Source organism: Gopherus evgoodei, chromosome 12 (assembly GCF_007399415.2).
Source record: "Gopherus evgoodei ecotype Sinaloan lineage chromosome 12, rGopEvg1_v1.p, whole genome shotgun sequence".
Classification (NCBI taxonomy): Eukaryota; Metazoa; Chordata; order Testudines; family Testudinidae; genus Gopherus; species Gopherus evgoodei.
The window spans coordinates 1,240,754-1,347,186 of record NC_044333.1 but is presented as its reverse complement, the minus strand read 5'-3'; the positions used below and the strand labels follow the sequence as shown (position 1 = coordinate 1,347,186).

General features: G+C 51.0%; 1 protein-coding gene across 1 annotated transcript; it reads right to left on the bottom strand.

The window, feature by feature from the left end:
• Positions 1–29,719: 29,719 nt before the first annotated feature.
• On the bottom strand, positions 29,720–104,480 carry FA2H (fatty acid 2-hydroxylase). Its single transcript, XM_030582127.1, has 7 exons — positions 104,208–104,480; positions 66,682–66,774; positions 49,370–49,512; positions 48,170–48,276; positions 42,340–42,512; positions 40,995–41,247; positions 29,720–33,181 (listed from the first exon to the last, which is right to left on the bottom strand). Exons 1-7 carry the CDS (start codon positions 104,478–104,480, stop codon positions 33,102–33,104), a joined length of 1,122 nt encoding a protein of 373 aa, XP_030437987.1. The 3' UTR covers positions 29,720–33,101.
• Between the last annotated feature and the right edge of the window lie 1,953 nt (positions 104,481–106,433).

Here is a 106,433-nt window from a genome sequence, read left to right as displayed (position 1 = left end):
AGCCTGCACCCCTCACCCCCTCCTACACCCCCAACCCTTCCCCCAGCCCGGAGCCTGCACCCCAGATCCTCCCCATCCAAACTCCCTCCCAGAGCCCAACCTCTCACCCCTTCTGCACCCAAACTCCCTCTCAGATCCTGCACCCTGCACCCATCATGCACCCCAATCTCCTGTCCCCAAGCAGGGCCTGCACCTCAGACCTCCCCCCCCCCCACCAAAACTCCCTCTCAGAGTCTTAGGCAGGTGAGGCGTGAAGTTTTGGGGGCGTGGGCTCTGGGTGTTCTGGGCACCACCAAAATTTCTCCAAACCTGCCTCCCCTGCACCAGTTACCAATGGCCCCTGATGACAGATCCAGTAGCAGCAGATAATCAATGAGACACAAGGATGCCCTGTGCCAGGAGGGAGGGTGGCAGAGGGCGGCTACTGCAAAGATTCTCCTTCACCGCTGAACAGATCCTTGCTATTGGGTACTGAGGAGTGAAAAATGTGGGCAAGGCTTGAAGTGGGCTGGTTCAAATTCGCTCTCAGGACAGGCGAAAAACATAGGGCCAGATTCTGATCCCTTTACTCATGATGGGTAGCACCTTAATGCACAGGTAATGCCACTGACATCAGTAGCCTATTTGTGAGTGAAGAGACAACACTATACAAGCACAGGTATCAACTTCTGACCTCCAGAGTGCACTGGATCTGGAATGGCTTGGCACCTGTCAAAGGGCATTTGAAGAAGTTGTCCCAGTCCTGCGGGTTTGTTCTTAACAAACCCCACTTCTGACATGAGAGATGGTAATGGGAAAGTTCCATCCACAAACAGTGGATGAGATTTTCCAAAGCTCCCACCTCACTTAGGAGCACGGAGAGGCAACCTCAAATTAAACATTTCCAAAAATCTCAGGGGGGGTAAACCAATCCTGTTAGTTTGGGGGTGGGACTTGTGATTTTGAACACTTGGCACTGGCCACACTGTAATCCCAGGACTAAGGGGTCGAACTTGGAAGCCTTAGAGGTCACGCAACTACATCCATGTTTGGGCACTCAGCTACAAGCATCTTTCGGAAATGCCGCGTTGCCCACAGCTCTGTTGCTTAGCCCTGCCGAGAAGCAGGCTGAATACCAGGCAACTCTCCAGTCAGCGAAAGTGCAGCAGAAAGGAAACTTGCTAGACCCGGCTCTTGTGCTTGTTGTAGCTAGTGCATAAGAAAGAGATTGCGCCTACAGAACCAATAAACGTGCCTTTACTGGTTGCACCAGGAACCCAGTTCCCAGCAGGGAGTAATGTTGCCTTCCTGATCTGAGCTTATCCCTTTTAAAGGGACCACGGCTGAGAGTGCAGAAGTCCATGTTCAGTGGTCAAAGCACATAACCAGGAACCGGAGCCAAGGGTCAGAGCCAAAGCTGGAAGTCAGGAATCAAAGCTGAGGCTCAGGCCTGGGTTACCTGGAGTGAGGCGAGGCAGGGCTAGGGCTAAGGCTGAGGCAGAAGCAGGGCTGGACCAAGGAAGAAGCAAGGCCGGGAACAAGCAAGCTCAGGCATCCTCACAGCCATGAGTAAATGCTTGGAACAGCCACTGAATTGCTGCTGCTGCTGGCATAAGAGCCAGTCTGCTGACACACCCACAGGGCCAGCGCTTCCACGCCTAAGGCGCCAGGATTTGGGAGGGCGGCATTTTGCCACCCTCGGTGGCAATTCGGTGGCGGGGGGTCCTTCTGCACTCTGGGTCGTCGTTGGCAATTCTGCGGCGAGTCCTTCACTCACTCCGGGACCCACCGCCGAAGTGCCCCGAAGACTGGGAGTGCAGAAGGACGCCCCCCCAACCCCGCCGCAGAATTGCCACCAATGACCGGGAGCGCAGAAGGACACCCGCCTAGGGCACCAAAAACCCTGGCGCCGCTCCTGCTCACCCAACCAGTCAGGCAGGCTTCTGCAGGCCAGCTGCACTCATTAGGCTGCTCAGAGACTGACTCTGCTGTACGCCCTGATCCTAGGCCCGAGTTGTGAAGTGCTACAGTTGAATGCAAAAGTGAATCCCAGCTACAGTAGCAGCTTCCATAGGTGACCCAGCACTGAGCTGTCTCATCCTTGTTTGCATGTGCTGTAGGATACAGCCACACAAAGATGTAATGAGCAAATTACTACAAACAAAGAAACAAAACCCAGTCATTCTCTGTGCAACACACACACTGCTGCTGTCTGCTGAGATCCTGTCCATTAACCTGCCTGGGGAACTGTGGTTCCCAGCTGAGGGAACCACCCCTTTTCAGGACACTCTTTAAGCACTTATGGGCTATGAGCTTGTGCTTAGTTGCTGTCCTGAAAAGGGGTGGACTTGAGCTCATGTTTCAGGGCTTTCCAGGAGCAGGCCTATATACGGCTGGCAGAGCCCAGGACAAGTCTGTGATAGGTAGTTAATCATTCCCGGTAGGAGGCCAGATGTTGGATTCTGAGGCCCTGCTAGGTTATAAACAGTATGGTTATTGGAGTGTATTGGAGAACAGCCTGAAAGTCAATACTCCTGTGGGCTAACTGACCAGGTTCTGTGCAGCGGGGAGGGGTGGCAGCTGTTGGAAGGCCATGCGGATAAGCATCATTAGGAGACAGACTCCACTAGCACTCAGGGATGGATCAAAGGGGTCTGACCTCATTACTGATATGTACTCCTGGGTTCCATTGCTCCATGGGACTGGCTGATTATTATTTAAAATGCTGATGTATGTACCCAGATATAGTATCAATAAGGCCAATTAATCCTCTCCAAGCCCAGCCTTCACCAGTGAAGTTGCTTCTTGTGTTAAAGGCAATGGCTGCACTACAACGTTCAGTCAATCCGTGTCACGTCACTTGGGTGCCTGCACACTTGGATCCTTGCATCGATGCTGTACATCCTCACCACAAGTCTTTGCATTGGCGTAAAACACATTTCATCACAGATAGGCATCCCAGTGTAGCACAGGCTTCAGTCTGGCTCAGGGCCTTGTGGGATATTTTTGCCGTGCTTTGTGGGGCACCACTCATTCACTCAGCGAGTTTTGTGAGGTAGGAGGTCAAGTTCTCACCAGGCCTCTCTCCCTCCAATAATGTCTATTCTATCCCGTAATTTCTGCACCATTTTTTAAAAACTCCCACCATCCTACACACAGCTTTTCAGTCTCTGCCATCGCTCTGGCAAAAGCATGGACCCTGCACAGCTCAGCACAATTCACATGAGCAATGCTAACATAGGACTCACGATTCTACTGTATCTGTAGATCTTAAACGACTACTACACAACAGAGGAAGAAGATACAGTGATGTTAAAGCAAAATAACTGAAAGCTGTTGGTCATAGCAACAAAAAAATGCCAGGTTGTTGCAAGCATTCGCAGAGCAGCTCCATACCGTGGAGTGCTGCTTCTGACAAATGAGCACTGCTTGGTGTCATTGCATTATAATGCAGGTTAGAGATGCCTGTGGCTGCAGAACTTTTGGATGCAGAAGGACATATTCCTGGATCTGCCAGCCCTCTGGCGCAGGGACACCAAAATCAGAGCTGCGTTGCCAGCAGAGAAGTGAGTAGTAATGACACTCTGGAAGCTTGGGATTCCGGATTGTTGCTGGTCAGTGGGCCATCAGTTTGGAATTGGAAAATCCAGTGAGGGATGTTGGAACAGTTGGTCTGTAACGTTTGCCTGTTAAGGAACTTACCATGGAAAGCAGGTCAAGTTATTTTCAGTAATGAATGTTATAAACCGGTGCAAGAAAGCCAGCCAGAGAAATGGGATTAGCCTAAACCAAACCGGACACGACTATATAATTCAAGGACTGTTGAAATGATGCATGTTAAAAACACGACGTGGAGCCATAAGTTCACAAGCTAAAATTGGTATGTCAGATATTAGGTCTCATTGGTGGACAAAATGATGAGGGAATGGGCTATTCCAGCTACAATTCCCTTTGTGGATCTTTAAAGACAGCCTTAGTGGGTGGGGCTGGAACAGACAGAACAGATAGAGGCTACTGGAGTGAGTTTCGCCATTATGGCTGCCACCCCCACTGTTTCTGGGACCCCAGACTCTCTTTGTCCTAATCTTGAGGGATGTCTTGACCAGATCACGCCAGAGAGAGGAATCCAGATGACATTGACACCCCTACCAGCTCCTGCTGCATCCTAACCACCACCTGGGATGAAATGGGATGGGACTTTAACAGCAGCTCCAACTCATCGCAACTGATGTCTTTTCCCCAAGGAGACCATTATTTAATACCGTCTCAGAGCCTGTCAAACCTGGGGCAGGAGGTTCCTTCTAAAAACTCTAGTCCTGGGGAGTTCTGCAGTACTGTGCAATGCAGAATTGTGCAGAAATTAATATGCACGCAGAATTTCCTTTCCCCGCACAGAAGTGGGCTCCAGTGCTGCTAGGGCGGCTGAGGTCTCTGTTTACTAAACCTGCTTTAATGTTGGACAGTGAGTGGGTTGGACAGTGACTGCTGTGGCCCATGTATTCCACCCAAATTAATACAACAGGGCCATCGTCAGCCAAATGTGTAAACCAACTAATTGCCTCTTGCTGTGCAGGTTTGTGACACTCAGTAATGTGCAGGAAATAGTGGCGGCTTTGCAGCAGCAGATTACGGAATTGCAGTAGGACAATAGATGGTACATATCTCCTTATTCTGGCATCATGCCACCTTGCCCCAGAGTAGATCAACAGAAAGGGAGACTTTTTTATGGTAGTCTAAGCGCTGGTGCTCACCAGGGATGCTTCATGGCTATGGCTTGTGGCAGGTACATGATCCTTGCACCTTCTAGGGTGCGAGATTGTTCAGAAAGCTGCAAGCAGCAACATTCTTCCCCAGCTGGCACATTCAGACTAGCAATGATGAAATGCCATTGGTGGGGACCCAGACTAGCTGTCGTTCATGAAGCCCTGCACTGGCCCACTCAACAGTGCCAAGGTAAGATTCGCCTGTGGTCGCCTCAGGGGCAGGCTGAATATGCTTGTGGTAGCTTGAAGGATCACTGGTGATGTTTGCTCAGTTAATAGGATCTCAGAAAGGCCTCTGTGTTGTGTCTTGCACTGTAGTTGTGAGGCAAAAAGGAGCGGGGGGAGCTACCCCCACAGTGGAGGAACAAGGTGGTTTGGCCGTCTGCTAGGCTATTGGAAGAGCTTACTGTGGAGCCAGGCACATTAGTTTGTCTAACACTCTGTGAAACAGTGTTCCAGGGTGTGTTACTGCCTCCTGCTTCAAAATGGGCAATGCTTGAGTTAGCTTTTGCAAGAGGTTGATTATTACCTCCTGTTATACATTCTGTAATGTTTGCTGTACAGTCAAAAAGATTCTCAGTTTCCAACAATAAAACTTTATTATGTGCAAAGAAATAGCACAAGGGCAAAACACGAGGGTAAAGACAGTCTAGCGACAGCGTTAAAGGAGGACCATACTTTAAAATCCCCACCCACGGATGACTCGCGCCTCCCCCCACTGGGGCGGGGGAGGGGTTACAATCTAAAGGGGAGGACACATGAATGCCCTATGTGTCTTCTCTGCCCAGTGACCTCCCCCCCACTCCGGCCCTGCACCCGGCCTTGCACCCTGCCTGGGGCCACCATACTCTCCCCGCCCCGTTACCTGGGGTGGGGGGAGGGTTGTCCTTCTCCCACTGTGCCTCCCACCTGGCACATTCAGCCATTCTCCCTGGCAGATGGGCCTGGGCAGGGAGCCGGATGGAGCCGCTTCTCACACCGACTGAAGCTGGCCACTCTGGGTTGATGCTCTGTGCAGCACAGCAGCTGCCTGGGAGAGCCTGGAGGGGGAGGTGGTGGTGATGGGCCTGAGGACAGGGGCCGAGTGTGACGTTATGAGTGTAATATAATATCTCATTGAAAGATGACAGGGCCAGAAAGAGTTAATTAACTGACCTGACCCATGGGTGAACCTTAAGGACTGGTTAGGAAGATATGTAAATGAATAGAGCTTTGAAATGCAAGTCTGCATTGTCAGAGGTAGAAGGGTAGGTATTTGCTCAGGTCTTGTGATGTAAGCAAACAAGTCTTGTCTATTGTTATAGTTTTAATTCAAAGATCCCGTTTTGGGGTTTGCCCCGGTTTGTTTGCAGTTCACCCTGATTGAGTGACCTCAGCTGGCTCCCAGGGGCAGCACCGTCACAGCTTTTGTTCTCTCTCATCAGCCTCCTTCTTTCTTTCAGCAACCTCTTCCTCCAGTGGGGCCAAGGCTTGCTTCTCTTTCATTCAAATTTCTGCCAGTTTTTGCTCATATTCAAACTGCAGCCTGTCCATCAGGGCTTGCAGATTCTGGCTCATGGTCACTGATCTTTCTACCAACCAAACTCTTAATACCAAAATTCCAATTTGGATAGCGTGAGGTTTTGACCCAAAGCTTAATTGACCTGGTTCTATGGATCCTGCCGATGACGCCACTGTGATGGTGCTGCCCGTGGGAGCCAGCTGAGGTCACTCAATCAGGGTGAACTGCAAACAAAACGGGGCAGACAAACTCCAAACACTTAGATTTACCAAGCCAGCACAAAACAGCTTCTATAGTACCTCACTGTTTACTTAGAAGTCCAAATCATGCAGTTCCCTTAAAGTGCCCAGCCTCAGGCCTCCGTCCAGACACACCTGTCAGATATGATGATGATTCCTGAAAATCTTCATCATATAAAAGAAAAGATTCTTCCAATCCCATAGGATCAGCCACATACCCAGGTCCAATTATAAGTTAGATCTTACCCAAAATACATGCTATAGCCAATTCTTATTAACTAAGCTAAAATTTATTAGAAAAGAAAAGAGAGAGAGTGTTGGTTAAAAGATCAATACACATACAGACTTGAATTCAATTTTTGAGTTTCAGATACATAGTAGAGGTGAGCTTGGAGTAGCCAAAAGTTTTTTTAGAAATAGTCCATAGGTTATAGTCCAATGTCCATATTCAGGGTGGCTCCAATCAATGGCTGGGGATCTCAATCCTTGTGGCTTAAGGTTTCCCCCTCTTGAAACCCAAAGCAGATCTGAGATGTAGAAGGATCGTGTCCCAGGCTTCTTATACATTTCCAGCAGCCTGAGAAAACAATAGGCTTAACTCCTTCTCCCAAATATCCTGGCAATTAGCACAGAGTAATTTATCCATTAAACAGTTCAGATACAAGTTACCACAACCTTCCAAGAGACACATAGACAATAATACTATTTCACTCAAGTGTCATCTTAAATGTTAATATTCCTTTTTTGATCTTTGAATTAAAACTATAACAATAGACAAGACTTGTTTGCTTACATCACAAGACCTGAGCAAACACCTACCCTTCTACCTCTAACAATGCGGACTTGCATTTCAAAGCTCTGTTCATTTACAGATCTTCCTAACCAGTCCTTAAGGTTTACCCATGGGTCAAGTCAGTTAATTAACTCTTTCTGGCCCTGTCATCTTTCAATGAGATATTATATTACACTCATAACGTCACATCGAGTGAGCCAGAAACATTTGGGGGGGCGGGGACTCTGGCTTACTTGGCCCCTGTCCCCAGCAGCCAGGCCCAGGCTGGGTGTGGGGCTGTCGTCGCCACCTCCCCAGACAGGCTCTCCCAGGCAGCCACTGCACTGCACAGAGCAGCAAACTGGAGCAGCTGGTGTGAGAAGTGGCTGGCCTTGCCCTTTCAGCTCCCTGCCCAGGCCTGGGTGCCAGGAACAGAGGCCAAATGTGCCAGATGGCAGGTGAAGTGGGAGAAGGACAGAGACCCTCTCCCTCCCCACTACCAGGCCAAGCAGAAATCTGGGGCTGGGCGGTGGGAGCACTTGACACCACATGCTCCCCCTACATCTCCATCTACAAAATGGAATGAAACAAGTATTGGCTGATCTTGTGGTTTTCACATCTATGTAGCTGTGGGTCTTATTTTCCTTCCGTCGTGGAGTGGTCTGGTGTACAGCTGTGCCTGTGATACCAACTGACGTGTTGGGGGTGTATGGAGGAGTGACCATGGAGTCTCTAAGACCTGCCTGGAAAGACTGTTGTGGCAGTGCTCTTTGGGCATGTAGGTCAATGCTCTGCAATGGTCAGGTTTGATGGCTTGGCACATTTCCCAATGAGCCTTTCAGTCCTTTTCCCTCTCCCGCAGCAGCTGATTCCTCCATTCTTAGTGCTTCTCCATGGTCTCAGTCCTGTGGCCTCTTCAAGCCCTGTGTTCCCAGTCTGAAGCTGTAGAGGATAGGAGGAGTTGGCTGATCATATCCCTTCTGTTCTTCTTTCTCCATTCTGCAGGTAGGGAGGGATGCCTATCAAGGCCACCACACCAAAGGCTACTGATTGAGACAGATACAGCATTAGTTTTACAGTCCCAGAGAGGGAAGTCAGGTCTCAAAGGCCATTGCATGAGTCCTATAGACAGCTTTTACTAGGCTAGGCTCATGGTCACTTTAGTTTGGAGTGCTTTGATACAGCACCACTCCCAGCTCAAGCCATAGCAATATGGCCTCCTCTACTGGTGGGGAGGAGGCGGTGTTCTCAGGCATGGAACCTTCAGAAGCTGGGTATAGGGCAAGTGCAGTGAATACTGACAACTGTTGCACGTAGTGGTGATCTTGGCTGAGGGTGACAAAGGCACAGAGAACCCAGCTGTCACTGGGATCCTGAAGCTGCCCTAGCCCCTATGCTGCTAGCCCATTGCAGTGGTGCCAGCTGAATGCATTGCAGAATGGTGTGGAAAAGTCTATTGGTGGGGGGACGACATTTCAGAGGGAGAGAATTTCAGAGTATTTCCATAAAAATTCCAGCAGTCTCCCTCAAAAAGACAAAAGGGCTGTCCCTCTTCACGTGATCAGTGGACTCTACATGGCCTGTCAGTGCCCAGCCCAACAAGCCAAAGAATTGAGAAGCGGACCCTGACCCTCTATTTCTTCTATCTGTCCAAGCACAAGACACTAACCAATATGGGTGTGTCACTGGACTTCCTGCTCTCTTTTGGAATGGATTCTAGGTTGCCTAGGGAAGTTCTGGAATCTCCATCACTGGAGATTTTTAAGAGCAGGTTAGACAAATACCTGTCAGGGATGCTCTAGATAAAACTTGGTCCTGCCAGGAGTGCAGGCGACTGGACTAGAGATCTCTCGAGGTCCCTTCTAGTCCTACAGTTCTATGGTTCTCTACAAATTTTAATTTCTAACACACTAGTAAGTGAGTCAGTCAAACAGTGACTGCCTTTGTTCTCTAAAGCTGCGGATAGATGGTGAAGGGCAGTGCGGACAGGAGGAGCAGTAGGGAAGTGAAATTTCAGGCAAACAAAAACGAGAGGAAGTCACTATAAGGATTAATTCAGGCACAAGTTTACCCCAAGCTCCCTTTAGCTTTATCAGCTGGCTCATCTGCTGTCACCTGGTGGAGCAGGCCTGACTCCAGAGGAATTTCAAACAGCTCCCGGCTTGCATCATGGTTTGAATCTCCTGCCACATGCCTCTCTGTCCCACCACCCCCATTCTAAGTCCAGTTGTACATGGGGTGCTAATGGAATCCCTGCCAAGTCTGGCAGGCGGTTAGTCATAAAAGGAACTGCTCCGTAGGGATGATGGAGGTTACAAGAGGACTAGCACACACAGCCAGGTTACAAAAACAGGAACCTTACTGAACCCAATCTTCTTGGAATGGCTGGGGAGTTTGCTACTATTTACAAGTTATACAGCAAACAAAATGCTGCAGCAGAAGACTTTTAATAAGGGAGCTTCTGAAGAGCCTTAGATCTCCCAGCGATCTCAAAGGGTCAAGCCTTGGCTTTATTACAGCGAAGGAACTTGGTGAAGTAATTCATTATCAGGAGGAGGACGACAGAGTACCAGGCCCAGGTGGGCTTGGAGCAAAGGTCTCAAGATTGTTTTGCAAATTTTACTCCTGGGTGAATTCTGCATCATTGCACATGCGCAGAATTCATGTCCCCTGCAGATTTCTTTGTTTCCCTGCAGAAAAATGACACCTGATGGAAAAGCAAAGGGAAGCTGCAAGAGTGGTTATGCACCCCTCCCTGGAAGCACAGGCAGGTTGGCTCGGGTGCCTAGAGCAGCCAGTAGAGACATAAATCACCGCCAGCGGTGGGCAGTCATGCAAGTGAGAATGAGAGAGAGAGAGACAGAGAGAGAGAGAGACTTCAGGGTGTTTCTGAGGAGGTAGGCATGGGCCAGGCTCTGTCCCCTCAGGCAGAGCAGAATGTAGCAGCCTGACTGCTTAGTGAATTGTTCCCATTGCCTTTGTGAAAGTTTTAAGGCTCTTTCACATTGTCAGAGGGGTATTAAGGACAGTATGGCCTTATAAATGCTTATGGTGTTTCCATTATTAGAACTGGTCTAAATTTTTGTACTGAAAAAAATTCCTATCAAAATGTACTCCATGAGCTGTTTGCTACTGACCTTTCTGGAGATGGTCAGTAGCCAATAATTTGTTAGTTTGTGTCTCCAGCCCTCACTTGCTCTTTGGTTGCCTATGATGTAACACTGAGCATACGGCTGCATATATTTGTTGACTAATAACTAGAAATAAAGGGTCAAACCTAGCTACATTACTATTAGGCAAGGGGAGTGGGGGATTTCCTCCAATGCTCCCCACTCCTATTCTACATCCACTGAATTATAGTTTAAATAAAATTACTAAAATAATTTAAACCTGAGTGATTATATTGCATTATTTTGACAAATAAAATATACAGAATTTTGCAGAATTTTAAAATATTGTGTGCAGAATTTTTAATTTTTTGACACAGAATTCTCCCAGGAAGGGGAATGGGGGGAAGGGATAGCTCAGTGGTTTGAGCATTGGCCTGATAAACCCACAGTTGCGAATTCAATCCTTGAGGGGGCCATTTGGGGAACTGAGGTAAAAGTCTGGGGATTTGTTCTGCTTTGAGCATAGGGTTGGACTAGATGACCTCCTGAGGTCCCTTCCAACCCTATGATTCTAGGAGTAAGTTTTACACCTCTGCTGAGCACATACTGGAAAAAAACTGAGCTATCTGAATCCTGGCTTGTTGCTCACTAAAGCCTTTCCCCCGTGTGGCTTGTGTTGCTCTTTTTGTGATATAGAGGATCATTCATCAGAATTGCTTGTAGCAATTTTGATCTCCTGGGATCAGCAGGATTTATTGTGGACTGACAAGGCTCTGGTGCTATGAAAAGGAGGCTAAAGGTCTCTCTCCGCTTTCACAATGACAGCCTAGCTGACTGTCCAGTGCTAGCAGAAATCCATGATAAGGCGGCATTGGATGGAATTAACTGGGGCTATACATATTTAAGACAATGTCCTGCATCTCAGTGAGACGTTATGGCCCAGTCACAGTGGATACGGCACTGGATTGGGAGATAGGCAGCCTATGTTCTATTTCAGGCTAGCTGTGTGATCCTGAGCACGTCCCTCCCCTCTGTTCCTGCCCTTTTTTTTGGCATGTCTTGCAGTGGTTCTCAAACTTTTGTATTGGCCATCCCTTTCCACCCTGCCAGTAGCCAGCGCAGAACTCCTTTCAGAGCCTCACAGCTCTGACAGCAGCGCCGCCTCCAGCAGCAGCGCAGAAGTAAGGGTAGCAATGGGATGCTAAGTCTGCTGTGAAAAGTGATATTGACAAAGTTTCTTCATAACCTGCACCCCTGGAGAACCTCTGGCATGCCTCCCAGTTTGCACACCACTGGCCCCACTTCAGCTCCTATACTGGAAAGAGTCTGGTGCTGTCCCTGACTCACAACTCCCCCATGTAATAACCTCGCAACTCCCTGAGGGGTCATGACCCCCAGTTTGAGAACCCCTGCTCTTGATGGGGAGCCAATTGACTACGTATTTGTGCCTGACACTCTCAGTGCAGGCCTCTCGGTGCTGCTGTAACACTGCTAAGAAGAATACTGGCCTAACTAGGTTTCCCTAGGTTATTTGTAAATCACATGATGAACTCAGCTTCACTGGCACTGGTTCCAAAACTCTGCTTACTTCCTTCTCCCCTCATGCCATAGCCAAAGCTGCGCCCTCCCACTGAGATGATTTGCTTTGAGCCACTTGCTGCTGCTGCTTTACAGCTGACATTTTGAATTATTCACTGTTGTGCGGCAGACCAACAACATTTACTTGTGCTATGAGGATGTGCTGCTTTATCCTAGTGTGATGGTGGGGAGGGGAGGGAAGTACTGACTCTGCCAGGTCCTACCCACTTCAGTTGCTATGACGGCACTCCTAGTAGATAGTTAATGATTAATGTCCATGTGTCTTACGTATTCTGCCCAACAAGGAAATAATTAATGATTATATTGTCTTCATTAAACTTCAGAGGCAACGTCTCATGGAGATGGGGGCAGTCGACCTCTCTCAGAGCTATTGTTTCAGGTCTGCTGGCTCAGACAGATCTCTACATTGGTTTAGTTTGGTTCAATATTTTGAAACCAGAACACAGAAACTACATCAAAATAAAATGCTCTTGTTGGAAGATTTCAGCGTAATATTATTTTCTTATGTAACCCTTCTGCCAGGTGGAGCCAGCAGCAGCAAGGGCTGGGTTCAGTATCTAGGGGTTCCTTTTCAACAATACAACACAGAACCTGTTCAAGCCCCCACCTAGTGACCTGGGACAATTACACACCATCCCCTGGGGGGATAGGGGTTGGGGCAGTCAAAGGTTGGGGGGGCTGGATAGAGGGCAGGGGCATTCGGGGGAGTGGTTGGGGGTAGGGGGGGTGGATAGGGGTTGGGGAGGTCAGAAGGCAGGGAACAGGGGAGTTGAATGTGGGCGGGGTCCCGGAGGAGCAGTCAGGAAGGAGGGGGGGTTGGATGGGGTGGTGGGAGGCAGTCAGGGGAGAAGGAAGGGGGGGTGGATGAGGCAGGGGTCCCGGAGGGCAGGCTACGACCCTCTTGTTGGGTGAAGAGGGAACCGGTTGTTAAGATTTTGGCAGCTCATCACTGGGTATGCCCATGGGGGAGGGGGCCACAACGGATCGGTGACCATAGTGTAGGATCCAGTCACTCTAGGATCTGGTCCCTAACAACCTGTCTCCTTTCCAGACTAGTGGCTGGCTGGGTGGAGTAGGGTATTGGGACGTGAGTGTCTGTGGGGCCAAGGGACACCCAACCGGGGAGCGGGGCCGGAGTCACAGGGGGTTCCCAGCCTGGGGGAGCAGTAGCCGCTGGAGATTCAGAGCTGAGGAAAGGGGACCCCTGCCCCCAGGGGAGCTGCAGAGTAGGGGGGCCTTTCCCAGGCAACACATCAGTTACAGGGTGATGAGCGGAGCTGAAGGTTATAAACCTCAGTGTATAGTAGAGACTTGCACAGTCCCCTGGAAATCAGTGGTGGTGCTGTGCACAGAACCCAGGAGTCCTGACCCCCCTCCTCCCTGCTCTCCCCACTATACCCCACTCCCCTCCCAAAGCCAGGGACACAACACAGGAGTCCTGGCCCCCAGTGAGCGCCTCCCTTGCTCTAACCACTAGCCCCCACTCCCCTTCCAAATCCAGGAATAGGACCCAGGAGTCCTGGCTCCCAGCCCTCCCAGCAGAGAAGCCAGGGAGTGAATGGACCCTGGAGACTAGCCTGGCCTGTCACCTGCTAGGGAGCAGAACTCTGGGCCTCAGGAGCTGGGTTGCTCCATGTCTCATGCTTTTAGCCCAGGGCTCACGGAAACTGTGGGCCCCTGTGGAAATGCATCCAGAAGCCCATCCTCAGGGCCGCTGGGCAGAGAGCTGGCAGGGAGAAAGTCCCGTTGAGAAGGGCGGGGGGGGGCAAGTGGGGCAATATGCCCCAGGCCCCCACGAGAATACAGTATTCTCTAACATTGCAACTTTTTTTTTTATGGAAGAGGCTCCCGAAATTGCTTTGCCCCAGTCCCCCTGAATCCTCTGGGCAGCCCTGGAGAAGGGACAGAGATGGCAGGAACAGGAGGAGGCAGACAGAAGACAGACAGGGACACGAGGGGAAAAGTTAGTGGAAGAACAGTGCAGTGAAAAATGAAGAAAAAAAGAGTCTCTAAGTTACGTAAGCAATTGTTAGAAAAGCACAAGAGAAGTAAAGCACGAATGAAACATGATGCAAACCAGCTCTGAGCAAAGAGAAACGGGCTTAAGAAATTAGGAGGAAGTGAGCTGTAGCGAAAGTAAAGCAAACAGAACGGACAAAATGGCTGCCCAGCACCTTCAGGTGCAGAGACAGGAATGGAAAAAATGTCAGAGAGCAAAGGGGCTCTAAAAGATAAGCAGTGGAGGGACAGTTGCTCAGTTGAGAAGTCGACCCATCGCCTGGAGAAATAGCTGAGCTGGAACTCAGAACAGCAAACAGAGACGGTGCGAGAGGATGACTCAAGCTGCAATGAACCATCCTAAGAGATTTCCCTACAAAGTCCAGACGTACAGAGGCTGCAGTCAGAGAATCCGTGAAGGGAACTTAGAGCAGTGGGGTTCTGGTTTACTTAGCGGGCAGCGCTCCGGGTCTTCGGTGGCACTTTGGTGACAGGACCTTCACTTGCTCCATGGGTCTTCAATGGCATTTCGGTGGAGGGTCCTTCAGTGCCACCGAAGACACCCGGAGCCAGTGAAGGACCCGCCGTCGAAGACCTGGAGCACAGCCAGGTGAGTAAAAGCGTTGCAGCGGGTGGCACCTTATTTTTGATCGCTTCCCCTGTTCTCTCCACCTGGCTATACCACTGGTACCACCCCTCTAGGGAGAAAGAGACTCCTCCACAAGCAGGGGCTGCAGGAAAGGAGTGATGAGATTTCCTAAAAGTCATGTCCACTGAGAGAATACACCAAGAATAGGAAGGTGTCCACGGGAAGAACAGAGAGCTGGAGACGCTCCCCTCTCTGTGGGCGGCAGGCACATCTGTGGAGCAGTTCCTCAGCCTGAGTGAGGAACCCATCTCCCCAGTCCCTGCAGAGAAGCCTGGGTGGGTCGAAGGTTGTGATTCGGCCTGTGTGGTTTTGCTAAGGAAATCTCCTCTGAAAGCCAAAGGTGAGGTGCCAAAGAGGACAGTGCTAAATCCCACAATATGATTAGGCACACACACGTCAAAAACATGTTCCCAAAGCAGATCAGTGCAAGAGGCATCTTTTGGAGATGGCCAAGGAGCCAGGGGTAGGGCAGCAACCCCTCTCCTGAAGTACTCAAGGTGCAGCAGGAACACAAGAACAAGAAGTGGATGCTCAGCAGTGGTGGAAGGTTGAAGCCTACAGTTTGCGAGTCCTTGTTGCTAGCAAGCTGCAGTCTGAGGCAGGGCCGGATTAACTTTTTGTGGGCCCGGTGCCTAACATATCTGTGGGCCCCTGTGAGGAATGAAGGGGACAGAGGTAAGAGCACAGCGGGCAGGGTGGATCTGATTTAAATCACTAGTCAGGAAGACTCAAGTTAATCATGGTTTTCTACACAAAAGTGCATTCTTGTTGGTTGTTATAACCTTAATACATATTCTTCACAATTTGGAGATAGATGTAGGTTTCATTTTTAGAAGGTACATGCTATACATTTTTAAACAGTGATTTATTTTGAAAAAAACTTTTCAGATGAGTTTTACAGCGATATCAGAAAATGTATGATTGTTTGGTTCTTTCATTTACCAAAGATAATTGAAGCAGATATTTATGAAGTCATTGGGAGGTGAACTATCTCCAATTCAACAGGTTAATCATTAATATTTGGAGGATTTTCTTGTCAGGCTGCATTAGAAGGAGAACATCACCAGACAGACATTTAAATTGTTATTTAACAACGTTAAGAATTCTGGATTTTTTTCTTCAACAGCAAACATAATATTTTAACAAAAAAGCATATGTCCCTCCCTTCTCACATTGATCTCCAAACTTCTTGTCCTTGTCCAGATCTATTCCGCCCCCAACAATCTTCTATTGATTGAACTTTTTGAAACTTTTCACTTTTAAAGAGAGGTCAGGGATTGACTCTCTATACACAAATTTGCAGAGAGACAACAGCATTGAGGTCTATTATTTCTCACCTCTATATATTATTTATTTATTTAAAAACATTTTTGCTGTTCACAAGCATGTTACCTCTGGAGACACAAATCCACAGTTTAAGAACTGCAAAACTAAGCATCTCTGATGGTTTCTTCTAGAATGAGCACTGAGTCCCACTGGGTAGATAGAAAGATTAACCTAAATAATCTATACAGAAGCCTGCGGAACCCCATAAAATTGGGTCCCTAATCCATGAACTATTGGAACTCATTTACAAAACTTTTCTTAAACATGACATGACTATATTGTTTCATACTACAGAATTAGAATTTATAATCCCTATTCCATGATGAGATATAATGTATCTTTAGATGGGTTTTTTCCTCAAAAATCCAATTTAAATAAAAAAAATCGGATTTTTTAATTTTTTTTTAAAAAGTCATTGATTTTTATCCACTCTGACAGCAGGACATGTAGGGGGGAGGAGGATTGGTCCCCAGCTAGAGCAAGGCAGGGGCCAGGGGCAAGATGAGCACAGTGGGGCATGGGGAGAGGATTAGTCCCTGCTGACTGGAGCAAGGGAGGGGCCGGGGGTAAACTGCAAACGCAGCAGGGCTCGGGAGGGGGTAAACAGGATCCTCCCCACCCCTGCCCACATAGAGCGGGTACCTACCTTCTCCCTGGTTCTAACCCAGTCTCTTTGTCTCTCTCTGCGCTGAGCTGAGGGTGGGGGTGCACTGAGCACAGGGCTGGGGGTGCAGGGTCTAGGAGGGAGTTAGGGTGCAGGAGCAGGCTGAGGGTTGGGGTGCAGGGTCTGGCCAGGAGATAGGGTGAGGGAGGGGGCTCAGGGTTGGGGCAGGAGGTTGGGGTGTGGAGCGCTTACCTGGGGCAGTTCCCATTTGGTGCTAGGGGTGCAGGTGGGAATGTGGCGGGTGCAGGAGCTCCTGTTTGGTGCTCAGGGGAGAGGTGAGGATTTGGGGGGGTGCAGGAGTCAGGGCACAGGGTGTGGGGGGCTAAGTGTGGGGAGTGCAGGAGTCAGGGCAGGGGGCTGGGGATGTGTGAGGGGGTGAAGGGGTCAGGACAGAGGGCTGGGGGTGTGGGCTGGGGTCATGGGGGTGCTCCTAGCCCCCTGTCCTGAGCGGCTCATGGCAGGGGGCATGCCCCAATTCCACCCCCTTCCCCAACGCCCTTCTCCCACCTTTTCTCCACCTCCTCCCCTGAGTGGTGAGCGCACAGCGGCTCTGCTCCTCCCTTGCGCCAGCGGGGGAAATGCTGGGAGGGGGAGGGGCAGGGATGCGGCATGCTCTAGAGAAGAGGCAGGGTAGGGGGGAGCTTGGCTGCCAACAGAGCCTGCCCTGCAGCAGGAGCCGGCAGGACCAAGCTTCTGCCCGCTCCCCCCCACATGAGAGAGTGGTTGGCAGGGGGCAGAGAAGAGCGGGCTGGGCCGGAGCCCCTTTGAAGCATGGGCCCAGCGCCATGGTAAATCCGGTACTGGTCTGAGGCACAAATTAAAGGAAGACAGCAGCAGCAGCAATGGAGAAATTTGCATTAGTCATTTGGACAGCCAGGCTGCCCGGAGACTGGCTGGGAGTGATCAGGAGCCCCTGGATTCGGGATTTCAACCTCAGCAGGGTTGTGGAGTTCTGTGCTGCTGCTGCTGCTGGCTTGGCAAAGACATGGCATTGTAAGCATGGGATGGACAAAGGAATCAGTTATCCCAGGCTCTAGGAGCTAGCGCAAAGTGTCATGGTTTTTCTGCAGGGCGTGACCTAGAGCTCGGAGCACAGGGCTTTAAAGAGGACTGGTTGTTTGGAGAGGGTTCTGCTGTGCAGTAAGGTAGACGGTGCTAACCCTGCGGCAGCGACTCAGATCCCAGGTCAACTGACTCCAGCTCGTGGCTGGAGGGCCTTGGAGCTTGGGCTCCAGCATGAGCACAAACATCTATACTGCCCTGCAGTGCCAGTCTGAGTCAGCTGCCAGAGTTCTTCCCCCTGCTGAATGAGCCTTAGCATGACACAGATGGTCGTATACGATCACGTAACACACTCACCGCAAAAGGATGGTCATGTGGCTCAGGAGACCGGCCAGCTCCGTCGCAGATGCCATGTGATTTAGACGAGCCACAGTCTATCAAATGGGGATAATCCTTCCTTTTTCTCCTCCCCTCCATTTGTCTTTCATCCAACTGGACGGCAGGATCTTCCAGGCAGGACCTGACACAGTGCCTGTAGATGATGTGCAGCACCTGGTCCCTTAGGGCTTCAGGTGCCCCTGGAACACACACAGTGTAGAGTCGAGTTCAAAAGCCCATCACAAGCACCGTACAGTGTGAGATCAAACTCTCAACAGTCAGGAAGTGCCAAAATTCAAGTTGTCCGTGCATCCGCATTATGGCATGGTATCTCATTACATGATCTAAAATAGGGAAAGAACAAGAGAAAAAATTACTTAGACAAGTTAGATGTCTTCAGATCACCGGGGCCTGATTAAATGTATCCTAGAATACTCAGGAGCTGACTGAGGAGATATCTGAGCCATAGGTGATTATCTTTGAAAAGTCATGGAAGATGGGAGAGATTCCAGAAGATTGGAAAAGGGCAAATATAGTCCCAACTGTAAAAAAGGGAAATAAGGACAACCTGGGGAATTACACACCAGTCAGCTTAACTTCTGTACCTGGAAAGTTAATGGAGCAAATAACTAAGCAAACACCTAGAAGAAAATAAGGTGATAAATAATAGTCAGCATGGATTTGTCAAGAACAAATTGTGTCAAACCAACCTGATAGCTTCCTTTGACAGGGTAACAAGCCTTGTGGATGGGGGCAAGTGGTAGATGTGATATATCTTGACTTTAGTAAGGCTTTTGATACTGTCTTGCATGACCTTCTCATAAACTAGGGCAATAAAACCTTGATGGAGCTACTATAAGGTGGGTGCAAAACTGGTTGGAAAATCGTTCCCAGAGAGTAGTTATCAGCAGTTCACAGTCATGCTGGAAAGGCATGACGAGTGGGGTCACACAGGGATCAGTTCTTGGTCCAGTTCTGTTCAATATCTTCATCAATGATTTAGATGATGGCATAGAGACAGGGCCGGCTCCAGCGTTTTTGCTGCCCCAAGCGGCAAAAAAAAAAAAAAATAAAAAAAATTAAAAAAAGAAGTGATCGGCACTCTACTGCCGCCGCTTCATTCTTTGGCATCAATTTGGCAGCAGATCTTACCCTCCAAGAAGAGCTGAACGTGCCGCCTCTTTCCGATGGCCGCCCCAGGCACCTGCTTGCTGTGCTGGTGCCTGGAGCCGGCCCTGCGTAAAGAGTACACTTTTAAAGTTTGTGGATGATACCAAGCTAGGCGGGGTTTCAAGTGCTTTGGAGGATAGGATTAACATTCAAAATGATCTGGACAAACTGGAGAAATGGTCTGAAGTAAATAGGATGAAATTCAATAAGGACAAATGCAAATTATTCCAGTTAGGAAGGAACAATCAGTTGCACACATGAAAAATGGGAAATGACTGTCTAGGAAGGAGCACTGCAGAAAGGGATCTGGGGGTCATAGTGGATCACAAGCTAAATATGAGTTAACAATGTAACGCTGTTGCAAAAAAACAAACAAACAAACAAACAATGCTGTTAGCAGGATTATTGTAAGCAAGACACGAGGAGTAATTCTTCTGCTCTACTCCACGCTGATTAGGCCTCAGCTGGAGTATTGTGTCCAGTTCTGGGCACCACATTGCAGGTAAGATGTAGACAAATTGGAGAAAGTCCAGAGAAGAGCAAGTAAAAAGATTAATGATCTAGAAAACATGAGCTATGAGGGAAGATTGAAAAAACTGGATTTGTTTAGTTTGGAGAAGAGAAGACTGAGAGCGGACTTAACAACAGTTTTCAAGTACATAAAAGATTGTTGCAAGGAGGAGGGAGAAAAATTGTTCTTCTTAACCTCACTGAGGACAGGACAAGAAACAATGGGCTTAAATTGCAGCAAAGGTGGTTTAGGTTGGACATTAGGAAAAACTTCCCAACTGTTAGAGTGGTTAAGCACTGGAATAAGTTACCTGGGGAGGTTGCAGAATCTCCATCATTGGGAATTTTTAAGAGCAGGGTTGGACAAACACTGATCAGGGATGGTCTTGATAATACTTAATCCTGCCATGAGTGAAGGAGATGGACTAGATGACCTCTCGAGGTCTCTTACAGTTCTATGATCCCGTGTGCTTTTTCCACTGGACCCCTGTCTCATTCAGTGCACAGGCAGGACAGGGCTCCCTGAATGAGCAGCTGGGCAATGTTATCTTTTCTCCTTACTGGTCAGCCAGTGGTCTCGGGCCTTATTGACAGGTCACTATTCAAACCCTGCTTTGAGGGCAGAATTATCAGTTTCCTCAGGGTGCTCCCAGCTGCAGCATGGGTGGGCTTTCCACACATCAAGGAAGTTATTTTCACAACACCTCCCTTAGGCTAGAGGGCATCACAGCCTCATTCTACAGAGGGAGAACTGAGAGACAAAGTGCTCAGGGTCAAAGGCATCCACTGATTTTGGGTGCACATTGAAAGACAACCAGGAGTTAGTTTTCCAGAGTGCTCAGTGTCAGATAGGCAAAGCACAATTCACATTGACAGTGCTGAGCACAACTGCAGATCACACCCCAGGGTCTGTCCTCAGGTTATTGACCAGCCTGATACAACTACCACAGAAACAGGGGTTGGGGGGAAGGAAAGGAAGCCAGGAAAGACTGGAACTCCAAGAAGGGGTGCACTAGTGTTTATTTTACTGGTCATCTACACCCATTTCCTTTTAGACTCATTTCCTCATAAGTTCTCCATGCCCTGTTCCCAAACTCTCCCTAATTTAGTTCCTTCTTTTCCAATATGTTGCATCTCCTTAGACACTGAGGCACAGCACACTATTACAACCACCTTCAGTAAACTGGATCTGATTTACAGAGACTCCTCCCACTCCCAGTAGCCTCTGCAGGGTGTGGTGGTTGATGAGCACCAGCTGGACCACACCCTAGTTCTCATCTGCTGGGGTTCCACTGCCTACAGCTGCTCTGTTTTTTTTCTTTTCTCCCCCACCCATGTGACAGTTCATGCACTCTCTCACAGTCTCAAGTCAGGCACCCAGAAAATGAGGAAGACACGATTAAATCCACAGCCACCTGTGAAAAGTTGGGTTTAAGTGACCTACTCAGTATCCCATAGGAACTCTGTGGCAGAGAGAGGACTAGACTCTAGTTCTCCAGATCAGCGTTCACCTGCTTTAACCATGAGATGCTCCTTTCTCTTCCTGAAAACCCCTGCCTCATTTACCCCTGGCTGCTAGAGGGGCCCAAAGTCCCACCATCCTAGCATATCAAATGGTTGGACTGGTACAAAGCTTACCTCCAAAGTCACTTGCTTTCCTCAGATGGGGCAAACCCATTAGTCCAGCAAGGCCTGGAGGCAGCTCAGTCTGCACCTGGTGGTGGCTGTGGGTAGGGACATGTTGCAAATCCAATTTAGACCAGGAAGTAGTGGGGTGGAGCTAGAGGCCTGATTCTGCCCGCCACAGACCTGAGCCCGCCTACCTATAAATAACAAGAGGTGCTGAGTATGATCTAACCCACATCAGCCCCCACTGTGGTTCATCGTCCCCCTCCGGTTGACCCATGAAATGCCATTTGTGAGTCTGTTACTGAAGCAAAGTTGATAGATCTGGCATTATTGATGTGTGCTTTTAGATCCAGGTTTAGTTCCTGCAGGAGTGTCATTACACTGAGCAGCTCCACTCCCTGCTGACTTCAGGTGCAGTTCTGTGTGCTCAGCACAGCTGCAAACTCTTAGCCACTCCATGCCTCAGTTTCCCCATCTGCAAAACAGGGCTAATATTTAACCCTGTGTGACGTTATTGACAGAATCTGTAACTGTATAGATCACTGTTGCAACCACTGTTATATATTTGCAGCAAATATTGTACAAAGGTTGTCGTGTGAGGTATCTATGGCCAGGCTATGATTGGCTGGTTATAATTATGCTATGCGTATCATTTTTGTAGCTGAAGTTAGGAGTATTGGCTCTATACTGTTTGTATTTCAAACTTGTGCTATGCTTCTGGGTGACATCCGAGGCAAGCTGGTGTCAGCTCTGCCTAGCCTGCTTGATGGCCCATTGAGGATCATCAGCTACACAACTGACCCATTGAGAGAAGGCAGATACATCTTGTGACTCAGCAAGGCATGCAGGGACACCTGTGGACAGAACTCTCAGGTTTTTCCAGGCCAGGTGCTGGACAGCTTGTCTTTGGGACAAAGAAAGCAAAGGCTGCATGGCAAGAGACTGTAAAAAGCTGCTGCAGCAACTCCATCTTGTCTTCAATCCTGCTTCTTACCTCTGGAGGGATTTTGCTACGAACAGAAGCTCTGCACAAAGGACTGATGACTCATCCCAGCGGGGGATGTTCTCCAGAGACCTGATTTGAACCTGCAGCTTAGAACTTTGCCATTGCTGTATGTCATTCATTCCATGTGACCAGTTCTAGCTCTCATCTCCATCTTTTCCCTTTTATGAGTGAATAAACCTTTAGAATTTAGATGCTAAAGGACTGGCAACGGCGTGATTTGTGGGCAAGATCTGATTTGTATATTGACCTGGGTCTGGGACTTGGTCCTTTGGGCTCAGGAGAACCTTTTTTTCTTTTACAGGGGTGTTGGTTTCCATAACCATTTGTCCCCAGGACGAGTGGCACTGGTGGGGATACTGGGAGACTGGAGTGTCCGAGGGAATTGCCTGTGTGACTTGTGGTTGCCCCAGGGGTTTCAAACTCAAATCACCACCAGGGCCACATGACGACTAGTACATTGACCCGAGGGCCACATTTACTGACACATCCCCCCCTCAACCCCGCTGCCCTCGGCCCGGCCCCCACTCCACCCCTTCCATGAAACCCCACCCCAACCCACCTCTTTCCAACCCTTCCGTGCCTCCATTCCAACTCCTTCGAAATCCCCACTCCGGGTTGGGGTGCGGCAGGGGGCTCAGGGCAGTGGATTGGGGTGCAGAAGGGCTGCAGGGTGCAGCAGGGGGCTCAGGGCAGAGGGTCAGGGTGCAAGGTATGGCAGGGGGTCGAGGTGTGGCAGGGGGCTCAGGGCAGTGGGTTGGGGTGCAGAAGGGGTGCAAGGTGTGGCAGGGAGCTCAGGGCAGTGGATTGGGGTGCAGAAGGGGTGTGGGGTGCAGCAGGGGGCTCAGGGCAGGGGATCAGGGTGCAGGGTATGGCAGGGGGTTGAGGTGTGGCAGGGAGATCAGGGCACTGGGTTGGGGTGCAGAAGGGGTGCGGGGTGCAGCAGGGGGCTCAGGGCAGGGGCTCAGGGTGCAGGGTACGGCAGGGGGTTGAGGTGCGACAGGGGGCTCAGGGCAGTGGATTGGGGTGCAGAAGGGGTGTGGGGTGCAGCAAGGGGCTCAGGGCAGGGGGTCAGGGTGCAGGGTACGGCAGGGGGTTGAGGTGCGGCAGGGAGATTAGGGCAGTGGGTTGGGGTGCAGAAGGGGTGCGGGGTGCAGCAGGGGGCTCAGGGCAGGGGCTCAGGGTGCAGGGTACGGCAGGGGGTTGAGGTGCGGCAGGGGGCTCAGGGCAGTGGGTTGGGGTGCAGAAGGGGTGCGGGGTGCAGCAGGGGGCTCAGGGCAGGGGGTCAGGGTGCAGGGTACGGCAGGGGGTTGAGGTGCGGCAGGGGGCTCAGGGCAGTGGGTTGGGGTGCAGAAGGGGTGCGGGGTGCAGCAGGGGGCTCAGGGCAGGGGGTCAGGGTGCAGGGTACGGCAGGGGGTTGAGGTGCGGCAGGGGGCTCAGGGCAGTGGGTTGGGGTGCAGAAGGAGTGCGGGATGCAGCAGGTGGCTCAGGGCAGGGGGTCAGAGTGCAGGGTACGACAGGGGGTTGAGGTGCGGCAGGGGGCTCAGGGCAGTGGGTTGGGGTGCAGAAGGGGTGCGGGGTGCAGCAGGGGGCTCAGGGCAGGGGGTCAGGGTGCAGGGTATGGAATGGGGTTGAGGTGCGGCAGGGAGATCAGGGCAGTGAGTTGGGGTGCAGAAGGGGTGCGGGGTGCAGCAGGGGGCTCAGGGCAGGGGGTCAGGGTGCAGGGTATGGCAGGGGGTTGAGGTGCGGCAGGGAGATCAGGGCAGTGGGTTGGGGTGCAGAAGGGGTGCGGGGTGCAGCAGGGGGCTCAGGGCAGGGGCTCAGGGTGCAGGGTATGGCAGGGGGTTGAGGTGCGGCAGGGGGCTCACGGCAGTGGATTGGGGTGCCGTGCAGGAGGGGTGTGGCAGGGGGTTTGACTGCAGGACGGGTTCGGAGGGGTGGGCGCCGGCCCGACGCGCACCTGGGGCAGGGCAGGCTCCCTGCCTCCCTGCCCTGACCCCGCGCGCTCTGGGAAGCGGCTGGAAAGTGGGGAACTGGAGGTGCAGTGCGCGGTAATGCTGTTGTTTCTGGCATTGCCCCCAGCAGCTCCCATTGGCTAGGAATAGGGAACTGCGGCCAATGGGAGCTGCTGGGGGTGGTGCCAGAAGCACAGCAATCACCCCCCAAAACCCCTGCCCCCGGGTTCTGTTCGCTCCCAGTGCACGTGGGGCCGGAGCTGCGCTAGGGAAACGCTGGGGCAGGGCGGGCGCCGCGTTCCAGACCCCTGGGCTGTCCGGGTGGTTGAGCCCAGAGCCTCTGGCTGGCTGCTTTGGTGCCTGGGTGTGCACAGGACCCCAGCCTGGGGCTGTGACTGCCCTGCCCTGGCACCTCGGTTGGGTCCCACCAGGACTGGCATCCTGACGCCCTGCCAGGGCTGTTGTGCGATGAACTGGTGGTGCTTTGGGAGGGGCTCTGATACCCTGGGGGGTGAACGCCCTTGTAACCCCCATAAGTAAATACGGTGACAACAGCCCAAGAGCCAGGCAGCACCTAGGGTTGGTGCGAGCCAGCATGCACCTCTGAGCCAGGGCACTGGCCTCCTGACCCGAGTCTCCATTCTGGTCCCATTGCCCTGCAGTGTCGGGGGCCTCACGGCTATGGTGTCCCTTGTCTGTGGGAGGTGGCATCCTGCCCCAGGAGCTCACCACATGGTGCCCATGGAGCCGTGACGGGAGGGAGGCTGTGAGGCACCAGCAGGGCTGGGGCTGGGGCTGTGTCGATGGGAGGCTGGGCATTGTGGGGCAGAGAGCCTGGTTGACAAGAATGGATGAGCTGCAAATTGCCCGGTCACTCAAAGATCTTCCCACTGCTGCAGGCTAATGTGGCCATGGCCTGGCTCTGGGGCATCCTTGGTCACATGCTGGCGGGCCATGGCAGAGTAGTGGGATTGGCCCATCTTGCAGTTGCTGGTTAGCAGCTGCTGGGCCATTGTCACCCATGTTCGTCCCTAGAGACATTCATGCAGCTCTGAGCGGAGGGGCCAAGGTGCACAGCTGCACTGGGCAGGATACAGCGCAGGCCCCAGCACCACATGGCTAGTCCAGAGCTCTCAGCTGTGCTGCCCAAACCTGATGGCATAGCCGGGGGTGGGGCCCCCGTCTCAGCTCATGCAGCCTTTGCCATCGGGAGGCAGATGTTTTTTACTGTCCCTACAGCTCCCCCGTCCTTGCCCACAGCCCCACAGGGCAGGAGGGGTAGGCTGAGGGGCGCGCGTGTAGCAGGGTGACCCTGCATCCCCGCAGTGAGGCCGGCCGTTAGCTGGTGACCAAGATACCTGCATCGAGACTGGCGCAAAGAGCCAGGGCCAGTCCAGAGGGAGCAGCATACTTCACAGAGGGAGCTCCCCAGCATGAGTGGCGCCAGGGGGTCTGAGCACACGTCTCCAACCACACCATCCTGCCAGCTGCTGCTCGCCTCCCATAAGCCTCTGGTTTGCTGCCTGGTGGGGATATGCTGCAGGGGCCTGCTCCACTACCAGTCCCCAACCCTGATCCCCCCTGCCATCCTCTATACCCTGCCCAGATGGTGCCGCCTACCCTGGGCTCTGGCTCCCTGAGGCACCAGGCCTGGGGCATCTTCACTTGGTCTAACCACTGGAGTCATTACTCTGCTGGTGAGTGTCCCCGGGCATGGGGCTATCCATGGAGAACATGATCCCAGCTGCGTGGGGGTGAGCTCTGGTGGGACTATGAGAGTGAGGTTCCCCCCCCCCGGAGTAGCTGGGGCTCCAAACAGGCCAGTGGAAGCCCCTGCAGGGTGGGGGAAGGTTGAATGCACACAGCTGCCTCGTTCTGAGGCTAGGTTTGCCAACTTCCTACTCACAAAAAACCGAACACCCTTGCCCTGCCCTCCTCCAAGACTGCCATGTCATGCCCCTTCTCAAAGGCCCTGCCCCTGCTCACTCCATACCCCCTTCCCTCTCCCACTTGCTCATTTTCACCCGCTGCCTCAGGAGGCTAGGGTGTCAGAGGGGGTGAGGGCTCTGGGGTGGGGGGAGAAATTAGGAGTTCAGAGTGCAGAAGGGGGCTCCAAGCTGAAGCAGTGAGATGGGGTGCAGGGAGGGGTGAGGGCTCCGGCTGGGAATGCAGGCTCTGGGATGGGGGTGGGGATTAGTGATTTGGGGTGCAGGAGGGGTCTCCAGGCTGAGGCTGAGAAGTTTAGGATATGGGAGGGGACTCTGGGCTGGGGCAGGGGTGTGTGTGTGCGGGGTCTGGCTGGGGGCATGGGCTCTGATGTGGGGTAAGGGATGATTTGGGGTGCAGGAGGTGGACTCTGAGCTGGGGCTGAGGGATCAGGGCTGGGGCAGGGGATGAGGAGTTTGAGATGCAGGAGGCTGCTCTGGGCTGAGATTGAGGGGTTCAGTGGGCAGGAGGGGGATTAGGGCTGTGGCGGGAGGGAGTGTGAAGGTTCCATCTGGGGATGTGGGCTCTGGGGTGGGGCTAGGGATCAGGGGTTTGGGGTGCAGGAGGGTGCTTTGGACTGGGATCAAGGGGTTCAGAGGGTGGGAGGGGGATCAGGGCTAGGGCAGAGGTCGGGGCCTGGGAAGATGTCAGGGGTGCAGGCTCCAGGCTGCGCTTATCTCAGGCAGCTCCTGGAAGCAGTGGCTTGTCCTCCCCGCCAGCTCCTACATGGAGGCACAGCCAGGTGGCTCTGCGCATTGCCCCGTCCGCAGGAGCCACCCCCACAGCTCCTATTGACCTGGGGACCCAGCCGTGCAGCATGGAGGCTAGCAGCAGGGAGTCCGCTAGCCCCGCACAGTCAACAGCCCTGCCAGCAGTGCTCACTGGAGCCACCAGGATCCCTTTTCGACTGGGTGTTCTGGTCCAAAACTGGACACTTAGTCACGCTATCTGAGGCACCTGCTGCTGGGGAAACTGTGGGGAACGGGGTCACCCACCCATCAGCCAGCACCGGGGATGAGGTTCCCCCTTGGGCAGGAAGTGAAAGGAAACCCTTATTAAAAACCAAATAGCATTAAACATATTGAAGGAAATGGGGTGGGGTAGGCTGGGGATGCTGGGCTTGTGACGAGAGGGTCCAGAGCTCAAGGGAAGGGCAGAATGTGGGTGCTGGGACCAAGGTAGACCAGGAGAGAGGTGCCTGGGCCTGAGGAGTGGGGGCAGAGTGAGGCAGGCAGGAGTCACAGGGTCTAATGCAGGGGTAGAGCATGGGAGGTGAGGGGCTTCGAGCCTGGGTGGGGCAGCACATGGGAGGCAAGGGGAGTTGGGCCTGGGATGGGGCAAAGCATGGGCAGCAGGGTGCACCTGGCCCAGGGTGGGGTGGGGAAGAGCAGAAACTTGCAGGGCTAAACCCTGGGGAAGTTCTGCTCAGCCACTGCAGCCTGCCATGGTGAGAGACTGAGCAGGGACCAAGTGCCACTGCTAACCCCTGAATTGCATGGGGGCCTAGAGAGGGACCAGCCATTGGGTCCCTCTGCCCTATGGGGCAGCTGGTCTGTCAGTGTGTATTGCCATTAACAGGTGAGCTTGATGATGGTTTTTCCCCACTCTCCCAGCACCCTCTAGCTTTCCATGTCAAAACAGATCAGCCCTGTAGCCCCACTGCAGAATCAGTGCTGCTTGCACTAGGTCTAGGATTTGTCCCTTTTAGCGTGTGGTGTAAATACCTGTCCTGCGAGGGTTTAAAGGCAGCTCATGCGTAAGTTAACACTCAGCATCTACCCAGGAGAAAGCTAATGGTTGAGACTGGGACCTGTGAGTGCAGTGCTGCCTAATGGCTAGAGCAGAAGATATGGGCCATCAGGACCTCTGGCTTCTAGTGCTGGCTCTGGCACTGACCTACTGACTCCACGCCAGCGCCGAGCCGTAGCACAATCTCTGGATTGTAGCTTTTCTGTTAGATTCAAACTGCTCAATGCATGTCTGGCCCCTAGGCGGTACCAAGTGTGAATAAAACAAAAGAGAGCCTTGCCATGGCTTTTCCTGCCCCTTCTCGCTCTTCCCCTCTCACTAGTTTTCCAGACTCTTTAAATAATAGATGCCCCCCTCCCCCCACTGTTGTGTCGCTATCCCCACCTTCTGCTGCCTGGGTTGGTAGATTTCCAGGTCAGAAGGGCGGGTCTCTCCTGCAGCATCTCTCCCTCACACCCAGTAATTACTGCATCCAGCCCAGTCACCTGGGATCAAAGTGGAGCATGCCCTTTCGAAAGGCGTTGCTGTGAAGGCCCCACAGGATAGAAAATCCACAGCTACCCCCAACTCCAGCACACAAGAGCCCTGTGTCCAAGGTAAGAAAAAAGCTGCAGCCAGCTGCTTTAGTTACGAGGAGGCAACAGCAGGAGGCAGCCGAGCTCATGGTGCACCTAGCAGCCTGTTCCTGATTCAGGAAGACATTCTGCCATGCCAGTGCCTCGGCTCAGCCATCACAAGGGCACTGGCACACTGCACGGGATGGGCAGGAAGGAGAGGGCTGAGCTGCGAGCAGGTCAGCTGCTGAACTCATTGCACAGGAAAGGGGCCATGGGCTGTTCCCCTGCCCGCTTCACCATGGGGGTGGGTTTGCTTCCATTTCATCCCTCTGCCCTAGTTAGACAGCAGCACTCCCTTGCCCTAGGGCCATCCTGTTAACCAGTGTGGGCTGCCTCTGGTGGCTATTATGAGACACTATAGCCACCACCAGCTGTGCTGAACGCTAGAGGCTGAACCAGTAATTCCCCCTTCAAGCTCCCACTCCAACCCCAAATCCACCACCATGCTGCAGTGCAGGTAGCACCTGCCAGCCAGTTTGCTGGCCTGTGGTCAGCAATTACACGGGTGAGATTCCCCACCGACGTAGCCAGGGTTTCAGACAGGACTGTACTCGGGGTGGTTCACCCTCTTGGTGCTGACGCTGCACTTCACTCTCAGAGCTAGCGTGGGTATGTCTCCGCAAGCTGAAAGTTCAGCTCCAGTGCAGATGTACCCACAGGCTGACTCATGGCTGCTGTTCCCCTCCCCCAGTGATTGGCACAAGTCCAGGGAAAATCTACATACTCCCAACCAATTCATGGCCAATGGGGATGCCCAGAAGTCTGTAGGACATTCAGTTTCCCCAGCTTTGCTAAGAGCTGCTGCCCTGCAGGTGCCATGGCTGAGCGCTCTGCCTTGTCTCAAGGGACAGAGATGGAAGATGGTGAAGTAGGGAAAAAGTCATGGGAAATTCCTTCTAGAATTGCCTGACTGGAGGCATCTGAAACCATGCACCAGCACTGGTAGCTAGGAACCACAGGTAGATGGGACATCATGGGGCTTCAGGCTTGGGTGTGGTCTCTTGTTAAGGTAAACCAGTCTCGGTGCCCCCCTCCAGGCTGAGAGCATCCCAAGATGTATGAAAACTTCCACACACTTCTAAACAATTTTTTCTCAAAATATACAGTTTATTTACAATTATGTCACGTCTACAGTTTTATGGATAATTTTATTTCAAACCTTTCAATGTCAGCAGTAGACATTAGGGAAAAACAAATCATAGGATCATCAAAAATAAGAGGCCTCTTAGCAATTATGTTCATTGGAGTTTAAGTTTCAAGTAGCCAATGTCTACAAAAAACATTAACAGGATAAATCTGGCAAAAAAGATATTGTACACTGGGTTAGAAGGCGGCAAGACACAAAACTGCAAGAGCCTTACCCCTGGCTCAGCTGGGCTCCCCAAGCAACTCCCCCTCACAGCTGGAATCCGCCCCAGATCCCAGCTTAGGGGGGGTGACTTGAAAAAAAAACCCTCTGAAGTGATCTGGTCAATGTCACAAGTGCTACATGCCTCAGATCTTGGGGTGGGGAAGGTAGTGCCAGGGCACGGCCTAGTTTGCAGTACAGGAGCTGTCGTATGTCCAGGGGTTAGTCAGCTGAAGGTTTGTGGCAAGCATGTTAGCAGCAGCTTCCAGACTCAAGGAGCTTATTCAACATCAAAAGTCATGAACACTGCACGATGCTTAACAACAATGGCCCAGATTCCGACGTCGGGGCGGGGGGGTGAGAACTGGACCCCATATGAACACAGTCTCCTCAAGGGAGCAGTCAATGCCATCTTGTGGAGGGAGCTAGCTACACTGTGGGTGCTCCAGCGGGTGCGTGCTCTTTCCCCAAGCTGTGGAGCAAGGTGCTGAATTTGGAAGGAGACGCATGGCAAGGAGACCCGGAGAGCAGCAGGAGACTGCTGGGCTGGCAAGGCAGAGAAAGAGCTAGAGAACACTGCCAGCCGAGGAGGAGCAGAAAGAGTGGGAATGCCTGCAGCAGCCCCAAGAAGGGGAGGGCAGGAAGTGTGGGGTGGGGGCACATTTGCCACTTCATCTATCAGGGCCTGCTGTGCAGCAGATTCCACCTGTGTATCAGTGGCCCACCATGGGGGAGGGGAAGGAAAGTCTCGGGATCCAAGAATCCCCTACCTTGGCAAATCAGCTGTGGACAGTCTGGCCCACCCTGAGAAGGGCAGAGTTCTCAAAGTCCCCTGGCCCCAAACTTAGGACGTAGCAGCACCAGATGTTAAGCTAGTTCTAAGGGGAACGAGACTTCTGGAACTCTGAGCACTCGCCCAGCTGGTGTGTCTCTCCAGGATGGGACTGGCCACAGGTGGCACTCACAGAGAAAGCAGATGGCACCTCTGCTATTGTAAGTCCTGAATCCCATGAGGGGCAGGGTGTGAGCCAGATGCTTCCGAACCTGCCGGCAGCAGACGCAGAAGAAGGGTCTTGGGGTAGGACTCAGGAGAGCCCTGGCAAAGACTGCTGGCTCCATCACTTGCTTTGTGGCCAGATGACCAAGACAAACAAGCTCCTTCTCATTTCCCTCACCCCTCTCCTCCCACCTTACAGGAGGGGGCAGGTAAAGGCATGGAACTGAGAGCCAACGGGAAAGAGGGGAGGAAAATTAAAGACAGCAGCACTATTTTCCTCTTCTACAAGGGAGCCAACAGGCCAAGAGGTGTGCCACAGCACAGAGCGCCCATCAGGGAGTCCCAGTGCCCCACCCGTGTCTGCACTCAGCCACCAGTGCCAGACGCTGGGCAGAACAGGCAGGGCCAATGGAGGCAGGATACAGTGGGTGTTGCCCATCTCCGACAGAGCTGGAAGGGCAGTTCCGGTTCTGCAGGCCGTGCCGTGGCCCAAGAGCTCAGCCTGGCTCAGAGGGGCCCTTAGTGGCTCCTGGAGTCACCGGCATCCATGTTCAAAACACCCCACCTAGCCAGGAAGGACACGGCCATTCTGGAGCCCCAGAGGAAAGCCCATGGCCCCACAACTGGGAAGATCAGATGGGAAAGGAGGGAATTCTGCTCCCAGCAGGCCCTAGGGCGGCCATTCACTGCAGCACCCTCCTCCTCCCTGGACTCAGGGACTCCTAGCTTCCAGTGGGTCTGGCCTGGACAGGCACTGTCCTTCGCTTTGGCTGTTGCAAGGATTTAAGTTGGGGCAGGGAGAACAGATATCCTACCCCCACCCCTAGACACAGGGAAGGGGCCTGAGCAGGGGCAGAAACCGGAGCATCAGTGCTGCAATTCCACTCCCTCTGCCCGCTGAGCCCAGAGAGCTCCCTTCAGCCACAGGCTTCTCTCCACTCAGACACCAAAGCAGGAGATGCGTCAGACTGGCAGTGCAGTGAGCCGGGATACTCTGCCCTCCGGAGAGCAGGCAACCCCTCAGGAAGGGGTTGCGGTCTGCAGGGTTTTGGTGCTGCAGCCCATGCACCTTCTCCGGCATACAGAGCAAGGGCCATAATGGACGGGCTGGTTCCAAGGGGGGACGGTGTCGCAGGCACGATTTTGCCATGTGGCACCAAAGCCAAAAGCTTTGTACCTAACGCGTGTGTGCGCTGGGTGGGCAGGATTCTGACTGCACAGCTAATGCACTGGAGGACAAATGGCAGCACAGGGTCCTCACCTCCCACTGGGCCCCAATTGTCGAGCTGGCTGGAAGCCAGTGTCCAACAGAGCAGCAGCCCCTCCTCCTCTGTGTACTGCCATGCTTTACTTGGAATTAACAAGCCCTTGGGAGTGGGGCCAGCCCCTGGCATTTGGAGAGCTGAAGCATCCATCCCTTCACTCCAGTGCCAACAGCGGGGCTGCATGTGGCTGCCTGCCGAGTCTTCCCCTAAGGCCCACACTCCCTTTTCCCATCTGGAATGGGGAGATGCCACCCATAGAGAATACAGGTCCCAGCATGCAATGCTTCTCTTGACCAGAGCGGCCAGTTCAGCACTGGGCCAGGACAGTCGGATGCAGAATTTAGTGCATCATGGGATCTGAAGTCTCCCTGAGCTGCAGCTCCCCCCCGGAGCTGGTTGCAGCCTGCTCTGGTGTTTACAACACAGGTTGCAAGGATGGTTTAGATGCAGCTCATGACTTGGCAGTTAGTTCTTGTCCCCATTCCTTCCTCCCTCCTTGCTGATGAGCTCAGAGCAAAGAAACCCAGAGCACTTACATAGCAGCCACCTCTTCTCCTGGCGGACTCGCTGCAAACACACAAAGTTACTGCTCCACGCTGAGTGGCATCATTAGAGAACACTGCGTAGATCCCTCTCGGGAGAAATACCTGCCTTTAACTCACAGGCGCCGCTGCCTCTCAGGAGCTGGGCAGAGGCTGTGAGGTCAGAGTGACAGAAGCCAGCAACACAGAGCAGAGTTCTCCCTCCGTGGTCAAGGGGCCTTTACCCCCAGTCATTCAGTTCTGCAAAGGTGGATGCCCCCTCACAACGTCCTGTGCTGGTGGAAGGGGAGGTGGCAGCGTGACACACCAGGGACACAGGAGCCAGATGCCAAGCAGGGGAGCCACGGATGTTAATCCTCTTTCTCAAAGGTTTCCTCTGGGATTAGTGTTTTAAATGGACGGTCCCAAAATCGGCTGGTGATGCCAAAGCCTTGAGGGGGTGGGGGGGGGGGGAAAGAGAGAGAGGCTGTGTGAATTGGCATTCAAAAAATGGTCCCCTGATCTGTCTTACATGGCCTTCATCATTTCCTGTCTCAGCACCTCACCGTCAGTAATGGAGCCTGAGCGATGGGGAGGGTCCCCATTCTACAGCCGGGGAGGCACAGGCTAGAGTTGGGAACTCGCCCAAGGTCCCGCTGGGGCTGAACTGCGAATTGGCCCTGTCCGGCATCCTGCCCATTAGACCCCCACCCCTCTCCTCCTGCCTCAGTCAGTGAGAGCGGAGACACCCAGGGAGCACAGCCAGCCAGGTCATTGTACGGTGACTGCATGCCAGCTGCATTCTGGCTGGAACGCTGCTGCTCCCCAGAGGTGGATTTAGACTAACTGAAGCCACAAGCGGATTCTGAGGCAAGTAACAACCGAAGTGCTGGGCCGCCAAGGTGATGGGAGGAGATTCGGGCCTACACACCTCAGCCCCCAAGTGTGAGCCACCTAGGAGCAGCTGGCAGCCTGAGACTTCTCTGACACAGTGCAAGATTCGGGAGATTCCCCTTGCTCTTGGGACTTGGCAGTGTGAGGGAGAGCTGGCGCCAGGTCTGGGCATTCCCAGAGAATGGTCACCTGGCACAGGCACTGTATGGGCGGCTCCTGTTTGGAAGGGGTTTTCCTGGCTCAGGCAGAGGGAGGGAGAACATTACAGAATTGGCTGCATCTCCCCCCAGCTAGACATTCAGCATGAACAGTGGGGGAAGCTATGACAACAAGCTCTCTGCACCTGTCTGTCATGCTAAATTTCCACCTGCATATTCAGCTGGGTTTTGTAGTGTTCACTTCCTGCCTAAACTGCTGTGTGTATCAGCTGCTGCACTCACAATGGTGGGAAAAGGTGCCATGGCTCAGAAAACTGCACGAGCGCTAGTGCCCCCCCGCCCTCCAAAGCGGGCATGTCTGAGCGCCGTTGAGTGCTGCTCCAAGGGTCATTGCTCCTTTGCTGAGCACAGCACAGCTCTTGGGCACCCTCCAGAGTGTTTGCTCATTTTGCATTTGAAGATATTAAATTTAGCACAGCTCCTCCCATGCTCCAGGCCAATGAGCCCGCTGGGGACCCTGGGTATGTGCTTGATGCAGTAGCACGGACCTGGATACCGGCTAGCAACCCTTCTGTAGCATGTTACCCACAATACCCAATGAATATTCTGCACTGGGCTCTTGCACAGTGCTAGGCCTCCACGCCCCCCACCACTCCCAGTGGAGCAGGCCATATAAGGGACTAATGCCTTGCAGACGGGGAGGAATACCTTTGATCTATGGAATCGTTCCATTTGAAAGAGAGACACTGGTAAGAAGTGAGAGAGTTTTTAAAAATCCCGCACTGGCCTTTAGTAGCTTTTCCAAGAAGGCGGGAGGGGCAGAGCATTTCCAGGGAATTGCATGAGTTTCTGGGAAAAGCCGGAGGGTTTTTATGCACTTCAGAGACTAAAAGCAACCATGGAATGAGAAGCAGAGGCGGGACCAGCTCCCTCCCTCTGGGCCCCAAACGTGTCACCATTAACACAGCCAACCCTCGCCAGCCTGAACCACCCAGGTCTCCTCTAGAACCAGTCCCAGACTGCGAGCGTTGCATGGCACAGAGAAATCCATTCCCTTAGGAGAAGAGAAGAGAACAGAACAGAACAAAGGCTGCCTGCCTGTGGGAGGAGAAAGTGTTTGACAGCCAAGCTATCCTGCATTCATGACAACAAAAGCTACCTGCACACAGTACTTTTCTCCTAGGAAACCAGGCAGAGAGATATGCTTGTTTGGAGACCTCACCCTCTCCTCAGAGGATGGATGTAGACTTATCAGCATGGTTTTAGGGTGCCTGTTCTTTGGTGACAGTGTAGCCTTGGGAAAGTCACTTAATCCCAGTGTGCCTCAGTTTCCCTGTCTGGAAAATGGAGATAACCATTGTGCTCCTGAGCCAATGATCACTGGAGAAGCGGAAAGGGGTATCCTGGATCCTGACCTTTCCACCAGCCTGAGGCATTTGGGATGTGCCTCTCCATCTGCATAGTCTGGAGGCAGCTCAGGGAGCACGTCCTCAGTGGCTAATGGAAGAGGAAGATGCCAAGAGCCCAGGGCTGGTCAGATAATGCTGGCTAGGCAACGCCAACAGATATAAGCCTCACACTCCATGCCGCAGGTAAATCTGAGCTTTCATTTCTGTAAGAACTTTTCACCCTAATGAAACAGTGGCAGGGTACATCAACAGTGCACCCCACTGGCAGCAGCACGTCGGGTATGTGTAGTTACACACCACACTGTGATGTGTAGCTACATGTGTCAGTGAAAGGCTCTGGCATGGGGGACGTAGCGAGGAAATGCTCCGGCACTGGAAGCATCTACACTGCTCTTTGTACTTGGGCTAGCTGGGCATTCAGTGTATGTGCTCACCACGTCACTCTAAGGAGTGCTCAGAATAGACATATCCTCGGAACTTTTAACAAAAATGTGTTGAGGATGCAGAAGCCACAATTACTTCTCCCACCACTGAAATGCAGCCACCTCTGAGGAAGAGAGTGCAGCAGCAGATGCACACAGCAGTTTAGCAGGAAGCGAAGTCTACAAAAACCCAAGCAAAAGGTACAGGTGGAAATTTAGCATGACAGGGGAGTTTCAACAGGTCATTGGAGCCAACACCCTGACCCCTGCCTAACATTTAAACAGGCACTTTAATTACCAGAATAGTCAGGACTTGCATTACACCCCATCAGAAAGGCTACAAGCTCAGGGGGACAGTGCCCTTAGCACTGCTGCATTTTAGTGCCAATTCAGAAAGCAGCAGCCACTTCTTAAAACCTTTGGACTCACTTCTCAGCACCTAGATTTTCCCACCCACATACGTGTCAAGCCATTGCAGAGCTGCAGCTGACTAGATGGCTTAAGTTTCTAATAAAGAGGAACAAAGAAGTGTGCTGCTTGCCTGGAGCTAGAATCCAGGATGTGATGGAGAGTTTGCCGAGACTGATCAAGCCCTCAGACCACTACCCCTTTCTGCTTCTCCATGTGGGCACCAATGATACTGCTAAGAATTGACCTTGAGCAGATCACTGTAGACTACGTGTCTCTGGGAAGAAAGATAAAGGAATTTGAGGTGCAAGTCGTGTTCTCGTCCATCCTCCCTGTTGAAGGAAAAAGACCCAAGTAGGGACCTGGGAATTGTGGAGGTGAATGCGTGGTTATGCAGGTGGTGTCGGCGAGAGGGCTTTGGATTCTGGGATGCTGTTCCAGGAAGAAGAAGGATTGCTAGGAAGAGATGGGCTCCACCTAACGAAGAGAGGGAAGAGCATCTTCGCAGGCAGGCTGGCTAACCTAGTGAGGAGGGCTTTAAACTAGGTTCGCTGGGGGATGGTGACCTAAACCCAGAGGTAAGTTGGGGAGTGGGATACTGGGAGGAAACACAAGGAGGAGGGTACAAGATGAAAGCCTCCTGATTCATACTGAAAAAGTAGGGCAATCAGCTAGTTATCTTAGGTGTAGGTACACGAACGCAAGAAGCCTGGGAAACAAACAGGAAGAAATGGAAGTCCTGGCACAGTCAGGGAACTATGATGTGATTGGAATAACAGAGACTTGGTGGGGCAGTTCACATGACTGAAGCACTGTCTTGGATGGGTATAAACTGTTCAGGAAGGTCAGGTATGGGAGAAAGGGTGGAGGAGCTGCATTGTAAGTAAGAGAGCGGTGTGATTGCTCAGTGCTCCAGTTTGAAACTGGAGAAAAGCCTGTTGAGAGTCTTTGGGTTAATTTTAGATGCGAGAGCAACAAGGGTGATGTCGTGGTGGGCGTGTGCTAGACCACCAGACCAGGAGGATGAGGTAGATGAGGCTTTCTTTGGACAACTAATTGAAGTTTCCAGGTCACAGGCTCTGGTTCTAATGGGGGACTTCAATCACCCTGACATGCTGGCTGAGCAATACAGCAATGCACAGACAATCCAGGAAGTTTCTGGAGTGTGTTGGGGACAACTTTCTGGTACAAACGCTGGAGGAACCGACTAGGGGCCGTGCTCCTCTTGACTTACTGCTTACAAACAGGGAAGAATTGGCAGGGGAAGTAGAAGTGGGTGGCAACCTAGGCAGCAGTGACCATGAGATGGTTGAGTTCAGGATCCTGACAAAAGGAAGAAAGGAGCGTAGCAAAATACGGACCCTGAACTTCAGAAAAGCAGACCGACTCCCTTAGGGAGCTGAAGGGCAGGATCCCCTGGGAAGCTAATATGAGGGGGAAAGGAGTCCAGGAGAGCTGGCTGTATTTTAAAAAAGCCTGATCAGGGGTGCCAGAACAAACCAACCCGAAGTGCAGAAAAATTAGCAAATATGGCAGGCAATCAGCTTGGCTTAACAGTGAAATCTTTGGTGAGCTTAAACTCAAAAAGGAAGCTTACAAGAAGTGGAAATTTGGACAGATGACTAGGGAGGAGTATAAAAATATTGTTTGAGTATGCAGGGGTGTAATCAGGAAGGCCAAAACACAACTGGAGTTGCAGCTAGCAAGGGATGTGAAGGGTAACAGGAAGGGTTTCTACAGGCATGTTAGCAGCAAGGTGGTGGTCAGGGAAAGTGTGCGTCCTTTACTAAATGGGGGAGGCAACCTAGTGACAGATGATATGGAAAAAGCTGAAGTACTCAATGATTTTTTTGCCTTGGTTTTCACAGACAAAGTAAGCTCCCAGACTGCTGCACCAGACAACACAGTATAGGGAGGAGGTGAGCAGCCCTCAGTGGTGAAAGAACAGGTTAAGGACTATTACAAAAAGCTGGACGTGCACAAGTCCATGGGTCCAGATCTAATGAATCCAAGGGTGCTGAGGGAGTTGGCTGATGTGATTGCAGAGCCATTGGCCATTATCTTTGAAAACTCGTGGCGATCAGGGGAGGTCCCGGACAATTGGAAAAAGGCAAATGTAGTGCCCATCTTTTAAAACGGGAAGAAAGAAAACCTGAGGAACTACAGACTGGCAGCCACACTTCAATCCCTGGCAAAATCATAGAGCAGGTCCTCAAGGAAACCATTTTGAAGCATTTGGAGGAGAGGAAGGTGATCAGGAACAGTCAGCATGGATTCACCAAGGGCAAGTCATGTCTAACCTACCTGATTGCCTTCTATGAGGAGATAACTGGCTCTGTGAATATGGGGAGAGCAGTGGATGTGATATATCTTGACTTTAGCAAAGCTTTTGATATGCTCTCCCACAGTATTCTTGACAGCAAGTTAAAGAAGTATGGGCCGGATGAATGGACTATAAGGTAGATAGAAAACTGGCTAGATTGTCACGCTCAATGGGTAGTGATCAAATCGCTCCATATCTAGTCGGCAGCCAGTATCAAGAGCAATGCCCCAGAGGGTCGGTCCTGGGGCTGGTTTTGTTCAGCATCTTTACTAATGATCTGGATGATGGGATTAATTGCACCCTCAGCAAATTTGCAGATGACACTAAACTGGGAGGAATGGTAGATACGCTAGAGGATAGGGACAGGATACAGAGGAACCTAGACAAATTAGAGGATTGTGCCAAAAGAAATCTGATGAAGTTCGACAACAAGGACAAGTGCAGAGTCCTGCACTTAGGAAAGAAGAATCCCAGGCACCGTTACAGGCTGGGGACCGACTGGCTAAGCAGCAGTTCTGCAGAAAAGGACCTGGGGATTACAGTAGATGAGAAGCTGGATATATGAGTCAGCAGTGTGCCCTTGTTGCCAAGAAGGCCAACAGCATATTGGGCTGCATTAGTAGGACCATTGCCAGCAGATCGAGGGAAGTGATTATTCCCCTCTATTCAACACTGGTTAGGCCACATCTGGAGTATTCTGTCCTGTTTTGGTCCCTTCATTACAGAAGGCATGAGGATAAATTGGAGAGAGTCCAGTGGAGGGCAATGAAAATGATTAGGGGGCTGGGGCACATGACTTATGAGGGGAGGCTGAGGGAACTGGAGTTATTTAGTCTGCAGAAGAGAAGAGTGAGGGGGGTTTGATAGCAGCCTTCAGCTACCTGAAGGGGGGTTCCAAAGAGGATGGAGCTCAGCTGTTCTCAGTGGTGGCAGATGACAGAACAAGGAGTAATGGTCTCACGTTGCAGTGGGGGAGATTTAGGTTGGATATTAAGAAACTCTTTTTCACTAGGAGGGTGGTGAATCACTGGAATGGGTTCCCTAGGGAGAAGGTGGAATCTCCTTCCTTAGAGGTTTTTAAGGTCAGGTTTGACAAAGCCCTGGCTGGGATGATTTAGTTGGGGATTGGTCCTGCTTTGAAAAGGGGGTTGGACTAGATACCTCCTGAGGTCCCTTCCACCCCTGACATTCTAGGACTCTGTGATTATTTAAATCCACCCAGCCTCTACATTACCATAGCTTTTTTTACAGACTTAAAATCCTCCCACGTTCAGAAGTCATGGCTGAACGCACCACTTTAACTCTGCCCTCATGCACCAATAGAATCTCACAAGCTCAACTTCATCTCACATACTAGTGTTCTGGTCACAAGGAAAAACCTTCTACAAATTTCTGGTCAGGGGCGGCTCTAGCTTTTTTGCTGCCCCAAGCACAGCACTCAGGCAGCCTTCAGTGGCCTGCCTGTGGGAGGTCCGCCGGTCCCACGGCTTTGGCGTACCCGCCACCAAACTGCCGCCAAATCCGCAGCCTGACGGCTACCCTTACAGTGACCAGCAGGCCGCCCCCTGCAGCTTGCCGCCCTAGGCACGCACTTGGAGAACTGGTGCCTGGAGCCGCCGCTGTTTCAGGTACACATGTGCATCTGTGCACAGTCCCCGTTACCTATGTCTGCACACACAAGGAAGTAGTTAAGGTTTGTTTCAAATGTAAAAAGCTCTGAAATAGGATTCTTGGTAGACTAGGAAGCATCTGTTTGCAACTGATTCAAATTAATTTTTTGCATATGTTGGTATGTGATTGTAGAGTATTACATCTGCACATTTAATAAATCAAAGTAAGTTTCCTGACTCAAGTACACAACTTGCCTTAATCAAGGCACATACAAACAGGGGCAGAGTTAAGGCTCGGTAGTCAGCCATATGCACTGGAATTTCCTGAGCTTGATTTCAGCCCCCCTGATTAACAGCAAGTTTGAAGAAAGTGAATCAAGAGGGGGAAAAGCGTCCCACACTTTCTTCAAATGTCAGACAGTAACTGGAGGAAAACAGAGACTGACAAGAGAACACACCACCACCATTTACAAAGCCACACTGGGGTGGCGTACACGTCTGTGCCATTACCGTCAGGCTGGATCTTCTCCGCTGCATGCGTAAACCTCCTGGGAACTCAAAACTGGGAGCAGGCTTTTAATCAGATGGGCCTAACTTTAGGTACCCAAGGCCATGTTTAGGCACCACAATAAGATGGTTGCTGAGAACTTGCAGCTTTTCTTGTCCTTGGGAGGGGCTGCCACGGCTCAACATATGTGAGGATCAGGCCACTTTTTTCTTTTTCGGTGCCCAAGGCCACATTTATTTAGACAGTCAGGCCCTTGTGATTAAAAGCATGGGCCCAGTTTTAAGTCTCCAGGAGATTTATGCACACAGGAGCGGAGCTCCAGCTGACTCAGAGGAGAAGAGCAAAGCCTGGGGCGGGTTATGAGACAAATGATGGTTCAGAGACACGTCACCACACGCCCCAAGGCATGGATGATGCAGCCCTAATGAGCATAGTCTGACCTGCTGTCTCAGCTCCCCAGGGGTTACCAGTGTTCACCGGTCACATGTCTGATCTGAGGGGGCAGCAGGAAGGAAGAGAAAGGGGCAAGTACCTGATTTTTGGTGTTCGAAGTGGTGCTTCACGTGATAAGCCTTCAGCCCATACAGGTAGGTGCCTTTCTTTGGCGAGCCGTAGTGCAGGTAGTAATGAGTCATGTCGTAGACAACATAACCAAACAGCCCGCCGACAAACATGGACATGCCAACTGCTTCAGGCAGAAGCAGGCGCAAGAGGGTGTAGAAAAACCCAATCACCAGCGATGCAGGCACAGGAGGGAAGACCAGACGGGAGCTGTCAAACGGAGACTGGAGGCAGAGAAGTACAATGGACAAGATGAGTTCCTAGCGTGTTTAAGGAACCCAGGTGCGATACTCTCCTGGTTCACGTGACCCGGAGAGAGAGGGGGCTATGTGAGCAATTACCATCAGATCAGAAGCTACAAATACGTCTGCCTCTGCTCTCGGGGTCTACAAACAGCTATTGTGGAACCTCTGACCAGTCAAAGGAGCTGTGTTTAAGGCATTATGAGTGAGCTTCCAAGCAACGTCAGAAGCATCTACAAGCGCCTGTTGGGGTGTTAGGTTGGCTACGACGGCCAGCTCCACCTTTCAGGGGGTTAGAGTTCTTCTAGTTGCAGCAGTGGCCACTTCTAAAGCTACTTTGCCACTGTTCCCAACCCTAACAGAGCTAGAGGTTGCCAAGGCAGCTCAGGTGCCCACAGAAGGGTAAGTTTGTTAAAAGCTACTTTTAACCATCTAAGTTTCAACCTGGTCAGACCCCTACCCAGTGCAGATTGGCCCAGCTCCTTTGAGCTCAGTCGAGTGATGTTGATTTCCTCCAGCCAAGAAGCTGGCACCGCATTCATGGATTTGGGATATTACATTCACAAATCAACTCACCCAATTTCTAGTTACCCAACAAGTCTCAGGGCTTCTGCATTTCCCATCACTAGTGCTAAAGCATCTACTGTTGTAGAAGGGATGTAGCACCTCACCCTGCTTTGAGTCATTGAGAAACACAACCCTGCGTCAGCAGCCTTCGCTAAAGCGTTTGCAGTCACCATTGAGAAATTCTAGGCAAATGCCCCTACATCTGGCGTCTTGCTGCATACGGCTTGCCATGCCATGTGCCAAGAGACTGGCAGGCTGCCGCTGGAGCTGGTCCTGTGCGTGTCTAAGCACGGCTCCGCAACTTCGGTCAGACCTTGAATTTTAGCTTTTGTGGCAAGGCTGTTGCTCTGGGCAAATCTAATAGCACTGGGTGGTGCTCCTTTCCTAATCAGAGAGATGCCACAAATCACACTGACATGCATGACTAATTCCCATGTCTGAGGTTGTTCTCTCCAGAGATCTGTTGTGCCACTCCCTACATTGCAAGCAGGGGTGAGCACTACTCACCTTGTGATGCTGGCCATGCAACAAGAAATGCAGTGTGATGAGATAATAGTTACTAGCAGGTGGCTTCATGTGGAAGAGAAAGCGATGGATGAGATACTCTATTAAGGACCACAGGAACATTCCCAGCATGAAGATGAATGGGAAGAAGTACTTGTGCACAGGGATGGAGTACTCTATGCGACAAAGAGACATGCAGCTATCAGCAACCATGCAGCACTACCACGGCTAGCGAGCAAGACGGGATCACGTCACGTGTCACTGCTTCTTTCACGTTTACTTTGTGCTTCCCAGATTTATTGTATTTCCTCTTTAGCAGCTTCAGACATATCCACCCAGACCCTCTAGGAGGGCCCAGAGTCTCCTCTCCTCTCCCCTGCCAGCCAGGCTCTTTTCTGGCAACAAGCTAGCCTTACTGTTAAAGCCCGTCAATCCTTGACTCGGCCACTGCAAACACCTCCAGTGCCTCAGTTCTCCACTCTCCAAATGCTACAGTCAAGATTCTCCCCCCAGCCCCCCCGGAGCAACACTGACCATGTCCACCCACCTCGTCCCCCTCAGATGCCTTCAGTGATCTCCACTCCTTCCATATCTCCTCCTCTCTCCAGACTCCGCCTAACTCACCCCATCTCTTCCCTCACACCTCTGCTTCCTGCACCCTTTGGCTCCTTCACCCCCTCCTAACTTCTTGATATCCCTCGCACTGGAAAGGGCCAGAGCCCCTCTGAATCTGCTTGCAGCAGCAGAACCACCATCTGTACCATGGAGTTTCCCAGCAAAGACTAAACCTCCCACCCTCCAATCAGATTTTTCATTGAGCAGCTGATGCTTCTGTCATCGTCTTCTGTGTATTTAAAGGGAAGATTGCGTGGAGGCTGCTGCCAGGCGGGAGTGCGTTCCCATTGTTCTACAGACGGATCTGCCTCTATCAGGACACTGTGCACTAGGTAGAGAACATCAATGGGATGGCTGTTTTCCCATGGCATGGCTCAAACTTGCCTCTTTGTATGATCCCCAGTCATTTACTCTGCAGAAGCAAAGCCAGATTCTTGGGGTGTGTGTATGTGTGTGTGTGGTGGGGGGGATGTTCACTGGAGAGGAAAGCCAGCTAGCATGAGAGTCCCTAGCACTTGGGCCATGTGGTGCCTACCCGCTTCCCCACTAAACGCTGCTGTAGCTGGTACTTCTAGTGATGCACGATTCATGCAGCCTTCAGTCTCAGCCTGGAGTATGCACCTATGCTGCCGCCCTGCCCCCAACCCCATTCCCTAGGGGATGCCTTCTGCAGACAGTAGTGCTTACTGAAAAAGGAACAAGAAAACACGCCCCCCGCCCCCCCGACTGTTCAACTTGCTACCACCTGAGGCCAGGAATTTACTACTGGTTTGACACTTTAGATCTTTAAAATGAGCACGACAAGCCCCCTCTCTTGTGACTGACAGTCTGTCATGGGTCAGGCCTCAGACAACGGCACAGAAGATCCACAATTAGCTTTTGAGGGGTGGGGGGAAGAAGGGGAGAAAGCCTCACCCCAGAACAAATCAGTTGCACGGGTGACTCTCTCCAAGCGTGTCACAGTGCAAGGGGGAAGCGCTCTCCCTAACCCATCTGAGAGCACAGCAGAGTGAACACTGCAGTGGGCAAGGGGGCACCAATAGATACATGTTAGGAAGTCTGCCTAGCATCACAAAGCCTTGACAAGGGCTGCTTCTGCCCCTCCTGGCTGGCTCCTAATGCAGGGAGTTCGGATCCTCTTGACAGTTGAAGATCTAGCTACAGGTTTGACTGGACTTCCTGAGTTCTGCATCACAGGCTGTTTGCACCAACCTTTTCCTGGCCTCATGGTCTTTTCACCACAGCTTAATTTCACACCTGCCCTTCTCACGCTCTGCCCCTCTACCCCATCCCTCTCACCCCCCCATCCCTGCTCTTTCCATTTAGCTGATCCCCGCCTCACTCAACCCCAGCCCCTAAAATAATAAAAATCACAGCATTATCCTGCTCTTTGCTGCCATCGCACTGTTCACCCGGCTCGCTGTTCTACCCTTTCCCCACCCGTGTCTGCCTGGTCTATTTCGGTTTTAAGTGCTGCAGGGCAGGGACTGTCAGCTATGTGTTTGTACAGCACCTGGCACAGTGGGGGCCTGTTCTTAGCTGGCCCTTAGGCACTGCTGTCAGAAACGTGATTATGCATAAAAAAGGCACAAAGGCTGGCTGGGAGTGGGGCACAGAGGCAGCACTTCAAGTTACTTGAGACTAGTTTTAAAAAAAAGAAAAACAAAAAAACAAAAAAACAAACCCCCTCACACCTAGATTCTAAGTTGAAGATGTCCCTTTAAGACCCCAGCTAACAGCATTGGACAGTGATCTGCTCCAAATGCAGTGCCCCCTCTAGCCCATTGAGCTGCACCCGTGCCACCATGGCAGGCTCTGGTGGGACACGGCCACATGAGTGGAGGAGGAGAAGGAGATTCTCCCTCTCCCGCCGTTCACTCAGCCCTGGACACAGCCAACACCGGTACCAAATGGCATCTCCAAAGGAATGCAGCTCAGGGGAGGAAAACAGCACATTAGAAACAAAGGCAGCAACATGCTCTGGCTGCAATTGTTGCTGGCAGGAGGGTGGCCAGTGGGGGATTTCACACAAACAAGCCACACACTGTGCGAGGTCTGTCCAGTGCCAGCAGCACTGAGGGCGCTGGACAGACAACCTTACAGGGCTACAGACTGACAGCGCTGGCCATTTCTTTTGCTTCCATTCAGCTCCAAAGTGGTGGCTGTGCGCCCCCCGTGGGTGCGACCCCTGCTGGAACGGGGGCTGTTCCCCTTGCCATGGTGGGGGGCTTGGCTGGCAGTCCCCCACTACGGGGCTCCATTCCTCCTCCTACCTAGCCCTGTCCCCCGGTTATTTTTAGTAAAGTCATGGACAGGTCACGGGTTTTATGAAAGTCTGGGTATTGCCTGTGATCTGTCCCTGACTTTTTACTAAAAAAAACCATGATAAAACCTTAGCCTTAACTAGGAATCACCAGCAATTCACAGACGCCTTTGGCGGGCCAGGCTTTGATGTCTGGACACCTATAGCCCTTCAAATCTGGAGAGACTCAATATCTATCTGACACCAGGATGGTTCCATTTCAGACACATGAATGCAGAGAGGGCCAGAAAAAAAATTCAGGGCATGAGAGCCAGGGTTTCCGAGACTAGAGTCAGTGACTTTTTTTTTTTAAATCGTTGGACTGGGAGCAAATATCAGCGGCACAGTGATCTGCCACCCTGGCAAAGAGCCAAGGTCTGCTCTGGGGACCCCACCATCTGAGATGAGGGAGCAGCAAGCCACTAGCAGAAACAGTCATGAAGACCCCCCCCCCCCCCCGCATTTAGTTAGAAACATAGCTAAAGATGGCGAGTGCATCTCTGTTACACTAACGGTACCTCCATACTGAAGCTGGGAGGGGTAATCTGCAGCTCGGGGAGCTGTACGCATGCTGGCTGCTGGAGCTAGTTCATGGGCAGTGGGCCCACTAGCCACACAAATACATACCCAGACTCAGACTCCAAAGCTAGCAGGGACCATCATGACTAGGGGGCTGGAGCATATGACTTATGAGGAGAGGCTGAGGGAACTGGGATTGTTTAGTCTGCAGAAGAGAAGAGTGAGGGGGGATTTGATAGCTGCTTTCAACTACCTGAATGGAGGTGTCACGGAGTGTGGGGAGCCCAGTCCTGCACCCCTCTTCCTGAGACCCACAGTGACTCTCTGCCAGCCAGTAAAACAGAAGGTTTATTGGACAACAGGAACACAGGTTACAGCAGAGCTTGCAGGCACAGTCAGGACCCCTCCATCGAGTCCTTCTGGGCTTTCAGGGTGCTTGGATCCTAGCTAGGGTACCCTGAATTCTGCCCACACAGCCCCAAGCCCAAACAAACTGCTTCCCTCCTGCCACTCCCTTCCTTTGTTCCACTTCCCGGGCAAAGGTGTTGACCTTTCCCCTCCCTTACCTAGCTCAGGTTACAGGCCCTGGCATCGTCCATCCCCTAAAGTCCTCCCCTGCTCTCCCACTCCCCACACAGACAGCCCCTACTCCACCACATCTCTCCCCCCTTCGAGACTGAACTGAGCGGGGTCACTCTGCCCAGTGACCTGGGGAAGTTCAGGGCCCCCTCTCCGGGACAGGGGGTTCCAAAGAGGATGGCTCTATACTGTTCTCAGTGGTAGCAGATGACAGAACAAGGAGCAGTGGTCTCAAGTTGCCGTGGGGGAGGTCTAGGTTGGATGTTAAGAAACTTTTTCACTAGGAGGGTGGTGAAGCACTGGAATGGGTTACCTGGGGAGGTGGTGGAATTATCTTCCTTAGAGGTTTTTAAGGACAGGCTTTACAGAGCCCTGGCTGAGATGATTTAGTTGGGAATTGGTCCTGCTCTGAGCAGGGGGTTGGACTAGATGACCTCCTGAGGTCCCTTCCAACTCTGATATTCTATGATCATTTAGTCTGACCTCCTGCACATCGCAGGCCACAGAACCTCACCCACCCACTCCTGCAATAGACCCCTAAACTCTGGCTGAGTCACCGTCATCCTCAAATCATGGTTTAAAGAATTCAAGTTACAGAGACTCCACCATTTACAGGGTCAGACGGGATTGTACTTGGGTGCCTGCTACTATTTTTAGCATGGCAGTTCCAGCAGAGCTAGCATGTGTACTTCTCCCCAAACTGGAATTACATCTCCCGGCTGCTGTGTAGAGACACCCAAAAGGGCCAAATAAGGTATTCTGGTGAAGTGGGACAAAGAGGAAATGGCTTCTGTCTTGGCTCAGGATCCAGCCACAGGGAGCTGGATAAAGCAGGCCTGCGCAGGTGTGTCTGGAGTGAAGCTGAATCTGGTTCCAGCACTGCAGTTCATGTGCTCAGTAAAAATCTTTGAGGGCTGGACTGACAACAGAGAAGTGTTGCAAACTTGGCACAAGTCACTGGACTGGTACAATATTTTCTTCCTCTGATGCACCTTGCCCCCAAACACCACCGTGATGGACTGATTACAGCTGCCCCAGACCACGGCCCCCAGCAACCAGACTTCTGCAGCAAGCCAATGGTCTGGTGCCACCCACAAGCCCAGAATGGGGCTGGATGCAGACAATTGTGGCTATGACTGGGTTTAAAGGAGACTGGATGTTATTTCAAAAGTGGTACTTGACAAAAAGGGTTAATTTGCTGCTGTTCCATGCAACTAATTGTAGCTTCAAACATGCATCGGGGGGACGGGGGAGTGGAAAGCAAGGCAGCCATCCCCCGGGCTCTCTGTGTACAACACACGTACACACGCACACACACGGATTTGACCCCCTCATGCTAGTGGGATAGCTTGTGCCAATGTACATGCTAGTGACTCTCATCAGGAAAGCAGGGATGCAGGTGAGTGCAATTGCTTAAGGGCAGGGCCGGCTCCAGGCACCAGCATTCCAAGCTGGTGCTTGGGGCAGCAATCTGTGAGAGGCGGCAGTCCCTGTTGTTTTGCCCCCAAGCAGCACGCCGAATTGCCGCCATGGACAGGGGGGCAGTCCGTGTGCCTTTAGGGCAGCACGCGCATTTCCACGGTGGCGGCAATTCGGCAGCAGCTTCTATGTTTAGCTGTCCGCGGCGGCTTCAGCTAAACATAGAAGCTGCCACCAAATTGCTGCCGTGGAAACGCATCTGCTGCCCAAGGGTACACAGACTGCCCCCGCCGCAGCGGCAATTCGGTGCGCTGCTTGGGGCGCCGAAAACTAGAGCCAGCCCTGCTGAAGGGACCCGGATTAGACAGGGACAGGTGGAGCTGCGCTGGAGTTCAGTACCTGTTGTGAATGACGAAAAGAGTCTGGTAGTTCCCTGCGCAAGAGATGTGTAGCAGAACCAGCTGAGATACAGCACCACAGGGATCCACACCATGATAACGATGTACCTAGAGGATGGAAGAGGAATTCATTTGAGCAAATTCACAAGCTTTCTCCATGCTCTAGGGCAAACTTAGGGCTTGTGCACACTAGCACTTGTGTTGGTACAATATACGTCACTCAGGAGTTTGAATAAGCCACACCCTTGAGTGACATAATTTACACCGAGCTAAGTGCCAGTGTGGATAGCACTATGTCGGCAGGAGAGCTTCTCCCGCAGACGTAGCTACCGCCTCTCCTGGAGGTGGAGTTCTTGTGCCAGTAGGAGAGCTCTCTCCCATCGGCATAGAGCATCCTTCCCTGATGCACTGCATCAGTGCAGTTGGGCCGCTGTGGTGCATCTAGTGTGGACTAGCCCTTAGTTATTCCAAACAGGGCACGTGCTTCGGGGGATACCGCGGCAGCTGTACCAGTGGCCCCAAAGCCAGCGTTCGGCTGTCCTACACTTCACAGGCCCTTGCTTCCTGCTCAAGCTCAGATAGAGGGAGGAGGGGACCCAATACAAACTATTTGGAGAGAGCTTTAAGCAGCAGCAATCCTACATCCTAAAGGAGCAGGCCCCGGTATCAGAGGAGGGGGAGTCAGCCCAGTGGCTTGGGCTGTGCATGACCACGGCAGAGACTCAGGCTCAGTTTCCAAGTCTCTTTCCTCCCATCCTAGGAATGCTGTGGAGGAAGCACCTCACATTGCTCTGCAGCTGCTCCTCTTCACCTCATCACCTGAGGGGCACTGAGGGACGCAGAAGCAAGTCTCACCACGGTCACTGTGGATACAGTATTGACTGGAGGATGGTAGGTGACGAGGCAGAGAGCCTGAGGGCTCCAGAAACACCTGTATGCTCCAGGAAGCTCGCAGATGGGATATGTCTTGTTATCTGAGCTCGGCCCATGGCGGAGCCACCGCACTGAGCCGGCTTTCCCTGCTGGACCCCAGGAGCTCCCTGTCCATCCAACCGGCCCAGCTTCCTTCCCCTTGGGACATGGTCTCACAATGAATCTCTATTTCGAGATTCTAGTTTTGGGCGTGACAAGAAGCACAAGCCCTGGGGGAGGGATCAGACAAGGCCAGACCTGCTGCAAGCCTCCCTCAGATGACACTTACCATGCTGTTTTAGAGAGGGACTCTATGAAATCCGAGTGGAACAAGCGAATTGGCCGGTCCACTGGCTGATGCACCCACTCGTCATATTTCTCCCCCAAATGGCCCACCTGCCAAAGCAATGGTTTGTGCCAGTCCACGAGATCCTAGGGGAGCAGAGAACAGGGGGCGAGATCTTTTACAATCAAGTCACTAAGCCATTTTACATTCCTCACCTAGCACAATGCCTTACTGTGTATTACTGGTTGATGTTCATATCTCCCATGGACCATCAGGGTGAGCCAGACAACTTGTGCAACCAGCATCCAAGAACTTCTCCTCTGTACAGAGCAACACCTAAGGGGCTTTACCCGGGCTCAAGGTTAAGATTGCTACATTAATATGAGCTAGGACACTTCTCCAAGCTGGGGAGCTGGCAGGTTATGCAAAAACTAAAAATGGTAACATCGTATGTCCATCATAGACTGAGCTGTTCACTTCAAGGAGCTGAATCTATTAGAGTCAGGTGGGTAAGAAAGGACCTCTCCCTTAGAGAAAAGGCTAGGGGTTTCGTAAGCCCAGAGGGTGCAGGAGAGATATCGTACTGCTGGCTGAACGATGGCAGAACAGAATTAGAATCAACTCTCAGTATCGGAAATGCTGAGTGCTGCTCAGTTTAACACTCATGTTATTTATTGAGCTGCTCTACGGGCCAGATTTTTTTTCTAGCATTTAAAGTATGGAAGCATCCAGAGGGTTTTTTTGTAAGACACTATTTATCTGCATTATGAGACACACACGCCCTCCCTCGCACTGTGATCAGATAGCAGGCCAGCTTGCCACAGGGATCTGTCTAAGTTATGCTCAAAGCACCTGCAGCCCCTGGGGTTTGTGCAGCAGGATGAAAGTTCTGTGGCAGCTTTCAAAATCGAATATGAAAGTGACCCCCCCAATCAGTGCTGTGACCCCTGGGTTAGAGACAATTAAGAGCTTCACGGCAGGAGTCGCTGGTGGGGCAGGAGGCGCAGGAGGCCTGGCAGCTGGGTTGGGGACAGGCAAGACTGTTTAGGGTGGGGATGATTAAAAAGTGCTCAGTGCTGGCCTGATGTTGCTCTCCCTGAAGTCAGAGCACTTACAAACATCCCCACCCTTGCTTTATCACAAGAAGCGAGTACAAGAGACCAAGGTATTGTGATCACTGGCATGGGTGGGAGGTTTGTAGAAATTTTGGTGGTGCCCAGAACCCGGCCCCCAACTCCACCCCCGCCCAAACTCCACCCTCCACCTGCCTAAGGCTCTGGGAGGGGGGTTGGGTTGGGGGAGGAGGTCTGGGGTGCAGGTCCTGGGCTGGGGATTAGGGTGCAGGAGGGGTGCCGGCTTTGGGATGGAGTTTGGGGATATGAGGAGGTGCAGGAGGATGAGGGTTGGGGCTGAGGAGGAGAGGTTTGGGGTGTGGAAGAGGGATCAGGGCTGGGGCAGAGGATTAGGGTGTGGCGGGGGATGAGGGTTGGGGCTGAGGATGAGGGGTTCATGCTGCCAGGGCAAGGAAGCACAGGCGGCTTTATGGTGCCAGGTGGTGGAGGCCCACTGCACGTCAACGAAGCCAACCAAGACGCTAACCCTATCTCCCACAAACAGCAGGGTGAGCCAGATAACCTGCAGTGCTCGTGTGCAAACACAGCAAGGCCTCAGGTGCTTTCCACAGGCTCAAGGTGAAGGCTGCTGGATCATTATGTGCCGGAGCATGTTTCCAGGCATCCAAATCCTGACAAGTCAAGGAAACAAACTAGGATGACCAGACAGCAAGTGTGAAAAATTAGGACAGGGGTGGGGGGACAATAGGAGCCTATATAAGAAAGACTCAAAAATTGGGACTGACCCTATAAAATCGGGACATCTGGTCACCCTACCCAAGGAGAAGGAGCTTACAGCATTTGCTAGAGTTTGTAGTTACTTGACTAACAATTGCGAAGAGCTCCCAGTACGTATGCTGAAGGGACAGGGTTTGTTCCCCCAACTGTAGCTATAACTGCGTTGCCCAAACTGAAGGGCACAAAAAAAAAATAAAAAGTTACACATGCCAGAAGCAAGTGCCATGGGATTCGTTCCTCTCAGTGTGGGTGACGCTCCATTTCTGAGACACACTGGTTGTCAGTAAAAGAGGACCCACCAAGCTTGCGTGGAGTAGAGGTAACTTTGGGACTCTCAGGAGAGGGAGAGTTGAGCTGGCAGCATCCGTTTCTGCCTGCTGAAGACAGCTGGTTAATGAAGCCGCCTGGCTGCTGACCATGTCCCACGGTACTGACTGTGTGAAAGGCGAGTCAATCTAGGGAGATAAAAATCACTTCCTCCTTTATCCCTCCCATGCTCAGGACAGATAACATTCCAACACAGCTATTCGGCTCTGCATTGCCCAAGGAAGTCAGAGTGTCGCTATGACAACATGCATCCAGGCCATGTTATGAGTCATTTGGCTTATCTGATGGACTGTAGTGTCACGTACCAGCTCATAACCGTGCCTGCCTGTGCCACTCCCCAGGGGCACCCTGGGTTGTGAGCATAGGTGGCACGTATTATAGGTTGGGGAAGTCTGTGCCTCCCCAAACAGCCTAGTGTGGCCCCGTTCACACACTCCATCTGCAGGCCTCCTCCTGCTTGCTGTTCGCTCTGGCCTCCAGCAGGGGAGGGGGATGGAAGAGGCGGGGGCCTTGGGCAGAGGCCAGAGGCTAGCCTCCTCCAAGGACGCGTTCATCTGCCGCCCATGGTTGTGAGGCACCTCGCCAGCACCTGCCCTCAGCATGAGACAGCTTTGTCCCCAGCCTCTGGCAGCAAAAGCCCTGCCTTCCAGAACTCTGCAGGCCTCACTTCCTCTCTTTCCAGTAGAGACAGGGATGTGTTATTGCCATTATACAAGCATCTGGAATACTGGGTGCTGTTCTGGTCTCCCATGTTTAAGAAAGATGAATTCAAACTGGAACAGGTGCAGAGCAGGATGATCCAAGGAATGATAAACCTACCTTGCAAGAGGACACTCAAAGAGCTTGGCTTATTTAGCCTCACCACATGATGGCTATGGGGAGCTAGGATGGCTCTCTATAAATACATCATATATATAAATACCAAGGAGGGAGGGGAGTTATTTCAGTTAAGCGCCAATATTGGCACAAGAACAAATCGATAGAAACTGGCCATCAACAAGTTTAAGCTTGAAATTAGATGAAGGTTTCTAACCATCAGAGGAGTGACGTTCTGGAGCAGCCTCCCAAGGGGAGCAGTGGGGGCAAAAAAACCCAACTGGCTTCAAGACTGAGCTTGATAAGTTTATGGTGGGGATGGAATGATGAGACTGCTTACAATGGTATGTGGCCCATTGGTGACTGCCTGTAGCAAAAATCCCCAACAGCCAGAGACAGGGCACTGCATGGGGCAGGCTCTGAGTTACTACAGAGAATTCTTTCCCAGGTGTCTGGTTGGTGGGTCTTGCCCACGTGCTCAGGGTCTTAACGATAGCCATATTTGGGGTTGAGAAGGAATTTGCCCCCTGCTCAGATTGGCAGAGACCCTGAGGTTTTTTGCCTTCCTCTGCAGCATGGGTCACATGTCACCTGCAGGTTTAAACTAGTGCAAATGGTGGATTCTCTGTAACTTGAAGTCTTGACTAAAGATTTGAAGATTTCAGTAACTGAGGGCGTGTCTACACTGCCAAGTTTTGTTGCCAAAAACTGCCTTTTGGCAAAAAAACAGCAAGAGCGTACACACTACAATGGGACTTTTGTCGCAAAAAACACCCACTTTTGGCAACAAAAAACCTCCACCCCTACGATAGACTTTTGTCTTTTCCCCTCCCTTTATTGTGGGCAAAGAGCCAGTGTAGACACTGCTGATTGTTTTGTAGACAGAACTGGCTTCCGCCAGTAACCCCCAATGCCTGCCCTGATTGCTGTGCTCAGTGTTTTGAGCTCTGCTACCCTGCAGGCATGCGCCCTCCCATTTCAAAGCTCTGGGAAGTATCTGTGTGCTGCTCCGGTTGGGAAACGTAGGCCTTGTCTACACCACAAAGTTGCAGTGCTGGTGAGGGAGTTATAGTGCTGCAACTTAGGAGGTGTACACATCTGCAGGGCATCACCAGCGCTGCAACTCCCTGTTTGCAGCGCTGGCCGTACACCCATTGAAACTCGGGTGTAGAGGATCCAGCGCTGGTGATCCAGCGCTGGTCATCAGGTGTAAACACTCACCAGCGTTTTTCTTGACCTCCGTGGAATAAACAGGTATCCCAGCAAACCAGAGGAAGCCTCTCTGGTAATCAAGCATGTCTCCTTCCCTGCGGTTTGCAGGGGTTCGGGGAACGTGAGAGCAAACCGCGGGGAAGCAGGTCTCCTTCCCCGCGGTTTGTTCTCGCGTTCCCCGAACCCCTGTGCAAGCAGGTCTCCTTCCCAGTGGTTTGCTCCGGTGTTCCCCGAACCCCCGTGCAAGCAGGTCTCCTTCCCAGCGGTTTGCTCCAGTGTTTTTTGAACCCCCCTGCAAGCAGGTCTCCTTCCCAGCGGTTTGCTCCGGTGTTCCCCGAACCCCCATGCAAGCAGGTCTCCTTCCCAGCGGTTTGCAGGGGGGTTCAGGGAACGCGACAGCACACCGCGGGGAAGGAGATCTGCTTGCACGGGGGTTTCAAAAACACCGGAGCAAACCGCTGGGAAGGAGACCTGCTTGCACGGGGGTTCGGGGAACGCGAGAACAAACCGCGGGGAAGAAGACCTGCTTCCCTGCGGTTTTCTCTCGCATTCCCCTAACCCCCCTTGAAGCCGCCCAACAGCGCTGCACTGTGGCCACATCTAACACCACTTGCAGCGCTGGTTGCTGTAAGTGTGACCACTCTGCAGCGCTGGCCGTATACAGCTGTACTAATACAGCTGTAACAACCAGCGCTGCAAAATTGTAGATGTAGACATAGCCAAAGAGCAAATCATTGGACTGCTCCTGTTCTGCCCCGCACTAGCAACACAGCAGCAGGCGGAGGGGGACAGACTGCTGTGCTGCTTTGCCATTCCTCCACATGGAGAGCTCTCAGAGCTACTCGTAATGCTGCTGTCAGCAGCAGAGGGGGCTGTGGGAGAACTCTGAGAGAATCCCCACACGGGAAGCGATCAGCTCTTCCTTCCCATGGTGCTGGGCCCAGACTCCAAAGGGGCCCCCCCGAGAGAGGACGGCGCGATTCCACGCCCTGGCATTGGACTGGCCCCGGCCACGTTGCCAGCTCAGCCTGGCAAATGCCATTACCTTCCAGCAGGGCTGGTAAATATGGCCAAGGTGTGAGGGAGTGGGTCTCTGGAGGTGTGTGGGGAGCTGCTGGCCAGGGGGGTCTCTTGGGGGGCAGTGGGGAAGGGCTGCGCGTTGGGATGCTGGGCAGGGGGAGGGTCTGAGTGAGGTGCTGTGTAGCGGTGGTGATGTGCATTGATGTGATGTGATGGCTGCGGGAAAGTGCATTGGGCAGTAGTGGTGTGCCTGGGGGGGCGGTGCTCGGCAGAGGTAGTGGTGTGCAGACCGCTGTGCATTTGTGGTGGAGAGTCTGTGTGTGGGGTTGCTGGGCATAGCACTTCCAGGGGACACTGGGCATAGGGAGGTGGGGGCTGGGTGGCATGGCATGGGTCCACCCCCAAGGGGAAGGGGCACGCTGGCAGCACAGGGCTGGGCGGCCCAGTGAGAGTCTGGCAACTGCCAGTTTGCATACAGTGCCCTTGCACTGGGCTGGGTGGAGCGGGGCCAGCCCCACCATGCTCTGCCCTATTGCCCCTGGCTGGCCCCTCGGTTTGGGGACTGACCTCCCCATGCTATATTCCTTTGCTCCCATGGGGGCCCACAAATATGTTTGGTGCCGGGCCCACAGAATTTTAATCTGGCTCTCTTCCCACAACACTGCACTGTGGGATACGATTTTTGTTTTGTCGACTTCTGGGTGTTGACATAAGCCCTCAGTCTATTATAGGAGCAGATGAGTGAGGTTTTGTGGCCTGCAATGTACAGGAGGTCAGACTAGATGATCATGATGGTCCCCTCTGGCCTTAAAAAGTCTATGAGTCTATATAGGTGGCGATAGGTACACACTGATTTAAGACTTGCTCAGAGTTCTCGGTAAAGTCCAGTCCCTTATCTACAGAACACTCACAGAATTACCAGGCCTGATATTCCCAAAGGAGCAGTGCACCACAGCTAACTAGTTATACCTTGCAGTGCTTAGGTCTAATTTATAGTGACAACAACGATGGAGTTTATAATCAAAGAACGGAGATTCAAGCAGGGTTTTGGAGCAGAGCCCAGAGCTGAAGGGCAGAGCAGCTCTGGAGCAGTGGAGCTGCAGGTTTTTGCCTGGAGCTTGCTCCAGAGCCAGAGCACAGTTCCAAAGCCCTGGATTCAAGTGATAGCAAGTACGAATATTAGCAACAAATGGCCTTCATGTAAAAACAAAAATCAGTAACACGCTTTATAAAGATTAAACTTAGCTCGCAAGTTCTCCTCCTGTCTAAAGAAGCTTGTCTCACCAAAGTTCTCAAAGTCCCAAACCTGGTTAGGATCCCTTTTTCACAAAGCAAATTCCCTGCTTGTTTACTTCCTCAGTAAAGAATTCCAGGGTGTCCTCTTTGCCCTCGCAAAACAAACCTTTGATGTGCCCCTCAAGACAGGGTTCCCTCCACTGTTTACTTTATCCTGTGAGTTTCTTTCTGAAGTCCCCTCCTGCTCTTCATAAGCATTTGACTTGGAATGCCAATGGTTGCCCGTTTGCCATTGTGAGCCAAATAATGCTCAGGTTACATGTAAACAAATAGATGGATAAACAACTTGTCTGAAAGAAAATTCATTTTCACCTTTGCCTGTGACTAGACCCTAGACACAGGGTGTAAGAGCGTAATTGTTAGTGTATATACACAGCTCCTTACAAGACAGCCGTCCATGCATTTCACAGCTGTATTGATGACCAGTGTGACATGGGCTTTTATCAGAGACCTCACATTACATTCTTTGGTGAACCAGAATGCACGTACCAAACCCAGGGGATTCCTGTAACCCTTATGCACCCCCTTTTGCCCTCTGCCTGGTGGCATCAAGAGGTCCCTGAATCACAGCACAAAAATCAACAAAGAGATAGGCAGGTGAATAGGAAAAAAAATAAAATCACTATTCCCTGGCCTCACCAGCAGGACCGTTCTCTCTTTCCCACCATCATCACACATGTGGGCTTCAGAGACATCTGCTGTAGGGTCGCTTTGCTGCACAAACTAGTGCAATTCAGAACTACCAAGCTGTGACCTCCTCCCCAAGCCTCCCCTTCATGCTCAATGCCACAGTAGTGGCTCCCTATCGAGTTTCACTGCCAGAGTCTCCACGACTGGCACTTCCAGGCCGAGTAACACTTCTAAACGGGTTCTGTGTGGATTCTGCCTGGTTTCTTTCTGAAGCATAGAGATGGGCTGTGCCCACAGAGTTCAGACCCAGGGATTTAAGATTCCCTCTCACAAAGTCAGCAGGTGTTTGGATCCTAGATCTGAACTAGGATCCAAAACAGAGCACACGGGGGAAAGAGAAACCTGTAGGAAAAACAAAGTCTCTCTGTACACCCAAGTGAAAGACAGGAATTGTCTAGACCTGTGTGACAACTTGCCAACACAGGAGGCTTCGCTCATACTACAGTGACAACACCTTCTTGTATTGTAGTTGCCAAAGGGCCTGGCCACAGAGGAAATCACTCTCTTCCTCTCCCATCCCCCTCAGTCCCAGTCCCAGCTACAAGACCAGGAGGATGGAAAAGGCCTGACCGCACAAGATCAGTCCACCGAGTTCATGTCCAGAACTGCTCTTCCTGGTCCCTAGACTACTTTGTACATAGTCACTCGGCAGAGCAGTGCACCATGTGTTAGCTGCCAGATCTCAGAAGCAAGTCAGGGACACTTGTTTTTTAAACAGGGACAATTTCCCCCCACACCCCCTGCCACAGGGAGGGTCACACAGTCTCAGCATAACTCCCATTGATGCTCAAGTCAAATTTGAGCACTAATTTGATTTCTTCCAGCCCCTGCCTCTGACAGCAGTGCTTGGGAAGCAGCCAGTGGGATGGTGTGGGCAATTCTCCCATGTAATTCTCTCAGCATGGCTGTGGGAAGGCCAAGGCCCACACAGGAGCTCAGCACAGATGTTGGAGCAGCGTGACTGTGGGTGGAGAAAGGTGCTGGCTGCTGGGACCAGGGTTGGCTCTAAGACCAGCTAAGGAAGCAGGTGCCTGGGGTGGCAAATCTGAAGGGGCGGCACTCCGACTCCCCCAGCTGCCCTTCTTCGGTGGCTGTTCGGTGACAGCTTTTTCCTTTTCTTCTTCTTCAGCCTCCATTCAGCGTCAGCTTTTTCATTTCTTCTTCGGTGGCAGCTTTTTTTTTTTTTTTTCCTCCTCTTCCTTTTGCTTCGCCGCTTGGGGTGGCAAAAAAGGTCAAGTCGACCCTGGCTGGGCCATGGGGATTCTATGGGCCAGAGTGCAAAGAAACAGGAAGGAGAAAAGAGCTGCAAAGTGAGGACAGAGAGCTGAGGGCCAGCTGTATAATTCTCTCAACAGCTTCTGCCTCATGGCCCCTCATCTACAGCTGCATTCCTGGGTAGTAGATCAGACATTAGTGGAAAAGTTTGATGTTCCTGACACCGTTCTTGCTCTAGAGTTCCTGCCACCCGGGACAATTGTTTACGAGCAAGCATCAGCCCAGCAAATAAGGGAGAGAACATGGAATTTGCTTCAAAAAAAAAAAAAAAAAAAAAAAGCACTCAGTTCTTAGGATCAGAGACCTGCAGACCCTGGCAAAGCAGCCTGCCAACAAGATCCCAGCAGGTCCCCTCAGTGCAAGCAGAGCATTGAAATGCGTGCAGTCCTCATGCTCTTGCAGGGAGCAAGGGAAGCTCGCAGGTCACTTTCTAAGCCACAAGCAGTCTCTGCTCTAGGCCATCTGTCATGCAACTGCAGCAGGTAGCTCCAATCATGCACTCATTCCCTTGCCGGCAGCGAGACAGAGGCTGGCCAGTCACTCGAGCCCAATAGTTAGGTGGTTTCTGTTCCCATCAGGCTGTGGAAGTTCACACCCCAGAGAGTGGTTTCCAAGGAACCATTCCCTTCTGGGGCCATGACCAGAGGCAGCTAAGAGTGGAGTTTCGGAGGGAGAAGCTGCAGACTCCATGTTTGGAGACAGTGGGACGTGGTAAGTGGCGCGTTTGGGCCGGCTGTGGGTTGTTCTCTGTGTACAAGCTGTGGAGCTGGACTGTGAGGCTCAACCCTTGGAGCTTTGATCTTCCCCCCGCCCCAGGATCCAATGGCTGGAGTGGAAGCTAGACAAATTCAGTCTGGAAACAAAGTGTACATTTTTAAGGCAATTAGCCACTGGAACAATTGACCAGGGGTCATGGTAGATTCTCCATCACGGACAATTGTTAAATCAAGATGGGAGGTTTTTCTACCAGCTCTGCACTAGGAATGGCTTTGGGGCGGGCCCCTGGCCTGTGCTATACAGGAGATCAGGGTAATCACCACAATGGTCCCTTCTGGCCTTGAAATCTAATCACCAGGAAAGCGACCAGCACGCTAGTCTACACAGTCAGACCCTGGCACTCCGACCCAGGAAAGAATGGCCCAGACTGGGCAGAACATTAGAACTCAGCTAATACATGAAGCCATCACACCTGGCCGATACTGCCCTTATTTAGGTGCTTAGGTCTAATTTATAGTGACAACAACGATGGAGTTTATAATCAAAGAACGGAGATTCAAGCAGGGTTTTGGAGCAGAGCCCAGAGCTGAAGGGCAGAGCAGCTCTGGAGCAGTGGAGCTGCAGGTTTTTGCCTGGAGTTTGCTCCAGAGCCGGAGCACAGTTCCAAAGCCCTGGATTCAAGTGATAGCAAGTACGAATATTAGCAACAAATGGCTTCATGTAAAAACAAAAATCAGTAACATGCTTTATAAGGTTTCGTCATTTATAATCTTTCACACTTAAAACTTTTAAGAACAAAGTCATCAAACCCTTCCCCATATCATAGATGAGTTCATTCATGAAATACAAGGGCTGGGCCTGCTCCTTTCTGTTCCACCTGGCTGCTCCCTGCAGGCCCCCCACTCCCGGGAGCTGGGGAGGGGGACTCTCCAGGGCGACAGGCAGTTCTAAAATGCCCAGGCATTGTGTCTTCCAGACCAACAACATTTCTTTGGGGCTTAAAGCAGTGACTTCTGCAGGAAGTGTCTAACTGTCTCATCCACTCTTCCCAAGAATCACTTTGCAATCGCAGTCTGGTTCAGCCACATTTCTCACAGGCTGCTTTGCTTCAGGCAGTGTGGGTGGGTTAAGTGCTTCCCCTCGGCCATGCCCTCCTCTCCCCCGAAGGTCCCAGGGAAGGAGAGAGCTGGCTCAGCCAGCAGTGTGTTCCAGACTCAAGTTCCCTAGGGAAAGGTGGGGAGGAGTTGTCAGAAGCTATGCCAGGAATGGCACAGAAGAGGAGAGGACTAATTGCATCCCAGGTAGAGAATGGGCCCGGGGGTTAGAGGGAAGGCTGCTAGCTCTACCTGCAGGATGGGCCCCAGGAGTAGCCACACAGACTAGGCCAATTCGCATCAGCTGCTTTAGGTTTGGCTGCTTCGGGCAAATCAGAACCAGCTCCATGTTCGCAGTGTCACTCCCAGCTATGCTTATGGCCTGAGCGTAAGTGGCAGAAGGGAACATTCCTCATTTACCACCTTCCTTCCCTGGCGAGAGGAATTTCCTCTCCACAGCCATTCACTCCCAGCTGGCTTTAAATGCAGCCAGACACGGTGATTGGACTTTGCACTTCCAACACTTCCTATCCAAAGCACTTGCAGGCCTCTAGAGTTTCCCAACATGGTCAGGTATATAACCCTGCCTCATAGCGTATCTGCTTCATCTCTGCAAAGGATCCATTCCAGGAAGCTGCATTACCTTCTCAGTTCAGAGCCCTAACAGCTAGTGAGGTCAAACTGCTTGTGTGGGGGGTGGAGATGCAACCTTGCCCTCCCCTAGCTCTGTTAATAAGGATGCTTGACAACCATATGTTATGAGGGGACATTGATGGATGTAACCTGCATATTAAGTAAAATCTACTTGCCCAGCCCTGGTTATGGTGAGGGTGTGCGTCTACCTGGAAACAGAGCATTGCGCGTTGGCAGGCTGAGCAGGAGAGAGAGGCTGGCCACATGACAGGGAACTGAGGCCTAGAATGGTGAGGAAGGCTCAAAGCAGGGGAGGAAGCATCTCCTTGTAAAGGGGGAGACAAACGAGGGGGGTCAGACAGGACTCTGGAGTTGCGCTAACGGTTAATATGTGAGTATGTTCCAGACTGGATTTTCCAGGCCTCAGGTGCCTCCCAGCTCTCTGCAGGGGGCACAAAGAGATATTGGTTTAGAGAGGACTCACTGGGATATGTGCGATTCTGGATACCCACAGACACATTAAAAACACAGCTACCAGTCGACAAGGGAGTGTGGACAATGGGGCTTTACCTATTAAGGAGCCTGAACAGCCTCTCACTAGCTATCTGGGGCAGCAGCATCTCACTCCAACAATGAACCATCCGGGGGTGTCAGGCTGGGGGCTCATATTCAGCCTTTCACCCCTTCTGGCTCCAGACACACTGGGGGAAGCCTGTTTTGGAGAGACGTCTGTGTATCAGGATCCTGCTACGACAACCCTTGCGTCCTATGGTGGAGGATGCAGCCAAGACTTTCTTAGCTGGGAGTGCTGGAAAGGAGCTTTTGGGTCATCCAGCCAATTCTCTTACAAACAAGAGAAGTATCAGCTTCTTGTTTACTGTCAACCTTTCTGTAAAGTTAGCGCACTTAGACTTCCCGAGCCACTGGAGAAATCCATTTCCAGGGCTTACAGCTCAGGAAGAGCTCTGGTCCAGTAACCGAGCTAACAATGCATTGCGTTGCGGCACCACTTGTTATGAAGTGCCTACAGCCTGCTCCCAGAGAGTACCTGCACCGCCCAGGGCCGCCCGGGGGGGGGGGGGGGGGGGCAAGTGGGGCAATTTGCCCCAGGCCCCGCAGAGGCCCCCACGAGAGTTTTTCGGGGGCCCTGAAGCGGGATCCTTCACTCGCCCGGGACCCGGAAAACTCTCACGGGGCCCGGGCCCCCGGAGCTTCTTCTGCTCCGGGTCTTTGGCGGCGGGGAGTCCTTCTGCCCCAGGGCAGAAGGACCCCCTGCCACCGAATTACCGCTGAAGACCTGGCTGCACTTCAGCAGCGGGTCCCGCTTTGGCGGTAATTTGGCGGCAGGGGGCTCCCACCGCGGGTCTTCGGGGCACTTCGGCAGCAGGTCCCGGAGCGGAAGGTCCCCCCACCGCTGAATTACCACTGAAGCGGGGGCCCCCCCGCTGCCAAAGACCCCAGGCCCCCTGAATCCTCTCGGCGGCCCTGGCACCAACTGCAGGACTGCATGGCTCCACACCACAGGACAGCAACTCTGCATTGATATAGCACAGCTTGGTAAGACTAGGCACACTTTTTCAAGCCAATTATGCCATTTCTTTGTGGTCTATTTTTAGTTCTCTTGGACACTAGGAGAGAGAAGGCATGTCCTTTCTCTCTCCAAAAGAGCTAGAGGCTGAGCGTCAAACACCAAGCAGTTTGTATGAGTACACATACACACACCTTTAGCCAACTGCCAAAAGGACTACACCCTACGCACGCCCTGTCCTACCACTCCACCTACTGCGGGCACCTTGCCCAAACACCTAAGTATGTTTGACAAGTTATTAAGCAGCCAGTTTAACCACACTCTGGTGAGACTCCCTGCATCTGCAAGGGTCTTAAATGCTTGCCAGTCGTATTGATTTCTCTGGTTAGAAGTGTATGCCTGCCCAAATCACAGCTGTACAGTACAAAATGGTATCTGTCTCCACAGCTGGATTTGTGGCCAAACTGCCAAGGTAATTTACCCAGAATGTAACATATCTAGATGCTGCCCTCCTCACCAGGTCACTCTCACTGGATGTGGACACAGCTTTGAGTATTAGGGGAATCTTTGCTTTTCATTTCCACGCCGTTTGGGGCAGGGGAGGGCAAAGCCCTACCTACCTTTGATCTCCCGGGCCTAGACATGTTCTCTAGAAAAGCACTGTTCTATTCCACACCCTTACGCTAGTGACTCGCATTTTCAAACAGCCTCAGCTTTGCAGAGTGGAGCACTTATGAATAAATTCAGCACCTTCATCTCGGAGCAAAGGAGTTGTTTTTAAATCATTTTTCAGCATAGAGAAGTCAGATTGCACTTTGACTCCCTTTATGTACATGCTGAAGGATGACCGCGTTGGAACAGCGATGAAACGCCGATAAGGCCGGGAGTGACTGTGCAAGATCACGGAGGAGGGGACTGGAAACATCATTCACTTCCCCACTCTTCAGCCCTTCTTTTTTGTTGTTGCCTTACCCGATAGTGCTGCAAGAAGCAGCCTTCACAGGGAGCAGGGGTTTGCCAGGGTGTGGGCTTAATGCCTGAGGGTGGAACTGATCTGGTAAGTTCCGCAATGACTATGGTGGGCGTTCAACTTGATGCAAATGAGCCTGCGTTGCCTAACATACTGTATGACCTCAGGCAATGGTATTCTCAACCAGGGGTACGTGTCATCTAGCCGGGTACATCAACTCAGCTAAATATATGCCTGGTTTTACAACAGGCTACATAAAAAGCACTAGCAAAGTCAGTACAAACTAAAATGTCATAAGACAATGACTTGTTTATACTGTTCTATAGACTATACATTTCAGTGTAAGTACAATAGTTATTTTATAATTATATGGTAAAAAATGGGACTAAGCAATTTGTCAGTACTAGTGTGCTAGGACACTTTTGTATGTTTAGGTCTGATCTTATAAGCAAGCAGTTTTTAAGTGAGGTGTAACTTGGGGGCACGCAAGACAAATCAGCCTCCTGAAAGGGGTCCAGTAGTCTGGAAAGGTTGGGAGCCGCTGACCTAGGCAGTGGACAGTTCCATGCGTCAAACCGACTCTGGACACACCTCCACTCCAAATGTGAAGTCTGTTCCGACGTGGCTGCCCCTCCACACGGGAAGATCGCAGTCTGAGCTCTGCTCCAGAGCAAGAGGGAAGGGGGATTGGTTTTACAGTGTTTCGGTGGAGGTGTTGCTTAGGCGAGGGTTCAAAGGAGCCAGAGGGCTTGAGGCTGAGCCAATGTTCTTAGTTAGAAGTGACACAGCCTGGCTCTGCAACAGGGGTCTCCTTGCTGATGCTCAGGGCTGGTGTGCAGGGGAACTGCTCACAGTGAGATGCAAGGCTGCTGCCAAAGAATCCACCTCCTGCTAATCACTCCTGCTACATTATTTAGCCACACCTGGGTGACAAAGCATAAGCAGCATCATCAGCTGGTGGGGTGGGGCAGGCAAGTTGGCTCAGTCATGTATATTTCAAGAGACACACAGCAGCTGCTGTCTGGCAAATCTCAAGCAGTCTGGACGCAGCCATGAATTGCAATCCTGCTTCTGCCGCCAGAAAGCCACCTCCAGTTAAATCAGAGAAGTATGTACTTAGAGCAGATCAAAGGTGGGCAGGTTGCAGCCTCCTCCTGAAAGTGCCTTATCAGAATTGTAGCATGCTGACTCTGGATGGGTGTGGAGGAGGGAAAATCCTCTTGTACACTAACTACATACGTCTCCAAGAGAACAACCATATCAGTGTTTAACTTGCTTGCCTGAGTCAAGGCTGTCAGTCATGGGTTCACGCCTTGCAGAATGACTTAAGCTCATATCCAGTAGCGACGCTGGAGCATGGTACAGAAGGAGGGGCATGCTGCATTTTAAGAGGCATTTCCTATGCTCGAAGGGTAAAAGCTGAAGATTATAAAAGGTATACGTTAAAGGGGAGTAGCATCCTGCCCAGCATTCCCCTGCGGTTCTAACCAGGCTCCGGCGTCCAGACTGACAGAGCTAATGGAGAGCATTACGCAGCCAGGGCAAGCCTAGTGTCTAATGTCCGTAGCACTTTGTACACTCACTACTGCAAAGGAAAGAAAATCTTGTCCCACGTGAATCTGTGGATCTACACGGGCATCTACTAGTCACAGAGCTCCCGTTGTAGCGAGGTCATTGTATCCACTCAGTCACCTGAGCACTAGCAGTTCTCTTACCAAGCATCAGGAGCAACCCACATCTATTGTGGTGAGAGGCTTATTCTTAGCAAGTTAAGTGTCAGTCCCTGAGATGCGGGCTGGCAATGGGGAATGTGGCACGTAAGCAGTAGACTCAAACTCAACTAAGACAGGAAAAGGCAATACTGGTGGGCAGAGGACAAGCAGGAGATCTCGCAAACACTAGGACATGAGTTTGTCTGTAGAACATCAGCAAGGTGCAGAGTGATTCTTGGCTCTGCACTGTGTCTGGAGGCACAAGCTGCAGAAGTGGCCAGGAAGGCCTCTTTCCACCTCCAACCGGCCAAATGTGTGCCCATTCCTCATGGGCAAAGCCATGGCCTCAGTAGGGTAGAGGAAAGCAGGGCAAGCCACACAGACATTGCAGGCAATTTCAAAACACAGCAGTGCATCCACGTAGGAGAGGTAAATGAGAACAAGTCACACCAGAGCTGCCTCATGCTATGCTGGACCTTCATTCCTATTGATCCAATTCCAGGTCAGCTTCAAAGCTTCAATGGGCCAGTCTGCCGGCTACCCAAATGGACCACCGCTCCTTCCAGACTCTCTAGAATGCCACAGCAGCCAGTAGCACCTGGGCCAAGTATACTCGGCTCTGAAGTCGCTACTCCAGGAGCTCAGGATGAAACTTGGGCTAAGCCTCCCCAGCTCCTCTATACATAACTTGCAGATAACTATGCAAGTTATCTGGATCTCATGAATTTGGGAGACCTGAATTATAATTTTTGAATGTCTGGGGCTGGCAACACTGAGCCTACAGAGGCCAAACCATTTTCTGTGTTCCAAGGTTCTTTTGAAATGAACCTTTCATTTCTGAAATGTAACAACTTAGAAATTTCCTTCTAAGGGGTGCTGGATCAGGAGACAATGGCTAGTTAACATGTACAACAAAAAACATGAAAATGCATCAGTTGGGTATTAAGGGTTGAACGAAATGAAGCACCAAGCCACAACTTTTGCTGTCTGGACACTAAAATATCGCCCTGTATTATCAGTCCATCCTGCCCTTCACAGCTGAGTTTCTACAAGGGACCCTCAGCCGTCTCTTCTCCCACCAGATGCAGTTTTTCCATAACTTTCTGATGGAAGTCAGTCTCTGTTGCACTCCAGCTGTCCTTTTAATAGGAGGACTAGAACAGTATTCTCGATTCCATTTTGGCCATCACTATATTCTCCTCTAGTCCTACAATAATTTTCTGCCACTTACTGCCACTGTTTATATATCCCAGAGGGGGGTTTGCTGACCAGCCTGCTGCTCTGTTATGGCACAACTACATGGAGCTGTACAACAGCAAAGCAAGCTCTCCTTCACATAGTCACATATGGACAATTCGTGAGAGCGTAGAACATGCAAGGGCACAGTATGACCTCAGGACTGCACTTGGGATACTGGAGCACTCTTCCAATTAATCTGGATTTATGGTGACAAAAGAAGCATATTTGGATGTTGGGGAGGGGGAAAAGAGGCAGAAGGGGGGGGACAGAGCCTTTTACCCTAGGCCAGCAGCTCAAATGCAGCTCAGGCAGCTAGTGATCATCATTCATTGGCTATCTGGTGACCTACACAAAGCTAGCATGTGGATCGCCAACGCATGGTGGAGGAGTTATCACAATGTGCCCCTTTGCTGGTGCACACTTCTCAGTGAGGCCCTGGTTTGAAGGGGCTTGGAAAAGGGGCTCTCACTGTGAGAGAGGGTGGCATGGCACATTGGTAGGGCAGCGCAGGGGAAGCTACAGTGGCTGGTCTGGAGGAAAAATATGTCAGTCTAACACTTTTGATAAGCACGCTAACTACGTTCACCTAAGGTCAGAACCAGCAAAGGTACTGTGTGGTATCCCTCACCAATGCCCATGGTTCTTATGCTAGTCTTTCTAATGGAGATGCTATGACTAATCTAGCCTCTTTCCTGCAGGATCTAGATGAACTTTGCAAAACTCCATTCTTGTCCTACCTTGTGTTTATTTGGAACATCTCTGCTCCTGATCTGGATTTGGACTGTGTTCCTTCGTTACAGGTTAGAAGGGAGATTTTCATTTTCAGACACAGAGAACAGTGATTAAACACCTTTGCTCAAATGATCTCCAGAAGCTAAGTAACGGTGTTTGAGAAACCAACGTGCTTCTGCAAATACTATACAACCAGCTCCTTACCTTATCTGGATCTACTGTTTTACATCTAGGATCCATCCTACGGTTTGTCGTCTGAGCTGTGGAATTTACTGGTTTCTCTGTCTCAAGAAGGCTCTAGAGACAAGAACAATAAAGGATTAAATCCACAAGAGATCACATGAATTTAGTCTCAGCAATAAAACCTGAGGTGTATGGCTAACACCCACATATTAAGTGGCTAGTCAAGATTTTTACTAAGTTCCCACAGCAGATTTTGTATGTATCAGGGAAGCACTAGTTTTATGCTGTCAAAGAAGTCTAGAATCTTTGTTCTTTGGTACATGACAAATGGCAAAACACCTCCAACCCCTCACAATCATGTAAGTTACATACATACATAAAGGCTTTACACAGAAGTCATTGAGTTCTAATGGCACTTTTTCCTGCAGCCGTATTCACATGGACAGAGATTTTGGGCATCTCCATATATTGGGAGTCTAACTTGAGAAACCTTGAAGAGCCTTTCCCAATCTTCAGAGAGTGGGTGCTCTGTATTTTCTGAAAATAAGGCTTCTCATTAAGGCTTCTCAAAAGTCGGACCACCAAAATCACTAGTGTCACTTTTGAAAAATCTTAGCCATGACCTCTATGTGTGGAATAGCCATGTGAAGAACAAGACCTGATGCTTGGCAGCATGCAGTGTCCCAAGCACACCACTATCAGTGCCCCAATGAGAATCATTTTCCATTTTTAAAAAATCTTGACGTGCAATTGTATTGTCCAGAGAAAAAACATTTCTACTAAACCAGCTTGGGAAACCGTTCCCTTGTCCTGCAAACATCAGATTCAGGAAAAAATTCCAGCCCAAGATTGGGATAAAGAGTTAAAAAACAAAAAAAAAAACCCCACCCAAAATTTTCACATCCCCAAAATCCAAACAACTTTTTGGATCAGGTCAATCAAATGATTTGTTTCAATTTTGACTTTTGTCTTTACTATCAGTTCAGTCCAAAACCACTTAATATTGAAACCTAACTGAATTTTTCATTTAGAAAACATCAAAATGGGATGTTTCAACAATTTCGGAACTCTCCCTGCAATGAGCTTTTGAAATAGGAAGCTTGTTGAAACCAACCCATTCCCACAAAATTTTTGGTTTCAACTAAATCAGTATTTTCTGATGAAACAGCATTTAATCAAAGAGTTCCCAGCCAGCTTTAATTTCTACTAAGTAGGCCATCAGTTCACTCTCAGCATTGCAAGCTAGATACCACGTGACCAAGGTGGCTACCCTGAGGACACCTTTCAAGTAGCAGCACTCCCACCCCATCTGCAGACAGACATTTCTACACCTTTGGTTTCAGACGCACAACTTTCCTGACAGGCATCACAACGGCAGAAGTGGAAGGTTGAGGAGCTGCTATGGACAACAGGGCGTCACACAAGCAGAGATGATGAGCAAATAAGGAGAACCACTATGAAGAGCAGCTGGAAACCCATGGCTCCAAATAGCCAAGTAAACAGGAAGTAAGATCAGGTCACCTACCTATAGCTAATGAAGAACCAGACTAGGGGGTTACAGTCAGGAAAGTGAATTCTCTTGTTTATTGATTCTTTCAAGCCACGTGTGCTTCAAAAGGGGTTTACACACAAGCATTGGAAAAATGGGAAATCCAGCATTAAGGTTAGCACTGAGGGCAAGAAGTGGACTGTATGAAAATGAATAGCTCCAAACAGACAGCCATTAGCAATCAAATCCAGACACTTTCAACACAGTTAGCCTCATACATCTACCACTCCACCATGGCTGATTTACTCATTTAAGTACCATCAACCAACCATCACTTCCTCTTGGCAAGAGCAACGCCAGCCTCTGCCCCATTCCCCATTTTGACCCCTTGTTAGTATATAGGCTTCTTTGTTAGCCTGAAATAGAATTTTGAGTTTGACTTTTGATACTTTCATATTTTTATTAATATGTGTATAAAACAAAGACACTGTGTTGCATTCTTCACAACCAGATAGGGCTTTTAGTACAATGGGAAGAGATAAGGGAAACAGCTAAAGTGTTACAGGGTATGATGGAAGTATAATATATGAGCAAACACTAAAAGGCTGCTTGGCTCCTTTCTCAAGCCAAGGTCAAGCAACCAGGCATCAGAAACACTAAAAGCCAAAGAAAAGCCTGGCCTTGGCCAGACCACCACTTCACTTCTCCCATAAGATACAAAAAAAGGTGGAATGAAGACCCCAGACTCACAACCCTCCAAAACAAAACATAACCATAAGTTTTAAGGGGAGTAACTAGGGGTGTGCCCTGCAGGTATATTTGGACCTGCTAAGGAGGAGGAGGTGGGACACAGGCAAGGCCCTGTGGTGTCATAGCTGGGAAGGGGGACACAGGGGAAATGCTCTGCGGCATCAGAGCTGGGAAAGAAACACTAGGAAACAGACTTTGTGGCATGTAAAGCTATAAATATGCTCACTGGAAGCTTACCCCAATAAACATCACATTGCCTGCACTTCGGACTTCTCGTCTTCTGCTTTCCGTCTGCATGACAAGAACCAGGGGAGGGGGTGAAGGGAAACCCTCTAGCACCCCTCACACCCAAGAGTGGAAGCAATGCACCAACTGGGATTTTATCATCATCCAAGAGTGAGCTAGGCATCTTCTAATACAAATAGGAAGGCCATCCATACTCACTCACAGACCCTGCTGGCTAGACTTCCAGAGGGATCAAGGATGCGCTGTATACCCCCACACAGACCCTGTTACATAAATCACTGTGTAATGGCCACAGACTAAGGCCCTTAAGAACTGTCTACTTTGCAAAGTGTACAAGATTCACAGCCAAGCCGCCTACCTGGAGAATGGTGTATGGGTACCAACTAACTGTGACGCTTGTCAAAAACTTAAAATCATAGAATTATAGGGTTAGAAAGGGTCGCAAGGGTCATCTAGTCTAACCCCCTGCCAAAATGCAGGATTTGGCTTTACCCGTTACAAAAAGTGCACAGGCAGTAGTAAGGCAGAGACATTTGAGATAGAACTCCTCCCTACTCCATGCGTTCCAAAGTATTTGAAGCATAATCTTAAAATTTTATATTTATATTATACCCACACAGGAAATTCAGAGTTATTTTACATTACACACACACACACACACTTGTTTGCAGCTAAGTACATCTTAGCAGAACAGCTTTAGCAAGAGCCTTGGAGCAAGTTTTACAGTCAGCAAACCCATCCAGATGTCTCCAAGGAAGAGTCCTCCTCACGTATACGGGCCTGGAGGTGGAGGGGGAAGCAGGGCTTTGGAGCAGAGCCAGAGCTGGAGCACAGAGCAGCTCCAGAGCAGTGGAGCTGCAGGTTTTTGCCTGGAGCTGGAGCAGAGCCGGAGCATAGCTCCAAAGCCCTGGGGGGAAGGAAAGCAGATGCGGGAGTTAAATTATGTAGATATAGGGCAGCAGAGTAGCCTTCACCCCACAGAGACACGAGTTGAGTCCCAACTCAGGAAACAAGTCGGTTCCAAAAATAAATCAGGCCACTGGACATAGTTGTCAGAATTGTTGAGAAGCCCGTAATAGCTATCGACATCAAAAGCTTTTCTTAGTGCTTGCGTAGAGCCAGTGCTTTCACGAGCATGAGCTTCTGCCACAAAACTAAACAGATGGGCATGACATCTGTTCAACAGAACGTGTGCAGGTATTTACTGTGCCAACCTACGTGTGTCAAAAATAACTTCAGAACGGACATGTCTGCAGTTCTCCCAATCTCACCTCATATAACATGCCTGTAACCCTACTGGACTGCGGGAGGTACGGGGACCAGATCTCCACCTAGCACCACTGTGACAAAACAAGGCAAAGGCACAACGGTACCTGGAACCAAAGAGTCAACATTTCCAGCAAGAATGCGCAAGGCAAGAGGTTATCCAATGCACAGTTTCCACAGCTTGCTGACTATATTTATTTATGCTGGGTAGAACAGTTAAGTGTAACTAACTTTGCCAGAATTACTTAACACATTAGGAGAAGGGTAGAGGTTGTTGTGATGAACTTGAAGATCCTGGTCAACTTGAAGCACCCCTGCCTGCTGTCGGAATTCTGATAATGCAATGGTAGGCAGCTGCCTCACAGAGCAGGCACATGAGGCCAAGACACCTCTAATGCTGCCCTTGCACTCCAGAGATGCTGTCTTTTGAGGAATCTAATTCCAATGCAATGTTACCACATGCAAGAAAACTGGTACACACTAGCAATGCACATGGCATGACCTTGCATTCAGCAGTGAAGGCCAGCAAAAGGATTGCCCTATAGTGCCTCCATGTCCCTTAATTGTCAGTTGCATTTCACTCCCTGCCCTTGGTTAGTTTGATCCTCCTCCTGCTTGTGTACATACCTCATCTGTTTGACAGCATCCAAAACTCATGGCCGACAGATTAACTAACAGAAAGCAGCAGAGCTGTTGACTTGCTGTAGGTTGTCAGTATACTGAGGGTATAACCTGTCCCACTCAGCAGGACGTCTGGTAACTGTATTCTAACAGCCTTCTTGCCTTCTTGGTGTATAGTACTTCCATGGATTCATAGATTCCAAGGCCAGACGGGACAACCATGATAATCTCATCTGACCTCCTGTAGAGCACAGGCCAGAGAAATGCCCCCAAGTAATTCCTAGAGAAGAGCTTTTAGAAAACATCCCGTCTTGATTTAAAAATGGTCAGCAGTGGACAATCCACCATGACCCTTGGTAGATTGTGCCAATGGTTAATTACGCTCACTGTTACAAATTACATCCTCATTTTCAGTCTGAATTTGCTTCAGCTTCCAGACATTGGACACATTATACCTCTCTCTGCTAGGCTGAAGACCCCATTATTAAATATTTGTTCCCCGGGTAGGTATTAATAGACTATAATTAAGTCACCCCTTACAACCATCTCTGTGTTAAGCTAAATAGATTGAGTTATTTGAGTCTACTGCTATAGTGCAGGTTTTCTAACCCTTTAATCATTTTGGTGGCTCTTCTCTGGACCCTCTCCAATTTATCAACATCCTTCCTCAATGGTAGACACCACAACTGGATGCAGTATTCAGCAGTGGTTGCACCTATGCCAAATACAGAGATAAAAATAACCTCTTTACTCCTACTCAACACTATGTATGTATCCCAGGATTGCATTAGTGCTTTTGGCCACAATATCACACTGGAAGTTCATGTTCAGCTGATCATTCACCATGACCCCCCAAAATCTTTTTCAGAGTCACTGCTTCCCAGGGTAGAATCCCCCACATCCTGTATGTATGGCCTACATTCTTCCTTTCTAGATGTATACATTTAGCCTTATTAACATGCATATTGTTTGCTTGTACCCAGTTTATTAAGCAATCTAGATCATGCTTTCTCAGCGATTTGTCCTTTTCATTATTTGCCACTCCCCCAGTTTTGGGGTCATCTGAAAATTTTATCAGTGAAGATTAACAACTTTTATTAATTAACTTTAACAGCATAGGGCTGAGAACTGATCCCTGCAGGACCCCACTAGAAACACACCTGTTTCATGACGACTCCCTGATTAAAATTACATTGAGACCTCTTAGTTTGCCAGCTTTTAATCTGTTTATGTTGATTGGCATTAATTATATTACCCTCCTTTAAAGGCTTGATTAATCAAGTCCCATATCAGTTGCTCCATTATGTTGTCTAGGATTGGTGTCAGACTGACAGGCCTATAATTACTTTGGTAATCCTGTTTATCCTTTTTAAATATTGGCACAATAGCTTTCTCCCACTCTTTTGGAAATTCCCAGTTTTCAAGAGCTATTGGAGGGGGAAAAAAATCAATATCAATGGTCTAGTGAGCTCCTCAGCTAGCTCTTTCAAAAGTCTTGGATGCAAGTTATCAGTGTCTGCTGATTTAAAAGTGTCTAGCCTTAGAGTACGTCTATACTACAGGATTATTCTGATTTTACATAAACCGGTTTTGTAAAACATTGTATAAAGTCGAGTGCACGCGGCCACGCTAAGCACATTAATTTGGTGGTGTGCGTCCATGTACCGAGGCTAGCGTCGATTTCCAGAGCGTTGCACTGTGGGTAGCTATTCCGTAGCTATCCCATAGTTCCCGCAGTCTCCCCCGCCCCTTGGAATTCTGGGTTGAGATCCCAGTGCCTGATGGGGCAAAAATCATTGTCGCGGGTGGTTCTGGGTAAATGTCGTCACTCATTCCTTCCTCCGTGAAAACAATGGCACACAATCATTTCACGCCCTTTTTCCCTGGATTGCCCTGGCAGACGCCAGAGCACGGCAACCATGGAGCCCGTTTTGCCTTTTGTTATTGTCACCGTGGAGCCCGTTTTGCCTTTTGTTATTGTCACCGTATGTGTACTGGATGCTGCTGACAGAGGCGGTACTGCAGTGCTACACAGCAGCATTCATTTGCCTTTGCAAGGTAGCAGAGACTGTTAGTCATTCTGTACCATCTGCTGCTGTCATGGCTGCCCCTGGCTGAGGTCAGCCAGGGGTGCAAAAACAAAAATGGGAATGACCCGTTGTATCTAAAAATAGAGTCAGTCCTGCCTAGAATATGGGACAAGTGTGCTAGAGAACCAGTGTACCAGAGAGCACAGCCGCTCCGTGTCAGATCCTGCAGAAATGATGAGCTGCATGCCATTCTAGGGGGAGGAGTACAGAAACCGGTTTAAAGAGCCCTTTATATCGATATAAAGGGCCTCATTGTGTGGACAGGTACAGCGTTAAATCGGTTTAAAGCTGCTAAAATTGGTATAAACGCGTAGTGTAGACCAGGCCTTAGTAGCTGCTGTTTAAGATCCTCCTGAGATACTAGTGGAATGGAAAGAGTATTAGCATATGGTATGACATCTCTTTATTTCCCAAATACAAAACAGAGATACTTATTGAACATTGCTCCCTTCTCTGTGTTATTGATAATTCTACCATTTCCACCTAGTAATGTACCAATACCACTGTAAGGATTATTTTTGTTCTTAATATACTTGGGAAAAAAAAAAGCCAACTCATTATCCTTAACTCTGCAGGCAATAAATTTCTCCTTATGTCCCTTTGCTTCCCTTATCAGTGGTCTACAATTCCTAGCTTCTAATTTATATTCATTACTATCAATTTCCCCTTTCTTCCATTGGTTTATATAATAAATTTATGATTTTTTTAATATATCATTTGATCAAAGGAGAAAGTCCAGCTCCTAGTACAGACCTAGTGGAGGCATAATTAGTTTCACAAACATTACTTTTGTCACGTTCTAGAACAGTGGCCTCCAAAGTGGGGTGCATGCACCCCAGGGGGTGCACAAGACGATTAATTGGGGGGCACGGTGGGAGGAGCACTGCCGGAGCAGAAGGGTGGTGCGGCAGGAGGAACATCGCTGGAGGAAAAAAAAGAAAGGGGCAGCCAGAGGAGGGAGGGAGGGAGGGAGTGAGCGGGAAAGCTGCCCCCCCCACCTCTGCAGGCAGGGCCACCCAGAACACAGGGGCTTTAGGGGCTGAAGGGCCCTGGGCTAAGGGAGCCCTGGGGCCCTGGCCTGCAGCTCTAAAGCCCCTTTTGGAATGTGGCCCTGAGTCCTCCAGCCCTTGGAGGAGCAGAGGCAGCCACGCAGCCAGCGGCGGGAAAGAAGTGGCGCTTTTCCCTTCAAAGCCGGCTGGAGAGAAGTGGTGCTTTGAAGGGGAAAAAACGCCGTTTCTCTCCGGCCGCTGGCTGCGCGGCTGCCTCTGCTCCTCCTGAGTCCTCCGGCCCATGCTCACAGGGTTGCATTCCAAAAGGGGCTTTAGAGCTGCAGGCGAGGGCCTCGGGGCCCCCTTAGCCCAGGGCTCTGCAGCCCCTAAAGCCCGTGCTCCAGGTGGCCCTGCTAGGGGTTGTGGGGGGAGGGGCAGCTCCCAGAATTGCTGCTATGGGGATGGTGCCGCGCTGTGCAGAGCCACCTGCACATCCCCTGCACCAAACAGGAGCTGCCCCAGGTAAGTGCTCTGCACCCCTGCCTGCCCCAGCCTTGAGCCTCCTCCTGCACCCCTGTCCTGAGTGCCCCCCTGCACCCTAACTCCCTCCCAGACCCTGCACCCTGACCCTGAGCCCCCTCCTGGAACCTAACTCCCTCCCAGACCCATGCCCCACCCTGAGCCCCCTCCCACACCCTAACCCTAGTCCAGACCTTCGAATCACTATATCAAAGTGTTAAACCAAGATTTTCAGAAATAATGAAGTATATTCAATCACATTGCTCTCACTAATAAAATATTTTTTTTGAGAGCGCAAAAAGGGGTTTTGTACCGTTAATAAATAAAAATATATATTTTTTAAAATATTGTTTTTCATCTTTATCTCATCCTTTAATTTCTATTTGTGTATGTTTTATAGCATACATAATATATTAGTACAGTAGTACATGTATATAATTTATACATAAATAAATTGGGGGTGCGTGCTCAAAATTTTTTTGCTGATAGGGTGCACGATCAAAAAAGTTTGGAGACCACTGCTCTAGAATAGATCCATTACAAGGTTCTCCACAAGGGAGAAGGCAGAGAGGCCTTGCATCTGATTAAACCTAAAGGACTTAATTCCTCCTGCATTCACTGTCCTTTCTTCTAAAGTTTCCCACCATTGCTACTGGCCCAATGGTGGGAGCACTAGTCCAGAGAAACTGACAGAGGGTGTCAGAGTTGCCCTGTTATCTACACCCAACCAGCTCAGTTAGAGGACATGGTGGTTAAAGTAAACACTGACAAAATCTACCTGCTAGTGTTCCCACCCTACCCATTGAGCATTAATGCCAGAAAGGCCTCTTTGTAGCCAAGTATAGCTAAGAGCAAAATCCAGAAACGTTTAACTGCAGAAGCCAATGCTTTCACTTGGAAGAAAGCCTTCAACTAAACTCTTGCTTAGCATTTCCGAAAGGGTTGGGAGGGGAAGAGTGTGCAAATTGTGCTTTTGTTCTACTTAGCAATTCATGGAGCAGCATGCTGGACACTCCCAATCCCCTCCCCACTCCCCTTCTCCTCCCAACTGCAGTAAATTATTGTCCCTCAGGCTGGAAACCAGGCAGGCACCAGTCTGAACTAGCTCCGCCGCCACTATGTAGAGAGAAAAAGACACCTGTCAAACATTGCACACTACCCCACCCTAAGTTAGAGGGCCCACCACTCCTGAACTCCTGTGACAACATTACAACCTCCCCACAAGGCCAAGTATTTATAAATGCAGATTATGGACGGTGCATGAACTGCCGGCTTGGGGAGGCTAGCCCCTGCCCTGCCTCTTCCCGCTGTAACCCAGAGCCCCGCAACTGCAGCTGCCAGCCTCGCCACCCCAGTGCCGGCAGGCCCGGAGTGCTGGCCAGGCCGGCCGTGCCGCTGCCAGTGTCTCCAGCCGCAGAGCACCAGGCGGATGGCACAGCCCTGGAGCGCCAGGCAGGCAGTGCAGCCCCTAGCATCTCCCAGCCCCGGGAATCCTGGGCCACAAGCAGGCCATGAGGGAAGAGCACTAGCAGGAAGCAGGAGAGGCTCTGGGGGTGGAGGATGCGTGGGGTCATGCAGGGCTGTTTGGGGAGGCTCAGCCTCCTCTGGCCTGTGATACCCACTGCCCATGATTCAGATGCTCATCAGTGTTGGTCCTGCTAGCTGGAGTTGGAACATACAGGCTGCTGCTCTCAGCAATGCTCAGAAAACAGGATGTTTGACGGTCACCTGCCTGCTCAGAAAGAGAGGGCAGAGTGGAGGGGTGGCATAATAATAAATAATTGGAGATATACCTATCTCCTAGAAGTGGAAGGGACCTTGAAAGGTCACTGCAGTCCAGCCCCCTGCCTTCACTAGCAGGACCAAGTACTGATTTTTGCCCCAGATCTCTAAGTGGGCCCCTCAAGGGTTGAACTCACAACCCTGGGTTTAGCAGGCCAGTGCTCAAACCACTGAGCTCACCCTCCCCCAACATGGGCATGACATCCATATGCATGCTGGATTTGATGGGGGTGGTGGGAAAGGTGGGAATTTAATGCTGCATCAGCCCTGGTTTAGAAATATTCAGTAAAACATCCATTCTATGAGCAGAAACTTTAAACACAAGAGGTACCATTAGAAAGCAAGTTAAAGAGTGCTAGAAGGGCACATGTGTGCCAAGGTTAGAGAGACGCACTAGCAGCCTCTTTTATCGCATGTACTGCACAGAGTGCATGTTTGCACCATGGTACCGTCTGGCAGCGCTATCACAGCACGAGTTATCAAGACGTTAAAGGAGAAACACTCAACCCACTTCATGAATTCAGATTCCTCAGCCCTGTGAGAGAGAGAGGCTGCAGTGTGTCTTCCCACGCAGGTGCCTACCCATCTATCGAAACCCTACAGATGCTCCTCTACCAGCAATCCCTGCTCAATGCCTCCTCCTCCTTCTCTTCTGCAAGGCACTGTGTGCTACCCGAATACAAATAATGTAAGGTCCAAGGTTCTCATCCTTCTGTCTGTCCCATGATGCCATGACCCCACACTGCAAGTTTCCAGTCTCAGGCTAAGGTGGCTGGGAAGATCCCCAACTCAGACTTCACAGTCAGTTTCCTTGGCTTCACCCACACTACGAAAAGTCTAAATGTTTTTCTTCCAGTGCTACAGCTGCACCAGACTCAATGGCGCAAACCATCATGCACCCTGGCGCAGAGGGACTGCTGTCATGTCCTCTACCCCTGCTCTCAGACACACACGTTTTACTAGCGTACGCACACACTTTGCAGCAACTGAGACTCCATCCACAGCTTCCCTGCAGGACTGTGAACAGATCCGAAGTTCCAGAGGTTTGTTTTTTTGAGGTATTCCCACGGGCTGCTTGTGAAGTCTTTGCTCTGTGCATTTAACTTGCGGGTTGTTTTGAGTGGTCTGCGGTTTGTTTGTTGACTGAATTACACTAACTGGTGAAAATCTGGCATTTCAAGCAGCATTCCCAGTGAACTTACTCATTCCATTGTCTGTAGAAAGATAACAGCCAAAGCAACTGTGCTTGAAAATGTGAATGAGCGCTCGAGTCATTTTGTTGCATTATTCATCCAGCTCTGACTGTAATAATGCATCATCCTTTATTCCCATGTTCTTCTCAGTGCGAGACAGTAACTCAATGGACTCTGAATTACCCCCATGGGCATACATGGATCACAAGCCCTATAGTTACTGGGCTACTGCAAAGGATCCATCCGATAGAAGATCTCACCAAAGCGATCACTTACATGGGACACTTCAGCAGGTTGGACATCCTTCTTTGCTAGCCAACACCCTTCTCGGTCACAGGAACTCTGGAACAAGGCGAGATTCCCAGCTCTGATAGGTGACCAGCCACATCATCCCATCTCTGCATTATGGCAAGTAACAAAGGTCTCTTTTCTTCAGAGGGTTCAAAAAACCCTCTGCGGCTAAATGTCCAGGATCCAACGCACTCCCAAGCATGAAGGAACATACTAGTGCTTCCCTGAGCAAGGGCCGATAAAGGAATGGCCCTGCCTGCACCATCGTGGCTATGAGAAACAAGGTCACGGTCACTGTTCGGACACAGCCTGAGCCCCCACAATAGGTTTTCATCAGGGCTGAAGGAGTTTTCAGTATCAAGCATGGGGAGAGTACAGAGACCAGTGGTGATCTGCATTATACCACAAGTGGAGGCAGACACCTCCTACGTGAGCATCTGCAGGTACTGCAGAGCTAGCTGAGAGCCTCTCTCAGATCTGCAGATGACTGTTGAGAGCTACACTTTTTTTCATATAAGGATCCAAACCCAGCTGCATGTTTAGGACTTTGATAAACAATCACCACCTCCTCTGTAGGCACACCTCTATCAGGACGTTCACTGTAGCACTATCTGCACATGCTTCTGGGAACAGGATGGTGTGGGGTAGGCAATGGGATTTAGAGGCCATCACCTCTAGGCCACTTGTGCACCTCAGTCCAAAGGCATTGCCATCGGATGGCAGATAGATAGTCACTTCCCAGCAGATTTGTGTCTGCTTAAAAGTCCCCAGTGCGCTTGCTGTCCCCCACCAGAAGCATCAAAACCAAACATCACCTCTGTGGCTTACGTTGCTGCCACTGCAATGTTACTTTCAGCTATAACAAGCGTGGCCCCCTACCCTGACTCCCATCCACACACGGAATCCTTTAGCACAAGTTAAAAGGTGCTTTAACCTGGAGCTAGCTGGCTTGCCAGAGCGCATAGGGTGACACTCGTGCTGACAAAACTGGAGCTAGTAATGCAGTGGGGACTTAGCTGTTTGTGATGCTAAAAGACTCTGCAGTAATCCAACCACTGTAACAATGAGGAGTCCGGGTGGCACCTTAAAGACTAACAGATTTATTTGGGCATAAGCTTTTGTGGGTAAAAAACCCACTTCTTCAGATGCATGCAGTGGGTTTTTTACCCACAAAAGCTTATGCCCGAATAAATCTGTTAGTCTTTAAGGTGCCACTGGACTCCTTGTTGTTTTTGTGGATACAGACTAACCTGGCTGCCCCTCTAATACTTCCAACCACTGTGCAGCTCCAGTGGTATTTTGGAGCTCTCACTGGAGCTAGGCCAACTCCAGAAGCATTAACAAGACAGCAGAGACAAGCCCTACAAGTCTGAGCCCCTTGACAGATATGGGAGCAACAGACCAGTGCTTTCAGGATGGGCAGGAACTCCAGCCAATATCCAGTGACCAGAGTGCTGACAGATACTAGGCAATGGCCACACCTAGGTACCAAGTGCTATAGGTGGTCTGGGCTCTCTGGCTCCTGCCTCCAACTGATTCCAAGGCCAGGAGATCTGCCTCCATATTCAGAGCAGTGAAGGATCCTGATTTATCGTATCTAGCCTGCATGCACACGCCCACAGCTAGCCACCCCAGCAAAGAAGCACAGAGCTGAAGGCTAGCTTTCTGAACAGCAGCATACTAAGCATGCCCTTCCTCCAGGTATTTCACATTGAGTTACCCATTAACTAGACAGCAGGTAACTGCACAACCAAGCACATTTCACTTGATCAACAGTGCTGACTGGGTAATGGCTATTTAGTTTTCCAGGTGCGTGACTTCTCTTAGAGCAGCAAGTCTCAGCCGGCCATGCACAGCTGTCAGGAACAATGCAGGCAGCAGTCCCCAAAAGGAGGGCTACTGGCTGCTCTCCACTTCAATACTCCTAGGACTCCTACAAACCTCAACCATCTAGACCAAAGAAAGAAACCTCCTGTGCGTATGGTCCACAGCCAACTCACCTCTGCCAGGAGTTTCACTGGTGTAAAATTGAGCCGCAAGCAAGCTTCAGACAACCTAGAAGTCAGCCGGAGTAGGAGACAGGAGGTTAGAATCAAAGAGAAGAAAGATTTGAAGAGAGGAGAGCAATGCAAGGAGGCAGACTAGTGGAGACCCAGCCCTTATCCACACAGAAGACATCTCCTTGCTGGATGTAGGAATAGCTCAGATATGCTGGGCAGACAGGACCAAAAGTCATGTATTTTCATTCAGCCCCCTTAAAAATCCATTCTGGTGTCACCCACTCTGGTGCTGAGAGGGCCTGGAGTCTGGGAGGGGAGGTGTACACAATACGATCTCTACAATAAGAGCCGGTGTAGAAACTGCTGGTGTTCATAGCCCGATGGCGGCCCATAGCCGGCAGCGCATTACAGAGGGACTATGATGCTATATTCTAGAAGATACGCAAGTCTGACAGTGAGAGTGGGAAGAAACTATGGCTCTTCCCAGGAAGTTGTATAGCTCCCCTGATTAAGTGACCCTGGGCTAGAATGCTCTGGACACACATCACTGCATCACTTCTAGCGCTTCCCTGCAGCTCTGTTCCCGCATCTGAGCTCTTTAGAGTACTTGAGGGACTGCAGCCCTGTTGGGTGCTAGGAAAAGCACCACAGTCACACGGGGATCTATGTACTAGTGAAAAACACAGCTACTTTGGTTGGCAGCCTTGCAGACTGAGGGTCTCATTATTCAGGTGATCTTGAGCCCTGGGCAGTGCATCTCCTTGCTGCCTCAGGGCATGGCTACAGAGCGCTTTGAGTTAAACCGGCCTTTGGAGAGTGTAACAGGGAAAGCGCTGCAGTCTGTCCACACTGACAGCTGCAAGTGGACTGGTGGGTCCACATTTGCGGCACTTGCAGCGGCACTGGGTGCGGTGCATTGTGGGCAGCGATCTCACAGAGCACCTCTTCCCATTCTGGTGCTGTGGCTTGTGGGAAGGGGGCAGGATGTGAGGGGCATTCTGGGTCCTGTCCAAACACCCCGTGATGCATCAGTTCACATCCCAGCAACCCTTCTGCTTCTGTCCATAATTGGTGCCATCTTTCAACTTTTTTATACTGCGTGCTCTGTCTTCCCTTTCGGTTTGCCCAAACTGCTGAGGAATATGCTGACAAGTCTCACCAGCGCGTCACATTTGGCAGTCGAGTTATTCCTTAAGATCCAAAGTGGCAGTAAGGACTCCAAATATGATATTGATTCGAGTAATGCATACAACAGGAGATTGCTTGTGGCATTCACGGACATGCTCATCACTGTGGAACGGCACTTTTGGGCTCGAGAAACAAGCACTGAGTGATGGGATCACATCATCCTGCAGCCGCTGCTTGTCATCCTGGACTTGCAGAACTTTTAGATGAGAAAAGCCACTTTCATGGGACTGTATGATGAGCTCACCCCCACCCTGCAGCGCGAGGACATGAGATTGAGAGCTGCCCTGACGGTGGAGAAGCAGGTGACTATTGCAATCTGGAAGCTGGCAACTCCAGACTGGTTGCTAACCAGTTTGGAGTGGGGAAGTCAACAGTTGGAATTGTGATGATGCAAGTTTGCAGGGCCATTAATCACATCCTGCTCAGAAGAACCGTGACTCTGGGTAACATGCAGGACATTGTGTATGGCTTTGCACAAATGAGTTTCCCTAACTGCAGAGGGGCAATAGATGAGATGCATATTCCAATTCTGGCACCAGCCCACCTAGCCTCCGAGTACATTAATTGGAAGGGCTATTTCTCTATGGTTCTCCAGGCGCTTGTGGATCACCGTGAGCGTTTCATTGACGTTAACGCAGGCTGGCCCAGAAAGGTGCATGACACATGCATCTTTTGGAACACTGGCCTGTGATCCTTGGAGACCCTGCTTACCCTTTAATGCCATGGCTCATGAAACCCTACAGAGAGAGACTTGACAGCAGCAAGGAGTGGTTCAACAACAGGCTGAGCCGGTGCAGATTGACTGTGAAGTGTGCTTTTGGCTGTTTACAGGGCGGCTGGTGCTCTCTGTATGGGAAGCTGGACCTGGCCGATAACAGCATACCCCCGGTTATAGCCGGGAACCTCCTCTGGTTTTTGTCCTTTCCCAAGCACTGGCCACCGCGACTGGCTACCTTCCTCCCAGCTTGAGAACAACTCCTGCTTGCATGTATTTAGGGATGCCAGGGTGTCTTCCTCCTCCTCCTCCTCAGCACCCTAGCTCTACTCTTCTTCCTGCCTTGTTGGATTGGACTCTGAAGTGTCTATGGTGGTACTTGGAGCACAGGTGCCAACTTTTGTAGGCGCCAGTGGGTGCTTGTGCCCCCACCACTCCAGCCCCGCTCCTGCCCCACCCCCCCATGTCCCATTGGATCCCTCCCCAAATCGCCACCCTAGCCCCGCCTCTTCCCCAAGCACACTGCATTCCTCCTTCTCCCACCTCACTCCCAGGCTTGCCACACGAAATCGCTGTTTTGTGGCACAAGCTCTGGGAGGGAAGGGGGAGAAGTAGGACATGGCAGCTCGCTCAGGGGAGGAGGAGGAGGCGGAGCAAAGGCAGAGGTGAGCTGGGGCAGAGGGGTGGGTCAGGGAGCTGCCAGTGGGTGCTCTGCACCCACCAATTTTTCCCCAGAGCACCCACGGAGTTGGCACCTATGACTCGGAGTGAAGGTGAGGGTCGCCCCCAAGTATCACATCCAGCTCTTTGTAAGAACGGCAGGTCACAGGGGCAGCACCGGAGCAGCTGTTTGCCTCATGGGCTTTGCAGTAGCATTCCGCAGCTCCTTCACTTTAACCTTGCATGGCAGAGCGTCCCAGTCATGGCCCCTTTCCATCATGCCCCTTGATATCTGCCCAAAGGTATCATAATTCCTATGGCTGGAGCGCAGCTGGGACTGGACAGCTTCCTCCCCACCCCCACCCCGAACACTGATGAGGTCCAGCACCTCACTATTGCTAATTACTGGGGATCACCTGGCACATGGAGACATGGTCACCAGGAAAGGTTCGCTGAGAGCACTCCACGCCTGGCTGAGCAAACAGGAAGGGGTTTTTCAAAATTCCCAGAGAATTTAGAGGGCTGGTCTGGTGGCTGATCAACTGAGGGCAGGGCAGTAGAGTTCAAAGTGATGATCAGAGTGGCTAGAACAGGCCTTGTGGGACACTTCTGGAGGCCAATCAGAGCACATTAACAGACCAGGGCATTCACACTGGTGCCACGGTGCTCCAGCAGGGGTGCATCAAACGTGATTCCACTCGCCAAGGTGGAGTACCAGGCGTGCTCTAGTTGTGGAGTAAGAGCGCTCTACGTGCCTTGCCAGTGTGGACGCATCATGAGTTAGAGCGTATTAAAGCAGCCCCATGTGCTCTGAGTCAGACAGACACACAGGGAGGCTCCCTCTTGGGGGCAGGCACAACCCAGGCTCCAGGCCCAGATTTTCACAGGTACGTAGGTGTTACAGAGGCCACCTGGAAATGCCCATGTCTCATCTTCAGAAGCGATTTAGCACTTAGGGGCCGAAAGTCCTACTAAGAACTGGACCAAGAGCTAATTTGTTTCACTTTAGCCATGGATGAGCCAAACAAACAATGGCTGATGGGCTCGACTCCAATCCATGACCTCACTGTGAAAGGCAGATGGTAGGTAGCTATGTAGCCTCAAGTCACTGCTGAGAAACACCAAACGTAGCCAATGGGGAAAACATTCCCATGCTAAAGGGGTTTCCAATACACCATGGACTTTAGACTAGTCGGGGGAAAAATGAGACAGAACAGGCATGACAGAGACAGGTACTAGGCAACAAGCACTGTGATGGCACTGACACACACCTCAGGACTGAGCAGTGACTTCAGCTGTTTGGCTGGAGTCAGCATACAATTTGCCTAGGGACAAGGCATTTCCTATTTGAGGACCAGGGTAGGATTCTTACCCCTGTCTCAGACAGGGGAAAGACTAGAACTAACCTACCATCACCTTGTCCCAGAACAGACACCAAGGTGCATCTGCATAAGCAGCAAAGCAGGGATTTCCAGCACCGCTGGAACCAACACAGGGGTCTATCCTGCAATCGGAGGTGTGACTGCAGCGCAGGTAGACATGCTTGGGGGAATACCAACAGCCGCGAAGCCATACTAGCACAGGCTAGCCACCTGAGTAAACACCCAGGGGCCCAGGCAAGCTTGTACAGCCTGCACTGAAGCCCATGCTGCTGTTTGTACTCACCCAAGCTAGCTGTGATCCCGCTAGTGCATGTGTCTACACGGGCTGCAGTCAGGCTGCCAATTGCAGTGGAGATTTACCCCTAGTCAATGGCAAACACTGAGCTGCTTGACGTCAGTTCAATAGCCTCATTCTGACACTACACCCTCCACTCAAGTTTAGCTAAAACCTTCTGGAAAGTTCCATTACCTGGTACCCTTTACACTCCATGTCCTCCCTCCCGTAGCCAGGCTAGCAGCATGTGGGACACCAGCATGGCAACAGCTGTTCTTCTAAAGCTAGTTATGGGGGGGAGGTTTTAACTAAGTCAGGTGCGTAGTTCCAATTCTGCAACCAGGGCTGGCTCCAGGCACCAGCTTATCAAGCAGGTGCTTGGGGCAGCAACTCTGGAGAGGGGCGGCACTTTCACGTATTCGGCAGCAATTTGGCGGAGGGTTCTTCACTCCCGCTCAGAGCAAAGGACCTCCAGCTGAATTGCTGCAGATCGCGACCGCGGCTTTTTTTTTTCCCCCCTTTCTTCTCCTGCTTGGGGAGGCCAAACCCCTGGAGCCGGCCCTGGCTACAACCCAAACAAAACAAGGCCATTCTGAAGTAATGCAGAGAAAGGGGGCAGTGTGCTGAGGTGGTCACTGGTGTGGAGGAAGGACTGACACAAAGAAGAGTGTTCTCTGAAGGCTAGGAGAACTGGAAATCTGCTCTTGTCCAAGAAAGAATTGCCAGTAAAGACTTTGAAGAGATGGCTTTCTGGAACCTTTCCGGAGGAGTTGGGGTAGGATGTGAAATGTAGGCCCAGCAAGCGAACTGGTTCCAAACAGGGCTTGAACAATTAGTGCAAAGATAATTACAACAGCCTACCCGAGATCACTGCATTTACACTGCTCTCAGGAATTTCAGATCTGCAGGTACGCATGCCAAAATGTCATGTGTTCTCCTAGAAATTAAGGTGATAGATACATTAGAAAGACACAGACATTGCTGTAATTAAGTTGTGGTGATGCCAAAACTAACATCCCAGCCAACACCTTTCACAAGTGCCCCAATTCCTTTGGCGTAAACTGGCCTGATAAATTGCTGCAGTAGTGGGAGACACTAATCTTAGCTGCTAATCAGAGACCAGACTTCATGCAGAGTCTCAAGATGGGAGTTCACAACCCAGCTGAAATAGGAAGGTTCCTCTAAACTTAAAATAAAGCTTTATCTTCTATAAGAACATAAGAATGGCCCTACTTGGTCAGACCAAAGGTTCATCTAGCCCAGTATCCTGTCTTCTGACAGTGGCTGGTGCCAGGTGCCCCAGAGGGAATGAACAAAACAGGTAAACTGGACAGAATACTCCAGGTGTGGCCTCACCAGTGCTGAAGAGAGGGAAATAATCACCTCCTCGATCTGCTGGCAATGCTCCTACTAATACAGCCCTATATGCTGTTGGCTTTCTTGGCAACAAGGTCACACTGACTCATAGCCAGCTTCTTGTCCACTATAATCCCCAGGTCCTTTTCTGCAGAACTGCTGCTTAGCCAGTCGGTCCCTAGCGTGCAACGGTGCATGGGATTCTTCCTTCTTAAGTGCAGGATGCTGCATTGGTCCTTGTGGATCCTCAGATTTCTTTTGGCCCAGTTCTCCAATTTGTCTAGGAGGTCACTCAGGACCCTATCCCTACCCTCCAGCATATCTACCTCCCCCCGCCAGCTTAGTGTCATCTGCGAACTTTCTGATAGTGCAATTCATCCCAGCATCCAGATCATTAATAAAGATGATGAGCAAATCTGGCCCCAGGACTGACCCTTGTGGCACTCTGCTTGGTACCAGCTGCCAACTAGACATCGAGCTGTTAATCGCTACCCATTGAGCCCGACAATCTAGCCAACTTTCTATCTACCTTATAGTCCATTCATCCAGCCCATACTTCTTTAACTTACTGGCAAGAATACTGTGGGATCCCGTATCAAAAGCTTTGCTAAAGTCAAGATACATCACATCCACTGCTTTCCCCATATCCACGGAGCCAGTTATCTCATTACAGAAAGGAATCAGGTTGTACAGGCATGACTTTCCCTTGAGGAATCCATGTTGACTGTTCCTGATCACCTTCCTCTCCTCCAAGTGCTTCAGAATGGATTTCCTGAGGATCTGCTCCATGATTTTGCTGGGGACTGAAGTGAGGCTGACTGGTCTGTAGTTCCCCAGGTTCTTTTTCTTTCCTTTTTAAAATATGGGCACTATATTTGCCAGTCGTCCAAGACCTCCCGATTGCCACGAATTTTCAAAGATAATGGCCAGTGGCTCTGCAATCACATCAGCCAACCCTCAGCACCCTTGGATTCATTAGATCCGGACCCATGGACTTGTGCACGTCCAGCTTTTCCTAACAGTCCTTAACCTGTTCTTTCACCACTGAGGGGTACTCACCTCCTCCCTATACTGTGTTGCCCAGTGCAGCAGTCTGGGAGCTGACCTTGTCTGTGAAGACCAAGGCCAAAAAAAGCATTGAGTACTTCAGCTTTTTCCACATCATCTGTCACTAGATTACTAAATGGGGGAGGCAAAGGGCCCACACTTTCCCTGACCACCACCTTGTTGCTAACATACCTGTAGAAACCCTTCTTGTTACCCTTCACACATCCCTTGCTAACTGCAACTCCAGTTGTGTTTTGGCCTTCCTGATTACACCCCTGCATGCTCGAACAATATTTTTATACTCCTCCCTAGTCATCTGTCCAAATTTCCACTTCTTGTAAGCTTCCTTTTTGTGTTTAAGTTCACCAAAGATTTCACTGTTAAGCCAAGCTGGTTGCCTGCCATATTTGCTATCCTTTCTGCACAGGAAGATGATTTGTTCCTGCACCCTCAATAAGGATTCTTTAAAATATAGCCAGCTCTCCTGGACTCCTTTCCCCCTCATATTAGCTTCCCAGGGGATCCTGACCATCGGCTCCCTGACAGAGTCAACGTCTGCTTTTCTGAAGTCCAGGGTCTGTCTTTTGCTACTCTCCTTTCTTCATTCTGTGAGGATTGAGTGGATGTTTTCAGAGAACTATCCACAACAACTCCAAGATCTCTTTCTTGAGTAGTAACAGCTAATTCAGACCCCATCATTTTATATGTATAGTTGGGAATATGGTTTCCAATGTGCATCACTTTAAAGTAGTCAACATTAAATTTCATCTCTCATTTTGTTGCCCAGTCACCTAGTTTTGAGAGAACCTTTTGTAGCTCTTCACAGTCTGCCTGGGTCTTAACTATCTTTAAGAATTTTTTATCATCTGCAAATTTTGCCACATCATTGTTTACCCCTTTTCCCAGATCATTTATGAATATGTTGAATAGGACTGGTCCCAGAACAGATCCCTGGGGGACACCACTATTTACCTCTCTCCATTCTGAAAATTGACCATTTATACCTACCCTTTGTTTCTTATCTTTTAACCAGTTATCGATCCATTGACAGCACCTTCCCTCTTACCCTGTGGCGGTTTACTTTGCATAAGAGCCTTTGGTGAGGGACCTTGCCAAAGGCTTTCTGAAAATCTAGAGTGCACTTTATCCACTAGGTCCCCTTGGGCCACATGCTTGTTGATCCTCTCAAAGAATTCTAGTAGATTGGTGAGGCATGATTTCCCTTTAATAAAACCACGTTGACTACTCCTCAACAAATTATGTTCATCTATATGTCTGACAATATTGTTCCTTATTATAGTTTCAACCAGTTTGCCCAGTACAGAAGTCAGGCTTACAGGTGTGTAATTGCAAGGATCACCTCTGGAACCCTTTTTAAAAACTGGCCTCACATTAGTTATCCTATGAATGAAATACTTCAGATACTAAAGGTTGCTTGTTGGGTGACCAGCTATTTCCAGAACGAAACACTACGCAGATAGTTGGCAGAGTCTGATTTTTGCACGCTAGATGCCCATGAAAAGTATGTATTTACTCTCAGGTGGCGTTTTACTCCCTTGGTCTGCTCCGGCACCCAAACCTAAGAGAAGTGGTGAGGTGCTGACAATGGGATCAAGAGCTTTCCTTTGCTAGGTCAGCCCTGGCCTGCCACCAGTATTGACTGAAAGTGGGATGAACCATCTTTGTGTTCAGTGTTTGTGTGTCTCACCCAATGGGGTCCTGCACCATGACTAGGGCATACACCGGTCTGCATTAAAGAGATTCCATTGAGAAAGCAGCTGTAATCCACAGCACAAAATCCATCTTCACCATTAGCCTTGCTGACCATCTGTCAGTAGTGTGACTGGGTCAAAACAATTGAATTCCCTTGTGATGCCTAGATATGCCCTTTCCAGGTCAGATTTACGGTGCATTAGCAGGGGCCGAGTGCACAAAATGCTTGCCTGGCCACTGTCCATGCTGTACCCATTCTAGGGCTAACAGCCTTCAGCCTCCAAGGTTGTTCTAGCCTGGTACCATGTGGGGTGTCGAGCATTCTGAAGTTACTGGGTGCTTTGGTAAGGGAAGGATGGGGTGAGCGAATTCCCCTGTACCACAAGAGGACCCAGACTTCTCAGAGCACCCTTCCCTTTGGAATTCAGATTAAAATCCTCCCTAATATTTTACTGGGCCCAGGAAATGGACATTAACTGCAGGCCCATGCAGCCGTCAAAGGAAAGTAGGTGTATTTATGGTGCACTGACAGGGCACGTGCCACGCTGTGAACACGATGTAGCGGAACCACATTTCGTCCCCTGCCCTGAGAGAGTAGAGATGACTAGACAATAATTCAGACACAAGACACTACAGAGGCACATGACTTACGAGGAGAGGCTGAGGGACCTGGGATTATTTAGTCTGCAGAAGAAAAGAGTGAGGGGGGATTTGATAGCAGCCCTAAGCTACCTGAAGGGGGGTTCCAAAGATGGAACTCGGCTGTTCTCAGGGGTGGCAGATGACAGAACAAGGAGAAATGGTCTCAAGTTGCAGTGGGGGAGGTGTAGGTTGGATATTAAGAAACACTATTTCACTAGGAGGGTGGTGAAGCACTGGAATGGGTTCCCTAGGGAGGTGGTAGAATCTCCATCCTTAGAGGTTTTTAAGGTCAGGCTTTTCAAAGCCCTGGCTGGGATGATTTAGTTGGTGTTGGTCCTGTTTGAGCAGGGGATTGGACTAGATACCTCCTGAGGTCTCTTCCAACCCTAATATTCTATGATTCTCTGGGTCCAGCAGACAGACGCAGCACACAGCAGGGCAGGAACCCCTCACACAGATGAATCCACCACACGCTGAAATCCTTGTAACGTGGATGGGCTTTACAGAGGCCATGTGTTTTGAGGATTTCTCCATTTAACATGTGCAGAGGGCATCTGGAAAGGCTGCTGTTACTAGCAAGTGTTAAGACACATCACATCCTCAATAGATCCCAGGCACCCTAGGTTAGCCTTCATGCTCCCCTGCCCCCGCAAACTTCCTAAACACAGAAAGGACAGCAACCTGTCCAGAGAGGATGGTCCACCAGGTAAGGAGGTCAAGTTGTGCTGATGTACACTCCAGAGTAGACAGCCTGCTGCGGACTGGACAGAAATGAAGTGGCTGAGAAGAGTTAGAGACTCCTGCTTCTCACACCAGAGGGGAGCACTGGAGTTCTGACCCCCAGCCTGGCAAGAATTCCATGCTGCCCCCACTCAGTCCTGCAGTTTGTTTGCACCCAAACAAACTCATATATGTACCAACAACAAAGAAGCTGGAAAGTCATTTAGTATCTCCTTTGGCATCCTCCCTGTGGATGCAGACTCAGTTCCTCTCTCCTCTGACACACGTGCATAGCTGAGATTTGTAAGCCCACATGGACACCCACACAAAGCTGCCAAATGCTGCTTCAGATCAGACGCTCAGATTTAGTGGGTGTGGCCACACCAATTCCTCCCAGCCACAAACATGCCATCTTAAAAAAACACAAAGGCAGCTCCAGTCACAATAGTGATTAGATTGCATTTCCAGAAGCCAACCCCACGCCTTCAGCTGGAACGAGCAATAAAGTAGGAGGCAGCCTTCAGTTAGTCCATTGTCCAGACGTCAACAAGCTAGAAATCTAGTTACAAACGAGGGGCCTGAGGCTCCAGTACATTAATGCAGTTCTGCGCTAGTGTAACTCCATCAATTTCCATAGAGAGTTACCGCAGTAACAGTGGTGAATCAAGCCCAGGAACTGCTGAAGTAGATTGCTCATCCAGCCACTACAGCATCTGTTGGGGCAGTCGCAGCCTGTACAATTTGGATTTTCCACCAGATCCAGCCTAGCTTTGCAAAGCAGAGTTCATCTGGTTGTTGCTCACCATGAACTCGACAGTGCCGGATCCACCAGTGATGGAAATCTAGCGAACTCATGGCAACAGACCTCATGAAAGACACCCTCACCAGTAACTGCTGCCACATCATCTCACACACACACACACACACACACACACACACAGTTCACCAGCTGTGTTACCTGGTCATGCAATCACCTTAGGGAGCATGTATTCAGGACACGTTTTCCAGACCAGGCCAGTTACTTGCTGAGAGTTGTAAATTCACTGTGGGCATCTGTTGATGGTGAATTCCTCAGAGCATGTGTTTCAGAGACTGCAGGCCAAATCAAAGATGTCTGGCTTCTGCCACCCATTGCATTCAGTTTATGTCCACAGCATCACCAAAGAGCATGCAGATGTAGCCCCCTGTGCCTTGAAAGCAAAGTCCTGGGAAAATACTATAATGGTTAAAGGAAGGCGATCTGCCAAGGTGTTCTGTACTCCTGGGAGAAACAACACCATCAGGTCGATTGAGTGGGCTATGCAAAATTCTCCAGAGATGTATGGCTTCCTGACAGAGGAGGAAAGACCGCGTTTCACTTTGCTTGTTGATGTAAAATATGGCTGTTGTGTTGTCTGTGAAGACTGACACCACGGCCTTGAAGGTGTTCATGGAATACCTGACATGCCAGGCGTGCTGCTCTCAGTTCCCTTATGTTGATATGTAGTGTTATTTCTTGCATGGACCAAAGACCCTGTGTGTGAAGGCCCGCGAGATGAGCGCCTCAGCCCAGAGATGATGCATCCGTGGTCAGGGCTAGAGAGGGCTGTGGGGCATGGAATGGCATCCCCCCCACAAACCAAGCTGGTGTTTAACCACCAACCCAAAGAGGATAAGACCTCCATCGGCACAGTGAGAATTGTGTCCAAACTGTCTCGGCCTGGACAGTACACTGATGAGAGCCAGGTCTGAAGTGGACGGAGGCGTAGTCTGGCATGTCTGGTCATGAAAGTGCACGAGGCCATGTGGCCTAGAACAGCGAGGCACATGCATGCTGTTGAGGTCGGGAAGCTTTGGAGGCCATGAATAACGGTCATCATGGACTGGAAGAGGGCCTGCAGTAGGCAAGCCCTGGTAAGATTCAAGTCCAGGATCGCCCCAATGAAGATTGGTATAGTCTAGTCTAGACTAGTATCGTCTTGCATTTGATGAGGTGGATATTCACCCACGAAAGCTCATGCTCCAAAATGTCTGTTAGTCTATAAGGTGCCACAGGATTCTTTGCTGCTTCCAATGAGGTCTATTCTCTGCGTAGGCTCCAGAGTGGACTTTTTGGTGTTGAGCAGCAGGCCCAGTTGCTTGAACAAGATCATGACGAGACGAACATGAGACCGCACCTGCAGCTCGGAAAGACCTCGAATGAGCCACTCGTCAAGGTACGGAAACACTTGTATCCGACGTCGGCGGAGCGAGGCTGCTATGCCAGCCATACATTTTGTGAAACTCTTGGCGCTGTGGACAGTCCGAAGGGAAGGACGGTAAATTGGAAATGCTGCTGGTTGACCACAAAGCGAAGGAATCGCCTGTGTGGCAGGTAAATTGCTATGTGGAAGTACGCGTCCTTCATGTCGAGGGCGGCATACCCGTTTCCATGATCCAGAGACGGGATAATGGTTCCCAGGGAAACCATGCGGAACTTCAACTTCACCATGAATTTGTTGAGTCTGCGCAGGTCCAGGATGGGCCATAGTCCTCCCTTTGCCTTGAGGATTAGGAAATAATGGGAATAAAACCCCTGCCCCTCAAATCCTTTGGGACCTCTTCCACTGCTCCGATAGCCAGGAGCGCCTGTACCTCCTGTAAGAGGGGTTAGTCATGAGAGGGGTCCCTGAAGAGGGACGGAGAGGGAGGGTGGGAAGGGGGCGAAACAAACTGAAGATAGTATCCAGTTTCCACCGTGCATAGGACCCAGCAATCTAATGTTATGCGGGACCATGCAGGGAGGAAATAGGAGAGGTGGTTGAAGAAAGGCAGGAAAGAATCCTGCAAGGAGACTCGTACGCCATCCTCGGGAACACCTTCAAAAGTTTTGCTTGGGCTCTGCCGATGATTTTGGGGGGGCCTGGATTCAGGCTTGATTGAGGACCAGATTGTCTCCTCCTAGTCTTGCCGCAGTCGAGGGTTAGAGTAGGTGCACTGCAGCTGGGGCCGGAAGGGCCTACGTTGCATCACCGGGGTATGCATGCCCAGTGAGCACATGATAGCCTGGTTGTCTTTCAAACTCTGAAGCCTGGGGTCAGTTTTGTCAGAGAATAGCCCCTGGCCATCAAAGGGCAGGTCCTGAATGGTCTGTTGCAGCTCCGGTGGAAGACCAGACACTTGTAGCCATGAGATGTGGAGCATAGCCACACCCGAGGCTAGAGTCCTAGCTGCTGAGTCTGCCACATCTAAAGACGTCTACAGGGACATCCTTGCCACTTTCTTGCCCTCTTCTAGCAAGGCCACAAACTCCTCTCCTTGAACTTCTCCATTGAGGTCCAGGTGTTATAGTTATAACGGCTCAGGAGGGCCTGGCGGTTAGCTATCCTGAGCTGTAGGCCACCAGCTGAATAAATCTTGTGCCAAAATAAATCCAAGCGCCTAGCATCCTTGGACTTAGTGGTTGGCACTTGCTGGCTTTGTCTCTCCCTCTCGTTCACAGACTGTACCACGAGGGAGCAAGGATGGGGGGGAACATACAAATATTCATAGTCCTTAGAGGGCACCATGTATTTCCCCTCCACCTCTCTGGCTGTGGGAGGAACAGACGCTGGGGACTGCCTGAGTGTATTGGCATTAGCCTGGATGATCCTAATGAAAGGTAGGGCAACATGTATGGGGGCATCGGCCAATAAAATGTCCACCACCGGATCCTCAACTTCCACCACTTCTTTCACCTAGCTCATGTTCTGTGCCACCCTACATAGCAGATGCTGGTGTGCACGAAGATCTATAGGTGGTGGGCCAGAGGAGGACGTGCCTGCCACTGCCTCATCAGGCGAGGAGGAAGAGGACACCCCTGGGACTAGCAGATCCTGGGGAAGGTCTGTTTGGGGAGGATCCAGTTGCCCTAGGTCCCCCACGCTAGTGGCATGGGTCCGATCTGGTGGCAGGGCAGTCACCTCCGAGGCTGCTGGGGGAGGGCGGCTCACAGTGGCCTCAGGCATCCAAGGCTCTGAACGGGCCGATCGAGAAGTGCCTGAGGGGACACCTTGGGCTTAGTGGTATGCCCAAGAAGTCCAGAAGGACCATTATGGGGATCCCTAATTGGGATCCTGTCCTTCATCTTGCCCCGGGTTAGCACCATCAGTGTCATGGCCCTGGATGTGGTAGCCACTCCATGCTTGGACGACGTCGAATTAGGTCACAAAGGCCAAGGCGGTGCCGAACGCCCATGCAGCATTGCACTGCTCCGCTCTGTCGCTCTGCACCTGGGAGCTGGAGACCAGTGCCAGGATCTCAGGCGGTACCGGGATTGGGAGTTTCCCCATGGATGGTGCAGTCCGCACCGGCGGTGCCAGGGGGTGAGATGGTCCCAGGCTCCGTCAGCACGATCAGGTCACAAGTGGTGGAGAAGGTCTCCAGAGTGGACAGCAGGCTGAGCTCAACCACGGTGCGCACGGGGGAGCTTGTGTGCACCAGACTCTACAGCTCTTGTGGTGCCAGAATTGACAATGCCAAAGTTGGAGCCTTCACGGGACACTCTGGCCTGGGCTACTGCTCAGTGGGGGCACAGGCAGTGTCTGCAACTGTACAGAAGCAGCAGGTGGTTTGTGCTGCTTCTTGGGCTGCAGAAACAGTGAACGGTGTCACATCTGTACTGGTGTCAGAGATGTCCGGAGTAGAGAGTCTTCGCTGGTGCTGGGTCATTCCAGTGCCAGAGGCATGCTTCGGACCGACGGCACCTGGTCTGCATGTGGTACCGAAGGCACTAGGCTAAATGCCGCTTCCATTAGGAGCTGTTTTAAACGAAAATCCCACTCCTTTTTTGTTCAAGGCTTGAAAGCCTTACAAATGCGACACTTATCTGGTTGATGGGATTCCCTCAGGCACTTCAGGCAGGAGTCGTGGGGGTCTCCCATAGGCATTGGTTTGAGACAGGCGGAGCACGGCTTGAAACCCGGAAAGCTGGGCATGGGCCCTGGTACCGGGGAAGAGGAAAGGGGATAAACCCCATTTCCTCCAAGCACTATCTACACTATATACAAACTTACTATTAACTAAACCATAAGTGCTAAAAACTATTAACAACTACACTGAACAACTATCTACAGTACAACAAGTAAAGCTAGGGAGGTGGAGATCAGCCAACAACTGTCATGGGCGCTAAGAAGGAACTGAGGGGGCCCTGGGTCAGTAGGGGCATATATCCAACGCCATAAGGGCGCTACTCCCGGGGTAAAAATCTCCGACAATCGTGCATGTGGCGCGCGCACACCTAATTGGAATCAATATGAGCAAGCATTCGAAGAAGAACACTTCCATACTCAGAAGCGCTCCCTGGAAGCCAGGACATGGGAAACACTTGAACCCCAAAAGGGTGGCACGCATGGGACACCAACTCTGAAAATGGCAATTAAAAATTAGGGAATCAGGAACCCTGATTAGAACATGCAGTAGCCAAACAACATTCACTCAGGCCACTGCTCAGAGACCCTTGAGTCTCATACTAGGCAGAGAGAACTAGACCACTTAAGCCTGCAAAATTAGTCACTTTAGACAGGGAGATTCAAAGACACTCAACTCCCAATGCATTTCGATGGTATATGGGCACTCACCTCCATTTGGAAAATCCCATTCGAATCGACTGATGTAAACTGTTTCCCACATCATTCATGCCCAAGACAATGAAGATTAAAGATAGCACTATTTAACATCCCCATACTTAATTTTTGTGCAGATTTTGGACTTCTTGTATGGGGGCCCAACTTTCTGCCTGTTTATAATGCTCTATTTTGTAGCTCTGGACTCCAGTTCCTGCATCAGCCAGGATGCGGATTGTAGAGAATCTTCTATACAGTTCAGGCTATTAGCTCAGAATCTACCACTTCACTAAGAAGTGCCTGCAGTGCAGCTGGCAATCAGAACTCAAAGACACTCTCTAGGGACTTGCTAGCAGAAAAAAAGGTGAATGGCTGAAGTTTAAGAGGCAATGTGATGTAATGGCAATTGCAGAACTGGATAACATGTCTGTCTGGATCATTAGAGTCACTTACAGAACAAGCCACTCTGCAAGTTCAAGTGAACAAATCAACATACATTCTAGGGGGCTTCTGCCTGTATTTCAGACCTACTCAGAGGTGAAAGTAAGCCGGTCCGGTCTGGCATACTGGCTCCAGACCGGCTTCTCCAGCAGTGATCTAAAGGGCCCAGGGCTCCAGTTGCTGCAGGGAGCCCCGGGCCCTTTAAATCACAGCCGGATCTCCGGCAGCCTCACGGCAGGGCCCCAGTGGGGATTTAAAGGGCCGGGGCTCCCTGCAGTGACTGGAGACCCAGGCCCTTTAAAATCACTGTCAGAGCCCCGCTACCACTACTCCAGCCCTAGCCTGAGCCCTGTTACCTTGGGGTAGTGGCAGCAGGGCTCCTGCGGTGATTTAAAGGACCCAGAGCTCCGTGGTAGCTGGAGCCCCCGGCCCTTTAATTCGCCCCTGAGCTCTGGGGCTCCCTGATGCCTCTGCAGCTGGTAGCTCTGGGGTGATATAAAGGCCCTGGGGCTCCAAGCCACAGGGCCTTTAAATCTTAAAAGGCTCCGCCTCTTCCCATTGAGGCCACCTCCCGCTCAGGACTCCTGTATACTGGTAAAGCCTTTAAATTACTTTCACTCCTGGACCTACTGTTAACTCATTCTGCCTGCAAGAGCTGATAGAGGCAGCAAAGCCCAGTTCAAAGTGCACACCCAGTCCTCCAGCCTCTTTGCTGTCAAAGACCATATGTTTATAGAAGACACAGGGCCAGAATGTGGTCCAACAGGTTCAAGCTATTAACAGAGACTGGAGAAACCAGCATTAGACTCATCCAAGTTCTATGCAGCATTCCTTAAAATCCTCCCTCTCCAGGATATGTCTCCTGCCCGTCTAGTCTTGAGCCATACACATCAACACTCCTAGATGGCACGTGAGCTGGCCTGAAGCCTACATTCCAATGATCCAGGGGAGACGGTCACCCAGAGACATGGGGAATTTCTTTTAGCTGCACAGGGTGTCCTTAGCACAGGACTGTGGCAATAGGAAATAACCTTAGGCTGCAGGCTTGTTCTTCCACTGGAACTGTTTGGAAGGTGCTTACTGGAAATCATGCTCGTCTCATTTCACAGAGCTCGTGGGCTGCTTGAGCATCCTTTGAGTACACCAGGCATTCCCCATCATTGGGAAACAAGAGCAAAGCTCTCACAGAACAGAACGGAGCAGAGTAGTAACCCCACCAGCATCAACGGAGATTAGAATCAGTGCCTAAGTCTACAGTAGAATCCAGACTTATGCAAGAAGGATTTGCCTCTGTTTGGAGAAAAATTGAAGACATGTCATGGAGGCCTTAAAAAGGCAGACTTAGGCTGTGTCTACACTGCCACTTTCAGTGCTAAAACTTTTGTTGTTCAGGGCTGTGAAAAAACACCCCCCCAAGCGACAAAAGTTTTAGCGCTGAAAAGCACCAGTGTAGACAGGAGCCAAGCTACCACCACTCATTCAGGGTGGGTTTTTTAAGTCGCTGGGAGAGCTCTCCTCTGGTAATAAAGAGTATCTGCACTGCTCCCACCACAGTGCTGCCGTGGCTGCGCTGTAACGTGGATAGTGTAGACAAACCCAAAATGCTCTGAGTGCAACCCTCATGGCACATCAAATGCAGAGATAAGCCTCTCCTAAAGCCCGAACAATTGTGGTGTCTGAACAAAGGGCAGGGTAATTTACATATGGAAAAAATGAGAGATAAGGTGGCTGAGGGAATATCTTTTATTGGACCTTGGACCAACTTCTGTCAGTGAGAGAATAAAAGAAAGATATTACCTCAGCCACCTTGTTTTGCTAATATCCTGGGACTGACATTACTACACCACCACTACACACAAGAGCAGTCATTGAAGTCAAGTGGGAAATGTGTACTTTCACCCTCTTAACAGGAAGAAGTGTTTGCAGTGCCACTAGAATGGGATTTAAATCCTTCCTGGTCCAGGCAAAGCAAACTTGAGTCAGAGGGCGGCGCGTGCAGCAAGTAAGTCACTTGTCACTTAAATCAGCAGATGCCAGACAGTTTGCCTAGTGCCAGGTTGTGTCTGATCTCCCTCCACTGTTCGGTTTCTCGGCTCTCGATGCATTTGTACAACGAATGGCATTCCCTTCCACAACAGGCTGCAGAGTAGGAACTTGCTTGTCCGGCTAGCTTCATTCACATCAACTCGTTGGACTTGTTCTGGGAGCATGGGGGAGGGGGCTGGAAGGGGAGTGGCATGGGAGAAAGGAGAAGAGTCTCTGAGCTGGGGACCATTTGCCATGCCAAGGATTTGGAAGACAGAAGAATTTTGTTTAAAAAAAAAAAAAGCTAATAGGAGCCCTATGATACTAAAAATACAGACGATTTACAAAGCCATCCCTGAGAGATAGCTGGTGCGCGGCCCTTGCTGCTCCATGCTGAAACACAGGGGCTAAACTAAGCCAAGAAAACAATACAAAACGTAACCAAACAGGAACCTTGCACACCATGTCCTGAATGTCACTCAGTGCTGGCTCTGACACTCTCCCCAAGGGAAAGCAGTCCAAAGGGAAGGGAGGAGGCCTTCCTTATGAAAGGCCTGCCACCAGTTCAGGCTAGATCACTTCCGCGGTTGGCAGCAAGAGTCCAGCTGATATTAGCTGCTGTGAAGGGGGTGCAGAGTGCTAAGGGGGTCTCGGGCAAGTGTCCCTGAACAGGGCAGCTTTCAACAAGGGAGCACCTCCCCACTCCAGAGAGAACGCCCTTGGAATGACCTATTTGGATTATAACCCCGGCCTTTGCTTATCTGAGAGCAGGGGGCAGGAGACCAGAAATCAGCCAGCTAGTGGACAGAGCCCCAGGCCAGCAGTGAGTGGAACCACTACTGGAAGACCTGTGGGAGGAGCAGAAGAGAGAGCCCTCATCTTCTGCTCCCTTGGCCGGGTGTGATGGCTCTTTTCTACACCTCCACTTCCCTGGATGGCAGCAGCAAGCACGCTCTCTGCAGGGGAGTAGTTAAGGAGCCAGGGAGGGAGCTGGACAAAGCTGCTGCTTTCCCCACTGGAGAGGGGAGGGCATTAGGGGAAGAAGCCAGCTTCCCAGTCTCAGGAATTGCAGAGGTTAAAGATTCAAGGCCCCCCTCTCCACCTGGGTCTTGTGATGACCTAGGAGCTCTTTGTACTGGATAAGAATACTGTACCCATCTGTTACACGAACACACTGTTTACAGCCTCCTTCGGTAGCCACTGCCTTGCTTTCAAGTGCTTGAGTTTGGTGAGAGATGCCCTGGGTAAGTACCCTCACGTCTCACCCACAGCTAGCTTTTGAGGTCATATTGCTTGGGGTTTAAGTTCTAAACAAACACTGGATGGGTCACTGGCTCTTTAAATTTAAGATGTGAGCACTGCTGGCCAAGCAGCAAAAAAACTTCAGGACCAGACTTCAAAGAGAAACTGCTGAGCTTCAGTTCATCTGCAAATTTGACACCATCAGCTCAGGATTAAACAAAGACTGTGAATGGCTTGCCAACTACAAAACTAGTTTTCTCCTCCCTTGGTTTTCACACCTCAACTGCTAGAACAGGGCCTCATCCTCCCTGATTAAACTACCTCATTATCTCTAGCTTGCCTGCATATACATACATACACACACCCACACACCTGCCCCTGGAAATTTCCACTACATGCATCTGACAAAGTGGGTATTCACCCACGAAAGCTCATGCTCCAAAATGTCTGTTAGTCTATAAGGTGCCACAGGATTCTTTGCTGCTTTTACAGATCCAGACTAACACGGCTACCCTGTCTTAATGACGACTCCTTGAGAGCACTGCCTGATTCAATGGCCACCTGACAAGATGGGCCATTGCAGCCTATAGCTGCCATGCACGCACAGAACAGCCACCTCCATTCCAACATTGGCAAAGGAGTGCGGGGAGAGGGAGGAGAGAATAAAAATAAGAGTCAAAGCAAGCTAGGATTAAAAGCCTGGGCTCTTGATTTTAGAGTCTCCATTTCAAACAGACCCTCTTTGTGCCTGTCTGAAAGGGGTGGCTAACAAAGCCGTGCTGCGACGTCCTGCTTCTCCAGCTGTAACAGTCAAGCAAATTTACAAGGGACAATAAGCATTATTAGGTTTACTAAGTATTCTTGATCCTGCCTCAGCTGGGGGTGTAGAGGTGCGTCAGACTAGATGAACTCTCAAGGTACCTTCCAACCCTACATTTCTCTGATTAGCCTGATTTACAACTAGCACTGCTACAAGATGCTGGCATTTACTGTACATTTGAGAAGCTTCTTTAGCTGGTTCTGAGGTTGATGATGAAAATAATCCGTTGCCACAAGATCTCTCTCCAGCAGCTTCAGAGGGAGTGAACCAAGCCTAGTTTTCAAATTATGAAAGTTCCTTAACCATTTTTCTATCCCTACCCTAGAAAGTTGGCCTGTGTCTGAGTCAGCCTCCAAAGCTACCTACCGCACAAATGTTGTGATACAATAAGGTTTCACTGGGTAGACAGTGGGACACAAGTAATATTAAACATTTGAAATTTCAAGGAGCCATTTTTGGATCTTTTCATCTCAAGGCAAGTACTTCCTCCATTTAATCCTCATTTCAAGCACAGTCTAGTTGCTGATGAAACTCAAACCTAAAAATATGGAAGCTAGGGTGGCCAGATAGCAAGTGTAAAAAATCAGGACAGGGGGTGGGGGGGCAATAGGTGCCTATATAAGAAAAAGGCCCCAAAATTGGGACTCTCCCTATAAAAATGGTGACATCTGGTAACCCTAATGGAAGCACAAGGATCACTGCCCCACAGTTACAAGTGGGAAATCAAAGTAAGCCTTCTAACGGCACCACATCTGCAGTCTTTGCAAACCTTCAGACACTGTAACCTCAATGCCCTGAGGCTGCTTCCCCTCCCAACACAACCAGCCTCTGGCTACAACAGAACTCCTAATCTTCTCACCTAAACCTCTTCTATCCCCCCTCTGCCTGGAGCACCCCCTCACTGTAACTGAGGGCAGCACACAGGCCTTCCCAACAACCTGGTGCATACACACAAGTGAGCTTTGACTTGTCCCTCTCCTCTGCCCTACATATCTGAACCCTGCTGCCACTTCTGCCATACAGCTAAGATCCATCCTTCTCTCTATTCCGACAGCAGGAACTCTGAGCAAGGACCCAAATATCCAGCTGTGATTACTGCAGACTCTTCTCTGGCCTCCCTACTATATGTTGCCTCCAAAACACTGCTAAAATTACCTTCCTTGGCCACAGGACAAGATCTTCCCTATTCAGCACCTCCATCCCCACTGTGATCCCAACAGTGCCAGTCTCAGTGTGACCCTCTGTTCTACTTATCCAGCCCAGGTCACCACACCACCTCCCAGGCATGATTCCTGAGTCAGGTGGCACAGCTACTATCCACTCCTGAACACTCCACTTATTTCCACCAAGACCCCTACAGGGATAACAGCAAGGCTCTAAGCTAATCTGGCATTTGCTAGACATTCCAATATGTAGTTTAACACGATTACACATTCAAGCTGTGCATCATCAACATGTAGCCTGTCATCACTGGGCCAACTTCTCTATCTTTTGTCCCCTGCTCTCCCCTACCCTCCATCTCTACCTGTCGTCTTTTTGAAGTGTAAAGCTTTTGGGCAGTGACTTCCATGTTGGGAAGACGCCGTGCACATCACATGCCTGCTAACGGAAGCGAGCAACACATAGTACAGAGTTGGTATTGACAGCAGCTGGGTTGGGCCCAAATCTATCTCCACTATTGCTAATAGTGAGGATTAAGCAAAAACTTTTCTTTAAATCCAGCTGGCCCACGAGCTGAAGGTGATTTAACTTTAGGGAAAGTTTGCAGGGACAACAACAAACAGAACTTGGTGAACAACAGATGTTCTGGTCCGGTGCCAGTACGGAATTTTTAAAAAAAAATTCAATCCAGGTCAAACCAAATAAAAACTCAGAGTTTTCAATTAAATCAGAAGATTTTGTTTTGGCTCTGTTCCAGAGCAAAAGTCTGAAGCTGATGTCTCACATCTCAGGTGAGCGCTCTATCACTGACCTTTATGGTCAACTGAAACTGCATTTTTTAGCAAATAAAGTACTTGTAAGAAAAACTGCATTTAGCGCTAGTAACAAGGCATTTTTCCCTGAGGTTATAAGAAACCAGGAAACGTTAAACAGGAATCAAGACTTAAAAATCAGGGTAATTATTTAAGAGACCAGTTACTCAAAACCAGTTGGATGGATTTTCTTCAAACTTTACACAAATATTCCTCTTCGCCTTCAGAGAAAGTCTGGTAATTTTTCAGACCTGACCAATTTTTACTGCTATAGTTACTGGTGTGTCAGTACAGAGCTTTATGACAGAAGCTGGGTACAAGCTCAAAAGACTAGTTCACTGTTTCTGTATAATCATTGACAGTGTAATATTGATTGAGCAGTTGGGCAGTGCCATGCAGTGATGGGAGTGCGGCGTTTGCTCTGGCATCAGTTGTTAACTACCCCTCCCAACCCTTTCGCCCATGCACAGAAATGAAGCCTTTCAAAGCAGCATACAAGCTATTTGAGAGGGGAATTAACGAATTGAGCACCAGGATCTCTGCATGAAGAAATCCAGCATTTTTCCACGACTTCTGGGAACAATTTTGAAATATGAAACCCTCATTTTAGCCTAAATGAGACAATTATTTTATTCTTAGTGGTGAAATTCTCTGAAGTATGAACGGATGGGGCGGGGGGGGGGGTCTTGAGGAAGATGTATGCAATAGGACCCACCTCTAGGCACTTCATGCTGGGATTTGTGCCCCCATCCCACCCCGATCTTCCCCTCCCTGCCATCCAGAAACAATTGCTCTAACTCTGGGAGTTTCCCCATCAACACAACATTTTAGAACTGAGCAGAGATTGCAAAAGGGATTTGCTCTGAGCTAAGGCGGGGCTAGTGAACCACAAACCTTGGGTTCCTCCACCCCATTACATTTCCACATCCTAGAGAGAACAGAGGCGAAGAGGATGGGGGTAGAGGGTTAGTGCTGAATTCAGAAAATGAGCAATCAGCCAGCATGGAAGTGAAGGGGCAGCCACGCAGGTGAAGGGTGGGGACAGGAAATGAGACAGGTGCGGGACATGATTCAAGTGGCTGGATGAAGTTGAGTGGGTGCAAAATACAAGTGCCTGGATACAGGGCAGTTATAGGTGGCGAGATCTGCCACACCAGGCTCAGCTGCCCCTAAGCACCCCTCCCAGCTGTACTACTGGGGGTGGGGGGCAGCAGGTTGTTGCAGGACCAAGGAAACACATGAAGTTCAGGGGCAGGGGAGGAGGGAAAAGGGGACTCAGGGGACAGTATGAGGAGGAGGAGGAATCTGGGCAGCTGGAAGGACACAGGGTGGTGGCCAGGTGGAATGCAGAGCCTGGGGTGTCATGGGGTATGTTTGGGGTAAGGCAAGTGAGAGCAAATGGGATGGAGGGAGGGCATGAGAGTGGGATAGCAGTGCAGTGGGCCCAGGTGGAGCAGAGCAGGGGCAATACAGGTGGATGAAGAGCCCAGCACAAGTGAAGGGGGAGCAGAAGGGAGAGATGAAGAAAGGAGTGATGCGGGGGGCACAGGGGCACACCATGCACAGGGCAGGTGAACTCAGAGCCCAGAGACAGGGTATAGGGATAGATGCAGAACATCGGGGACGCGCACTGCAGGGACAGGGCACAGAGGAGCAGAGAAGGGACCCAGAGAGAGACCAGGCTGCAGAGGGCAGGGACAAGACCTGGGGGTCTGATGTGCAGAGGGCACACACAGGGTATAGGGATGGATGCAGGGGCTAGGGGTGTGCACTACAGGGACAGGGCACAGATAGACAGAGACGGGGGACCCGGGGTGCAGGCTGTGGGTGTGTGCAATGCAGGGACATGGCACAGAGGGCAGGGAGGGGGCACAGAGGGCACTGGCGGCAGGGACAGGGCGCAGAGGGCACGGACGGGGACAGGGCGCAGAGGGCACTAGCGGCAGGGACGGGGGCGCAGAGGGCAGGGACGGGGACGGGGGCGCAGAGGGCACTAGCGGCAGGGACGGGGGCGCAGAGGGCGTGGGTACTGGCTGGAGGTGTGTGCAATGCAGAAACAGGGCACAGAGGGCACTGGCTGCAGGGACGGGGTGCAGAGGGCAGGGACGGGGCACAGAGGGCACTGGCTGCAGGGACAGGGCGCAGAGGGCACTGGCTGCAGGGACAGGGGCGCAGAGGGCACTGGCTGCAGGGACAGGGGCGCAGAGGGCACTGGCTGCAGGGACAGGGGCGCAGAGGGCGCGGGCACTGGCTGGAGGTGTGTGCAATGCAGAAACAGGGCACAGAGGGCACTGGCTGCAGGGATGGGGGCGCAGAGGGCGCAGGTACTGGCTGGAGGTGTGTGCAATGCAGAAACAGGGCGCAGAGGGCACTGGCTGCAGGGACGGGGCACAGAGGGCAGGGACGGGGCGCAGAGGGCACTGGCTGCAGGGACGGGGGCGCAGAGGGCGTGGGTACTGGCTGGGGGTGTGTGCAATGCAGAAACAGGGCGCAGAGGGCACTGGCTGCAGGGACGGGGGGCAGAGGGCGGGGCCGGGCCGGCGGGACGGTACCTGCGGCTCCGGCGCGGGGGCCGGGCACACCTCGCCCAGGTAGTACTGCTCCAGCCAGAGGCGCGCGTTGCGCGAGTGCCGGTGCGGCGGCCCCTCCAGCGCGGCGCTCACGTCGCTGCCCGCCCGCTCCCGGAGCAGCTGCTCGCCGCCCGGGTGCAGCCGCACGAAGCCGCTCAGGTCGTAGAGGCGGCGGCCCCGCAGCACCAGGCAGGCGCCCTGGGCGCAGCGCTGCCGCACCTCGGCCGGGCTGTAGGCGCGGGGCGGCGGGGCCATGGCCGGGCGCAGGACGCGCGAGCTCCGCTAGCCGGGGAACACTCCGCAGCCAGCCCGGCACCTGCTCGTTTACATAGCATGCCACGCCCCCGCCCCGAGACTCATGAATATTCACGAGGCGCGCATGGCTCTGATTGGTGGCTGGGGCGGCGGCAGGGCGAGAGCGCCCAGGTGAGGGCGGAGCCCTGGGCCACACCCGCCTGCCCTGGGGGCAGCCGGAGCAAGAGAGGGATCCCGCCCGCCTCGGGCAGGCTGGCCCCGGCCGGGGCCCTGCTTCGGTGCTGGGCGCAGCTGAGTGTTATTGACAGCGCCTAGCCCCCTCTAGCGGCAGAGCACGGCGGGCAGGTGGGCAGGAGCGGCAGCCCCATTTTACGGAGGGGAAACTGAGTCACAGAATGGGGACTGTGGCTTGCCCTAGGTCACCCGGCAGGGAACAGGGCCCAGAGCCTAGCTCTCCTGCCTGCCAGCCTAGCACTCTAGTCCCAAGATACACACTGCCTCCCTCCGCCTGGGTTACAGACAGGATGCCCCGCCCCACCCCACCCCACCCATAGGGGATAGAGGGGAGCCACCCAGAGGAGGGTGTGAAGCCACTTCACAGAGGTTTTGGATACCTAGAAAGGGAGCAGGTGACTGTTATTAGTAATAATAATTACCCAGCTGGTTAATAATTAGCCCTATTCACTGTACAATTCATAAAAAGCTGCTAGGTTTATAACTGTGTGTGTCACCTTCCAGGAAACCACACAGGCAAGGGACCCACAGCCCTCCCCAAAGTGCAGGTGAGCTACAGCTGGGCTGAGAATAGAAGGGGTTGCATCCTTGGCCCTTTTGCACTGCTTTGCAGGCCCAAAGCAGCATGAAACCTGGCCAGAGAATCTGGCTGGGGATGCTCAGGGGACCCCAGCACAGGGGGTGTTTTGTGGATGGACCATGGCAGAACATGTTGCCCTCAGACAATCCCCAGCTTCCATAATGGGGGATATTGCAGACAGCTATAAATTGGAGCAGCCCTGAGGCGATGTCATCCAGAGGCATCACCGACAAAGTTCGGCGGCATTTCAGCGGATGCTCAACCACCACCACAGTCCTTCGTCTGGCGCTTGCCAGACGAAAAGGTTGGGGACCACTGCCCTAGTTTATGAGAGATAATACATGAGGACAAGCTGCGAAGAGCCATAGCATGGATAACAGCTGATAATGGTGCAAGGAAGGGTGTGGAGCACAAAGGCACACTAAAAGAGGGAAGGGGATACTCCTCTTAGGACATGGGTGAGGTGGGGTTGTACTTTCCCCCAAAGAGAAGAACATGAAACTCTGTGTGACACAGATTTCCTATTTGTTACTTTACTGTGCTGATAAATATCTTTACAACTGAAGTACTTTTCATTGGAAAATTAGCACGTGCAGAATAAAGAAAAACAGGCTGTTCGGTGAACAAGGAGAGGGGAACAGACCCAGGCCTACAGGACAGCACGGGAGAAGACCAGAGGAATGGAATGGGAGACAATGAGGAAAGGAATGGTTAGAAAGGAAGGTTGTGGGGAAGAGAGGAGGATGGAGGCTATGGCCATGTCTACATCTAAAATTTTGCAGCGCTGGTTGTTACAGCTGTATTAGTACAGCTGTATAGGGCCAGCGCTGCAGAGTGGCCACACTTACAGCAACCAGCGCTGCAAGTGGTGTTAGATGTGGCCACACTGCAGCGCTGTTGGGCGGCTTCAAGGGGGGTTCCGGGACGAAAGAGCAAACCGGGAAAGGAAACCAGCTTCGCCGCGGTTTGCTCTCTCGGTCCCGGAGCCAGCCAGCAAACCGCAGGGAAGGAGACCTGCTTGCTCGGGGTTCCGGGACCGAGAGAGCAAACCGGGAACGCCGCGGTTTGCTCTCTCGGTCCCGGAGCCAGCCAGCAAACCGCAGGGAAGGAGACCTGCTTGCTCGGGGTTCCGGGACCGA

Bases quoted from the DNA above. Each gene is read 5' to 3' on its own strand.
- FA2H (XM_030582127.1), bottom strand. From the start codon at position 104,480: ATGGCCCCGCCGCCCCGCGCCTACAGCCCGGCCGAGGTGCGGCAGCGC. The intron at 66,775-104,207 runs GTACCGTCCCGC...TCTTGTCTCTAG, and splicing joins CCCCCGCGCCGGAGCCGCAG to AGCCTTCTTGAGACAGAGAA. The intron at 33,182-40,994 runs GTACTTGCCCCT...CACCCCCTCAAG, and splicing joins CTTCGAACACCAAAAATCAG to GCTTTGGCATCACCAGCCGA.